The sequence below is a fragment of the Callospermophilus lateralis genome, chromosome 1 (genome assembly GCF_048772815.1).
Source record: "Callospermophilus lateralis isolate mCalLat2 chromosome 1, mCalLat2.hap1, whole genome shotgun sequence".
In the NCBI taxonomy this organism is placed as follows: Eukaryota; Metazoa; Chordata; class Mammalia; order Rodentia; family Sciuridae; genus Callospermophilus; species Callospermophilus lateralis.
In genome coordinates, this window is record NC_135305.1 from 31764391 (window position 1) to 31908569 (window position 144179).

The 144179-nt window shown below is 35.5% G+C and overlaps 2 protein-coding genes across 8 annotated transcripts; one reads left to right on the forward strand and one right to left on the reverse strand.

Moving 5' to 3' along the window:
- Window positions 1-21048: 21048 nt before the first annotated feature.
- Window positions 21049-90933, reverse strand: Sgce (sarcoglycan epsilon). 7 transcript variants are annotated; one of them, XM_076833816.1, is made up of 12 exons: window positions 90777-90933; window positions 74804-74911; window positions 65022-65144; window positions 63160-63317; window positions 59769-59841; window positions 55359-55557; window positions 38830-38992; window positions 36111-36322; window positions 35153-35179; window positions 34251-34439; window positions 24123-24166; window positions 21049-21323 (listed from the first exon to the last, which is right to left on the reverse strand). In XM_076833816.1, the coding sequence occupies exons 1-12, from the start codon at window positions 90883-90885 to the stop codon at window positions 21307-21309; spliced, it is 1422 nt and encodes a 473-aa protein (XP_076689931.1). In that variant the 5' UTR covers window positions 90886-90933; the 3' UTR covers window positions 21049-21306. The 7 variants fall into 7 exon arrangements, with proteins under 7 accessions (XP_076689931.1, XP_076689959.1, XP_076689938.1 ...); XM_076833844.1 differs by lacking the exon at window positions 74804-74911; XM_076833823.1 differs by lacking the exon at window positions 35153-35179.
- A 253-nt stretch (window positions 90934-91186) lies between these two features.
- Peg10 (paternally expressed 10) lies at window positions 91187-104403 on the forward strand. Its single transcript, XM_076833855.2, is given in 3 exon segments — window positions 91187-91388; window positions 98429-99594; window positions 99597-104403. Coding segments are annotated over 3 exon segments (2346 nt in total). The 5' UTR covers window positions 91187-91383; the 3' UTR covers window positions 100772-104403.
- The last annotated feature ends 39776 nt before the right edge of the window (window positions 104404-144179 follow it).

The following is a 144179-nucleotide window of genomic DNA, read 5'->3' on the forward strand; positions in this document are numbered from 1 at the left end:
TGATTTAATTTGTTTAGGTCTTCTCTGTTTTTTCTTGGTTTGTCTAAGTTTTGGGTTGTCAATTTTTGTTTATCTTTTAAAAACCTAACTCATTTGTTTATTTGTATCTTGATTTCCTTCATCTCTGCTCTGATCTTTGTTATTGCTTTCACTAATTTGGGGGTTGGTTTGCATTTTTCTTGTTCCTTGATTTGCATCATTAAGCTGTTTATTTATTTATTTATTTATTCAATATAAGAGCTTATTACCAAGAACTGCCCTCTTAGTACTGCTTTTGCTGTATTCCATAAGTTTTGGTATGTTGTGTTTCCATTTTCAGTTGTTTTAAGAAATTTTCTAATTTTTCTTTTAATTTCCTTGATGACTCATTGATTGTTCTACAGCTTGTTGTTTAGTCTTCATGTATTTGTGTAATTTCTTAAGTTTCTTTAGTTGTTGGTTTCTAGTTTTATTTCATTGTATTCTAGAAAGATACATGCTATGACTTCAAGTATTCAAATTTGTTGAGACTGTTTTATGGCCTAAATACACAGTCTATTCTAAGACTGTTCTTTGTGCTAATGAGAAGGATGTGTATTTTACAACTGTGGAATCAAATGTTCTGTAAATGTTTAGGTCCATTTGGTATATAGTATTATTTAACCCTGAATTTCTGTGTTGATTTATTTTTGTCTGAATGAACTGTTCATTGATAAAAGTGGGTTTTGAAGTCCCATTATTGTTGTATTGAAGCCTTTCTCTCCCATTTGATCTAATGTTTCCTTTATAAAATTTGGTGCTTCATCATTAGGTACGTACACATTTATAATCATATCTTCTTATTAAACGAATCCTTTGATCATTATATAGTGATCTTCTCTGTCTCTTTTTACAGTTTTTGTCTTAAAATTTATTTTGATAGAAGTCTAGCTATCCTGCTCACTTAGTTTTCTATTTGCGTATGCTATTTTTTTTTTTTCCAATTTTGCACTTGCAGTCTGTGTGTGAAGTGAGTTTCGAACAAAGAACATTTATCTGGGTCTTAGTTTTCTAATCCATTCAGCCAGCCTGTATTTTTTCAGTTGGGGAACTTAGTCCATTTACATTCCAGTTTATTATTGATAAAAAGACTCTTATTATTTTATTAATTTTCTCTAGTTTTTTTAATATCTTGTGTTTTTTTTTCCTCTTGTTCATTTTTTCTGGTTTGGTTTTACTGTATTGATAAGATTTGATTCTTTTTTTTTTTCTCTCTTTAGTGTGTCTGCTCTTCTTGTGCATTTTATACTTTTGTTTTCATGATGGTAGTTATCTTTCTTTCATTTTTGAATGTAGGACTCCCTGAAGCATCTTTTGTAAGGCTGTCTGGTGGTTATGAATCCTCTCAGTTTTACTTCAATTCTACAGTGTTCTGCTGTGAGAATGTTTTCTGGTCAAGTCCATATGGACCTCTTAGGTCTGTACCTGGACCATATCTTTCCCAATTTGGGAAAGTTTTCAGATATTAATTTATTGAAAGATTTTCTAACTCTTTTCTCATCAGATTCTGGAACTCCCCAAATTTGAACATTTGTTTAATGGCATCCCATAACTGAGTCTCAGAGGCTGCCTTCACTTTTTTATTTAAATTTTTTTTTTTTTTTTTTTTTGTCTGACTGGGATATTTCAAAAGACTTGTTTCCAACTTCTGATAGTTTTTTTTTCTGCTCAATTTAGTCTGTCATTGAAGCTTTTAGCTGTATTTTTTTTAATATCACTTATTGAGTTCATTTCCATGATTTCTGTTTGGTTCTTGTTCACAATCTCTATGCTAAATTTCTCATTCATATCATAAATTTTTCTTCTACTTCATTGAACTGTCTCTTATCTCTCATTGAATTTACTTATCATTCTTGTCAATTTCTAATCAAGCATTTCCTCAGTCTCCTTTTCTTTGGGGTCTTTTGCTAAAAAGTTATTATGTTCCTTGGATCCATCATGTTATCTTGATTTTCATACCTCTTGTATCTCCATGTTGATACTTGTGCATTGGTGGGTTAGTTTTTTCTATCACTTTTAAGGGGTAGCTATTGTAGTAAAAGCCTTTTCTTCTGAATATAAATCTTTGGATGTCAATTGGGCAGGCCACTTTACTTTTTACTTTTGCTTCCAGTTAGACACCATGATATGGTCTCCTTGTAGTTTCTTCAGCTGTAGCTGATGATGGCAGAAACAGGGATTTTAGATGCATGCTCCCAATTCCACTGCTGATGTACAGACCAGCAGCACCCAGCAACAGGGGCGGGGTGCAGGCACAGGGGCACTCACCCTCAATTCCAGCATCCAATCACAGGACAGAAATGGGGCTGTTGGGTTTTTTGTTTGTTTTGGATTGGGTTTTAATTACTTACTTCATTTTATTTTCTTTCTGCCTCCATAAGTTCTTGATTTTTTACTCATTTTTTTTTCATAAAATCAAGTAAAACAAGCCAGTACTTGTTTTATTTTGTTTAATAAGCCACCATTTCAAAGAAGGAATGTGTCCTTTTTGTGAGATCAGACTAGAAGATAATTAATACTCTGAGTAGCAAGAGATTTGGGGGGTGGGGTTGTTTTGTCTTTCAGGGGGTGGGTAACTCAAGAGAAAATAGTGGGTTATTTCTCGTATAGAGAGAAAACAGGAACTAAATTAGAACTAAGAATTTGCCATTGATTTTCTTGCCTCCTTGCATCTTATGCCCACCTTAAGACTCTGGCATTAGAAAAAGTAATAGAAGAAACATTTTGTTGAAGTTTGAGGGATTCATCACTTCCAAAGTGCATGCATGTGCAAAGGAAATGGAAGAGAAGCTTTTTCTCAGAGACTGTAAAATTTAAAGTGGAAACTCTGAAGAGGTGATATATGGGTAAGAATATTCTGGGAGAGGTTTAATGGAGTAATGGGAATGGTAGACATACAATTGGATATTTACACACATTATTAAGTTTCAGTCATATCAAGGTGAAATGGATACAAGAATACACACACACACTCAGAGAAAAAAGGAAGCCTGGGAATGGATTTTATTATAAAAGATATTAAAATAAGGTAACAGCTTTGTTTCACATTATAGGGGAAAGATAGAAATATTCTTTAAATAGTCCCGGGACAATTGCTTAATTATGGGGGTAAGAAGATTAGATTCCCATTGTTATTCTTTATATCAAAAGAAATGAAAGTGATTAATGGGTTTGAAGATATGTAAAATAAGACATAGAAAATGTAAGTGAATATCTCATTTCTAGATGAGAAATAGTCCATTAAGAAAAAATCAAAAGGTAAACCCAGAATTGCTACATTCCTTTACATGAAAATTTAAAACTTGAGCATGCCAGGAGACATAAATAGAAAAAAATACAACCTGGAAAATTTTATCATATGAATATTTAACAAAAAATTAATATCCTGAGTATATAGAGAGGTCTTATGATTCAGAAATACCAGGATGTTTTCCAAATTTCAGTTGGTTCCTAATTTTATACAAAAAGGTCACTTCATTCAGATACCTTGATGTATATTTCGCAAATAATTTAACTTGGAAGAATGTCAAGAAACCAGAGTACCAAAGCTAGGCTTTCTAAGGATAGTTTTTGGGAATCAGGAAAAAGGGGACAAATTTTCTTAATGGCCACTATGTTATGCCTTCCTAAACATTTTCCAGTCTAAAATCAATTAAGAGTGGGTTTTACTAAGCAGGAATTTGGAAACTAAATGGCCCATCTGTCTGTGTAGGAGCATGAATTCAATTTTTTTTCCCCTAAAGAGAATTTTGGCCTAACTGTAGAGAGTTATATTCTTAAGTTTCCCCAAAAGATGTCACTCCTACACCATCCAGTGTCCCGCTGAGACCACTCTTTTCCTAGAACCCCAAGATACTTGAACTCCAGCTTTAAGACATCCATTACTGAACCCCAGCTAGCTAATATTTATCATCAATGGGTTTAATTGTGTCAAAAACTTTATAATGGACTATTAAAAATTTGCTTTCTATTACTTCCTCATATTCTTTAAAATATACCCCAGAATTAAACACCTAGCAAAGATCACCTGGACAATAATTTCCCTCCTTACCCCTGGAATTCTCTTGAATTTGAAGTCATTGATCAGAATTGGAGGACATTCTACAAGAGTTCTATAAAATTAGTCATTGTGTCAACTGTAAGAATATTGTTGGTTATGTTACACAATGAGCTCTTTTTGTGGACTTCCCATTATTTCATTCTGGCTATATTGGAGTATTTGTGCTTCTTCTGAGTTTGCTACCATGTTCTGGACACTGTGACTTGGCTTTTTATTTTTGCTGATTAAAAACTTAAGATAAATTTGTGCTTTATCCCCAAATCCAGGACACTTTGGTATTCATTATTTATATTAGCATTGTTCTCAGTTTTTTTTTTCCTTTCCTACTTCAGATGATGTTGTCTGGTTATAGTTTGCCTTGACCTATAAACTGCTTTACATCCTTTCTTGAAATTAAATGTCTTCAGACCACACCAGCCAGGATGAGTAATAGAGTCATATTATACAAATAGTACTAATTTCACCTTAGTGCTCATGCTTAGACACTTAGTAACTTATCTCCCCATTATTCTTCCTGCTGGCTCCTAAAATGTCTCCATAGCAGATATTCAGTTTTCTGCAATTCTCTTTATAAAAATAAGGCTGTTCATTTCATGTATTCTTTCCTTCTCAGCCAATATTATTTTCCTTTTTTTTCTTAAGATTATCAAAAATTCTAGTAGTATCTATTCCTATTTCTCCCCAAACTGCCAATTCTGTTTCACTTTTTTAAGGTTGCTGCTCTGAGGACCCAGTGCCAGGCTACAGCCTCAAGATGGTGGTACACACTTGCCCTCAGTACAAAGCTGTAACCTCCTCTGAGGATATTTGCTTCTTACTGCCACTTTGTCATGCTACTGCCCGGGAAGTGGCTCACTTTAGACCATGAGTCAGATGCGCTCTCTCCACTGGAATGTCTTCTCAGCTGCCTGTATTTCTTGTATGCCAGAGGATGCCAGAGGATTGAGGGAAAATGCTGTTTCTTGTGGCTTAGTTTTCCAGGCCCTTCAGAAAAATATGAGACACTGTAACAACCTGATGTGATGGTGTGATGGTACATAGAAGGAGGAAGGTCTTCCTCTCACTTAAGCCTTACCCTATACATAGCAACCTTTGGAGAAATGGCAATATTACTTATAGGGGAGCTCAAATCTATAAATTTCCAATCTATGATCTGTGGCAAAATGGACAGCTACCAATGGCAACGAAGGGAAGAGTAAGAAGTAACATGGAACTCAAAGGTGTTGAGTAGACCACTCAAAAGGGTAGACTATTTCTCTCCTTATCCCCTTTTCCAAGTACACTAAAAAGAAGCAATATTAAAGAGGCCTCTTCTATGCATAGGTCAAGAAAGAATACAGTAATGAATATAATATTGAAGCTCAGGGACATTCATATATTGGAAAGCAATTTTTTGAAGAAAAACAATTTTAGTTTTTGTGCCAGTGGGAGAATCAAACTTAAGTTATTTGCAGTTTTTTAATGGTTTTTCTTAGTACAATGCCTGTTTGTTTCCTTTATCTTTTTGTACTATAAAGGCTTATCTTGGTGATCTATATCCATTCTTTGTATAATAAGTATGACAACCTTTGGTCTGATTTTGCACATAACAGTTCATTTCACAGTTGCTGTTTCTTATCTCTTATCATGAATAATTTTAACTTCTTACATAAATTTTAATTTTTAAAAATCAAATGTGGCATTTATACACAATGGAGTATTACTCTGCATTAAAAAATGACAAAATCATAGAATTTGCAGGGAAATGGATGGCATTAGAGCAGATTATGCTAAGTGAAGCTAGCCAATCCCTAAAAAACAAATGCCAAATGTTTTCTTTGATATAAGGAGAGTAACTAAGAACAGAGTTGGGAGGAAGAGCATGAGAAGAAGATTAACATTAAGCATAGACGAGAGGTGGGAGGGAAAAGGAGAGAGAAGGGAAATTGTATGGAAATGGAAGGAGACCCTCATGGTTATACAAAATTACATACAAGAGGAAATGAGGGGAAAGGGAAAAAAACAAGGGGGAGAAATGAATTACAGTAGATGGGGTAGAGAGAGAAGATGGGAGGGAAGGGGGTGGGGGATAGTAGAGGATAGGAAAGGCAGCAGAATACAACAGACACTAGTATAGCAATATGTAAAACAGTGGATGTGTAACCGATGTGATGCTGCAATCTGTATATGGGGTAAAAATGGGAGTTCATAACTCACTTGAATCAAAGTGTGAAATATGATATGTCAAGAACTATGTAATGTTTTGAACAATAAAAATTAAAGAAAAAAAATCAAATCCATACATGTTTTCTGTTTTTGCACAGCCCTTTCCTACTTAAGGCCCTTCTAAAAGCTGGCTTCCTTTTTTAGCCCTTGGTGTATAGCCAAAGAAGTTTCCTTAGGTGTGGATGGTGTTGCTTCTAGAATTTGAAGCAGATTCCCATGCTCTAGGCGCTTCCTTCTTTGTAGTAGATGATACAAGTTGCAGCAACGTGGGGTTGGTTGGGGTTTGCTTGTTGTGATTATTGTTTTTGTGCACATGTCTGTGCACACCCCTGACTGCTGAATTCCTAAAATATTTACCTAGAGCTGGGTACCATGGCACAGGCCTGTTATGCCAGCAACTAGGGTGGCTGAGGCAGGAGGCTTGAAAGTTCAAGTCCAGCCAGGGTTATTTAGCAAAACTTGTTTCAGAATAAAATACTAAAATGGCTGGGGGTGTAGCAGAGTGATAAATCACCCCTGAGCTCAATCCCCAGTATCAGAAAACATAACAGAGTTTATTTAAGAGCCAGGTTATTAATAGTTTAATGGCATATTTTCCTCACTCTAGAGTGCATATGTTTTACCAAGACCTCCAGTATGGTACCAGCATGATGTTTTCAACACATCAGTGCAATATTTTGTGAGATGTCTGAAGAGTCCAGAATTTCTTCAGAATACCTTATGACAGTGATGAGAGTTACTATAGCCCAGATGCAAATGAATATTGTTTCTTACTTGAGTGCAAACTTTTTCTGGTTGAAATAGAAGGAGCACGTTTATTAAACCAGGTGACATGTACCTGAGGCCTCACATGTCTGCTCTAGCAGTGAAACCATGTCTGGGTTTCAGTAATTTCACGAATGTGATTGGGTTCCCACTTGGTTGTAGTATACTGTTAATCCACATGATCCATCTGGTTTCTGCAGGACCAGACTGGTGAATTAACTAGAGTTCTGAAAGGTCAGCTCTGCACCTTTTGGAACTTTAATGGTTGTGCTAAAAACTACCACCACCCCTGAGATAGGAAATTTTTTGAAATTTACCATCATTTCCAGTGGAGGAGTGGTATCAAAATCTTCCACTGGGCCTTATCCTCTGTGATAGCTCTCACCTTCTAGGCAAAGGACTCAACTGGGACTAACTCCTGCTTCCAAGTATGTAAATTCCAGTTATGCACTCAGAGAAATAAGCACTGGGTGGATCCATGGGTCTATGAACTCCCTTTAGCCAGGACCCTATTTACCACTTAACCTGTGGGTCCTCACTCACTGCCCTGGGTCTTAGCATGTCAATATCAAATAGGCCTCAAATGTCTGGTTATCCTACTTTTCACAGCAAAGATCACATGAGTAAATGTCCATATATACTCTATGGTATATAGTTTTACAGCTTCAGAGGGCCCTTTCTCTTGGACAACTCTTTAGTCTCTGGGTTCCAGATCTGAACAAAGTCCTAAGTTTGGAAACTAAACAAGAGACTTAAATGATGACATTCTACCAGGCTGCTTCTCTCAACCTTCTTCTTCTCCATTCTTACCTTCTGGTTGTAGATGTTAAGTAGCATAGTACCTGCCCATATATTTCCCCCTGGTATACCATATTATCTATATATACTACTACTTGTCACCAATAGTCCTTTGACTTTTCCTAAGAATTCAGTGGTTACAGTTGTTCTGACAATATGTGCCACCATCTATATTGTTTGAAGGCCAATGAACTTTATCATGAATAATAAGCCTAGGTCTTCATATGTCCCCATCTGTGTTGCAGGGTCCCAGATTTCACATATGGGATACTCACCTAGCATCACAGACCTGCCTTGGCTGAGCATTTAAAGCTCTCTGGGGCTCCATCACTCAAGTTATGAATCCTGAACTTCCTCCTCAGCTTGTCTGTTTTCTCACTGCCAAATAGAAATCTCTCTTTGTGAGTTAATTTTTGGTAACTCTGTGGCTAGAAAACAGCCTAGGTCTGTTAACTGTCCTCAGTTTCCTCATTATTCATCTGCAGAACATACATTCAACTGACTTAAAAACCTACTATTTCCACTATTCTTGTAGTCATTGTTCTTCCCCAAAGCTTCAAGTTCCCCAGTGGTCACACTGATGAGAGTTCTCCCCTCCACGAGGACATTGCACCAAATCATCACCAGTGAAAACTTCAGCAATTAAGCCATCATTTTATGCAAAGGACTCCACAGTCTACATTCTACTTACTAAGGGATCCTCATTGCCAACTAAGCAGGAGTGAGCCAGTTACCTAGTTTCATTTTACCATCTACATCTCACATCATCTACATCCAGGCACCAGTGATGTTGACTTAGGTCCCCTGGAAGCAGATAGAATTAGACGTGCAATAGTTTTGCCAAGGGAAATACCTGTGGAGAGTAAAGGAGAAGTACCAGGCCTCATCAGAGAAAGTCATTAGCTCACAATTCAGATCTGACCTTTGCATTTGGATGCCAATGCAGGCCTGACACTTAAAGAAAAGTGAGGTAAGATGTCCCTCACAGTGTCGGGTAGCTTTAGGAAAGTTGACTAGAATGATGGAACCCCAGATCTAACATTGCCTATCTGAGGTGTCAAAGGTTGAGCAGCAATGTACTGGCTCTGGTACCCCCTGCCATGTCCAGTCAGGCCTGGGATCAGCAGCCCAGGGAAAGTCAGCGCTTCTGACAAAGTCCAGCAGTTGGAGGTCCACCTACTCCCCTCCTCCTAGTGTCATGTTTAAAGGAAATTCTGAGCAGTGTGCTTCCATGGCAGTCACAAAGAATAATGAGGGAAAGATTTGTTGTTAAGAACCCCCAAAATTCACAATTAAATTCATATGCCACCTCTAAGAAAAACTGGGAATAGAGTCATTCATATATGTGTATATATACATATATCTCAATATCATAGTACAGTGGACATAGAATTTGTAATAAGCAAGAAAGAAAATATAGTATGTGTCTTACGTCTGACAGAGAAAGTGTAGCTTAAGCATAGAAACAACAGAAAGCAAAATGTATACAATAATACTAGTTTATAAGAGAAATGTTTCTCTTAGTTGAAAAAAAATGCCATAAACAAAATTTAAAATAAAAATTGAAGAAAATGTTAAAAAAAGAATAGACCTACTTTTCCCATCCTTACATAAAGGACCCTTACAATTTTTTTAAAGAAGGTTTTCCCCAGCTTATGGCTGGTCTGTAGTTTATGATCCCACATAGTACCTTGCTTCATTCCAGGGCTTCGGTCTCCATTACATACATAGTTTAACTTGGAGGGCATATCAGGAAGCAGCACCACTCAAAGCTAGTTCTTCTATGGAAGCTTTATGGAGTTGTGTCTCTTTTTGAAATGTTCTGCAGTGGACTTTTGGTTACAACTTCCTTAAACATTTTATGGAATAAAATTATTGAGTCTGGGCTATATGGAGCAGAAATTTGGACCTTCAATGCCCCATCTGTCTCTGAATAGAAAAAAATTCAAAGTTTTTTTTTTTTTTTTTTCCTGAGGAAAATCTTGGCCAAATTTTACCCATTGCCTCAGCTTATCATAGTGTAGCTGTGTAACTACTCTGGTTAGGATTTCAATATGCTAAGGAAACCTTCCTCCTAACCCTACCTTCCTAAGTAGATAATTCCTGAATTTACACTCTCAGCCAACTTAACATAATAACTATGCCCCAGATATTTGCCAGGGGTTTTACACTTTTAAATTTATTCTGATAAATATATTTTTTAGTCTTACTACTTGCATCTTATTTATGATTTTTTTATTTGTTTATTGCTCTTTAGTACTGTGACTTATTTTTCTTTTCTAATGTTGTAACAGTCTGGTTTTTATTTCTTTTCTATAGATTTGAGCCTTTCGCGCTGCTTCTACCATACCAGTGGTTATTGTTCATTCTTGCCTTCAAGTTCTAATAGTATTTGAGTAGAGTCACATATAAGGAACAAATGTATTATGAGAACAGAAATTAAAATTGTAGCAAGTACATCATTTTCCACATGAAGCATGTGTGACTTCATTTTTGGCAAGGTGCTAGCTTTGAAAATACCAATGGAGTTATAAGAGGAGATCTGAAAGAAGACACCAGAGGATTGCCAGGCTCCTCTCTCTTAGCATTCTGGTCATTAAAATACCAGGGGAGCTATGTGGAGAGAGCAGAAATAGGAATGTATACTGCCACCAGCCTTGCCCTCTAGGGCTTCTTCCAAGGGCAAGTCCTCCATTACTTCTTTTGACATGTTTATTTTTGAACAGGTAATGTATTTAGATGGTTCAAAAGGCAAAAATATTAAGGGCAAAAAGTGCAAAGCTTTGTTTTTCCTTCACAGCCCCTCATCTGCCTAATTCTCATGACTACTGCTTACCAACTCCATATAGCCACACCGACTGGCTTCTTCTGTATTCTTATAAAATTCCTTTACATACTACAAGGAAATAGGAACATATACTCTCTATTTTTCCTCTCTTTAGCATAAACTGTACCAGATTCTATACTTTCTTTTCATCTAACAATATTCCTTTGAATCTTTTCCCATCAATGCATAATTTGCCCATTCTCTGTTCCTGATGCATGGTGTGGATGGTATAGGTGTTATATTCATCAGTCCAAGTTCCCTACTGATGGCTCGTTCCAACCAAGTACTATTAAATATAATACTGCATTGAATATCCTTATTTACATATTATTTTCCACTCATAGAAGTTTCCAGCTATGGAACTACTGGATCATAGGGTACATGCATTTTTAATTTTTATATACTATAAAGTTAGGTTGCTTTCCTTAGGGACCCTAGGAATTTATACTTCCAGCAATAACACATCAGTGCTGTCTCCACCAAAACAACAGCTCCCCTCACCTACCCCACCCGAAGAGCCGAGAAAATAGTGATACTTGAAGCCATGAAGTTTTGGGGTAGTTTGTTACATATCAGAATTGTAGCAATGGATAACTGACACATTAAGAAATAAGGTATATGGCATATTCTGTTTGAAGGATACCTCCTCATCCCATTTTTCAATTTTTAGGTACTTGGAATTTCTCACAAAATAGGCTTTATAGGTGTGTGAGTCATTCCATTGCAGAGTTGGTGGACACATTATGTCTTGTTAGGAATTGCATGGATAATCAATAAAGAACTCTTCTATCTCAATGACCCTGCTTTTCTTGGCCTGGAAGCTCATGGTCTCAATATTCAGATATCTGAACATAAGAAGGAGCAATTTTAATTATTCATTTCAATGTTCCAATAATTTTCAGACACAAGAGATCACCAGAGATAAATTAGGTCATAACTCTATTTGCTTTTGAAATGTGTTTGCTCCTCTTCAGGTTTGTCTAAGATAGCCTTGTGTTACACATTCACCTGGAACAAGACCCCTGGACTTCCTTATCTTCATCCATGGATCTCACACAGAACCTTTGAACACTTCCCACTGACATAGACATTACCAAGTATTAGCATACATGGCTTGTTAATGTTTCACTATCTGTTGTATCCCATAAAATTTGTTTCAAAGGATTATTACAAACTTATATACACAAAAAAAATTGGCAGATAGATGACATTGAGAACTTCTGAGATGGCACATCAAACCTGCTCTTTGCCTTAGTAAGAGATGGCCTTTATAGCTAGGAAGAAATGTTCAAAACTGAACTCCTGATTTTATCCTTGGATATCTATTCTTTTCCCAGCCTTTACAAACTAGTTAATTAGTTTAAAAATGTATATGTACCTGAGAAGTAAGGTCATAATTCCAGAAGTCATCTTGATTCATCCTTTCCCGACATTTCTTTAATCCTGACATCAGAAAATTCTATCAATTCTACATTCGAATTATTTCTCAAAGAGAAGCACTTCTATTCACTTCTTCCATCTTAAGCACAAGAACAGTTTCTCTTTCCCTTTTGCATTAATTTCTTGCTGTTTCATTCTTGTGGTTTTAAGAATTTTCACTGTGAGATAATTTCAGATTTGCAAAAAGTTCTAAGTGTAGTATAGCTATTCCCAAACATTAATATTTACTAAATATGAATATTTTACTGTCCTTGCTTTATTCTTTTCTCTCTATAATTCATCCATGCATGCTCACAGTTTTCTATAATAGCTGACAATAAGTTGCAGACATGATTCCCCCTTTTACCTTTGGTCTTAAAAATAGCATTCCATTATGTGATCTCAGTTTAATCATCAAAACCAGGAATGTTAGGAATCTAACATTCATATAATCCTATTATCTAATCCACATACCTTATTCACATTTTAAAAATTGTTCCAATAAGGTACCTTTTCTGATTCAGGATTCACTTTGAGCTCACACATTGTAAGTAACTAACAAAACCAAATGTTAGTCTCCTTTAATCTGGATTATCAGATGGAGATCAATTTTGGTCTCCATGAGCTGAATAGTTTTAAAGAGTAAGACTCATTATTTTATAGAACATCCTTAAATTTGGTACTGTGGGATTTCTTCTTATTTGGATTTATGTTAGGCATTATTGACAGGACTACCCCAGAAATGGTGTTGTGTTGCTTTCATTGCATCATATCAAGAGACATATGGTCCAATGTGTCCCATTGTTGGTCATGCTAACTTTGAACACTTGGTTAAAATAGTGTTTTTTCAAGTTTCTTCACAGTAAATTGACTGTTTTATCCTTTGTAATTGCTTGAGTTGAATTGTGTTCACCCAAAAGATGTAGATCAAAGTAAGATCTCACGCAGATATTTGCACACCTGTGTTCACTGCAGCACTATTCACAATAGCCAAAGGGTGAAAGCAACCGTATGTCTATAGACAAATGAATAGATAAAGAAAATACACGAGATACATACAATGGAGTATTATGCAGAAATTCTATACATGGTATAATATAGATGAGCCTAGTGAAATAAGGCAAACATGAAAGAACAAATACTTTATTATTCCACTTATATGAAGACTGAAGTGATAAAGTAGAGAGGTGGTTACCAGATGGGGGACAATTAGTGCTTAATGGTATGAATTTCAGATTTTCAAGAAGAAAAGGTTTTATCTGTTGCACAATGATGTGAACATACTTAACACTACTAAAGTGGGGCCGCAACTATTGAACTGTATGTCAGAATGTTTAACACAGTAAATGTGTCAAGTAATGTTATGTGTTTTTTTTTTACCGTTATGAAAAAAGAAAAAGGTCAGAATGCTAAGACAAAAGTGCTCATTCTAAGTGGTAATCAAAGAAATATTGATTGAAACCAATACCATCAATAGATGTTATTAATTTTGTCATTTTTGCCAACCCATCTTTGTACAAGTAAGGATGTAAAATGGCTTTACTTTTTAAAAAGCATTTGGCAATTAATTTATTAAATGTGAAAAAAAAATATGAAGTCCTAATCCCCACTACCTAAAAATATGAATTTCTTTGGAAATAGGATCATAGATGTAATTAGTTAAAGATGCGGTCATTCTGGAGCATGGTTGGCTCTCAACCCAATTTGACTGGTATCTCAATAAAAAGAGGAGAATGGATTGGGGTTGTAGCTCAGTGGTAGAGCACTTGCCTAGCATGTGCGAGGCACTGGGTTCGATCCTCAGAACTACACACACACACACAAAATAAAAGTATTGTGTTTATCTAAAAACTATAAAAAAAAAAAAAAGGAGAAAAGACACAGAGACACGGACAGAAACGAGAGAATGTCTTTTTCTGACAGAGACACAAGCACTGCAGCCTCAAGCTAAGGCACACTAAAGATTGCCACAGATCAGCAGAAGTTAGGAAGAGGCAAGGAAAGATTCTCCCTGACAGATTCCAGAGGGAACAAGACTCCTCTGGCACCTCAATTCCATTCCAGTTTTCCAGCCTCCATAACTGCAAGACAATGCATTTATGTTATTTTATACCAAGTCTGTGGTATTTTGGTACAGCTGCCCTAGAAAATTAATAGGAGATCATTTTAGGCTAGGAGATGAATCCGTTTTCCACATATATAATTTCCACATGTATAATGATTGAAGGTGTGTGTGTGTGTGTGTGTGTGTGTGTGTGTACATGTATTTGTTTTCTAGCTCTGTCCAGTAGGATGGCTTGAAAGCAATAATATCCTACAACACTTCACATCCAAATCTTGGTTTCTAGATCCAGGACTCTTGGAAGAAATGAATAATTTCAGGACTGCAGTAGGAAAGTACTAGATGAGCCCAAAATATCTACTTGTTTTAGAGAAGGAGAAGATGCTCAAAGAATAATGAAGATTTGTCAAAAGAATTCAGATGTCAGTAAGGCATTCACCATGGCCAGATACAAGCCAACTTGATTAATGAAATAAATACAATAAAGTGCTATGGACTAGGGATAAATCCCAGCAACTAGATAGATGTATGTATGCACACATGTGTGCCAACACACACACACACAACTTCTATGAATTTATTAAAAGCTATGGGATTCATGATGATGACTTCCAATACCAGTCCAATACTGCAGAGTTTAACATTTCCCCTTTCCTTATTGTAACTCCCTTTACCAAAGACAAGAAAGGTAACTCTGACTCTCCATAAAATCCTTCCTTGTGTACACAATCCTGAAAGAAAAATAGCTTTCAGAATCATGAACCCACACTGCCATTAAAAAGTAAAACTACGATAAATGCATATAACACTACTAGAATGTTATATGTTTACAGTTCTTTTCATTTTTGTGTTGATAGTCAAAACACTGTATTCCAGTTAAATAAAGTTAGTTCTAACCCCATCACTTGAGTATGGTTAAGTTATTCATTTTAAGTGTGATGAATTCATTGGTGATTGTTTCTTATTGTGGATGTTCATATCCTTGGGACATTTATTTACTTATTTTATTTGAGTATGTAAAACATTAATATGAGTCTAAATATAAGACAAACACCAAAATATAAAACAAACACTCAAAGAGGAGTTATCCTTCACCTTTTACCCTTTCTTCTCCATTTCCATCCCCACCCTCCTTAGGCAGCCAATCTTGGTTTGGGGTTTAATCCTTCCTGTGGGGATGCCTTCCGCCCCCTCCCCTCACCCCTCCCCCCCCACCAACAAGCATAGTCATCATGAATATTTTTCTTATTTCCCATTGTTTTTCTTCTTTCGTTCTTTCTTTTTTTTTCTTTTTTGTATAAAATACTATAGGAAGTTTTCTACTTTGCATGTATTTAACAATGTAGCTTGGAAATCACTTTGTAAAGCAATTACTAGAGATAGTCTTCATTCTTTTTTACTTTATTATATAGATATTCATTATATAGATTTCTAGATATGGGCCTTTAAGTTGTTTCCAAAATACAATTGCTACAATGAACAACTGTGCAAACCTATTTCAATGCTGTTGGAAATGTGTATTACTGCAAGTGGGACTTTTGGGTCAAGACACACACACACACATGTAGTTTTCTTAGCTATTTCCAAATTCTCTGAAGCTGTTGCATCAATTTCCTTTTCACTACCAATATCTGAAAATATTTGTTTCCTTACAATGTGATAGAAAGTTTTGTCATCCTTTTTGAGTTTTTACTGATCTGAGAAGTAGGAAATAGCATCCGAATGCAATATTAAATTGAATTTTCCTAATTATGAGTGGATTTGAACATTTCTATGTTTGACCATTTATACAGCTTTAATAATTTGATCATGTCATTTGTCCATTTTTTGGAATAAACTATAAATATGTAGTTTCTGAGTACTGTGAGTTCTTCTAGTGAATCATTGAAGTTTTCATTGCAGTTATTTTCCTGTTTACTTCAGAATTTATTTGTTTCTTATCATTTGTCTCTCTCTATTTGGGCAAGAGATTGTTCTCATTCTTTTCCTTTGGATGTATTTAAAATAACTGTGTTAAAAGCCTTGGTCTAGTAGGTGCAACCTCTGTGCTTTCTGGAACAGTTTCTTTTCCTTTTTCTTTTTAGTGATTCTGGGGCTTAAATATAGGGCCTTGTGCATGCCGGGCAAGGGCTTTTCCTCTGGTTTCTTGACAGTTCCTGTTGATTGCTTTATTTACTGTGTATTGGCCAGACTTTATTTCTTTGTTTTAGTTTAGTTTTGTTTTTGTTTTTGTTGTTTTTGTTTTGTTTTGTTTTGTGTGTGTGTGTGTGTGTGTGTGTGTGTGTGAAAACTGGATATTTTAAATAATATAACACGGCAACCCTGGAAATCAGATTCTCCTCCTTGCTTCTGTCCTCCACAGAGTTTATTGCTTGTTTTGTGAATTTTCCAAACTAATCCCATAAAGTCTGTGTTCTGTCGTGTGTGGCTACTTAGTCTTTGCTTAGTTATTTTAGTGGTCAGCTAATATTTAGATTTCCTTAACTGCTTTCGCCAAGGGGCTTTGTGTGCATGCTTGCAAATCCTTTAAAGACTCAAATAAGCCAGTGGTAACTCTGCTTAGTGTTCACCACCTGATTGCACAGAGCCTCCAAGTCATGAGCATGCATATAGCCCTCTGTACGCCTGTGGCCGTATAGATTCCAGGACCTAAAACTTTCCAAACCCTCTATGGACATTTCATTCCCCCCAGGTTTTCCTTTTAAGCTCTTTGGTTACTCTATTGTTTTCCTCAACTACCTCTGGTACCTGGAAATTTTTTGCCACATGTCCCAAGGAAAAAGTTTTTTTACTGAGAGAACTCTTGAGTCAGTGTCAAAGGCAGCTTGTAAGTAGTTCATTCAGGGATCCACCAGATGGGTAAAATAAAACGCATGTTCTCAGCAGAGGTTCTGAAGGCACTCCGGCCTCATTTTGTCTTGTTTGGTGGCTAGCTCCTTGCTAGCTTCCACCGTGATTGCCTGCTGTGTAGTTTGCAAAGCTACTGTGTGGAGCTACAGAGGGAAGAATGGGAATGCAGTAAAGTGACATGAATCTTGCTGTTCTTAACAAGCTCTCTTAAATAAACCCTCCCTAGGTTGCTGCAAGGATTTGATTAATTTCCAGAGTTTTGAAAATTTTAACTCTCACAATTCTGGCCAGTTTTCTCCTTTGCTGAGGAGAGAATTTTCAGCAATCTTTACCATCTTGGTGGACCCAGTGCAATTTTTAAATATAAATTGGATCATGTTACTTTTCAACTTCAAATGGTTTCCAATGCTCTTAGAATAAAATCCAAACTCCTTGATCCACGAGTATAAAACTAATAGAATTCTGTTTGCATTTCCAGAATTATCCCTAGTCCACTTCCCTCCCCTCTTTCAATATACTTTGACTTTATAGAGCTCCTTCATGTTCTTAAGACTGAAGTGTCCCCCAACCCAATGGCCTATCATACATAGAGAATTGGCTTCTGGCCATTTTGCTAGTCCTCCCCCACCCCCCAGTTGGACTTATTTTCACCCAAGATTCAACTACATCAGAGAAGAGCCCATTCCCCTGTCAGCCATCATAGGAAAACTGAATTTTATCTCAGAGGCTCTCTGCTCTGAGAGGTCTAAACCCTGTCCATCAGGATGCAGGGTTCTGATTAGCCAGACCTGAGCACCCGTGCCAGGTCTCTTGCCAAGGCAAATGGAAGCACCATATTGCAAGTATGGCAGGGAATGATGGCCAAGAGAAAGACATGCACATATGGTTGCCAAAGAAGGGTGAATCGATACTGGGCAGAAACTGCCACCTCCTGCTTCCACTACATTACCTTTGGGTTTGGACTCAAGCTATTTCCTCTGATGAGGGTGCTAAGCACAACTGGCACATGCTCATGTTTTCTCTTCAGATAGACCTATTCTGACCATTCAATCTAAGTAGTTCCCTTTCCTCATTCTTTATTACAATCCTCTTTTTAAACTTTCATAACCTTGAGATCAGACATCAGATTAATTCCCTCAACAAATGTTTATTTAGCACCAACTAGTGCCAGATAGTGTACTAGACTTTGTTTATGGTCTTTCATAACACTCTGTTTTATTAACCACTGCATGATTCAATGCCTAGAGCATAAACAAATATTCACTCAATGAATGAATGAATGAAATGGCCCTGATAGTCAAATTGATTCAGTAAGATTTTGAAATATTTAAAATAGAAATAGGAATCTATTATTCTGCCAAACCAGTGTATCTCAATCTTTCCTCATCATCTTACCACTTAACTTATTTCAGAAACACTTGGGGACCAGGAGAATCTTAATCACCTAAAATCAAACATTAAAAACTACATGATACACTAAGAGGAACTGTGAGATGAATGGAAAGTGAGAAAATCTCACCACAGAAATTGTTGTAGCATATGGACAAACTTTAAACATGTAAGATTTATTAACAAAGAAATAAAATTTCTACAAAATAATAAGCAATATTACATTTTAATTTGTGAAATGTTAATTCAAATACCATTCCTGACTTTCTCTGACCATTAGATTCTGGCAATTATGCAGCCTCACATGACTTGTCCTATCATAGGACTCACTGCAACACATTTCAGCTACCTGGGAATAGTCGGGGGACTCATCAACTCCCATGGCTTCAATGACTACCTATGCTCAGGTGACTCATCAGTCACAGCACCAGCCCACACCTCTATTCCAAACTTCAAATTCATATCTCGACTTTCCTACTTCTCTTATTTTTTTTCAAAGGCACCTAAAGTTCACCTTGCATAAAATTGAACTCATATAGTTTTCTTCAGTCCTGGTTCTAACTCAGCAGTGTCTATCACAACTATAGCACCACTGTTTGACCAAGAAAACCTACACATCAGAATTGATCCCTTTTTGTTCCTTGACACCATTTCCAAAGTATCAATGTAGAAGCAACCACTATTTTACCTCTTAAATAGTTCTGGAATCTCCTACCACTATCATTTCTCCACTTATTTCTATGATAACCTTGTTCTATCCATACCCCTTCGCTCACCTAATTCATCTATTCTCTACACTACTGTTGGATTACTCACATAAAAATGCAAAATACATGTGACAGAATCCCTACAATTTTTTTAATCAATAAAGTAAGGATTATCAGGCTAAGCAACAATCAAAAGGACATTATTTGAAATTTTCCTCTTCATCAAAATATTAAGGCAGAGGAAAGATCACTTTTTAGGGGGATTTATAGAGACTAAAGTTATTATCAATGATTTGTAAGATGCAATCCAATGGTTTCATCCCCAATTCCTCAATATGGCCATTAAAAACCAACGATAGGGCTGGGGATGTGGCTCAAGTGGTAGCGCGCTCGCCTGGCATGCGTGCCGCCCGGGTTCGATCCTCAGCACCACATACAAACAAAGATGTTGTGTCCGCCGATAACTAAAAAATAAATATTAAAAATTCTCTCTTTCTCTCTCTCCCTCCCTCTCTCTTTAAAACAAAACAAAACAAAACAAAACAAAAAAAAACAACAATAACTCCAATTGCATTTTCTAATTCCCAGCACAGCACTTTACTAGAATAGGTGAGTAAAGTTCTTGATTCTGGATCCACAGCTCCTTGTTTGTTGATGGTGCATTACCTTATTCCTGCTCACTTGGGCAACCAGAACACTTTGATTTCACCTGGCAGGGGCAACAGTTTGTTAAAGCTGTCTCTGTGTCACAGTGGAGTCCTCTGGAGCCTTGATGACCTAGAATGTGACCCTGACACAATACATTTATAACCTACAGCTGATTGCTCCTGGAGAACAGTGAGTGACAATGCCCTAGTTATCTTAGAAAGAAATGAGTTAGAGATCCCTCTTTAAGAAACAAAAGAACCAACATTCTCTGGTAAGTCCCAGAAAGAAGTGGGGGTTCCACTACCAATGACATGACAAAGTATTATTCTCAACAGAAGGCAAGTTGCTGCACAAAATAAAAACAGCAAATCTTTTTGGATTTTGGAATCAGGTTGAGATCACATTTGTGTGACTTCTGACCAATTAACAGATAACACAGAATTGTGCCCGGAGCAGGAAAAGGAGGTTTTCCTGATGGTCAAGTTTGCAATAAAAGCTGCCCTGCTAGCTGGCCTGATGGCCATGTCAAACCAACAGTGTCCAAGATGCATGCAAGAGACCAACATGGTATGAGGAAGCTCTGTAAAACTATGAACATCAAAGTTACCAGGGGAGACCCTGTGGCATTTAACCATATCACTATCAGTAACTCTTCTTTCTGTGCAAATACCTCCTGGGCTGTTTCTAAAACCAAATATCTGATTATGAACTCAGGTAAGTATGTACCCTGGGCTATCCTGCTTGAAGCAGATGTTATCAGTTCCATAATCTACATTAACACTGGGTTTCCTCTAGAACACTCTTAAGAAATATGATATAAAACAACAAGATCAATGTATGCTATAAAACAACAAGAGCAAGAACAAGAATATAGGTGGGATTATATCCACACCTATAATCCCAGCTACTTTTCAGGTAAAGGCAAAAGGATAGCAAGTTCAAGGCCAATCTGGGCAACGTAGTTGTCAAACTCTATCTCAATGTGAATTTTTTAAATAAAAGAGTGGAGGATAGAGTTCAGTGTAGAGTGCTTGGTTACCATCATGAGACCCTGGGTTCAATTCCCAGTACCAGGAAAACACAGATACACACACACAAAAAAAAAAAAAAAACAAAAAAAAAAAAACAAGCTTTTCAGTCTACAAGAGTTAAAGCACTATTTAAATGGGTTGCTCAGTTGGAGTACAGAAGCATAGCCTTATATAGTCATAAGAATTACTTAATAAAATCTTGTTCAGTGAAGATGAATACATGAACCTATTCTGAAGTAAATTTGACCAGACATTAGGCTCCATTAATGTTTATTTTAAAGATCACTTTTTATTGTAACAAATATAAAGTCATCAATGTCTTACAAATTGTCAAAAATGATTTAAGTACAAAAAAAATACATTAGTAAAACCAAAGTTATATTGTATTATTTGGTACATACTTAATACTGTCAACATGCACACCATATGCCAGAAAAGCTCATGCATTATTGGAAGAAAAGAGAAATAAGATGCAACTGCTATAACTGTGTGATTATAAATTCATTGCTTCAGTCAGTTTTCTTTCTTCAGGGATACCATTTACCTGCAAGGAGCAAGAATGAATATGAGCATGAGTTAGGCAAGATACAGACACTTTTAGATTCGGGGCACTGTGCATTATGGCAAGAAGAAATTTTCTATCTTCTTAACATAATTTAAAGTAATTACATTGCATTATTTCTTTGCATTTCATTAAAGAACAATTTCTAAATTAGCCGTCCCCTCCCCTTCTTGGACCAAAGCTGGAATGTTCTGTATTTCTCAAAAGGTATGGCCTGAAAATTCCTCCCACAATAAACAAACAGAAAGAGGTTGCCTGCGGGATGTATGACTGTACCTTTTAATCGTGGCTTTTAAAAAATACCATGTGGGTTGGAAGGGCAGAGAAAATGAGAAAACCTGAAGGGACATCAAACCTAATGGCCTGGGCCTGGGCCAGAAGGCAGTGCTATTGTCAGCTTCTAACTGCTCTATTATCCCAGTTAGTGCTCAAGTCCAGGAATACAACGCCAGCAGCTACTTCACTTCTTAAACTTTAGATGAGAATTTAAAAGAAAACAACAAATTACATGAAACAAGCTTCAAAATCTACTCTCCCCTGATAACTTCCATTTGGTAGCTACAAATAAAATTACTTGCTATCCAAGAGACAAATTTGTGCCTAAATTACCTTCATGGCATAGTGCTTAGAGGTACTTGGAAAAAGACAGTTATTGTTTCATGATAATCATGTACAAATGTAGCTGCCTCATTATGGTAGGATAACCAGGATGAAAGAACAGAAAGACTCAACCGTACTCATGAAAGTACATAAACAGCACCGCATCCATGCATTTGCAGACAGAACAGAATAATTTAGAAATAGAAAAACAATTTTTTTTTTCATTTTTATAATGAACAGAATGGGAACAAGGAATGTAACTGTGCCCACTTAGCTCCCCTCTCCAGGAGGCCTGACTCCACTTAGTTACCAATGTGTCAGAGGTAGAAACACAACAATTTTTCATAATTATGCAAAATGCTAAGGTGGCCTCTCTTCTGAAGCACTTAGACACTGGAGCCTCATTGATAAAACAAGAAAACAACCAAGAGGAGACAGTGCATTTCAGTCAATAACATGATCCAAATTGCAGAAAAACATAAGGAAACAAGAAGGTAATTGGTCATGGTGCTAACTAAAAATGAGATCCATGCTTTCTTCACTCAAGCAAAATGCCTGCTCCCCAAAACCTGCTTTAGAAAAATAATTTTGAAAATTAACTTGAACATCCTGAACTCCCCTAGGGCAAAGTCTTTGGCTCTTACCACATTGGCTCTGGCATAAATTCTCCTTGTATTTGGAAAAGTTCCCTATTACTAAAAAGCAGTACACTAACAAGTCTACTTGCTAAAAATCTATTGTGATTATCAAACTGGTAACATCTGTGAAAATCATCCCTAATATTATCTACTTAAGCTTTCTACTTCTCCTCATGGGTAAGTGAAATATGGATCTTTAAGATATTTTTACATACTTTTTTTCTAGAAATTATCTCCCTTTTCCTCACCTGTCTCTGAAATAATCAAGAATCAGAAGACAAATATTTCAGGAGACATAAAAGTCTATGAGATTAATGAGAAAGAGGTTCTCTTATTCCTATTACAGAAATATTCCTTTAATTTTTTTCTGCTTTTAAAAAATAGCCATGAAATTAATGGTAGTAAGGATTCATTTTTTTTCTCTATTTAGGTGACAAACATTTATAACCAAGTTTGTTTCTTCATCAATCTCTTGAATGCTTACAAAGTAAGCACCACCACATCAATATATTGAACAGTCTTGTTGGAACACATTAGCATTTAATTAAAACAAGTATCAAAATTGTGGGAAAAATTCTGATAAACATAATATCATAATTAAAATCTGATGAAAATTTTTATTATACTTGCCTCAAATCTTTGAAAAGTTGTCAAACGAAAATCTCCTTAAATTCCCGAAAGCAGTAATAATAGAGAAGATAATTTCTGAATGAAAACATCCAATACATTTCTACATGTGCCTGAAGTTTTTGAGACTAACTTAATAGTTTCCCTACCACAAAGCCACTATTCATAGTTAGAATTCCACACCCAACTTACATTTTTAAAACTTTTCTTGCTTTTCCAAAAGAGCTACAAAGGCATTACTGGTTGCCTGGCAATTAGAACTAGGAATCAACCACTAATTAGAAGACAATCATGAATAAGTTATCTACTTGGTACTGAAATGAATGAAATAATTGGCTGTGGAAAATTTTTAGGGACACTTGAAAGACATAAACTTAAAGAAAGCAAGTCTTAGGGAAATAGAATAGTTTAGGGAGAATTGTCCGCCATCTTGTCGTCACTGGTCATGTTATAACAGCTTTCTAAAGCAGCTTTAAAACCAGGCCAACCATTTTTCACTTATCCCCCTGAAGCCTCAGTGATTAGTCACAAAGGTTTCCTTTTGTAAGAATCAGTTTCAAGCTGCTCACTTACTGAGACAAATCCTGGATGCATCCAAGCTAAAAATCTTTCATACCAAGGGGAAGAATAGGGTGCTTGGCTGAAGGAAGGGGATTTTATTCAGTCTTCCTTAATTAGACAGGACCTCCATGGATGCTTTTGCTGTAAGATCATTTACTCTGTGTTTATCATTCTGATGCCAATCTATGCAATAATCTAAGCTATTATTCTGAGGTTCTAAGTCTGATTAAGAAATGATACAAGTGTTTTGCCTTACTTGGTGAAGCAAAAACTTCATAAATTATATAGTGCTACAATTATCTTTTAATCTATTAGCTTCATCCACAAACATCTACTTAGTATTTTTAGTACTTACCTGTAGTCTGCTGTTGGGGAATCTGAGTCTGGTGTGGCAAGTTCCTAGAAATGATTAACGTTATTGAGTAAAACAGTGTTTGCACACATGTAAATAGAGAGCAGACATATTAGGACAAAAATCTGCAGGAGATAAATTCCCATGTCCTGTAATCCAACATAACTCCTCTCCCACTTCAAGAGTTTATGGATGAGGAAACAGGCCTAAGATGGATAAATGATAGCAATATTTGATAATATTCATGGAATTTTTACTACATGCTCTAATTTATCTACTAACAACCCTAAGAGGTAGGTATTGTTATTTTTTCCATTTTACAAATGAAGAAATAGGCTTAGAGGTTCAAGGCCACGTGGCTAGAAAGCAGTGGATAAAGACGTGAACACAGTGATTCCAGAAATTGTGTTCTTAACTTTCATTCTTTCAGATCTAGATCTAGAAACACACACACACACACACACACACACACACACACACACACACATTCATACATTCATACACCATCCCTGGTCATGTCACAACAGCTTTTTAAAACATATTACCACCTTCAATCACTTTTCCCAAACCTGTGCTTTTTTATCCTCATGCCAGGGAATGGCCACACACCCAAACATGTTATTCGAAATGCAGAAGTCATCCTCAACCCTCCCCTCTCGTTCAGTTCCTACATTCAATCACTTGGGAACTTAATACATTTCTCCTGATCTCAGCTGAATCTCTCCCTTGCTTCCCTATGGCCACTACCAAATTGGTTGAAATCATCACCATTGCTCATGTAAATTCTCACAATCTGTCTGACTTATTTCATTGTTCACATTCCTGCTCCCTATAATCCACTCTGTGTATTGCTTGTCAGAATGATCTTCTAAAACACAAATCTGATTTTGTCATTCAAATAACACACATCTCCTATTCCTTATATCTACCTGCAAATTGAGTTTCAGGTTTCTTAGTGCAGCCATCAATATTCTGGTCTCTATGAAAATACTTCATCGGCTTGAAACAGAACAACTAACCACCGCAGCCACTACCATGTCCTACATCCAACTAGCAATGATTTGTCTTTGCAAAGTCAACTCAAAATTGGTTACAGCAGACATATATTACTCTTATGAGTGAAAAAATTCTATAAGGAATGTTATCCAAATATTTATCATATTTTTTCAATTAAAAAATAACATGCCTCTTCTTCTCTAAGCACTCCACCCCTAATTAGGTTACCATTTAGTAAGCATTCATACACAGGTTTTCATTGTATTTCTCTACATATAATATTTAATCACCCCAAAGTGCCTAATAAGTAAGGATCATTCTATGTAATATCTCCAATAGGAATACGCAATGTTTTAGTGAAGATGCTTACAAAGACTCACACAATACATGTATTTGTGAGCATGCGGATATATCCATTTGATGTTTCAAATTCGGTTATTTCTACTAGTTTAGGAAAATGTGCAATTTGAGTTCTATGTGGAAGAAACTCCAGGAGCCTGCTCTTGCTACAGAGTAAGGTTTGATCCAAGCCAGAGAATTTCAGGTTTTTGTTTCTCTTCAGCAGTGGAATTCCTTTTAATTAAAATCCTAAGTAGAACTCTGATGTACAAAGGAGATAAATGTGAGGTTTCTCTGGGTTGAAACAAGGGAGCCAGAATTCCTGCCTGCTTTGTTTCCTTTGCCCTACATGTTGGCCCCTAAAGCCTGTCTAAGAAACCTCCAAGAAACAAAGTTTGCAAATCATTGATCTGAAGCATTTCAGCCAGGCAAATATTATGTTCCAAATATAATGATCTAAAGTGAAAAACGGTGCATGCCAGTTAAATAGTGTTTAAACTCTTAATCTAAGTTAATGCCTTTGAGTGATTTTTTTTAAAAATTCAGTTTTATTTTAAATATATTGTTTAAGGAAATAAGAAAATCAATTCTAATTTAAGGAAATTATTTAATAATCTATTCTAATGATTCTCTTTTTTGCTGTTGTGTATTAACCACACTTATGTTCATGTGGTCCATGGGAGTATTTCTTTTGCTTTGTTCTTCAATATACCACACAATGTATATCGGTTTGGGTCACAAAAGTAAAAAAGATGAAGTTAGAAGCCACAAAAAGGAACTAAGTTCAGATTTAAAGACGGAAAAGCAACCACCTTTACTACCAAAGTTACAGTGCAATTACATGAGCATTGGGAGTTGGGTAGGAGATGCGTAATTGACTGGGCTTATTCTACATTCTAAACTGATAGAGTGCTCCCTCTGCACACCTACACACACCACACATAAGCACTTCTTCACTATCATCTTTAATTCTACCTTGTCCATTAAAGAATTAAAGCAACACATTTTTGACAAAGAGGACCAGGAAAGCATAGAACACAGCTGTCGAACACAGCTGTGGTTGGTAAACAAAGACACAGGCTTCTTGAAAGCCTAGATTAAGCACACTCCAAATTCAAAATCAGTATTGGAATGACTGGTTGGATCCCCTCTTGTTGGCCCTCCCAAAGTCCTCTTCTGTGGAATTCTGCTTGGAAATCATTCATCAGCCAATCCACGCCCTGTCATTTCTTCTCTAGCCTCCACATTTTCCTCTTCCACAAAACTGCTAAACTTTCTAAATTACAATAGGCTTAGCTAGGTGACAATAAATGGTTGGTTAAGAAAGTGTCACACACAAACTAGCAAGAAATTCAGAAAAGATACCTGAGAAAGTGATTGTTTGTACTACCTTGGTTTGGGGATTTAAAAATATCTGCAGTGTGTGTCACAGTTGGCTATGTTTGCATGATGCACATGCACTCTGAAATTTCAACTGAAACGATAGATGAGTAGCAAAAGTGCTTATGTGTGCAAAAAGGTGCTCAACCGAAAAAATGTTGAGATTCAACTTCCCCCCGTCTAAGGTGTGTACATCTAGCTATTTTTGTGGCTGCCCAAACTTGTGACTGCCTGTGAGTCTGAGTGTCAGAGTGTTAATGTATCTATGATGGGCATATTCAAAGTGGTGTATTCCACTAAAGAACTGAAGGGAGGTACCTCCAAAGAGCACTGCTTCAGGCATACTGGAAAAATGCCTATGACTAACTCTACTGGAGTTAAGACGCAGAGAATGCAGGAAGAGAGTGGGAGTGTTTCCATCCTTGCTGAAAGCAGGCTGCTACAGTCAATTATACTGGAGAGTGGGGGTTGACTTCAAATAGAGGCCCTATAATCCTTCGAAGAAAAGACCTTTATACAGTCATAAAACTACTTAGAATAATTAAGTTATTAATGGACACACTGAAAGGTTATAATGTGTAAACTGCAGCATTACCCAGAAAGTTAAGAAAACTAATTCTCGGAATTATTAGCATTAATTATTTTCTAATTTTATTGCCATAATTACATGCATTTAAACAGAAAATTGTGTAAATTAGTCATTGCAAAAAGTTCATTCTTTAAGAAAGCAAAGGTAATAACTTGCAAATTAAGAAATAAGTGATTTGGGGGGAGTACACAATTATTTGTTATTTGTACAATTGTTTCAAGGTAATTTGACATTCTTGGATACCCTGTAGAGTAATTCTATGAGTAAGGTGGATGATTATCAACCAATTACATTGCTACTTGCTCAAAGACTCAAAAGCAAAGTAATTTGCATAAAGCCATAGAATCTATGCCAGACTTGAAAGAAAACGACATTAGTTACGTAGAATACAAAACATTTCTCTTTCGAAATCTTATGAAGACATTTAAAAATGAAAATAGTAATATATTTTAAGAATTTCCCATTATTTAAGGAAAACTTATATTCCTCAAACCTTGATTTTTCTATACATACAAACACACACACAAAAAAAAAATCTGTAAAAAAGGTGATAAAAAAGGTGACTTAGGTCTACAACTACTTTTGTTAAGGAATCAGGTTATTACCTGGAAGATGGAAGGGAGGGAGGAAGATCACAAAGAAACTGTAAACATAATTCTTAATTTCCTTGATTTTAGTTAAAATTAATGTAGTATTCTATATGACATATAAAGGAGAAAGAGACATTCATTTGTTTCTTTTAACTTTCCTCCTGCTTGTATAAAGACAAGCATAAACCTATCACAGCTTTAAATTGAAGCAGTACAAACCTATAGACTCAAAATCCATCAAAGGACATTGCATCTATCCCTTTTAGGGTTTACTCACTGAATTTAAAAAAAAAAAAAATTTAAAGTCAATGACTCTGAAACATCCCTAGTTGCTTGATAATTTTTGTCAACAGGAAATCATTACCTTGCTCCCCTGAAACAGTCTCTTCAACTGATCTCAACTTTTAGTTAAACTTAATTTTTTATTTATGGAATTTTACCATGAATGAAATGTTGGTTCTCATTACCACCAAAGGGAAGATATAATGATACAATACTTCAGTAAAAACTAAAATGATTAGTTACTATCTGTAATTAAAAGGCATACTTCTACCTTTATACTTGTTAATTTGCAAAAGATTAGGCACAATCTACCTCCTGTTTTTGAGGGACACCCAATTATCCTGGATTAGGTATTTAATGAATAAGAAAGATTTTTGTACAGTCAATTAAAATCTTCCTGGAAAATGTGGGGCACTTTCCCATAATATTCCCATAATATTCATTAACTACATAAGTGTGCTCTATGAAGATACCTCCCACTCAGGAAAAATCTGTTGGTAATGAAGTGGTTAAAAGAAAATAATAATAAGGAGGCAGATTTCCCCCCTAAAAGGCAACATAATTCCTCACAAATTTAACAATATCTTATTTTTTAGAATACTGAATATTTGGGATTCTCCACTAATGTCTTTTTCCAAAAGCATAAAATTGCCAACTGACTATACTTCCAGAGTAGTTTTTAGGTTTTCAGGGGATAGCATTTTTCTGTCCCATTCAGACACTGTTTTCTAATCAGGGCTAATCTCTCACTTGCTCATGATGTTTAGTTCAAGCAATTTAAGGAGGTGTGGAAAAGTCTAGAGACTGATATGCTTAAATCTACAAACAGCCTAAACTTTCTAGACAAAACTCACTGCCCTGCTTCTTGTTCATACTTCCACACATAGTCCTCAGGGGCATTTAGGAGAAAAAAAAAAAAAAAAAAGTTCCTCCTTTAAAACTCCAGGTGGAGGTCTGTGAGAAAACAAACACTTCTTCCCACTCTCCCTATACCCCCACCAGAAACACCGGAGGCTCTGGATTTCCAAATCCTAAACTTAAGTCCTTTAAATCAGGGATTCTCTACCTTTTTCCTGTTCTTCCATAACGTATGCCTCCAGACTCAGGCCCCTGAGATCTGCACTATAGAAGTTTTACAGCAACTGACTTGCAATGGTGGTTTGGGAACAACTACATTAGACTCTCAACTTTAAGATATAAATTTCTATGAGTTGAAATATTTTTTTCATTTAAATATTTACAAAAGTTTATCTTGAGGGATATCAAGCAAATCTGTAATAGATTTTTGATGTTAAGCCTTTGGTCACAAATGTAATCCATAACCACAACAATGATTCTTTGGGCAAAGGCAACGTACACTTAAGAATTATTTTACAATGTGATTTCCAGAAATGAATTTTAAATAAGGAGACTGCCAGTGGGGATAAAATTTTTTTTCTATTATCTATAGTAACATTTACTTACTACAAAGAGCTGCAAAGACAACTTAGTACAGGTGATGCAGAAAGTCTGACCGGAAAAGAGGATGCAGACATTCTACACAACAGCCGGCTAGAGCCTCTAATCACAATTGAGACCACTGGACACGAGGAAGGTCTAACGAACTGCCCAGACCAGAGAAAAGTAGGGAGATATGATGAATGTTGTGTCCTAGAGAGTATCTTGGAAAAGGAAAATAACAGTAGTGGAAAAACTAGTGAAATCTTAAAAAAAAAAAAAAAAAAAAAAAAAGTCTGAATCTAGATAACAGTAAAGTACCAATAACAAGTTCTTTGTGGTGATTATCTATGTGCCATGATCTACAAGGTGTTCACAATGGGAGAAACTAGCTGATAGTATTTGAGAAATGTTTGTATTGGCTTTGCAGCTTTCTTGTACCTCTAAAATTAAATATATATATTAAAGAATAAGTACATTAGCAAAGTAAATTGACCTTATATTTCTAAGACTATGTGATAATTTATAGCCTGTTCATAATTCTTCTGTGATTTGAGAAGCAAAAGGAACACTACAAAATGAGAGCTCTCCTTTCCATGTGCTAACATTTTCCAATTCTACCCTAGCTTCCCTTTTTACCACCTCTTGACTCTAAGCTAGATCCGAGATCCCTGAGGTCAATGACCATACTATCTATCCCTGAGTAGAGATCAGGATAGGTAAATAATCTAATCTCAGCACTGACCTAATTTAGTTTTGTCTCTTATCACTGTCTCAATAAATCATCTACAAATGATTAAACACTTTTTTTTTTTGCTGGATAATTCACAGTGCCAATCTGGAGCCCTGTAAAGCATTTTATCAAAAAGGAAAATATTATTATGTAATTGACAACAGTGGCAGCCCCTCATTACACAGCTGTCATGAATTCTCTATACCTCTGATGTGAATCAATTTGTTCAAAATACCAAGCTAACATCTATGCAAATTTTATTTTTCCTTTCTTTTTTGCAGTGGTGGGAACTGAACTCAGAGGCCACTGAGATATATTCCTAACTCTTTTTATTTTTTCATTTTCTGAGACAGGTCTTATTGTGTTGCTCAGTCTGACCTTGAACTTGTGATCCTCCTGCCTCAGCCTCCTGAATAGTGGGATTAACAGGCATGTACCAACTTGTCCAGCTATACTCAACTTTGAATGTTCTTGAGTCTTGCTTAGACACCCACATAAATATTTAGCCATATTCTTACACCTGAATGTTTCTGGTGTCAAGTCTGAAGAATAAACACAATATCCAGTAGCTGGCCAAGTTATTTAATAATGATAAATTCAGAACACTTAGTATGACTATGTGAATATGTAAAGATGAAACTCATGCCCTTTTGAGAAAGGGTTAATTAGTAAATACAAGGTAGCATTATCCAAGCACATACCTAGTTATCAGGTACTGTAATGCCTCATCAAATACAATATCTCATTTTAGTTCTGAGAATTCAGTTCTATCCAAATGACCAAAATATTTATGTGTCTATTTGATGCTGAAATAAAACTTTTGGAAAAACAGCTATGTTTTTCAGTTGAAGAGTAAAAGTTGAATTTGTGTAAAGGACAGCTAAGATGAACCTGATACAACGAGTCCCCTATTATCTGGCATGGTTGGAAAATGAGGTTAATCACATATTCTGGCTTATAGGGAGTTACCATAGAGACCATGCACATATTATCCATTTCCAAGAATAAAAGAAAGATAATATACACTCAAAACTGAAACGACACCGAATGTAATTTAATTTTCCTCTGATGAGTCAGACACACTTGATGATCCTGCAGTACCTCAGAATAATCATTGTGAACATCATCAATTATCTATGTACCCTATTTATATAGAAGTGCTAGTTAATGGAGCTTTTCCATTAGCAGAAATTTGAATAATACAAAGGTTTTCAGAACTTAAAAACACATGTAGGTTGAAATTGTTGCAAATTCAATATAATAACCTATTGCATTTGCAAATAGATCTGATCGACATAATGACAGTATTGATGGGGTTATGGAAGGACCAGGAACATGCATTTGGTCTTAAACTAGACAGGAAATTTTATTTTGCTTGTATATTAGAGTAAAACATTGCAAAATTCTAGTCACAGGAATCAAAATAATTTTGATGGAACTATTCTTATTCTCATATATATGGTTAAAAAGGGTAAAATGGTAAAAGTCTTAAATATACAAGTCTTAAAAAATGACAAAAGTCTTTTTTCTCTTCCCTTAAAACTTCATTAGCAGAGTTTTAATTATTTACAAACATTTTCAAGTTTCCCTGCTTATTATAGTAGTTTTGTATTCTATAATTTTAGAGCAATGTTAGCTTAATACCAACCTTGTTTCATGGGTTCACAAAGCACACATAAAATGGTCTGAGAATTCCCATAGCTTAACAAACAAACAAAACCTGGTTTCCAAGTATATTTGACTGTTTCATTTCCTTTTTTTTTTTTATTTTCTGGTACTGGGGATTGAACCCAGGGGCATTCAACCACTGAGCCACATCCCCAGCTGCCCCACCCTTTTTAAAATTTATTACAGATTGGAATAACAGGTGTGTGTCACCATGTCCAGCTGACCATTTCAATTTTAAAGACTACCTATTAGTATTTCACTGACACTCTAAACAATGTAAGAAATATTAGTCAAAAAAAATGTATAAGGAAAGTCAGTCTCAGTAACTCAGTGAGGCCCTAAGAAACTTAGCAAGACCCTATCTCAAAATAAAAAATGAAAAGGGCTGGGGATGTGGCTTAGTGGGTTCAATCCCTGGTATCAAAAAAATATATATATTCCTTTCATTTTAAAAATTAATGATAAAGTCATTCCCAATTTTCATCTCAAAAAGGCATAAGATATGGCTAAGTTGTGCATTATTACAATGTTCTTGAAATTTTACTAATGATGATCCATAACAGAAGGGTGACTGATCTTTAGAGAGCATAGAAATCTCTCTCATTCATTCACCACACCTAAATTCTGTGGAACTTAAATATGTAGTTCAACCTGGCATAATGTTTCCCAAAACCTCAGATTTTTCTATGTCTAATTTTCCTCCACAATTGAAAAAAAAAAAGACTTGAATTATTCTCTCTCTTTTTCTCTCTCTCTGTCTCTCTCTCTCTCTCTTTCACACACACACACACAAACACACACACACACACACAAACACACACACACACACACACACACACAATCTATCCTTTGCTTATATGACCCTGAGTAAATGATGTTAGAGAACTTTAGGAAGATATTTATTACATATTTGAATTTCCAAAGTATTTTGGGCAAGTTCATCTAGGCTGACTGTTTACACTATCCATCTCCGTCATTGTTTAATCTTTAAATACTATGTGCATTTTACCTGATTACAAAATAAACACTCTTGATGGAAAAGGTACCCAGCCTAGTTTCCAGACACATTTTTAAACCATGTTTATTTTCATATTATAATCTAAGGTGTGTGGGTAGTGGAGAGAAAGAGAGAAATGGAGATATTTTTTGCATATACATTCCATTTACCTTGAAAAATAAGGAGGACGTCATAAGTCACCTTTGTGACTTTCAGCACTTTGGGCAATTGAATTCAAGTAATTTACCAGATGATTTAAAAAAATATTCTTAAAAATAAATGATAGCTTGTGCTAGGGTTGTGGCTCAGCGGCAGAGCGCTCACCTAGCATGTGAGAGGCACTGGGTTCAATCCTCAGCACCACATAAAAATAAATATTTAAAATAAAGGTATTGTATCCAACTACAACTAAAAAATAAAAACTTTTAAAATATGATAGCTTTACCCACTATTTTATATATCAAACTCTAGCTCTGAGACACAGAAAATTCCTCAGCCTCCCTTCCCATATACCTGTCCTTTTCACAATCCTCCGGCAGGTTCTCTGACCAGATCTTCCAAAAGAAGAAAAGGTTTAAGATACTAAAATATGTTTATAGTTCATACTTAAACTGCTCATTTTGATATACAAACAGACCACACACAAAAAAAAAAAAGAATGAAAAAAGAAAAAAAAAACCTAAAAACCCTTTATCCTGAAAAAAAATTTAGATGACATACGGCTATGATAATAAAAAGAATAAAAAAGATTAACAAAACCAAATAGTTCCAACATTCTAAAAATCCATCAGTTTGCAATGCTTTCGTACATGGTTCTCTTTTCATAATTAACTCATTTTTAAGCAAACATATATAATGGCTTATTATCAGTATTAATGTCTTAAACATTAAGGTGAATGTAGTCTTGTTTGGATTACTGAAGAAGAAAAAGAATTTCCTGGAAGTATTTCTACTCTTTTGTTTCAGGCTAGTAAGAATGCTAGCTACATTATCAATGAACTTTTTGTATTGTCTCTTCCAATTATAAACAAAAGCAAAATCAAGGAAAGCTCTGGTCTTTATAGACATTAGCAAGTATATATGGGCACTTTAGTGGCTCTGGCTCTGAGGCAATACTTACTGCTGTGTTTGCATCAGGGGCATATTCGTGCTATCATAGCTGTCTGTGTGTAGAGGAGGAATGATCTCCCCAGTTACGGGGTGAAACACAGGAAGCGTCGACAGGGGCCATGCTATCTCTCTGTTCTTGGACATATCTCGTAGCTCCTTTGTAGATTTCTGAATAGCACTATGATGGACCAATTGGATGCTATGTCAAAAGAAAAGAAAAATAAACAACAACATACATTTAAAATCACATATTAGCCTGATACTTCATCAATTTAAAAAAGCTATAAAAATGCTTTTTCTTCTAAAATAACAAGACATTATTGTACTTTGGGCATTTTATACATCTCACATACTTTTAACAGAGCAGAACTGAAAATTACAAACTGATTCTGAAGTAATCTCAAATTAAACTAATCTATGAAGCACTGTGTTCATATTACAGCCCTTAGTAACAAACTAGTTTTCTATTTAGTTTCTACGATTAAGATACAACTACAATAACTTTTATTTTATGGCTTCTGGTGGGGCATTTATAAATACTCACAGAAGTTTCATTTTATAGTAGGTTATTACTGTAGATTCAGGAAAACTTGTATGAAAGGTCTTTTCGTCTGTTCTCTGGTTTATAGAAATGCAGATTGGGAAATCACATAATATAAATGGCAAGTTAATATTCTGAATCTGAAGTATTTTAGGTTTAACTTTTTATCTAGGTAAGCTTAGTTTTCAAACTCTTTTTATGTTTAGTTTCTACCCCTCCTAAATATCTCTATTTAGAAAGCAGCTTTCACATTCATAAAATAAACTATGAAAGATGATGAATGAAAAAAAAAGCATGACACACATGTATGGAGCATGATGGGCAATGGAGAAGTGGAAAAAATGATAAAGAACAGGAAAGAAGACACTTACTCTGGTGTTTGCATGTTTCTCTTTTCCCTAGAAACAAAACAAAATTTATGAATTAAATAATAGCATTGATATTTGGAACATTAAGACTATATGCTCATGGAATCTTGCATGATGTGGAAATGCTGACAGTGTTACTTTTAAATGCAACCAGGCAGCATTTGCCACCAGGTTTATGATATTACTTGGATGAATACACACACAGCGATGGAATACTGATGAGAAACACACAGAAAATGAAAAAAAAAATGGAGATTAAGAATCAAGCTCTTGATTGAAATAAATTCTATGACATAATGAAATCAGGCTATATGTAAAAATGGAAGAACTTGTTACTTGCTGCTTTATTAATTTTTTATCCTTTGCTTTGTTACCCTGACTTCCAGATAATCTCAGGAGGTTACCTTAATTGACATAGATGTCCTCAACGTACTAACTATTCATGAAGACTCATTACTCAAATTTTAGCTTATTTTTCTTAATTAACTCCTAAACTGTTTTTTAAAAATATATTTTAAACATTTAGATTGTGACACCCTGTTTGACAGCAGAATGATTTCAAGAATTCTGACCATCACTCTGATCAAACTAAGACAATTCGTTTATTTAAAGTGCAATTACCATGTCAATAGATTCCACAGTCTCTGCTCACAAAAGATGGCTTGTGTAACCAAAGTATCTTGTCTCAATTATTCTTGGGACTGTTTTGCCAGCATGAATTTATATCTAGCCTTAATAATTTTTGAATAAAGTAATTATAGGCCCTAATTTGGTTTACTAGACTCAAAACTATTTAAATTCATTTTAAAGGAATAAAGTACTACAGTTTGACTTGAACACAATTTCAATTCATTTATAAAGTATTATATGAACTAAATGAAACTTTGCTCTTAATGGAATCATCTAGGTTGCTATCTTAGCAGGCTCTCTAATTTTTTTATTAGTGTTTTAAAGTACTCACACGCCTTCCCGTCGGCAGCACATGATATAAGCAAGTATTAGAAAAAGGACCAGTGCTACTGCCGAGGGCACAGCCAGTGTAATTAGGAAATCCGTGTAATAGTCTCTGCTTTTCAAAGAATCAGAAGGGGGTTTGTACTCTCCACCATCAGGCAAAATCCCCTCTCCACGAATCACTTCCTGATAAGTGGACACTTGCTTTGTTTTATCAACCTGATACAAAAGAAGACAATTATACACCAAATTAATAGCTGCAAACATTAATGAGATTTTTAAGATCTATACACACCAAAACATTCTTTGACAAATTACCTTAAAAAGCCATCTTTTCCAATTATGTTATCACCTTGAATTTCCAATTATTTATTGGAGTCAGGGAGAGATAATGAATGAAAGTAATAAAGGATTTATCTTGGACTATTTTCTGCATAATTCTCTCAACATATATACATTTGCCTCACATGTAGACATACATAATAAATGTATGTACATATGTGTGTAATTTTCTGTTTCCTCCAAAGCAGAAGTTCTTTACAGTACTGTGTAAATTTCTTGTTTTCTAGTGACAAACCTCAGTGCAGATGTTAACAAACCACAAAATGGCTGATGAACTGGTATGAAGGTTTAGTTTCTAAGGTCAATCAGTGAAAGAGAGGAAGAGAAAAGAAAAACAAAAAGGATAGTTTCCCAAACTGTTCTTGATCTTTCTGCAACCCAGCTGACACGTTTTTAGAAAAGATAGTTACGGAATATGAAACCCTTCCAATGCTATAGTTTTCCTAAATTCTATCCCAGGATCCAAGAAATGCAGACTTGCATTATGTTAATTTACCTCCATGTTAATGAAACTGCTTTCACAACAAAGTTGTATTTAATGATAGTACGGTTTTTAGTAAAGGATGCTAAAAAGGTACCTGTGTAAAATCTGTTGCAGCATTTGCTACCAGAAAAAAAATGTTGGGGAGAATTATTTATGGCATTACTTAATATCCTCTCCCAAAAGACTCCACTTGAAGAATTTTGTTAATAATGCAATGCTTTATTTCTGCCAAGGAATTGATGTTCTGTGTCCTTCTTAAGAATGGGAACTAAATAACTGATGAATTTCCTTTAAAAAAAATATTTTTAGTTATACATGGACACAGTATCTTTATTTTTTTAAAATTTATTTTTATATGGTGCTAAGGATCGAACCCAGTGCCTCACATGTAAGAGGCAAGTGCTCTGCCACTGAGCCACAACCTCAGCCCTGAATTTCCTTTTTTTATCCTGGACATTAGTATACTTGTTTTCAAACATGACTTTACTATCTATTATAAAGTTTAGGTCCCAATATTATCATTTTTTAAATTCTCTATTATTATATTTATTATATGACTTTTATTTAAGCCTTCTGAAATCTTTTATGGCATATAAACAACTACATGTAAAATTAAAAAATGAAAATTCCAAACCTTTCCATTATCGTAAAAACTAAAATCTTCAAAGCATAAGTCATTTTTAAGCTTTCAGAAATCAGATAATATTCCTACACAAAGGCTCATGTTACAACCCCAAGTAAAATAGCATTGCTAGGGTCTGCCTCTGACTCTGTTGAGAGGAATCTATTTAAGTTATGATAGCAGCTGCTCAGTCCTTCATACCCTTGTATGTTTAGCACCATGACTGAGTTTTTCAAACTCAATATTTGCCTCTAATGCACATAAACCATAGCAAGAGAAAAAATTAATTTGATTTAAGAAGGTAAAGGACATTATTTCTCTAAGATGCCAAGGACATGAGAAGAGTAGTTCAGGGCAAAAGGCCACAGGGAGTGCTAAGTATTGCAACGTGAGTAACATGTTCTCCAGTACTGGAGCCTGGCAAGCTGCCTGCAGTGGGCTCTCTAAGACATGAAGTGACAGTTGTGTTTATGTGTCAATAACTTTGTTCAAATGTCAACTTTAAACTTAGATCTAATTCATTCGCTGCCAATCATAAAGAGCTGACAAAAGTTAAATCTAAAGGTCACAAACAACTTTGGTACCTCTCAGTTAGCAGGATCACAATATTATATAGAGATATACAAAAAATACAACTAGTATACACATATAAAAGTATTTATATATATGGTTATATATATATAAAACTTCACATTTTTCTAAATCTTACAGCATGCAAATTAAAAAGTGGTATAAAATATAAAAATATTTGATGTTTATGAATTTATTCTTAAGAGTGTAAGTAAGATACTAACTTTCCTCACTTGGAATTGTTTCTTGAACCTTAAACTTTTCACACAATTTGTGTTTCCAGGACATTGATAGCATAATATTGGCTTATTTTCAGATTTATTATAGTACTCCATTCTCTCCCTCCAAAGTAAGGTAGTGGGAGCAAATTTCAGAAGAGACTTTTACACAAACCATGCTGACTCCATAAACTGTGCTGATTAACATCAACCTGCAAGTCCAACAGGTTCATTTGGACCACCTGTCAAGCTAATCCAACCTCAGCAACTATTCAAAGGTAAAGTGAGAACAATAGTGGAGATACTCTTTCCTAAATGGAGGCAGTGTCAACGAATTTACCAAATCCTTAAAGTCAAGCAAGTCCATTGCAGTTAACAAAGTAAACACAGGATTTGTTTCTAAAAGCCATTCAGGTTTTAGTCAAACATTACGTCCAGCCACATCCCTCCTAACTACATTTGAATAAAATAAAAGTAAGCAAAAACTCACCAATGAAATTTTGCACCAGTCAATGTAAAATTGAGTACGAAATTTTTTATCACATGTTATTACAGGCTCCATTTCTTGACTGCATCTCAATTGATTCTGTGGATTTTCAACTTCTCGTAAACAAGAAGAAAATGGGACATCGGCACCAACCATGACATAAACACTGTAAAAATGTGAAACTCTCAAGTTATCCTTTAAGAAAATTGAAAACACTGAAAAAAAATCTCCCCTGAAAGCAGGATTTATCCTTTTGAATTGAGGGATTAACTAGAATCATCCCTAAGGTAAGAGCCTAGGCTTTAAAAGCAGTGATTCATGTAGGGGCTTCCTTTCAGTCATTCCTCCATTCAACCAATATTTACTGAATGCCTTGGTGTACCAGATACTCTCTGCATTCTACATTAATTTCCAGAAATTTTATTTCATCCTTTTTATTTCATTCAAAATAGTCGTGGTCATATTCTGACTACTATATTTCATAGACTACTTACATTAAAAATATTCTTAAGCTGAATTTTGTAGAAAATTAACTATCACTAAAATAATAAATAATTATAAGTAAAACATTTTTACTTGATTTCACTATATATAGTAAGATTGTGAAATTGCATCCCTGGAGATATTAGGCTCCAATCATGCTTTGTTATGCTACTCAACCATCCTGTCCACTTTCACAGTACACAAACCCCTAACACTTGATGAGACCTTCTCTAAATCATTTATCTAAAAACTTAAGAACTGTTGTTTGGTAATTACAAAAAAGAAAAACAAAGTTTATATTTTTGGTGTGTATCTTAGCAATGATGACGAAAGAACTCTACTTAAATGACATGATTTCATAATAAAACAGAATGTAGTTAGCAGTAGCATTTAAATAATCTTGGAACAGTTTAAGAATATGGAATCTCACTTGCCATTCAAAGGAAAGAAAAAAAAACAAGAAATTACTCTAAATAAATATTATTTATTTTCTTAATGTTTATAGCTAATTATAAAATGAAATAAAACTATTAAAATTGCAGCTATCCTTTTTGCAGAAATTTACAAACTTACCCTAAAATTCACATGAAAATTTCAAGAAACCCAGAGTAGGCAAAAAAGCCAAAAATGTGACTAAGAAAAATAAATTTAGAGGACTCATAATTGATGATTTTAAAACTTACACAAAGCTACAATAATCAAGACAGTATGGCACTGACATAAAGACAGACATGATCAATGGACTAGAATTCAGAGTCTAGAAATAAACTCTAGTATTTAGTAAACCAGTTATCATCACAGATACCAAAACAATTCAATGGGGAAAAATTTTTTTACAACTAATGGTGCTAGAAAAACTACATATTCATGAACAAAAGAATGAAGTTTAACTCCCTATCTCACACCACATATACAAAAATAACTCAAAATAGATCAAAGAAGACCTCTGGTTTCTGATCCAGTAAATAAAAAGCTTGGAAGGTACTACACCATACTAACAACAAGTTTTTAAAAACTGAACAAATTGAAAAATAAACAATTATTTTTAGATTTGTAGGAGAAGAGAGTTCACAAGGCAAATGGCTGCCCCTAAATTTGGAGAGACCAATAGGCAAATACAGAGAATCATACTTTACTGTAGAAGAATCTTGCAAGTTAAAACCTCTGGAGAACCAGTGCTGGGGTAGGAAAACCTGAACTATAATTGATAGAGGCTCATTGTAGAAAAGTCTGACAGTTAAAAGCTCCAGAGGAATCCAGTTATCGGAAGCCCCTCTCCCTCAGTGACACACCTATGTGAGTTTTATCTCCAGGAGCTCTACCAGGTTCTTATACTAATATTCACAATCTGCCTTTGCTTTCAGCAGGAGGAGAGGAAAAATGTATTATGTATTAAAATACATAAAATCATTCTGTTCTTCTTAACAAGACTTGTCTTTAAGAGAAACTTACCAGAGACTAACCTGCTAGGGATGTATTAGAGCCTAACTGACTGGGGAAGGGAAATAACCAAATATGACCAGCTGTATCCTTCCACAAAGAGAAAGGTAAATGCCCAATTCCAGGCTACTTCAGCCATTCTGTCCAACATAAAGTGTAGTTCACATGAGAGGCACGGGTGATAATCACAGTTCAGAGACATCAGCTCATTAAAAGACTAAGAAATAATCCATGACTACAGAATGGTTCCCTGCCACCACATCTCATTACTAAAGGCCTTAATTTATTTCTATTTACCCAACATTAGTCCAGTTATCAAGAAAAAAATTACAAAATTTACTAAATGCATTGCTTGACGGGACTGAATAAGCATCAGAAACACACTCTCAGAGATGTCAGGAATGCTGAAGTCATCAATATGAAATCAGAACAACTACTACTAATATGCAAAGAACTCTAATGTATAAAGTGGACCGGCCTTGTAAGAAATGTTAAAAGAAGTTGGTTAGAGCGACAGAAAATGATATAGGTCAGAAACTCAGATGCTTATAAAGAAAAGTGGAGCATCAGAGAAGGAATAAGTGAAGCTAAAATAAAAACTTTTGTTTTTATTATTCTTAATTGATACAATAGACAATAACTGTTCAAAATAATAATAGCAACAATAACTCATATATAGCTAAGTGTGTATGGGTGCTTATATATAAGCAAAATGGTTGAAAGCTATGTTATAAGAGATGTGAGGGAGGAACAGGGAATATTTTATTATTGTAAAATATTTGTACTATCATGAAGTTTTACAGTGTTACCTGAAAGTGGACTTGGATTAGTTGTACATACATATTGCAAGTTCTAAGGTAACCACTAAAAAAGGGAGAAAAAGAAGTACAACATGTAGGAGGAGAAAAAATGGCTCAGGAGGCTAAGACTGGAGGATTGTGAGTTCAAAGCCAGCCTCATGCTAAGCAACTCATTGAGACCCTGTCTCCAAAAAAAAAAAAAAAAAAAAAAATAGGGCTGGGTATGTTGCTCAGTGCTTGAGTGGCCCTGAGTTCAATCCCCAGTACCAAAAAAAAAAAAAAAAAAAAAAAAAAAAAAATCCCAATTAAAATTTAAAAAGTAGAAAATATGAAAAAGAACAAGGGCAACTAATAGAAAATAGTAAGAAATATAGTAGATAGTAATTTAATTAATAGTTATTTTAAATAGCAATGGTCAAATTCACCATTTGGGACAGATTGCCAGAGATTTTAAAAATAAAATACAATTATATGTTGTCTATAAGAAATCTAATTTAAATATAAAAACACACCAATGAAAGTACACGGGTGGAGAAAGATATGGCATGCTAGCACTAATCAAAATAAAGTGGGAATATAACTTAGTAGTAGAACATGTACTTATTATGCACTGGGTTTAATTCTAAGCACAAAACCAACAAACAAAAGTAGGAATAGCTATAGCAAGGAAAGTTGTCATGGGGGAAAAAACGGGTATTACCTACTAAAAAAGGCATCAATTCTCCAAGAACATAAAACAATCCTTAATGCATTTTGTTAAATAATAGACTGTCAACATACATGAATCAAAAACTGATAAAAACTGCAAGGAGAAATGGAGAATTCACTATGATAGAGATTTCCATATTCTTCTATCAGAAAGAATACTGCTGGATACAGCCAGCAGGTGGAAAATCAGTACACACATAGTTAAACTCAATATCATCTATTAGATTAAATAGATATCCATAGAGTATGCCATCCAATAACAACAGCAACAAACATTCTTCTCTAGGTCACATGGAACATTCACCAACATTCTGGGCCATAAACACACCTAAAAAAATTGAAAAGAATAGATAGCATGCAATATCTGCTCTCAGATCCCGGTAGAATTAATTAGACATTAAGATCAAAAAGTAACTAGAAAATTCTAAAGTACTTGGAGATTAAGCAAACACACTTCTAAATACGCATGTATCAAAGAAGAATCTTAAGAGAAATTTTTAAATATTTTGAATTAAATGAATTGAATGAAAATAGAACCAAAATATATCAAAATTTGTGGAATGCAGCAAAAGCAATACTTGGCAATGAATTACAGCATAGAGAGTATATATTAGAAAAAAGAAAGACCTAAAATCAATTAGCTAAGCTTTTAGCTTAGGGAACTAGGAAAAGAACAGAAGGTTAAATCCAAAGTACAGAGAAGAAACAATAAAATTAGAGAAGGAAGTTGGGCATAGTGGCACAGGCCTATAATCCTAGAGACTTGGAAGGCTGAGACAGGAGTATTGCAAATTCAAGGCCCGCCTCAGCAATTTAGCAAGGTCCTAAGCAATATAGTGAGACACTGTATCAAAATACAAAATACAAAAGGCTGGGGATGTGGCTCAGTGTTAAACTGCCTCTGGGTTCAATTTCACTATCAAAAAGAGAGAGGAGAGAAAGGAAAACGGTGGTGGGGGGGATTAATTAAACTGAAACAGCTAGTTCTTTGGGAGGGGGCAATAAAACTGATAAGCCAGGAAAACTGGAAAGAGAGAGAATTTCTAATACCAAAAATAAAGGACAGACATCATTGGAGATATTATGGGTATAAAATAATAATCAAAGAATATCACGAACAACTCTATATCCACAAAGTTGATAATTCAGATGAAATAGAAAAATTCCTTGGTAGAGACAATCTGTCAAAACTCATACAAGGAGAAATAGACAATATTTACAGGTTTTATCAAGTAAACAAATTGAATCAATAATTAATGAGCTTCCAAATAAAAAAGAACCAGGCCTAGAGGGGTTCATTATTGCATTCTTCCACATGTTTAAGGAAGAAACTGTGCAAATTCTCTAAAATCTCCCAGAAGATTGAAGTCAAAAGAATATTTTCTACACCATTTTTTTTTTTGGCTTAAACAACATAAATTTATTTCTCATATATCTAGAGTCTGGAAAATGTGTAGACGAGGGTTTCTACACCATTTTTTTAAGGCCTTCATTTTAATACTAAAATCAGACAAAGACATTATAAGAAAACAAAAGACCAATACCTCTCATGAAAATAGATACCAAATTCTCAACAAAATATTAGCAAATTGAGTCCAATTTTGTATAAAAGAAATTATAAACAATGACCAAGGAGTTATGCAAGGTTAGTTCAATAATTGAAAATAGATCGATATGATTTATCATATTAATGGAATAAAGAAGGAAAAACACATGATCTTATTAGTAAATAAAAAGAATTATCTATTAATTAAGCATTATCTATTAAGCATGATCCTATTAATAGAAAAAGCATTTTAAAAAATCCAATATCCACGAATGATAAAAACTCTCAGTAAACTAGGAATATAGGGGGAACTTCCTTAATTTAGTACAGATTATTTACAACAAATAAACAAACAAGAAGAAGAACAAAAAGCCTTACACTTAACATTATACCAAATGGTGAAAAACTTGAGATCTTTCCTATTAATATCAAGAACAAGTCAAGATGCCACTTGTCACTACTAGTTTTGAATGTCATAATGGAAGTCCTAACTAATGCAATAAAAAAAGGAATCTAGGGGCTACGGTTGTAGCTCAGTGGTAGAGGGCTTGCCTAGCATGCATGAGGCACTGGGTTCAATCCCCCCACCACATAGGAAAAAAAAAACAAATAAAACAAAGGTATTGTGTCCATCTACAACTAAAATATATGTATATATTAAAAACAAAGAAAATGAAATTAAAAGTATACAGATTTGGAAGGAAGAAATAAAACAGTCTTTGTTCAACTAATGATATGATACAAAAGAACAGATTTAAAAACCCCTAATAGGTCTGTAAGATTATAGAATACAAAGGTTAATATACAAAAGTGAATTATTTCCCTACACATCAGGATGAATAGGTGGAATTTGAAATTAAAACACCATTCCACTTACATTAGCATTCAACAAAAGTAAATACTTAAATAAATAAAATGTGTACAAGATACAGATGAGTAAAATTATAAAACTCCAATAAAAGAAATCACAGAACTAAATAAATGGAGAGACATTTATTCTCATGTTCTCTTCCATGGATAGGAAGACTCATCACTATCAAGATATCATTCTTCCCTAATTAATCTACAGAGCCAATATAGTTCAATAAAAATCCCAGCAAATCATTTTGTGGATACAGACAAACTTATTCTAAAGTTCACATGAAGAGACAAAAGACAAAGAATGTCCATCAGGATACTGAAACAGAAGAACAAGTTGGAGAACTTATACTACCACAACTCAAAAATTCCTGAAAGCTATAATAATCAGAATGGTATTGTACTAACAAGTAATAGGAGTGAGATATATATATATATATGCACAAAATGTATATGTATATATACATTTGTATATATACACAAAATTTAAAAATAATAAAATAAATATAAATAAATAAAATTAAAATAATAGGAGAATAGTTAATGGAACAGAACAGAGACCCCAGAGACAGACTCACATAAAATTGATCTTTGACAAAGGAGTCAAGAAAACATACTGGAAGAAATTAAGTCTTTTAAATAAATGATTCTAAGCATCTGGACATATACCTGAAAAAAATAAATCTAGACACAAACCTTATACCCTTCACACATATTAATTCAAAATGGATTATAAATCTAAGTACAAAATGAAAAACTATAAAACTACTAGAAGATAACAGAAAAAAATCGGTATAACCATGAGTTTAGTGATAATTTTTTAGATACAACAGCCAAAGCATGATTCATGAAAAACAAAGAACTAATAAGATGGACTTCATTGAAATCAAAATTTCTGCCCTGCAAAATACATGTCAAGAAAATGAGAAGACAAGCCACAGCCTGGGAGAAATATTTGCAAAACACGTAACTGGTTTTCAGAAAAACCTGTTATTCAAGATACACAAAGAACTCTAAAACAATAAATGAAAAACCTGATGTAAAAAATGAACCAAAGATCTTAATAGACCCCTCACTTAAGACATATGATGGCAAATAAGCATATGAAAAGATGCTTCCCACACATGTCATCAGGGAAATTCAAACTAAAATAACAACGAAATATAACCATGTATTCAAATCCAGAACATTGTCAACACCAAATGCTGGTGAGGATACAGAGTAACAGGTGCTTTCTTTCACTGCTGATGGAAATAAAATATGGTTCAGCCACTTTGGAAGATAGTTTGGTTGCTACTTACCAAACTAAATATACTCTTCCCTATGATCCAGTTATCCCTCTCCTTAGTATTTTACTCACAGGAGCTGAAACTTACGTCCATACAAAAACCTGAACACAGATATCTACAGCAACTTTTTAAAATTTGTTCTAATTAGTTATACATCATAACAGTAGAATGCATTTTGACATCATACATATATGGAGTATAACTTCTCATTCTTGTAATGTCTGGGAACTATGTAATAATGTCCAATTAATTCCACTATCCTTCCTACCTCATGTTCCCTCCCCTACCTTCACTCCCCTCTGCTATTCTAAAATACCTCTATCCCCACAACACCCTAACTGTGAATTAGCATCTGCATATCAGAGAAAACATTTGGCCTTTGGCTTTTGGGTATTGGCTTATTTTGCTTAGCAAGATATCCTCCAACTCCATTCATTTACCTGCAAATGCCATAATTTCATTCTTCTTTAAAGCTGAGTAATATTACATTGTGTATATATACCACATTTTCTTTATCTGTTCACTTGCTGAAGGGCATCTAGGTTGTTTCCAAAGGTTAGCTACTGTGAATTGAGCTGCTATAAACATTCATCTGACTGCATCACTATAGTATGCTGATTTTAAGTCTTTTGGGTACATACTAAGGAATAGGATAGCTGGGTGAAATGGTGGTTCTGTTCCAAGTTTTCTGAGGAATCTCCATACTAATTTCCATAATGGTTGCACCAATTTTCAGTCCCACCAGCAATGCATGAGTGTAACTTTTCCCCCACATCCTTTCAAACATGGCTGCATTCTGCCTGGAGTGAGATGAAATCTTAGAGTAGTTTTGATTTGCATTTCTCCAATTGCTAGAGATGTTGAACATTTTTCATATATTTGTTGATTAATTGTATTTCTCCATCTTGGGACATCAGCCAGGGTCTATCACAATATTTATTCACAATTGTCAAAACTAAGGGGAAAAAAAAAAACCCTAAGGGGCAACCAAGATGTCTTTTAGTTGGTGAATAAAGTGGTATATCCAGAAAATGAACTATTATTCAGTGCTAAAAAAAGAATGAGCAATCAAGCCATGGCTTGTATGATATTATAAAGGTGTATATAGGCTGTTATATGTGTCCAAAACCTACAATGTATACCACCAAAAGTGAAAACTAAGGTAAACTATGGACTTGGGATGATGATTCATCAGTTACAACAAATAGATCATTCTGGTGGAGGATGTTGATACTGGGGAAGGCTATGCATGTGTTAGGACAGTGTTTTATATGGGAAATCTCTGTATCTCTGTTAAATTTTTCTGTAAACCTAGAAATCTTCTAAAAATAGTCTACTTAAAAATAGGTATCAAAGACTAAAATTAAAAGTGAAAACTATGAAATTCTGAAAAGACAACAGGCATAAATCTTTGTGACGTTGGATCAGGCAATAGTTTCTTAGATGTGACATCAAAAACTCCAGAAATAACTGAAAAAAAATATATAAGTAAACTTTATCAAAATTAAAATATTTTATGTTTCAAAAAATATCAAGAAAGTAAATACAACTCACAGAAAGGGAGAAAATACTTGCAAATCATCATATATCTGATAAGAGACCTGTATCTAGAATACATAAAGGATTCTCATAACTTAAAAGAGACAAATAATCCTATTAAAGTGGCAAAGAATCTGAACAGACACATCTCTAAAGAAGACATATGGAAAGATGCTCAACACTGGCTATTAGTAAGGTAGAAATTGAAACACAATGAGATACCTACCACTTCATTCCCACTAGGAGAGATTTAATGAGACCCTGTCTCAAAACAAAAATAAAAAGGATTGTGAATGTATTTAAGTAACACAGTTTCCCTGGGTTCAATCAGCAGTGTTGAAAGTACAAAAACAAAGAAACAAACAACAATAACAACAACAAAGTGATAATAGCCAGCACTGGTGAGGATGTGAAGGAATTGGAATCCTCCTACTCTGCTGTTGAGAAGGTAAAATTGTATAACTGCTTTGGAAAAACAGTCTGGCCATTCCTCCAAAGGTGAAATACAATTTACTGTATCACCCAGCAATTCTATTCCTAAGGATATACCTAAAAGAAATGAAAATAATGTCTATGCAAAAACTTGCACATGAATGTTCAAAGCAATATTATTAATGATGGTCAAAAAGTGTAAACAATCCTATAGTTCACCAATTTTTAAATGGATAAACAAAACATAGAATAGCCATACAAGAGAATATATTCAGCAATAAAGAGAAATAAAATCCTGATCTACAACATAAATTAAACTTGAAAACAACAGTAAATGAAAAAAAGCCAGTTACAAGGACCATATATAATGCATGATTCCATTCATCTGGGATGTCCAAAATATACAAGTTTATAATACAACAAGTAAATTTGTAGCTGCCAAGGGCTGGTGGGGGTGGTGGGGCATTAAGTTACTGCTCATGACTGTACAAATGAAGATGAGGGATTTTGAGATGACAAAAATGTTCTGAAATTATTACAAAAATGTGTGTATTTACTAAAAACCACAAAATTGTATGTGTTCAATAGGTGAAGAGTTTAATATGTGAATTGTATCTTAATAAGTTGTTATTTTTAAGAAGAAATGAAATAAAAATGTACCACAAAAATTAAAAGGTAGTAAGAAATAACTGTGAAGTCATGGCTGACCCTGAGATGACAACTGTGTTCCAGAATACAATAACAAAAATTCATTTGCTCTTTATGTCAAATTTATATTAGGACTTAAATTTTATTTAAAAAAAACATTTTTTAAAACTATGGCACCTTTGGGAAAAAATATTAAACAAAGGACTGAAATTAATGATCAAATTTAAAATGCAGAAAAAAAAAACTGAGGCGAGAAACTAGTGGAAAAGTTTTTAGATGATCACTGAATATAAACACATTCCATTTAAACAAGTTAATACTTTTAAGCTTCACATAAAGCCAATTTCTATCTTATTACCTGCTTGGCCAACACCATATTTTTTCTTTGTTAATTGTGAAATATGTTTGTAAACAGAGACAAATGGATGTTTCTTGCAACTGTTAACAGCCCTCTTGCTTGAACATGACAGTAATTTGCATTTATAATAAGATTTTTAATTAATTAAAGACAACATAAATGGGCATAAGAGTTTTTGGTGCTGTGCAATGTTTTTTTCTCTTAAATTATAAAAGCAATATAATAATATTACAGAAAACTTAGGATATAAAAACAAAACTCATTTACATTACCAAGCTAACTATTTTCATTTTCCAATGTACCTTGCAGAATATTTTTCAAATGCTTATATTTTAACATAATTGCAATCATTTCTAAAATATAATTTTGTATCCTGCTTTTTTGCTTAATGCATCATAAGCATTTTCCATATTGTAGTCTTCATAATTATAGCTTTATGGCAATATAATTTTTTAAGTGCACATGATTTATTCAGCAATTATTTCAGAGTTGGACATGTAGTTGCTTCCAATTTTTTGATGTTATAAATAATATTGCAAAGACTCTCTCTGCATATTCTTTAATGTTACTATCTTAAAAGAGATGCCTAGATGTGGAAACATTTTTATGACAGTTGACATGTACTGCCAAATTACTTTCATCTGCACTTGGATGATCCATAAACTTCTCTAACTTAATATGTTCCGAACTGAGCTCATCATCACCCCACCCCACCTCCACCTGTTCCCCCTTCTGTCTCCTTCTGCCTCTGTGATTGGCATTCCCAGATGCTCAAGTCATGAACTCAAGCACCATCATCTTTGACTCTTCTCCTTCTCTCTGCATTTCAATCCATCATCAGTCTCTGACATGTACCCTGAAATAACTCTCGGGCACATGTGTCCACTTTATTCCATTTCCCTGCTACAACTCTGGTTCTAGTCACCATAACCTCACACAGGGAATAAAGCAACAGCACTGTAACCTTTCTCCTTAAACCCAGTCTTTGCCATTGTCCTAAGGGAGCCCCTTTGCTGAATGAATGAATGAATAGCATTACACGAGTTAAAAACACAAAAAAGAACACAAATATTATGTTCAAGAGCAGTAGGTGTTGAATTTGCCTTACAAGTTAAAAAAAAAGTAAATTTATTATTTCCTTTGTAGAATGAGTAAGTTTGAACATGTTGGCTTTTTAAAATAAATACATAAATTGTATGAGGCCTTATGTAATAAGAACAACTCTACACTATACATGCTAAAATTACATTTTTCAAAATCTGTTTGCCTTTTAGCTAAGTTTTTGATATGAAGAAATTTAAAATTTTTATGCAGTGAAATGAGGATGATCTTTAACTTTTTGACCTTAGCACATATGTGTTTTCAATATTTCAAATGTGTGTTATTGGCTTAGATGGGGTTATATTAGCAAGTGCAAGACTCTCAATGAATGTTAACAAAACAGGGTGCTTCAAAATGGTAGGAAATCGTGCACACTAGATAGAATTGTTTCTTATGAATAATTTTTTCTTCCAATTTGAACAATTCAATTTTCCTTCCTTGATGTAGAATGTATTTACTGAGGCCTTTGAACATCCAATGTGAAGGACCAAGTAAAAGGCAAATAATTTAATTCAATCTCTGCTTTTTTCATCAACAGCCAGATAAATAAATCCAGTGACTGTGTGTTTTTCCCTAATTGTCCAACTCATGAATATATTCTACCTGTTATTTTGTGCATAAAAATGTTACAAGACCAACTTGGAAGAATGTGTCCATATACATGTCCCAGGTCCCTGGAAACACTTGAGCAGCACAGGACTTTTTGCCTTTTTCCTCACCCCACCTCTTTGTTCTGCACAAAGAACAAAGGGGTGTGATTATTCCTTAGAGAAGTAAGGGTTTTAAAGGCTCTAAATTCTGTAAGAATTTAGAATGCCTGAATGCTCACATTCCTCTCATTTGTGTTTCCCTGGCAGAAAACATGGACGTCACTAGGTCACCTAAAGTCCCAATACCTATCTCATTACAGCATTTCTTCATTCAGTCTTCCCCTAATTCCACAAGTGTGATCTTTTCTAAAGTAAAAACTTAAACATCAACCATTTTCTGCTATAGTCCCTAATGCTTCAGGATAAAATTCACAACTTTTCCTAGCTTACAAGGCTTTCATGGTCTCTGGTCTTTGTCCTCTGCATAACAATCACTTCTGAATCCCTTTCCCCAACTTCTACACTAAGTATGTTTTCAATTCTACTACACTCTCCTCAGAGTTCCCCTTCCTCATATTCTCCACAGGCTAATTGGTACTCATATTCCAACTCAGATCATGCTTCATTTCCTCTGTGAGCCTTTCCAGCCACAGACAAGAATGAGAAAGGAGCCCTTTCTTCGAACACCTCACAACACTGACTTCAATTATCTGATTATTCACCTAGTCCCTATAAGCTTGTGGCCATAAGTTGTATTTTTTTTTTTTTTTAGAAAGAGTGAGAGAGAGGAGAGAGAGGGAGAGAGAATTTTAGTATTTATTTTTTAGTATTTGGCGGACACAACATCTTTGTCTGTATGTGGTGCTGAGGATCGAACCCAGGCCGCACGCATGCTAGGCGAGCACGCTACCGCTTGAGCCACATCCCCAGCCCTAAGTTGTATTTTTTAAAGTCACTGTGCCCCAGGGACTAACACAATATTCCCCCACTTAAAAAAAGAAAATACTTCATTTTAAATTATGGGAAAAAATGGCAGAACTTAGAATAGATATTAAACATATAGTTGCATAGATCTAATTTATTTTTGCTATAAAAATGGACTGAAATGGGTTTCTACTTTAAAGGCATCTTCAAGCATTCCTATTTCATGTTACCACTTTTCCAAAAAATAAAGAATATATGCACCAAAAATATAGGAAGGACATTATTTAAGGGTAGTAAGTAATCCTATAAATTATCAAGCATGAGGATAATTTCAGAATTCTACAGACTGGCTCAGGATATGACTTTCCATTAGACCAATATGTGACAGCTATTGACTTACATTCTTTTCCTCAAGCACAACTTTTCACTGAGGACTCTGACATAAGGCAAAAATCAGATGATTACTTAGAGTATTTTTTGAGATGGTCTAGAAAATAAAGTAGGATTATCTGTTGCTGATTGAGGCTAGATCTACATGCTTTGGTAACTAGAGGAAATAGTGGTAGCTTTGACAATCTCTTATGAAAAGTGAGTATATTCTTTAATCCTCACACCCAATCATTCCCTTCATAGTCACCATTTACACCACATCATTCACCAGTGGTTGGCAGCTATGACATGCCTAGAATGAAATATGAACCTGCTCTTCTTTCCACCAGCTTTATCCTAGGCTAAATACATCCACAAGTCCTCAGTCTCTGGCTTGGTGTCAGGAGCAAAAGCAACACCAAGAACATGCCCAGAGACAGCACAGTTGTACTGGGGTTATGAATCTGGCGAGTGAAAATGAATCTTTTCAGAGGGCTCAACCTTCCTTTGCAGAAGCTTACTCACTTTGAAATAAATCTTTATAATTGTTTTCTGTTTGATTTAGAAGTTTGAAAGCTGTCAATGAGTTCTGTAAAGATGAAAAAATACACATCAAGAAGGGTGAGGAGCTGGGATGCTACAGAATGGGTTCTTAATGATTGATATTTAATGACCCGTTAGGCTATACAAGGACACTTAATGTATCCAAGTAAATCCTACTACTTGTATATAGTATTAGACCCCTTGGATAGAGTCTACTACTAAGAGCTACACACAGTCATCTGCTGTTTATTTGATTATGATTACCAAATAAGGAAAAATATGCAGTTAGTAGATTGTGGCTGCCATGACATATCCTAAGTATTAAGCAGAACACATTTATTAGGTGCTTGGTTAATACTTCTGAAGCATATAAATACGTTTTTAAATAATTTTAGAAAAGCAAGGGAATCAGTTTCTTGGCTATCTCTGATCCTCACTCTTAGTTTTTATAGTATTTCATTTTTTTAAAAAAAGGATCTATAGTCTATGATATTTTCATAAGAAAATACAAAGGCTAAAGATATATTAAGTGAAGTAAAACCACAATATACATCACTAAAAAGGAAGGAAGGCACCAACAACGAGTTAAGCACAGAATGTATTTCTAAATTTAAGGCAATAGAGCTAAAAAAATTGTTTTTGTAACCATGACCTTAGATGCCAACTAAAGAAAACATGCAAAATCATTCCCAGGGATAAACTTTTCTTTTGGAATTATACTTCAAGTAGGATCCTATTTCATTGGGGCTTGTATAGGAACACTGAAGTAATAGAGTTGGCATTGGGTACAATTTATAGAAATGCTATTTTTAAAGACTTCTCATATGAATACTTTGTAAAGGTTAAGGCTTAACATTAAATTAAAACTCATGGAAAGCATTTCAAGTTGGGAAGGGATCTGAGACAAGAGTCTAAATAAATGCCACAGGACTGACTCTCTCAAATAGCTGACAGCATATGCTACCCTCTAGCAGGTGTTGGGGGTCAGTCAGCTAATGATTGAATTCTCAACAAGTACTTGGAGGACGAAAATTCTGTTCTTAATTTAGAGTCACATGCTCAGGCCCAGCCCTAAGCTCAAAAAATAAGAATCTCTAAGTTGTATCAGAGGCTAGCAACCTATCTGTATTTTTAATCATGTTTTACTGGTGATTCTCAAGCTGGACATGGTTGGGAAGCACCACTTTAGGTCATTTTGGTTTAGAGATTGCTTAGTTGAATTTAGTTTAGTTTAGATTCTAAAAGTGGTGTCTGTATGACTGACTAGAGAAGGAGTGAGCCCAAGAGAAAATGTAACTATGAAAGACTTTACTAGTACTGGTTTTCCTACTGTTTTCTCCACCATTTTCTCAGTACAGTGCTGAGAATTGGACCCAGGGGTGCTTAACCACTGAGCTACATCCCTTTTCATTTTTTTTTTTTTTTACATTTTGAGACAGGGTCTCACTAAATTACCAAGGTTGGCCTCCAACTTTCAATTTTCTTGCCTCAGCCTCCCCAGTATCTGGGGTTACAGGTGTGTGCCACCTCGCCTGGCATGGTCGTTGTTTTAACAATCATCAAGGGACACAATAAGAAAACTTTGAAAAAGCTCCATATTGGAAGAATTTTTTTCAGAAGGATTTCCATGCCCATCTGGTGCCCTGGTTCTACTTTTTTAATTATTCAGTGGGAAACAGGTTCGTATTTTAACTCTACAGTGAAAATTTGAGCTTCAGAGTTATATTTTCATATAGAAAGTCAACCAGCACAGAGACAAGAGATAAGCCAACTATTTTCCTCAAAGCACTTCTTACATGTGCTTGAGTGACTTCAAAATCCATTGCTATCCCATAGAAGATAAACTTAATTCTGAAATTAAGTTGGACTTCACAGATCACTGCTTTTCTCCATCCCCCTTCTGCCTACTCCCTCAAACTTCATTTATTTGTATTTGTGATCTTTTCTGTTATTTCCAACAAAGTTCTCTTCAAAGCTGCCCTGAAATCTAATTCTTACTAATCCAGGTATCCTAGTTAATTTCAGATATCACCTGTATGAAAGTGTGACCAGGATTATGGATGAAGAAGTTAGAAAGAGAACATGTTGTGCAAAATGTGATTTATTCCACATACTGTACTTATAGAGGATTGGGGGGAAAAGCAATTCTGTATCAACATACAGATTAGAAATTAAAGATGGAAGGTTTGGCTCGATATTGACACTGATGCTTTCAATTTACCAAGGCAGCAGTGTCCTTGACTCCTCCAAGGCTACAGGTCATACTTTGTATTCCTACTGCTTGAAAATTGACAAATCCCTTTTAAATGCTTTGTCTAGTTTAATCACTATAACAACCCTGCAAGAAAGTGTTTCCCCAAGGAACAGAAGAAATTGAGGCCCAGAGGACTTCGGGGTTTGCCTGATGTCACCCAGTCTGTGAGTGACAAGGCCAGGCTTTAGGCTCTCGTGTCACAGGAATGGTTTCAAATCCACTCCAGCTATCAGTCACCGACACATGGTGGAAAGAATGTTCAAGGCGAAGAAATAGTTTCCTAGAATAAAGTTACAGCAGTCAGTGCATCCTTCTACAGCAGATAACTGGGGCATCAATTTCCTTTGAAATTCATGGCCCTAAATAATCAGCTTCTCTAAAGAAGCTACAAAAGACTTGGTGCTATAATTTATTATGCTGATCTGATCTACAATTAGATTTCACAGGACCTGAGACTCCAGATTTAAAGAACCATTAATATAACCTCTTTTGTCAATATAGAAAATTGCTAGTATGTTGATATCTTTACAATATCTGTTTTTTATTAAAAAGAAAAAATGTAATAGGCCATCTTCCATCTACAGTAAGTTTGATAAGAGCACCATATTTAAAAATCCATATTTAAGGCAATGAGATAAAGGTCTGCTTACCCCTCCTTCATGTCATTAATGGGAAGCGGCACCCTGCCGCCCCTGTCTAGGGCCGACGTGATGTTTATAGCATTCAGGCGCTCAGGCTGCCACACATTCTTCACTGCCCCCAGAAAGTCTCCAAGAACCTCACTGGCCAACATTTCTTCCACATTCATGTTTTTAATGAAGAATTCTGCTTGATAAGGCAACGGGAAGTCTATTTTGTTTGTGAAAAAGGAAAAAGGGGCACACATGATGTTAATAAACTAGTCTTTTTAAAGGGAAACAAAAATAATTTGATTTCAGTTAAGTTCTATCACAACTCTGGCAGTAAGAGCGATATTAAAAAAATCAGTCCTCCACTCCCACTGGTTGAATATCCTTGGATTAAACCAACTGCAGATCAAAAATACCTTTAAAAATTTTATCTGTCCTCAACATGTACAGGGTTTTTCCCTAAAAAAATACTATTCCCATGGCATTTACACTGTATTAGGTATTATAAATAATCTAGAGTTGAATTAAAGTATAAGAGAGGAGATATATAAGTTATGTGAAAACACTGCGCCATTTTCTATAAAGGTTGAGCATTTGCAAATTTTGGTGTCCCCTATGAACACCAAGGGACAAGTGTATAACACACCTTAAACACAGAACTGCGTCTACAATATAATAACATCTAAAGGCAATTTATGATTGTAGAATTTGGTCCAAAAAAAAAAAAGAAAAACTAAATCTGTGTTTTTAATTTATAATATTACTAATATTGTTTAGAACATTCTAAAACATTCCTTTTTATGCAATAAACACTGATTATATATACAACAAGAATTCTAAATGCCAGAGCAATTCTACTATTTTGATCACTATGATTAAATATTCTAGAAAAATCATAAAGTTCTCATGTAATTCCATGTCTCACATTGTTAGAGATTTAGTTAGATTTTTTCATCCCAAAGTTTCATCAGAATTCTCCTTTAAACACTTCAAAATTAATGTTTCAATCAACCCAATGTCAAATTCAGATTGTCAATGTAAAAACCTCTAAATAAATATAAAACCACTTCAGCTTCTCAAGTGTTACTCTTGAATTACTAATCATGTTTATATCCTATGTTTTGATTGTTCTATTAAGATAAAATAGATTTCTTTTTTATTTAATACTATTTTTGTAATAAAAATTTCATTTTTTAAAAAGTATTTCACAAGGCAGATCAAAATCAGAGAATTAGATGAATTATAACATAATTCTCACTACAGGAATGAGGGTGGATTCTTGTATTTTTCCTTAGGCTTTTAAGATGGGAAACCTCATCTTTAGAGAAGTCTAAGAGCTTGCAATAATTTGAACTTACCCCATGTGATTTTTCCTAAGCTGAAGGATGAAGGATGTCTCTAAAGTATTCAGCAAAGTTCCAAACATGTAGTAAGAACTTATGGAAGACTAATACTTGAGCTTTTATTATTATAATATGAAAAGGCTGGTTATCTGAAATCTTATTTTAAAATGACAGGAAAATATTTCCAGACTTTACAAAGATTTAAAGTCCCCAATAGTAATTATACTATGTGTATCTTCTGATTTATTTCAACAAACTTCTTGAATCTATAAAGTTTTTCCACTCTTATTTACCAAATGAAAAATAAAAATAACATACTAAGCACCTGATGATCTCATTTCTTATGGAAATTCCTTGACATTAAAGGACACTGAATGCCAGAGTTGAAGTCAGAGAACTGGCTTCAGAGTTTACAACAGAGTTATCCAGAGCATGGTCATCTCTTCCTAAAGACTTAGTTCTTCAAGGCTCTAGTCACAGAAATTTCTTTACTTATCTCTTATACTGTCATTAATTCTCCTTGTGATTTTTTTAGATTTGCACACACAAAAAAATTTGTTAATGCACAGCCTATCTTGCAATCTTCTAAAATATAATTTATTCTCTTTCATGCAGATAAATCTCCTGTTTATACACATTTCTTTTCTACTAGAGATAAATAGTATCTTAATGATAGGACATTTCCCCCCATGCCTAGAAATATTCATGTAAAAATGAATAATAAAGAGTTTCTTGATGATAAATAATATTATAAATAATACTAAGTATAGTTTTAATGTCAGAAGTCTATCATTCTTCATTTCATTCAATGTTTTTACATTTAGTTTTTTTAAAAGTTTGTAAAATTTCTTTCATATGATTAGTGCTACTTTTTGGAGAAGTGTTGTTTGGCTTCTCTAGATCCCTGCTCCATGACTCCCTATTTGATCCCCGCTGTGAAGCCTGTTGCTACCACCACACCCCTCAGAGACTTTGGGCTAAGCAGCTGCCTGCTGTCTACTGGGCCAAGAGCTGCTGTCAGGCCTCCCAGAGATGAGTCATAGCAGCTTTCTAACTCTGGGGAAATCCCATGCCTGCTATATTCGGAAATCACAGAGGCCAAGAGAACAGTAGGCCAACAGATTGGTGGCAGGCCTCTGAGGCGCTAAACCCAATTTAGAGAATCACTTTATGTACTCTCCTTGAGCTCCATGCTGAGTGAGTCTACACGACTAATTTCCCATTAGGTCTCTCAAAACAGGAGACAGCTGGGCAGGGAGTTGGACTGAGCATGATTACCCTGATTTACAACGTTGTTACTTCTTTTCCTAAACCTTATCTGGGACAAACAGCATGAGTGAAGGCCATGCTCAAAGATGCTCATCCTAGTGTGCACACATATTCTGTCTAGACCAGCAAGGACAAATGCACGACCTTTAAGTTCAGTGGTTTCCAAACAGTTTTGGGTCACGGAACCACATATACAGGGCAGTGGAGCAGCTCTGCTTACCTAACATCAAAGTGGAGGCTTCCAAAAGCCCCTCTACTTTTTCTCCTTCATGTGCACAGCTTCAGAACCCCTGATTTAGATAAACCCCCCACAAACTTTAGATCTTTTGGTTATCTAGCAGTCTTCCATGCTTGTTGGGTCCCCATATATCCATAACAACACCTATTAAGAGGTCCTGTGTTCTGTTTCTACCCTACTGAGACTAGGCTAGAAAAGGAGGAAGGTCAAGCTGTAGACTAGTCAGTCTTTCAATTTATAGGAACTCCCATATTTGACAAAAAGTTTTGCGTCCCACTGAAAGCACATTGGATGAGATCCAATGGCCCAAGACCACTGCAATATAACAGCCTAACTCTTGTGATGTATTCCTGAGGAGAAAATTAAGTGTGTCATTATTCTGTTCATTAAGGGCATCCCAATACCAACAGGGACATTTCAGATTGGATACAAATATCCAATCACAATTGTAATCAAAACCAAAAATCTCCCTGATCCAAACATAAATTCCTATCAAAAGTCCTGTGGAAGTGGGAACATAGACAGGGAGTCCTCTGTCTAGGCCCATACAACTAAAGCTTTCATGTATGAAGGCCATTAACTTATACATTGATACTGCTAAAACACCTGGGGAATATTTCACTTAAGGAGGTTCAAGTCTTCAAGTAGTCTCTCCATGTATGTATTATTAAGTTTACTGAAATTGCTTTCTTTCATATTGTCTAAAGGCAGTTTTTAACCCAGCCCTTACTGAATTAGTACATCCTAGTAAAATGTTTTGTGTTTGCATGCTTGTTTGTAATTGTTCTGGTAAACAGAAGCAAGAATTACCCTATAAAGAATGTATAATGGTTACTATTTTTAGAAGGGAATTTTTCCCACTAGTTCTTCTCCTGTGGCCTTCACAAACGATGTATAGTACAGATAGGATCATCCCATGACTTAATAATTTCAACTACAAAGATTTTAATGGTGTTCACTCTTCCCAACTGCCAACATGGGGTCAAAATATTTGAGAGTGTAATTCTTGGAAAACTTCGGTTGTCCCTAAATTCAAAATCCTAAGAAAATCACTTACCATTTGGGCATATTTGTCTCTAAACTACAGACAAACTGTTGTCATTACTGATATATGATTAGCTAATTCAGCAGGGAAACTGCCCCAAATTACAATTTATCTTCATATACAAAGGAACTACTACGTATTGTAAATATTAAAGTAAAATAATAAAAGTAGCTAATAACTACTAACTGTGTACACTGTGATCTTTTCAAACACTTTTCAAGACTTATCTCAAAGAATCCTTACTACAGATATATAAGAGAAAACATGTTCTTGGTAGCATTTTACAAATGAAGAAAAAAAGGGTTTAAGAAGTGGCATACTTGTTCAGCCCCCTATCCTTAGTTCTTCAGAGTAACATACCATGTTGTTTTACATATTTAGATATGTCTCAATTTTCTTTGCTACATTTACTACTTCATCAGTTGAATTAGGTTTGTGGTGTTTTAAAAGTCTTAACTGTATTTTATACAGTTATAAAAGATAATGAAGTGCTTCTTGTAAATAAGGAAATGATCAACATATTTTTCTGTACCTACCTTCTGCTGACATTATATTAATTATCAAATTATGCCTTGCAGTCTCAAAGGTGCGCCTATTGTAGGCAGTTATCTATTAGAAAAGGAAAATCATATTAAAGAACTGAAATGTTATTTGTAAAATGAAATTCATTAAGGACAAAAAGGAAAACAAATTGCCGTTCTTTCCATTTTCATTATTTGTTGATAAACTTACAATATATTTCTTCTCTGGGCAATAAAAACTCAGGGCTTTTAGCAATATTATAGGAAAATAAATAATTAGCAGGATCTACTTAACATGCTAAAACAAAAAGTTAAATGCAGAAAGACCCTTTCACATAAGGGCCATTAAGTACAGGTAGTGATGCAGATGCATCATTAGCAAATGGATTAACCATTATGGATTACTTACTGATGATTTTCTAAGATTTCAAAGAATCTAAACAATGCATTTTTTGCACTTTTAAATGGAGTTTAAGGATTTAAAGGAAAGTACACTTTGAAATAAGCACACCTTTGTGTTATTTGCATTTAGTATTAAACTGCATACCAGTCAGTCAAAAAACCTTGTAAATAACCCTTTGGAAATCATATCTCACATATAGGAGTAAAACAGTAGGGATCATAGTCTATACAGCTTATAGCACATGCTCAAAAGCACAAATCAATTCCTCCAGGGAGGCAAATATTAGTAAACATTTGCAGAGCCAATGAACTTACATAAAAGTCAACTCAGAAATGCCACTGCAAACAACAAACAAAGCAAAGGCCAACAACGGGATATGACTTCAAAAATTAAGGAATAATTAATTTTATAGCAGATATTAAATCATTCAGACACAACTGTAGTACCTCAAAAAAACAAATGATTGTGTCAAAGTCTTAGAATCCCAGCACTAGACTTCTGGCAGTAATTTTAGCTGTAGTTGACAGTGAGACAAAAGGGTAGGATAAAACTGGCTCCAACCAAGAAGAAAAATCTTGTGCATTTAAAAACAGATATCAAAGATTTCTATATATTACATATGATCTTCAAAAGAAATAATTGCAATCATGAGTTATTGAGAGAAAAGTTAAGAATCAGAATTTTGCAATAAATAGTTCCAAACCTGGACACAATATTTAAAAGGTCTATATTCTGAAAGGCATATTATTCCACAAAGTTAAAAGGATTTTCTGTCTCCAGTTTGTGAAATTTCCATTGAATCAAACACTTCTTTGCTGCTAGGCTCACACTGAACACTAAAATTAAGAACAGTCACTAAAGAAAAGTAGAAATTATTGTTCAAACAAAGCCAATAAAAAAATACATACAGTAGGTTTTATTTGAGAATTTTCATGGCTTACAGAGTTTATCCTACAAAAAATATTTTTAGTGAGAAAAAAATTACCAATCTTCTCCTATTTGTTATACCTTATAGGTTCAACTAAAAAAAATGTATTTTCAACAGATTTGGGCCTCTATTATTTTATGGGTTTCCAGTGTCTTGCTATAATAACCATATTTTCATGTCTAACCTTCCCATATTTCTCACAAATTTCATTACTATTTCATAAACTCTAATAAGTATTTTTTTAAATCACAAGCTACTGAAAGGAGTGAAGAACAGTCCTTATTAGGAGGAAAATTTTATTATCTGAATTTATATTTAATGTTTAATTTCAACATTTATAACAGAATGTAGTCCTACCACTTCTAATAAGATATTTAAGTACTGTAATTACATTAGCCAAATTATACTTATATTACAAAGATGTAAAGACCTTCAAAGCTGAGGGGTGTGTGTACAGTTTATTTCTGATCCTCTACTTCTAATACAATGCCTGATCTATTTTAGATATTTAAATTCTAAATATTATAGATAAATATCTACTGAATGAATTAATCTATATATTTATAACATTAAATAATACGTGAAGATATGCAAAACTTTTGCCTAAACTAATAGAATGATGTTCTTAAAATATCATACTGATACCAACACATGGATGTAAAAATAAGCTATTCACAGATAAATTGCTATTTGTGTTCTATGAAAACTATGCTAAATTTTCACCATTAACTTTTCAGCCTATTATATGATACATATTCATAACATTATATTCAGTAACAAGATCTAAAACCCATTTATTCGTTTTGCCAGGCAAGCATTAGTTCAGTGTTAGGCTTACCATTCATTGCACCACTGTATCATGATTTATTAATCTATTCTCTTGCTGATAGAGTTTTGGGTCTCTATTATTTTGTAGGTTTCCAGTATCTTGCTATAAAAATATTGTTTAATGAGCATGCCTCCATGTAAATATCTAAAAGTATTTCTTCTGGCTAAGCCAAGAATTAGGACTGCTAGATCATAGGATACAATGATACTTAAATATGTGAAACAGTCAGTAGTTTTTCAAAGTAGTTATGCTAATTCCCACATCCACATGCAGCGGATTTAATGATGGTAACATTCTCATTGTGGTTTTAATTTAACTATTACTCATTACTAGTAAGAGTAGCACTTCTTTTTATATTTCAGATACTCACCCTTAATCAGTTACATGTATTACAAATGTTTTCTTCCAGTTTGTGGCTATTTTTAAATAATTTTTTTTGAGGAAAAAAATTTACAAATACAAGGAAATTGATCCATCTTCTTCCTCTTAATTTAAAAATATTTAGGTCTTACTGGATACATCCTGAGCTGTGGGTGTAGCTTACTGGTAGATTTCTTGCCTGACCTGCTTAAGGCCCTGGGTCCAATCCCCAGTACTGGAAAGCAAGAAAGAATTCTTTCATACTTAAAAAGAGTTTTTCAAAAGACTTTTTGTTTTTTATTGGTTGGTTGTTTTTGTGCTGCAGATGGAATCCAGAGTCTTGCACATGCTAGGCAAGTGCTCTACCAAGTGCTTCTCCTCTGCCCAAGATAGCTTTCTTCTTATATCAGTCATCACAGTGCTGGCTAAATATCTGTTTCTTTCCCAGTGCCCAAACCCTGGACCAATATGGAGGGACTTAACCATTACTCATCTTTCTAGCCCTAAGAACCTGCACAATCCTTGTCAAATATGATGTCAGCTGAAGGACTACACTTCAGTGAACAAGAAATTTGAATATAAAATACAGAGCAAATAATTATTTAAGTTTGCATTTAGTTTCTTAAAAATAATTTACATTCTAGTAATATATTTCTTCAAAAATTTCATTTAATTTTTAACTAATTTAATTATCTTTTCATGTAAAAGCTAAAACAACAAACTTTATAGATGAATGAAAATGTGAACTGATGTTTTCATGCACAAAATATTAAAATGATTGCCAAGTAATTTTAATTTCAATGCTTAAAATTTTTTCTCTCTCTCTGTCTACACACACACACACACACACACACACACACAATTTTATTCTTTTTAAGTAAATTACCTCAATGATAGTTGGTTTCCCCACATTTTCAGCTGTTGGAGAACCATATAGGACTCCATCACTATATGGAGTTCTTTGGATATATCGAAGCCATCCAGGTCGATCTGGGTAACCCATTAAATTTGTATTGAATGTTATGGGATCATTGCTAATCTCCCCTAGATAAGAAACACAAAATTAAGACATAAGACAGTTACTTTCACACATGTTGCTTTGATAGTTTCAATCAAAACATTCTGTCTAAAAAAATTTTTTTTTTTTACATTTGTAGCAAATTAAATACACAAACAAAAAAATCCATCTGGGAATTTAGAGTAGGGCTCCATGTAATAAAAAATTATTTTGGTTGTTTAATTTGTCTAGAAATCTGATCCAACTGAAAAAGCAAATTCATACAATTTTCTTGGAAAATTTTTGGAGGGAGTAATTAAGAGTATGACTGTTACAGCAATGATAGAATAGCTCTACATCATCATAACCATACTGATAAATTCATTCTTTTGAGAAGTATTCCTTTCATCAAACTCCAAATATCATCAAATTAATGCTAAGAGATGTCCAGAAAATTAAAAAGGTACACCAACATAAAAATAACATAATTTTAAAACTTGGGGTATTAGGATGAAAAAGATGTTACAAATCCAAAAAAACTGTAGTAATGACATTTACTAATAATAAACATTAATGACAGCATGATTTATTAGCATGTGCCTGGCCCTTTGTTAAATGCTTCATAAACACTGTGTCATCTGATTTTTAAAATATCCATGATATAATATGTAATTTTCTATATTATGTAACTTCTCTATGGTTGGTCTTATTAAGTGGTAAAACTAGACCTTAATCCTGGCTGAGTTCAGAAATTTTGCTCTTAACTGCATGTTTGCATCTCAAAGTGTTAGAGCTACTTCTCTAAAGGTTTAATCATATAATTTCGCAAACACTGGATGCCCCATAAGGAAACATTTTTTAAATAATTGATGAAAAGACTACCTTTTTGCTCAAATACTATTAAGAACATGTCTACCTTTATTTTATGAATGTTTTCAGAGACTCTATTCATCATACGCTCCTCCAAAGAAATATTTATATTAATTCTAATGCGTAAAATGTGTTCTAGCAAGATACAATTTTCAGAAAAGTCATTTTTGTTACTTGAGAGTTATAATTTAATGTGTTTTTTTTCTTGCTAGTCTCTCTATATCTTTATAAATGTGATGGCATTTGTGATAATTCAAAATAACATATTTAAACTAATAGTGAATTAAATAAGCCTCCATAATTGGTATTATTCTGAAGGAAAATTAATCTTCATTATATTACTATGAATTTTTATAAAATTATCTGATATTATAAAGGCTTTTTGAAAATGCTTACTTAACATCATATTTCATTCTCTTCTATAACATGTACAGTTTTTCAAAAATCAATATAAGAATGTAATTCTTAATATGGAAAATCACAACTGTTCAGTTATAATTATTTCTATGTGAATACAGGTAGATCATTTGTCAGAGGCATAAAACTTTAAATTAAGAATTGAAAAATATGTTTTCTTTAAAGTTCAAAATATGGGAAATAAAATTGATCAAAGTATGTTATATGCATATTTGAATATGCCACAAAACCCACTATTCTGTATAATTACAATGCAACAATAAAAAATTAAATTCAAAAGTAAATTATTTCCTTCTGAAATTAAATTAATAATCTTAAAATTATAAATAACCTAAAACAAGCAATTTATTATATATCTAAATGATTTCAAATAATGTTAATGATATTTGATTACATAGATTATGTACAACGAACAAAAAGGAACATTCTGTAATTAACCACCTTTGTTTACACAAAGAACATACCAGGTTTTGGGTAAGGTGGAAATTCCCCCTTAAAATATTCTCTTTCCAAAACATGAACAAAGAGGACACCTGCAGATGGGTATACATTCCGATCAGAGTGCACCTTCGAGAAGATAGTGTACACTGAAAATAAAGGGGAAAGATAAGAGACAGACAAATAATGTCATACACCCTTGATAATTCAACATAGCCTGAAAAGCAGGGTTTCACTCTATAGAAATTTCTGAGAAAACTGAAACAACATGAAAAAGCACTGTTAATAACAGTTTGTTTTTAAAAGGAAATGATTTTAGTATAAAACATGGACAAACTCTTTTACTTAGGTTTAGAATCTTGCCAAACACTGTTAATAAAATTACATACATTTAATATTTTAACTGTTATTAAAAAAATTAAGAGATCCATAATATTGTTTTGGTAATTTCTTTTTTACTTGAAATTCTGACCAACAAATACATCACAGGAACTGATCAATTACATAATAACCATGGTTTGTTTTTTTTCCTCTTTACTTTTTTTTAAAGCAAGTACCTAGAGTAATTTTTAAATGATGAGAATCTATACCATACTAATTATTTTCTAGAAAAAGCATGTTAGACTATATAATATTATTAGAATACATAAGAAAAACTTGAATATACTTATAAAAATGCATTGGGTACTTTTTCTGAGTATACATTCCTCATCTCTCTTCTAGAAATAATTAATTTACTTAATTTCCCCTGATCTTGACATTTAATAACTCAAACAGTATAATCTATCATACTATTCCACATTCTAAATAAGCAATAACAATTACACAATACAATACAGTGCAAATAATTTCTTGAAGTAAAATGGGGACAATTTCATGATTTACTGTTACTTAAGACATAAGATGTGAATGCATTAAAATGGCCAAATTGGCTTGAGTAGTTTCCACCTATTGTTTTTCTTCTGATATCATCATTTCAACCAACACATTATTGCCATTACCCTTGTCACCTCTACCATCTCTTTTGGTTTTCTATCTTCCTGATTGGCTAGTGGCTGCAATTTTTAGACAGATAAACCCTATCAAGCCAGTTCTTTCTCTTAGTCACTGATGGATTTGTAAATGTGGTAATTAACCTTAAGAACCCCAAGGCTGCTCACACCAAGCTCACAACTTACTAAAAGCCCTGGATAGCAAGATCATTGACAGTAAATTTTTCAGTGTAAAAACAGAAACTCCTGCAAGATGTTTCTTTATCTGAAACGTTGTCCCTGCCATTCTGTTGATGGCTACCAAAAAAGTCAAAGTCAACTAAAATATTTGGCTTATAACTTCCCATATCTATAACTTGACTACAAAAAACATGACTTCAAAGGCTATGCAAAAGAAGAAAAGAAGCTACAAATTAGGTTTAACTGGTATGTAGGAAAACTCTCTTTCCCAACTAGTCTTCATAAACAGTCTTCTTGGGAAGTTTAGAGTGCCCAACTTCTACCCACAGATTGTTTACTCACCTGTAGAAGTGATCCCAATCCCAAATAATGAAGATAAATGAAACACAAAAATATAGTAAGGATGGAAATTGACTTTGTTTTTCAATACTGCAGTGTGACCTAAATCCTTGGTGCTTTAGGGAATTCGATAATGAGACCCTGTCCCTGCTTTCATGAGTTCACCATCCAGTTTGGAAGACCAGCACATACCAATGTATTTATTGTTCCAGAGGTATAAATTGCTCTGGCAATACCTAGAAGGATGGGTTGAGCAGTTGAGGTTGGAAAGTTCTGAAAAAGATCTTTGGAAGAAGTGGAACTCAGTATGGCTTTTACAACACTAGTCGGTTTCCAAATCTTAGAGATGAGCAATTCAGACATTCAGCAAAAAATATACACATGCAAGACACAATAGTGGGATACTATGGGGCCCTTTCAAGAAAGCAAATTAAGTCAATTATGCTAGATCCTGGGTTGGGTTTTGTTGTTGTTTTGCTTTTGTTTTTGTTTTTGTTTTTTTTTTTGTTTGTTTGTTTTGTTTTAAGGGGAAGGAAATCTGGGAAAGAAAGAAGAGTCAAATTGTGGAGAGTTCTGGACTCCTGCTGGGAAGTTATTTCACTTTATGTTAAAGGTGTTTAAATTTCAGATCACAACCATACATCCAAAGCACAGGAATATTTGAGTAATCTAAATGAATCTCTTCTGAACTTATCTAATTCACTCTTTTAGAGATTAAAAACACCATGAAGTACAGAGACAGTTTACCTTGTCATATTCTCAACAGATAAGAGTGTTGAGCATGTGTCTACGGAATGGATGAATACACTCTAATACAAAGCACTGCAGAGGCAAACACAGGTCTCATGCTAGTGGAGTAAGCATATTAAATTTTTAATTTAAGGTGTTGCATCTTACAGATTACTATCCTCCATTTACATCACCAACTACTAATAAGTTTCCTAGTTTTTGCTGCTATACGGTGGTTAAAGCTAACTTATAAAACAAAAGAAAGATTGTTCTTATTAAATAATATTAAAAGGATTCTGTTTTGTATACAGCCCTCCACAGGGCCTCAAGTGGAAACATTAAAGGGTATCTGCACTCCATATCACCTCACTTCTAAGGACTAGCATTCAACATCTCAGATTCTGCCTTCATAAAAAAAAAAAAAAAAAAAAAAAGTTTCTGCGATCTACAGAGTCAGGCCACAATCTACCACGGCCCTCCTGGGTTTTAAGATGACATGCACATTTCTTTATTCATGTGTACTCAATTGCCTTTCTGCAATCTCCTGAACTGCATACTTGCTGGTCAGTTACCTTGGCAACTCCACAGTAAAGCCTGCTTCACTTTAAGTATAGTATGCCATTCACTTCGAGAAAAACATGATACAGATGTATGACACATTCATCATCCAGAAATGGAAAATGACTAAGCCACTATGTTTTGTTTGGGAAAATAATACTTCCTTTCTGTAGCATCAGTTTAAATTATGGGCACCCACACAACATTTTAGAGAAGAGCCTTCTCCTTTTCCCTTTCCCATTTGTTACTTGCAAAACAAATAGCTCTTCAACAGAGGCTATTTGGGCAGTATTTACACCTATCCTTCCTTTCAAAAACAACAAATGACACAGACAATTTGAAGCTCCAGGATCTTGTTCTAAATATGAGCCATATCAATAATGCGGATAGGTTCTGCAGCAACACCCACAGAGGCTATTACTAACAGTTAACACATGTTACAATCATATATGCCTAGACAGTACTCACAACCCGTAAGCTCGAAACATATTGTTTTCCTTAAGAGCAAGTCTTGAAAATCAAATTTAAACACCCTAAGAATCCTCAACACTAAGATCTAATAATCTCTGAAATATACATGTGTACGGTGCCATGCTAATCAAGCCGAGGTCACAGGGTCTGGCTTCTCTGTGTATCGCATGGTTTTGCAATCTTCTACAGCTACAAATCCATTACCTCTGCAAACACATGCCACTGGATACAAATGAAACTGGAAACCAGTGTGTGGCTAAATCCGTGTAAATCTATCACCATTAATGGGAAAAACAATTAAACCAAAAGTCCAACCCACAGAGGATCAAAAACATTATCTTCAAATAGCAAAGATGGTTAGATTTGCAAAGATTAAAAACTTCTGACGGCAAGTTGATGTAAGTCATAGAAATTTTTTTAAGGAAAAAATCACATCTCTGAGTAGAAAAGAGCCAAAAGGGTATGTCAGCAAGTAGCCAGAATCATTATTTCATCCTCTCTGAGCTCTGATCTCTCTCCTAACTGTGCTACCAAAATCTTGTTCACAGAACTATTCTTGATATGTTTTAGTCATAGGGTATAGAAACTACAGACCATTTCAACAACTGTATATTATGTGACAGCACAGAGCCAAGAATCAAATAACAGATTGTGATAGCAGTAGCAATAAAGTGAGACCTCATGCTAGCCAAATTGCATCCTGTCTTCTCATACTAAGAGTCCGTTGGAAATTTTCTCTCCACGATAAAAATATAAGGATGTGCATTTGTGTGTTTACAATTACATAAAAACAAAAGCAAATTTGGATGTACTTGGTAAACATTAAATTTTGAAAGTACTATGGTGGCGCACTGCTAATGAATCTAAGACATATAACTTCACAGTTAGCACAGTGATCATTATTAATGGCGTCTGCACAGGAGCAGACATGCATGCAGTCCCTTTTCTTCAAAAACTCCAGAGGACACTTACCAGACCTTTTTCTACGTCACCAAGAACAAATACGTAGCCATAAAGATAAAATAGCTGATAGCTGCCGAGTGTGAGACTTGAAAGTTCCAACTAGACTTAAATCTTAACGCTGTCTCCCTTTTGAAATCTTTGAGAAGAAAGTCATAAATTATTGTCAATATTCATGTCCAAGTGGCATTTATTAGGTACCAATTATGTGTATGTCTCTCTTATACATGCTTTACCAATGAATTAATCACTTTAAAAAGATCAATTTATATCATCATTTTCTAATTTTTAAGGCTTACAAGGATATAGCAAAATCTCATTTTACCAGGCACCCCTCGGAACGAATTGTTTTGGAGAGCTGATTTTTTTTTTTTTTTTTTAATGTACTCAGCGGTAGAACCTTTTTCACGATGGTATAAGATCATCATCTTGCACATCAATTATTGCGCTCTGCTCTATTATGCAGTGATGCCCTTATGGACTGTTTGGTTGCCTTGTCATTTACCGATCACACTAGTGGGTCCTAGTCCGCTAAAGCTTTTTAAGGTTGTGTGTTTTATAGATTTTCTGTTTTCTCCTCTGTAGACAAGTTGTCAGCTGTCATTTCTCATTGCTATCAGTAGGTTTCCTGTAGCAGCTTCTCTGTCCCCTCTAATTTGCTATTATTAATCTGCTGCAGGTTTAGAAACCAGACTACTAAATGAGATGGGATTGTGTGTTAAAGTAAGAACAAATACATGCTGTTTGAACACACGCAGTGCTCTACTAGATGGAAAAAACAAAAACGGGAGCCTGCATTTGCAGTATCTATTTTGGCTGCCCAAAGACCCTTTTGTGGCATATTTCCTGGTCCTCATCTAATGCAGTATACTTCTAAATAGATAATCTTACCATAGTTGGGATACAGCCATTACTTGAGGCAATAACAGCATAAACTATGTGTATTAAATACATTCAGAAATAAAAAAGTACACAATTGAAAGACTTAATTCAATCTATAGATTATACAGACATGAGATATCAAATCAAAATGGATGTAATGTTTTGTATAAAATAATTTCTTACATGTTTGATATGTGGATAATTTAAACAAAGATTTATGGATTAAATGATATATTATCCTTAGCAATATCTAAAGCAGCCTAAGAATATTGTAGTAGACTGTAATAATTAATATGAAACTAAAGTCTGTTTCTAAAAGCATTTCAATTTTGTTAATTTGCCTCTCATGTTCAGAGAGTCTCAGGATGTAAGTTATTCATTGGGAAGCATCACAAAGGTGATTTGAGTCCAAATTACTTAAATAAGATACTGCACATTTCTCAATAATTCATAGCATTGCCTTTTTAAAACTGTAAGATTGTACCTTTATTTCTATTCATTGTTTTATAGTTTGCAATTTTTTAAAATATTTTTTATTGGTGCATTATAATTGTACTAGGGTAAATTTGTTGTTTTATATGTGTATATGCATACAATAAACAATATAATTTAGCTAATATAATTCTCCAATATTTCCCCTTTCCCTCCTCCGGGCAGCACTGTCTTAATGTTAAGTATTATCTGGAAAAAAATTTGAATGAGAATGATGATGATTTTCAAATATGTTTTAAGATTTTTAAAAAGCATTAAATAGCTCCCTATCTTATACAGCTTTTAAAATAAAAATGTTATCTAAGCACCTAGGCACAATTACCCTGATAATTAAAATTTTTAAGCACTGATATGAAAAATAAGTTTCATACTACAGTTTTAACAGGTTAAAGTTCTTTATGAGCTCAAAGCTCAGAGCCCTGCATACACAGTACTCCAAGCAGCTACCAATTCATCGGCACCGATTACAAGAGATGAATCCCATTTGCTATCTATACTGCATTAAGAGAACTCATTTCAGGTTTCCAGAGTCTTAAATACTTACAGGTTCCTTACTAATTTATTTTTTAATATTTTATTACTTTAGTCAAATTGAAATGTAATTATTACATCAGAACATTGCTGCAGAAAAGTATTTTAAGAGATTTCAATATCCAGCCAAGTATACAATCTGTGTTTTTGTTTTTCTAGGATTTATCTTGTGTTTTATCAATTCAACTTTTTAAATCTTGGCTTTGAATCAAAAGCTTTTCTCAGCAGCCTGCCATTCACCTTTGAGTTTTCTCAACATCAAAGTGCTGCCCGCCATTCACCTGAAGGTGGGCAGCTATTGTTTTTGTTTCAGTCACACAGAGTCCATACCTAGACTACAGAATTCATCACAAGGCCCCAGTTAGATTGCCTTTGTAAACTTCATTTCTCTAAAAGATATGGCCACTTGTCTTTACATGAGGCAGAAGGGAAACCATTGCTTGGATCTTTTTTCTACAAAAAAAAGCAGAAGAGTTTCTTCATGAGATTACCCACCCCCCCCCCAAAAAAAAAAAACCCACTTACTTAATTTTTCCAAATTGGAATTAAACATCTTGATCATTTTATTTTGCATGTATTTTTCTTTTTGTTTCTAAAATGTCAATGGGAAAGGAGTTGCAAAGCATTGTTAATTGGTGATCAATAGAACACTATTCTCACAGAACGCTAAAAAATTGAAAAGGGTTTTAGATTATCTGTCCGGGCATGCCAAATATCTCTACTAAGAGACAGATCACAGCATTACTTCCAACCTGGATATGGCCTCAGCCCCCACTCAACCCAGGATTCCTGACAGTTACCACTAATTGGAGGCAGCATGCATTTGTTCTCCTGGAGGAGTCAGTCCTTCACCTTACTACACAGAGGATAATACTGAACTCAGAAGGTTCAAGCATATAGAACTAGCAAGAAGAAGAGTCAGGACTTGAATCAGAATAGTCATGTAGTTAATTAACTTCAAAACATAAGCTAATACATTGGTGGTTATACATTCTACTATTTTTTCCCACACAAAAGCTTATTATATTGCTTAAAAGCTTAATTTTCTTAATTTTCTCTCCTTGTATTATGAAGATAATCCGAGTTTATTTTATTATTTTATAAAGTGAGTTGACAATCAAGTTTCAAACAAACATTTGTAAAGAAAGAAACACTCCTGAAGGTTAGAAGAAGAGACATTTCAGCCCTGGCCAGAGCTCAGGAGGAGAACTTCCCATCTCTGGTAGATAGACAATTTTTTCCAAGTCCTGGAACTCTGTGATCCTTCCCCTGACTCTGCCACCCTTCAGAGGCAAAGGAGTACTTTCAGCCCTACGGGCACTTCCTGCATCCTCTCCAACCACGGAGGAAATTAAATTATCTAGAGAAAGACTCCTGTCCTCAAGCCAAGTAGTCCTTTGACTGTCAATAAGCCAAGAAGGAGGCTCCTTTGTTTAAGATGATGGAAAAGAAGTCTGTCAGTTTATCTAACGTACATATTGCTTCATTCCCATGAGTATTCAGTTAAAGTATAACATTTAAATTGAAAATAATTATTAATTCTGGGCACAATCATATTTTACTTAGCTTTAGTTTTTTAAGAAAACATAATGAAAGTTTATCAGTAAACCTCTAAGACTGACCCATCTTAGAATATGAGTTTTACTAAGTAGAAAAGGAGAATTTAAAGATGTTTAAATAAAGGAATATTAATGTGAAGGCTTAGTCTTTTTTATTTAAATTATTTCACTAGTAAACTTAAAAATTCTAAGTTTTTCACTCTCATCCCAGTGGTGACAAAAGGTAATCCATATTTAGGGTGCTCTTTATGACTTCTACTATTACTTAATATGTGTCAAGTTAGAATGATATTCAATTTGCTGATCTGAGGCAAATTCCTCAGAATTTCTATTTATAGAAGAGGTACTATCTTACTGCTTTGGTTAAGAATCAGAATATTGTTTAGAAAGTAAGTTACAAAAAAAAGTTGTTAATTTATTTGACTATTTTTTTTTTTAACTCTTACAATATGTTGTACTCTCTTGCAATTGTCAAAAGGAATTGATTGGAATTCATGGTCAAGAACATTGAGAAGGGGTTGGGAGTATAGCTCATTTGGTTGAGTGCTTGCCTAGCATGCACAAGTCCCTGGGTTTCTGATACAATATTTAAATTGGCTTTATTGTACAAGCAACAAGTATTTGTTACTATAATTTTAAAAGTGATGAATTTTTTTCATACAGTTGATGAAACTTACACTTTCTGTACAAGTTATTTTTGTAAATCAGATCTGTATTGATAGGTAACTAAGGATGAGCTCAGTGGTAGAGTGTGAGCTTAGCATGCATGAGGCCCTGGTGAAAAAAGAAAGAAAGAAACTGTAATGGTAATGATGGGACTTAAATAGGAGGAAGTGACCAGGAAAGGAGGAGGAAAAGAGTCTAAAGATGATATCAGGAGAAACAGAAAATAAGAAATCATGATGATCTGACAGGCTACTTCAGTAGATTAAAGATGGATTGTCTATTTGTATTTTGAGAACTACAGTTCTCTCTCAAGTCCCAAGGAGAAAATTGGTTTGACATCCAATAGGAGCTTGAAGTTTGAAGAAAGAAAACATTGCTACTCTTGGAGATTCTAGAAAATGCTAAGTAAAAGTCTTGGAATGGATTTCACTAAGAACAGCATCAAAAGAGATGACTAAGCTGGACCCTTTTCATAAATCGAACAGCAACAGGAGTGGGATGCTCAGAGAGGACAGAAGTTCTAGGTATCAAAGTTAAAGAGAAAGAAAGTAATAAATGGAAAGGATGGCTGTATTAGAGTACAAAATATTGTGAAATTCAGAAGAGTCATCTTTATTTTTATAGACACTTTGCCCCAAAGCTATAGAAACCAGGCTACTAGAAGGTAATGTTCAAGACCACATATATCCAATGTTGTAGGTCAGGGTCTTAAGGATGAGTAACCAAGAAATATTCAGTGAAAGTTCATAATGATAATTGATATTTTGAAAACAACCAATATTCATATTAAGTGAGGCTTTTCCTCCCTAATAAAATGCATTATTTCAAAGGTCATGGAATATTGCTAATGGACATATTTGTAGACTAGAGAAGAAAAATTTAGAAGGATCAGGTCATCATTCACGGGTCAAGTCACCTTTCCAACAGAAAGCAATCATCAACTAATTATTTAAAAGCAAAACATCAACTTGGTCTTGCAACAAAAATCCCAAATTAGACAAAATATTTTATAATTTTTCTAAGTTTATATAAATGCTGTTTTAAAATAATATATGTTAATTATACTTTTTTAATGTTTTTAAATGTTATAAATAAGTTGTTATATTAACCACACTGGGACAATTTTTAAAGTGGTGAGCTAGTGACTTAATAAGGGGCAACAAGGTTAAAAACAGGCAAGATTTTTAGTTTTTAAAAATTAGATTTAGTTTTTAAAACTTACACAGAGGACAATATATAAAGCTAGTGCAAGGGAAATAATTGGTTAAGAACATAGAGGATCATAAATTTTAGAAGTGTAGGAAAACAAAATTTTATTTTTTTCAACTGACTCGTTTAAAAAAACACACACACACACATACACACACGACTAAAAATGCAAAAGGAATACTGAAAGCAAACATTTAATTGACTCCCCCAAACAGATTCACATTTACAACCTAAACTCACCATCTTTCTTCCCAGCAGCCATTTTTCTGCTGATAATAAAACTGTTGGCCTGTTTGGTCTTCCAGTTAACTGTTCCATTTATGTCATCAGCCCAGCTTAATAAAAAAGCTTTTCAGAATAAAACAAATGCACAAAATAGGAAATTAATGTCAAATTAAGATGAGGATCACAAATCACCTATTAACTGGAACCAGATTACTTCTAGTCAAGCAGTTGTTTAGTTCCAATCAGCAAATGTTGCATGCCAATACAAGGGATGTATGGGGATAGCCAGTAAACAAAAAACACAGTTCCTGCCCCTAAGGAGCTTACAATCTATAAAGACTGATAATTTATATACAGAAATTTATATGTATTATATAATATAAGTGATATACACACCTAATGATGGAAAACATAAGTGCTAAAAGAACACTAAAGGAGAAACAATGATCTCTGGCTAGGAATATTGCATTAAGTAGATTCACAATTGAGTTTGGAAACTACACTGGTAGTAAGAAATATGATTAGGGTTAAGAATACTAAATAGGGGTCTATCACAAGAGTGTAGGGTAGCTGTGAAGTTGAAGCAAAGGAAAGAAAATGTGGCATCAGTTACAAAAAACTTAGATACATTGGCAACACTTTTTCAAGTTGCTAGATATAGATATAGGGCGAAAGGAGAATTAGGGATGGATTTGAATTTTTGATCTAGAATGACACAGAACTAGGATTCATTAGGAAGCAAAGGTTAGCTTCAGGAAAAAAATGATTAGCTTAATTTGGGAGTTATTAAATATAGGGTACTAGATGGACATCCAAGTGAAACCATCTAAAAAGATGACGATAGAGCTTTGGTTCATAAGAGAATACAACTGGGCTTTTGATATAGATTAGAAGTTCTTCTCCAGAGAAATCACCATGGAAGTCAAATTTCCAGTACAATTCTTAACAATATCACGCCTCCAGGTAATATACATGAAGCCTTATGTGTGAGTGACAGGAGCAAATATGTATTCACATTGCTATCCTGTTTTTCTTCATCCAAACTGCTAATCTTATGGCTTACTCCCTATTTTCCACATTTACCTTTCAGATTTGATATATCTGGACCCCATTTTTCTGACAATAACATCAGCTTTTCAGTCTATTCTCCCTTCCTCTAGCTAGTACAGGTAAGGCTAGGTTCAACACAGTCCCACAATCCTATAGGGTCTACCCCACAGACTTGTCCAAGCACATAGACTAAAATGTAGTAAGAAAGAATGCACAAAAAGTAAAATGAACAGGAAAGGCAGAGAGAAGAACATGTTAATAAACACACTTGCATAGAGAAAGCAGGGAATGATTCAGCAAAGGGAGAGGTGGTTAGAGAGGTTAGACAACAGAGTCTAAAGTGTCATGTGTGCCAAAAGAAGAAATATGTCAAGGAGGAGAGTGTGATCGACCTCCTTGCCTATTTCAAAAAGGCCAAAGGGAACGAGAGCTTAGAAGAGACTTCTAGATTGGAAAAGTGAGAAGTTACTGGTGACCCCTTGAAAGTGGAGTTCCAATCAAGTCATGAGAGCAGAAGCCAAACTACAAAGGTCAAGATGAGGATGCTGGAAATACAGTTAATCTTTCAAGAGTGCCAGCCAGAACAGGGAAGCAAAGAGATCAAATGATACGTTGAAAAGAAACAAGGTGGAAAAGAGGGATGGTTATTTTAGTACAAGGAAAGTTAGATTTTGTACACACACAGAGGACAATATATAAGAGGAGATAAAAAGACTAAGGATAAAGAAAATGAGCATAATTGATGGGACCTAATCCAAGAAAAACGTTGACAAGATAGGACCAAGGATTTACTCTACACATAAAGACAATACATCAGGAATGAGAAAGTAAGGAAAAGTGAAGACAGAAACATCCAGTGAAATCCAACAAAGTTAGTGTAAATAGAGCTTCCCACCTTAATAAATTAGAGATGAAATGTACATTTCCTTTTCAGTCTGAATTTTCAGTAAAAATGTTTAACTTGAACTAAATTATGAGAAATAGCAAATTCTTTTCTAAAATAAAAAAAAGAATGCAATTCAAAACTTAGGTTATAAAAAACAGTCAAGACCTCAGGTGATCATTTCAGTAATAATGGGGACTGGTAATTTTGATTACCAGTCAAAATCCTAGCACTCCAACAAATAAGAAACTTAACTGGTATTTCATTTTTAGACTATGTAAATTTCCCTATACTAACTTCCTTTATTAAGCAACCAATCTTATGAATGACTTTCCTACTAAATTCTGGATTCATATAATAACTGAAATTACATGCTTTGAAATCTGGATCAAAATACAGTAGGCATTTTCTAATAATTTAAGCTAACACAGGATCAGAAATGTTTATAGTGTCTGGGAGCACAATACTCCTCTCCCAAGATTCCAATCACTAAGTCTCAAATGTAAGATGCTGGCTATATAGGAATCACCTGGGAATCTCCCCCAAATACATATTCACACGTACCCCAAAAGATTCATAATAAATGTAAGCACATATTCATGACTCCACCATAGAGAGAGGTGTAGATGGGCTGTACAATTTCATCAGGTGATTTCTCATATACAATTCTAAAAGACTGAGACATGAGTTAGAGAACCAAAGGCATATCATTCATGTAATTCCCTTAAATGTACCAAAATAGGGCTGACCTTAGAACTTAGAAAACCCTACCCTTCTACCTCCAACCACAATATGGCCAACTTGCAAAAACATGGAAGTCACTGCTGGACACTGAGGAAGCCCAACTCATAGAGAGCAAGGAGGAGGCCAACTTCTTCTCTCTTTCCCAAGTTCAACATATATGTGGATCTGACAAGCAACCTTTAGATTTAAATGTATCACCATCACCAGATCTGGAACAAAGTACTTTCACATATATTATCCAATTCAATCTTTACAAAACCAAATTAATCTATTAATGTGTCTGAAGATTGTAGAGGCTTAATCGGAAGGCAAAATGGAATAAGGCTTACAGGCCAGCAGACACTCTCATGTTCCCCATCTCTTTGGGGACTAGTGTATAGGCAGCTTCTCTTTCATTCTTTCCTTTATTCTAGCACAGCCATTTTCAGACTATGCTGCACATAAGAAATGTTGTTATACACACGAAACTACAAATATCATACTTTATGAGCAATCTGAAGGATTTACAAGGATAACTCTAAGTCTGGGATTTTTGTCCTATACTCTTGCTTTCAAAACCTAACTAAACCAGCATAAGATTTAATATCACTGCTTGTTGAATTAATGTATGATCACTCATGCTTTCCAGGTCCTGTATAAGAACAGTCCAGTTAGTGTTTATGGGATGCAAAAAAAAAAATCAAATCTTAATTGTTCAAAATTAAGGCAGGGTATAGTGGTTTAAACATGTCTCAAGCTGTTGCTCTGTTTTAAGGGCAGCACTGCTTTGAGTATATTCATTTTTTAAAACTTCACATCCATCCAAACAAAGTCCAACTATAACCACAAAAGACTGAAGCCCTATAAATATAAATAAAAGGACAATTTTTTTGTGGTTCTACTCATGAGGCAATGTCATTGAAGGCAAAACATAATGCCGAGGGTAATGGAGCTGCTTAAACATTCAAGTCCCTTTCCTTATTAGAGAAATCTCAATAATATGGAAATAACTATTTGTTTTTAATTGTGTGTTCAAGATCATGGATGCACCTGACTAACTTCTTGTATGGGAAATTATTGTAATCTCTACACTGACAAGTGGAGAGTCCTCACTGAAAAAGGCTGGTATTTTGTAGTTTTATTTTCATTAGAAAAGGACCAATGTTTTTTGTTTTTGCTTTTCTTGTTGTTGTTTGTTTTTTTCAGTGAGAACAAATTTTCTTAGGATGGGAAAATATGACTGAGTTTTTAAAATATTTACCTAGTTTACAACTTTTCAAGATTAAATCTAATGTGTAAAGAAATGTCAACTTGTATAGACTGGTTCTTAAGACTAATTCCAAAGATCATGGACCATCCCCAGAAACCTGAAAAGGAAGAGAGAACTACACTGTGTTTACCAGGTTCATGATAATTTCTGCTACAGTTATACCTGGGTGTGAGTTTTGCTCTAATTCATAAAAACAACAGCCAAGAATGCCCTGCATTCTGCCTTTTCACAGCCCAAACTAAGGAAACTTTTATACAACTAGCCTGGATATTCCTGTATATAATTCAACCAACTCTTCAATGCTCCCCCTCCAAAATAATCAAAGTCTGAAGTAATCCAAAAGTGGCTGCCATGTCCTCAAGTTCCCTAGAAACTATACAATACGTAAAGTTTGTCTTAAGATTCTGTGATTCATTCTGAGTCGTGTAGCAGCATGACTACATTTCATCTGGCCTGGGGCAAGCACTCTCTCCAGAGATATTACTCTTTCCCAAACCTGAATAATTTGCAGGCTGGGGGAGGAGGGGATTGCTATTTAATAAAAGCAGTTGAAGAACTATGAATAGTGACTGATTGCTGATGAGCTAATCAGAATGTCAAGGGACAGAAATAATAAATAATAACTTACTCAGACATCACTGTCCAAGTAAACAGCAGGACATGCCAAATGAAAATTAATCTGATTAACACACTCACCTTAGAAGCAAACCGTCAAATCTTTCTCTGTCCACTCTTCATTTATCTCTTTTCATATTCTACTCTAAGAGAATCGAAGTCTTGTTTTCAGAAGTTGGTTGCATAGCTCACATATCCTACATCTCTACTCTTCTCTCACCACCCCCTACCCAAGTGACTATTTTGCTCTTTTACACCCTACACTTTTCTCTTCCCTTTGTTTATCTAACTCTGCTTAATACTTTAAAGTTACTCCTTATATTTAAAAACTTGTTCATATTTTTCTCTTCAAAAATGTTAGTTTACCATTACTTCTTATTAGCTACTATGTTGTGATTGCTAAAGTGTTAGATACTACACTTAGGATTTTATACATATTAACTAATTTCATCATTACATCAATTATATGAAATAGGTAGTATTAGTTCCATCTTACAGGATTGGAGATGTAGCTCAGTGACAGAGTGCTTGCCTGGCATGTGTGAGTCTCTGTGTTTGATCCCCAGCATCATACAAAACACAAACAAACAAACAAAACCATTTTACAATAAGGATAAGAAGTCTTAGGAAATTATGTGACTTACCACCATTCATATGTTTATTAAGTGGCAAAGTTGGATTTTTAACTCCTTTCATAGCTGGCTGCAAAGTCTATGTCATCCACCCATCAATACTACTCCCAAACAGTTAAATAAAAAAGCAATTTGTAAACCATATATTTTTATGTAATTTGATATATTTATCATATTCAATTTATTATTCTCTTTAGAAAAACAACCTGGATTAGAAATAGTTAGCAACGAGGCGATGCTATTGCTATGCAGCGGAAATTAATCCCAAGTACTATGTGTACCAAAACAAAAACAAAACACAAAACAATTCACTGAGAGAGGCAAGCTAAAATGTTAATGAGAACCTATGGGGGAAAGAGGAATGCCAAAGCTTTGCTGAGGAAAACTGTCCACTATAACCTCTGAAAGATATCAGGAAAAGATATTCCTAAAAGAAGTATAATAGCAAGACATTAAACCAAAAATACTGGAAGAAGTAGCTTTCAAATTTTGTTAAAACAGAAAAGCCTGGCATAGGAGAATGTAAGCAATTGCTTCATAGAATTAAAAATCATTAGAAATTTTGTAATTCTTAGCCTGTACTAAAAACTTGATTAAAATATAAAAGATTTTAGAGTGACATAAAATTGGAGTGTAGAAAAGCAACATTTGCTATCAGAGTAGAGTATCTGGATTCAAATCTCAGTTTTTGTCTGTTAGGCAACTACTTCATATCTCTGTGCCTCCATTTTCTTATCTGATAAGAATAGAGCAGTACCCGCATCATGCAGGTATTGACCATAACCTGAGATGACACATTAACAATCTTTAGAAGAATGCTTAGCACATAACAATGTGCTCAAAAAATTGAACTATTATATTTGTGTTTTAAATAATTTGAAGAAAGATGTGTACTTCTATAAATGTGATTTTTTAAAAATAATCTTCAAATAGAAAATATTATCATTACAGCTAGCATTATATGGCATCATTTGTTTTTTCCCAAAATTATGGTACATAAAAAAATGATAGTATTTCCAAGGCAGAATAGAGTAAATGCTAGAGACTACCCAGCAACATGGCCAGCAGCCCAGGGGCTCCAACCAGACCAGATTCTACCATGTGGCTTCCCCCAAGTCTGAGAAGCCGGTCTCTCAGCAAGTCCTCCTTCCCTGCCCTGCTTAGACACACTAGTCGAATGCTGCAGTTTAACCCTTTTGAAGATAGCCAGACGTAATCAGAAATGAATTATATTGATATCCATACTCCTTGACTTGCATAAACTCTTCGGTATTTATTCTGAGAAAATAATGCAACAAAAGCCAAAAAAAAAGGAAAAAAATGCCATAAGCACAAGATTCCAACTTTGCACTAAACATAATACCACAATAGGATGGAAAATTAAATGTCCGGTATAGGAGCTGTTGGTTTGATAGACTAGTTAATGGAGAAGGAAAGGTTATTCATTTCTCTTGGTAGCTTTTGTTTGTTTGTTTGTTTGTGGGGTTTTTTTTTGTTTGTTTTGCTTTGTTTTGGTTTTTGCTCGAATAGCCTAAGGAGAAAAGTTTGAGTTTTCCTTCCTAGACACAGTAATATCCATAGCAGAAATACTAGTTAATAAAGGAGTACTAGTGGGATCTTCAATAAAAGGGATATATAATGTATGCAGTAGTTACATATAGCATTCCAATTTAATGCCCTCATTTGCAAAATGTAAGACTCTTTTTAAATTAATAAAATTAGTGAAAAGCAGAAAATAAAACAGTATGTGCTCTACTATGTGAAATCTAGTGTAATAGTGCATTCTAGTGGAAATGGGATTAAAAGGCAAAATGTACGTATGAGCTATTGGGCTAGGGAAGTAAAGCTGTAGGGAAATTTTCCTGTTCAAAATAAAAAAATGCAATAATGCTTATGTGATATTTCTGATTAAGATACCTCTAAAAGAAAGATATTCTTAATTTGGGTGTTTGCTTTAAATGTCCTTACCTGTCTTTATCATAGATGCCATACATTCTAATTGTGATACATTTCAATGTTATAATCAGGAAGGTATAAACTATAAAAATGCCCTCTCACACCCTTATTGCCGTCCTACTAATGCCACTATCTAGAATACAAGCTCTTAATAGTCTCTACAGATTTTCATATTCTATGCATATGCAACATATATTTGTACACATAAATACACACACACCATGCTCTTCTTTAAATAATGTGATTCACACTTTTTTCACTTAGACTATATCTTGAACCTGTTTACATGATACCACATTTTAAGGTTACAGAGCTTTCTATTGTCCCAATCACAATTTATTTACCATAACCTTGAACTCATCCTGACCAAACAAGAACCCCTGATTGTTCCCTTACAATTTGACCCTCTATCAGCATTCTTCTTCCCATGAATGACATAACATCTACACTTATGCAGATGACAGAAATCTAGAAATCGTCCCTGACATCTCATCACTCTTCCTCAAATTCAGTCCAATACCCTCTTTCATCCATTTTTACACTTATAAATGTCCCTCTTATCTTCATTTCCTTATTCCCACTAGAACCCACAATGTCATGGTCTCTATCCTGGGTTACTGTAGTCTAGGCTGGTAGTGCATCTATTTGGGCTCCTCCAACCTCTTCACAAAGCAGCTGAAGTACTCCTTTTGAAATGCAAATCTGATCTTGTCCTGCTTACAGCCCTCTGGAAGACTTCCCTGTTGGCCTTAGTATAAAGATGAAACCCTTTATGGTCTCCTAAGTCCCACAAGACTTGTTCTTGACCCCAGCTCTAGCCTCATTCATAGGGCACTTGCCCCTCTTTCTGCTCCAACATCTCTAAACTTTCTTCAGCAATTTCTTTTTGACATGCTCTACCTGCCCCAGGGCCTCTTGCAGACCTCTTCTTTTTGCCTTCCCCACTGTACCTCACTAGCATTTATTCATCCTTCACAACTCCTCTACCTCTTGGAAAAACCTAACTCTCCCCTTCCCCAACCAAATGCAACCGAATCTTCTACTTAGATGTTCTAATAATGTTTATAGCACTTATCATACTTCTAACGGCATGTTTACCTGTGTAATAATTTGATGATTCATCACAAAGATTAATTTGAAAAAGTAATTTGATTAATCTTTGTCAATTCCACTAGTGTAAGAAGTTCTGTGATGGGTGGAATTGTGTATTTCCCAGCTTCTAACACGGGGTCTCAAAAACACTCAGCACTCTCCCCTCCAAAAAATAATAAATAAAAGAATTACTAATTCAAAAATACAACCAAGATTTTTTCCCCAGTTTTTCCTTATTTACTATCAATACTGCAATAAACATCCTTATCTCTATCTTTGAACTCTTTCATCAATATATCTGTAAGCTGAACTTCTAGAAGAAAAATGGCTAAACACAAAATACTGTACATTTCAGATTTCTGATATGAACATGTAGCAACCTGCTCTGTTTTCACTCTTGCGGTACTGGTCTTTGATTAGAATCAACTATGTACCTACAGAAAATGAAAGATGTTAAAGGTGCTACATTGATTAACTATTTCATAAGAGAGAAAAGCCGATGTCACCTTACCACAGAGGGAGAAACGCTAATTTGCTAAGAAGGAAAAACAAAAAAACGTGGGGCTAATTTTTTTTTTCTTTTCTTTTCCATTCTGAGGTAAAAGAGCAACTATATTTCTATACCTACTGCTAAAAAAATAGGGAACTAAACTATTTCACTTTAACTGCTATCCAAAAATTAACTGTGATCTCTTCTTTCAAATTCACAGTGAACCCCAAATCTCCATAATAATCAAAGTGGTGACCAGATGAATGAGTGAAAAGCTAAAGAATGGGAAAGAATTTACACTGAAGCTGCCTAACCCCTAAACATTTTTTGAAATGAGCGGCTTCATTTATCAGAAAAGAAAGTCTGTCCTTCTATGTCACAACAGATGCCGTGGCGATTCCCGTGGCACAGGCTGCCAAAGATCTATTCTAAAAATCTGATTAGCCTAAGGTAATTAGATAGAAAGTGAGATGTGCTAAAGATGAGTGATTTTTAAATAATAAAATGGATTTAAATCACTACTGCACAAATATTGTATTAAAATTCTTAGATGAAGATTAAAAAAAAAAATTTACCAGAGAGGGATCCAAGAAGAAAAGAGTGTTTTAGGTTTTACCCACATATTCATGTTTCTGAGAATTTAACAGTATTTATGCCATCAAGGAATATTTTGAAACTATTTATTTATTTCCCACAATAACTTTTACAACTTAAACATTATGGATCATTACTTTCCAAGCTCTGGTGCAGGAAACAGCCCTGCATTCAAGGAATTGCAAGTAGCCGCCTGTGGATCAGGTGAATGTTGACAAGTCAGAACCTCACCTTTGAGCATTTCTTTCTCGGAAATATGAGCTCAGCCCAAGAACGCCTGTGGCATCTTCAACAACTGGGAATAAAGCCATCCCTAGTTGCCGTTTGCATTATTACAACCCCACAAAAGTACATGGCACTTTCACAAAAGACAGAGGGAATAAAAGGGGAGAAAGTTGTTCAACATTAAAAAAAAAAAAAAAAAAAAAAACACTGCACACAGACAGTGAGCATGTTATTTCTAACCTAACAATTGAAGTGAAGGAGAAAGTTCTGGGTATGAGGAAGGAGTAAAAGCAGCAGATAAAAGTTAGTTAGTGAAGATGAGAATAGTCAGTCTCTCCTTTCTTCACATCTCTCATCAGAGTCCTCCATAGTTTACAAGACTCCCCCTTGCATAAAAATGGTTTCTATAGTCAGAGTGCTACTCGGAAAGGGGGTCCTGGAAGGAAGTCTTGCATCCTCCGCAGATTAAGTTTTAGCAATCACATTTTCAAAGTTAGATCAGATCATCAAAATAAACAATCAATAGGCAGATGGGCAGACATGAAAGAAAAATCTGTTCCAAGACATGTTGGAAACACTAAGAATGTGCCCCCTGAGGTAATCAGAAACCAGCTAATCTGACATGGACTGAAGTTATTTTGCTATTGAAAATTAAAAAAAAAAAAAAAAACTGTAGTCATAAGTATTTCAAGGAAATATATCATAAGAGAGTGGGGCAATGACTGAAGGGAGAATTGCCCCACATTTTCCTCTGGGGAAGAAACAGCCAAGGGTTGAGCTGTCCTAAATGAGAGAAGCCAGCATCTTGCCTGCTCCCCTGTACCCCTGGGTGTCCCCAACATCCGCCGCCACTCTGCCTGAAAAGCCTGCTCTGCTCCAACAGACAGCAAGAAATAATAGGAAAGCAGTGACTCCAGGATGCAAGCTAAGAACAGGGCATTTTGCAGGGGAAAAAGAATCTTTCATTTTCTTCTCAGATTTTCATGTTTGAAAATGGAATAGAAGAGAGAGGACAGAATGTGTTAAATTACCGTGTCAGCGCTATTTTCAGGTTGTAAGAGATCAACTTGCAACACATAAGACCATTCTTTTTACACAGTTGATGAGAAAAATCAAATAAAATGTTTCTACCACAAGTATCTATGTCAGCTACACTAAAATGTTATCATGGCCTTCAAATAAAATATTCATTGCAAGAAAGGTGACTGCTTCTGCAATTGTAAAAGAATAGAACAAGTAAAGTTGATTTTCTTGTTGAGCAGCACAAACTGTTAGAAAGGTCTCAAGTTGAAATCTATCTGTACCTTTCACCCACTGATGCTGGTTCTGCTTTTCCAAGCAAACAGAAGGGAGTTCATGTCTACTTTTACTCCGCTCATGCTAAACACTTCCAGACCCTCTGAGAATACCTCCTATGACAGAATTGCCAGACCCCTCACCATCCCCACAGACTGCTCTGGAAGTTGTCTAATTTGTCAACGTCTCTCTTTAAATGTGACAGCCAAAATGAACACAATACTACAGATGTGGTTGATTAGAGCAAGGTTTACTATTAATTTTTGTGACATATGGACACTATACTTTTAACATAGCCTAACTCTGACATATATATATATTATATATATATATATATAATATATATATATATATATAATCTGTGTGTGTATTTTTTTTAATTATATCATGACACTGGTTCATATTAGCCTTTTTTCCCCTAAAGAACTGCCACCATACTAAGTCATCTCCTTTCTTCCACACCAATGAATTACGATACATTTGCTGCTATAAAATATCTTTTTGCTTTCAGCATAGCATTGCACCATATTTGAATGGTGTTTAACTCTAAATTCTGTTATCTGTTTGTAACAGCTATCCCTTCTCCAGTCATCCATGAATTTTAAAGCAAGCCTCCTAGATCTTTGTCAAAATCATTCATGTAAATGCTAAAAAAAAAAAAAAAAGAAAGAAAGAAAGAAAGAAAAGAAAAGAAAAAGAAAAAAAGAAGAAGAAGAAGACTAAGACCCAGGGCAAAGGTTTGTGACCCTACTAGGGTTACTCCCTTACCAAAACCCAATAACCCACACACCTAGCTAGTACTGGTTTCAGCCTGCCTCCCATTACCCAGCAATTCTGCTAATTAGTCCTCACACAAGAGCAGCCAGAAGCCTTGACAATTACTTTGCTGAAAGCAAGAATTGCTTATCTTTAAAAACCAAATGTAAAAGATCTATACATATTAAAATTATAGTTGTATCAAAATATGCATGCACACAGACCAAAGACCAGAAGAAAAGGAACATAAGTGGAAATGTTTATTCTAGTGTCAGGGTGTGGAGATTGTGTGTTGGGGTGGGGGGAATGTTATATGTTGTTTTAAAATTCAATATTGTCTTCAATACTTTACATTATTTGAAAAATCAAAATGTAGTAATTATGTAGAGATAATTTAGCTTAGGAGCAATCTATGTGAAATAGTTTTTGAGAGCATTGAGACTCTATCTGTTCCTATCAACCTGAAAACTCCGAGCAGGAAAACAGTCATTTGAAATGACTTGTTGATCCTTAGAAAGACTGGCTTTAAAATTTTTTTTTTCAATTTAAAAAAATATAGTAGTTAATGTTTCTGGGGAGACAGACTGAAGAACTGAATCCTAAATTTAGAAAACTCGGATGTTAGACGTGTGTGTCCGTTTGTCTATCTGTCTCTTGGAAAGGTTAGGAAAGTATGGAAAGAAAAGAGTCATCACGTTTATATTTCTGTGAAGCTCTGAACTAAAATGCAACAAAGTGAAAAAATTTCCTTTTCCAGCCCAAGACTCTCTAACAGACACATAAACCAATATCATCTATTCATCTAGAGTTATTTTTACCCTAAGAGTAGGAAATAAGATAAATAATAGAATATTCATTTAGGTGTTTATAGAGTTTGGAAGAGTAAATTTTAAGAAAGGAAATTGATTGTAAGTATGTGTGGACAATTAGTAAGAAGAAAGAAGGAAGAAACACAACACAGAGAAAGAGACAGGCTGATTATTTTGGAGAAAATGTGATCTGTAAACACTGGTCTTATCAGAAGCACAAACAATCTGGATATTTGACTTGAGAATTTTTAACAAGACAGGATTTCTTCATTGCTTCAGTATTTTGTTTAGAGGATGATTTTCATCAATGGAAAACCCGAGAGTTAGAAACTGGAAACATGTTATCTTTATCTCTTTGGGTTGTGTCTAATCAGTTTTTTCTGGTACTATTCCTTGCTATTTTCAATGTCTGTGAGACAAGTGAAAATTCTACTCGGCTTAAAAATATAATTTGACTACCATACTAGAAGTTATGCTAAATACATGAGATAAATCAACAGCTGTTAGATTTATGGCAAACTGTTATAAAAATTGATAAAATGAGTATTACAAAGTCCAGTTACTATTTGACAAATGAAAATTCTACTTTGCTTAGAAATAAGTTTTCCCTACCTTCTTAGAAATTAAGACAAATACAGGTGGCAAATCACAAGGCTCATAGATCCATACAAATTGCCCTTTTAAAAATGGATAAAATGTCCAAATAGAAAGTCCAGTAATTATTTGACATGAGAAAATTTTAGTTTCTTTTGAAATGCAATTTCCCACTCCACTAGAACTAAAATACATGAGGTAAATCAACAGCTTCATGATAAATGGCAAATTGTTATAACAGAGGTAAAATATACAAAAAAGAAAGTCTGATTATTATTTGACAAGTAAAAAATCCCTCTAGGTTTTCAAATGCAATTTTCCGACCATACTAGAAGTTAAATATAGGTGGTTAATCAACAGTTTGATACATCCAGGACAAATTCTTGTAAAAATGGATAAAATGCCTTTATACAAAGTTCAGTTATTATTTGGTAAAGTAAATAATGACGACTAACACCTTGTTCACTTTACATTTGACCTTGTAAAAATGGGTAGGAAACAATCAACATCAGGAATAAATACCTGAGAAAATCTAAAAGTCATTTAGATATTAAGTATCAAAAGTCTTTAAAGTCCTTATCTACTAATATTTATTGGGATTTTTTGTTTTTAAATTTGTTTTTAGTAACACAAAAATATCTAAAGTATCTACTGATGTTTGTTATTTTTAATATTGTGTTGTTTTAGATAGCAGGAAAGTTTTATCTAAACTAATTATCTATTGATATTGCCTTTTCCCTTAGAAAAATATATTTCTAAGCAAAGTGAAAAAGATTTTATTTCAAATATAGAGGGAAAAAAACAGGAAATACAACAAAATGACAATTATGTATATGTTAGAATAGAGAAAACAGAAGAAATTCTACTGTTTTCTTGTTTTAAATATTTATATTCCAAGGTTGTTCATTAAAATATTTAATTAGAAATTAATATTATTTCATTTAAAGAAAACTCTGAAAATTTAATCTTATTTAATATTTAAAGGCTATTTGGAAGGAAAACCCTTGAGGAAAATTAACTTGATCCCATTTTTTAATTTTCAAAAAGTATATATGTAATCATGAAAAATATATATTCTTTAGATACCTATATAAGCATAGAGAAAGTATAAAAAAGCAGATTCTATAATATTTACTGGTATTATTGCAGGGTGAAAAGGTTACAGGTGATCTTGATTTTCTTCTTTATACTTTTCTGGGGTTCTTCCCCTGAATTTTGGACGATGATTAGAAATTATTTTATTATGATAAAAATACTAATTAAGTTTTTTTAAATTTTACAAAAATAAATCCTGGCTAACATTTTGAAATTAAAACATCAAACTGATTTAAACTTTGAAAGTCTCGGATGGGTTTTTTTAAAGTTGAATTTTCCCCATTTTTCAACTACACTACTTTTTAATTCATTTTTTTAGGAGAACAAAGTCTATCAGTTAACAACTGGGTGAAGTAACTTGGGTTAAAAAACAAACTGCTAAGAATTTGACAGTCGGGCAGTCACCAGAACAGTGCTCTAAGAAATCCTAGAATTATTATGTATTGCAGAAGAGGGTTAGATTAAATTAAAAGTCACTTCTAAAAAGTATTGTGTTCTCCCAACTTCTAGAAAAATGCCTTTCATTGTTGGAAATCTGCGCTTCATTCATTCAATTGTTCACAAATCTTAATGGTGAACATTTATTTCTAAATAAGATGTAAAATCTCACTAAATGGACTAAGTTTACTTCATTCCTAGAAAGATTCGCTTTTTAAACCGGGTCCCTACCACTTTGTCAAACACAATGGGTAAAATTCTCATTTATCCTCTAAGAATAAAATAGGGAGCATCAATGTTACTAAAGTTTGTTCAATTTTAGTCTCGAAAGACTAATGTGTTTCATCTGTGTTTCAGAAATATCAGTTGTAAACAATTTTATTTTCTCACTTAAACTTCTTTTACTAAGATTAGCAACAGATTGTCAGTTTTCCTAATGCATAACACTTTGAGGCGGTTTAGATGGGAATCTGCACTAAGGCTTTATTTAGCATTCTTTCTCATCAGTAATTTTCCCCCACTTAAAAAAAATGTTTATTGGTATACATTCACACAAATATTTGGGGCCGAAGCTCGGCAACCCGCTTCAAAGGATTAGACGTGCGGTTACCATAAGCAAACGCATTCATTCACCCTAAAAGATTTAAGAAAATGTAACGTTTGTAGGGAAAGCGAGGTCTCTCTGTAAACCACCCTAGCTGAGAGCCTCCAAAGCCCGCCAAGCACAGTGGAAGCATCCACAGCTGTTTTCAATTGTTTTTCCTTTCTCAAAATAATGCACTTGGTGCGGCAATCGGTGCTGTTTGCAGCATCTCTAGCCCCCAAACCGGGGTTAACCCTGACCTGAATACCCTGTTTGGCTCCCGGCATCGCATGATTTCGCTTCCCTGCTCGGTAAAAACCTAAGAAAAATGGGATTTCCACCTCCGAGAAATGCGTTTAGGAAGAAGGGTGAATTAGGTGTTTTAAATGTCGGGTTTTAGTGTTCTCTCTCAATCAGATTCAAGAAAAAGAGAAAAGATGTTATTTGAAGAGGGGGATGCGGTTTGACACCTATTTCCTTTGGCTTCTATCTAGGCCAAGGAGCCCCAATAACGGGGTAACATCCCCCCAAAATGGGCAGCGACCCCCAGGTCTTTGCTACAAGATCGAGAGAGGTCCAACTAGGGGGCTGGGGTGGGGGGTCAGAGGGTGCTGGGAATGGAAACTGGAGCTGAAAATTCTGCGCCCGCTGGTCAGGGAGGGGCCAGTGGGGGTGCAGAGAAAAAGAAAAGGCCAGGGGTCAATCCTGGAGAGGGACCCACAGTCCCCAAAAGTAGGGTACAGGGCATTCTGAAACAGGGATACAATGGGGCATCAAGAGGGGCTGGAGCCCAAAGGGCGAGCCCGGGTACCCCGAACCCGAGTGGGGGAGGGGGAGGCGGCGGCCTGTTTGGCCCAGGACCTCCACATCGCGCGCAGGCCACTAACCTGTCAGCAAGAATGTGCCAGTGGTCGCGGGGCTCATCCTGCGTGTCCCCCGACCCTGTCCAGTCCAAGCACAGGGGTCTCCCAGCTCCCACCACCAGGGCAAAAGCATTCTTGGCCTGGCTAGGCCGGCAGTCCTCGATTCTCCCCTCCCCTCCCTTTCTTCTTTCTTCCCAGCTTGGCCAGTTCAGCCTCAGCATCCTGCACCCCCTCCCTAATCCCGTACTCCCTCTAGCGGCGGGCCACTGAAGCGTGGCCATCGCCCCCCCTCCCCCATCCCCCATTCTTCCCGCCCCCGCACCCCCCTCCGCCCCCCAGCCCGCAGAGCACGCTGGGATTTGGCGCCCCCCTCCTCTGTTCAGCCTATATAAGACAGGCGGTCTGGGCTCCGGGTACACGCGCTTCAACTTCGGTTGGTGTGTGTCGAAGAAACCTGACTGCGACCTGAGGAGAACATCGGAGAGGGTCCACTGAGCCTCTCGAGAGGTCCGCTGAGCGGGCTCGCGTCCGGAGCCACTCCGGGCTGCGGAGCACCCAGTGGAGCCCACGCCTGGCCAGGTGTGGGACCCCTTCCTTCCTGTCTTCGCAGAGGAGTCCTCGCGTGGTGAGTATGCGGTGAGGATGTTTTTATTTTTAAGATCACATTCATTCCCCGTTTTTATCGGGAGCTGCGGGAGATGGAGTAGCGCCCCAGAATGTCTCCACGCAAACCTTGCCACGCCTTCACTGGCAGAACCCCAAAACTGACTGGGGGAAACCAAGCCTTCAGGGCTCTGGTTTCCAGGACCCAAGTCCAGATACGGTCTGTAGACAGACATGAGCTGCAGACAGGAATGAGCTGCAGACGCACATGAGCTACAGACTAATTTGCAGATAGCTCTACAAATGCGCTACAAAGTGCTATGTGCTAAAACTAATTGACGCTTCTATGCGCTACAAACTGATAAGCGCTTCATTGCGCTACAAACTTGCGCTTCATGCGCTATGAAGTGGCGCTTCATGCGCTACAAACTGAGGGGCGCTTCACGCGCTAGAAACTGATGGGCGCTTCATGCGCTAAGGACTGGCGCTTCATGCGCTAGAAACTGATGGGCGCTTCATGCGCTAAGAACTGGCGCTTCATGCGCTAGAAACTGATGGGCGCTTCATGCGCTAAGGACTGGCGCTTCATGCACTAGAAACTGATGGGCGCTTCATGCGCTAAGGACTGGCGCTTCATGCGCTACAAACTGGCGCTTCATGCGCTAGAAACTGATGGGCGCTTCTCGCCCTACGGACTGGCGCTTACATGCGCTACAGACCTGTAAAAACTGCAGCGATATCTGAGCTGCAGACTAAAGATTAGCTTGCGCTTTAAATGCGCTTCAAATTCTGAGCTGAAGGCTAGCTATTCAAAAGCGCTACAAAAATGATATTAGCTATACAATAGCGCTTCAATGCGCTATAAGGCACATGAACTGCGGAACAATTTACACCTAAAAGGCTTGCAAAGTGGAAACTGCTGCAGAGGTACAAGAGCTGCAGGCTGTTTGGCGCTACAGATAAACCAGGTATAGAGGGAAAAGGGCTGCAGAGTACAATTACTCTGCTTCTTAGATGGGGACCCCACCCTTTCACCTTTTCGAATGGCTCCCACTGTATTTCTTTGCAGGATGGCTCTGTGCATGATGGTTCTGTTAGACAAAATGGAGCCTTGGGCAAAAAAATTAGTGTTTAACATTCTGCCCACACCATTCCTGCTATGGCAGTGGAGTGGAAGGGCTCTGACTTTTGGGGATGGCAGATTAGGCTGCCTAGTTATGTTGATTGAAGCGGCGGTGTAGTTGTCGTGGTGGCGTGAATCGGTGTCCAGCAACAGTTTGTGGAAACTGTCGGTTTGCTGAGTTGGGGGGGGGGGGCTGGATCTGGGGTGATTGCTCTTGCTGCATGAAATGAATCTGGCTGTTGGAGGTTGGTGGGAGGGGTTTGGGGGGGCGGGATCTTGGGAGTGGCGTGCAGACACTCTGCAGCCCTGTAGCAGCCAGTCTCCGGCCTGCCCCGCCCATCCTAACGCGCCTTCTCTGCAGTATCTGCTCAGAACGCGCTTAGCGCCTCCCTTCCTCCCTCCCAGCGCCTACTCAGAGCGCGCCTCCCCTGCAGCGCGCCTCCCCAGAGCGCGCCTCCCCAGGCCCCGCCTCTCCAGCGCTGACTCTTGGAGCCAGCCTACCCAGACCCCGCCCCTCCCTGAGCCCCCTCCTCTGAGGTGGCCTGCCCAGACCCCGCCCCTCCCCGAACCCCTCCTCTGAGGTGGTAGCCCAGATCCCTCCCCTCACTGAGGCCCCTCCTCTGAGGTGGCCTGCCCAGACCCCTCCCCTCCCTGAGGCCCCTCCTCTGAGGTGGCCTGCCCAGACCCCGCCTCTCCCTGAGGCCCCTCCTCTGAGGTGGCCTGCCCAGACCCCGCCTTTCCAAAGCTTGGCTCCACCCTGAGCCTGCCTCCTCTGAGCTGGCCTACAGCCCCGCCTTCAGCAGAGCCTTCTCGCGCTTGCGCAGTGTGAGCCCCTGGCCCTCCCATTAGGCCTTATCCTATGCGCCTGCGCGCCTTCATTGCCTGAGCCTGGCTGCACAGACCCGCCCCCCTGCGGTTTCTCTGCTGCGCGGTTTTGCTTTTTGTCCACTAGTATCTAATAAGTACAAGAATAATAAATAAGAACAATTAACAACAATTATACCTGGCATTTGCAAACACTTTTTATAAGTGTTTTGCATGTATTAAATAACAATCTTACAATTTAAACTGATGTTTATGATGGGAATGTCTAAGCTGACTTCGCTGTGCCTCTAAAGGCAATTTAGCCAAATGTTTTTATTATAAATTAAAAAAATTAAAAAATATTTTCACATTACCTTTTTTTTAAAGACACTAGTGGACCTACTGGAATTGAATGCTTTGGTGAATACAAAGCAAGGAACAATTTGGGCTGTGTTTGTTTCATAGGAGTTTTAAGTGGCACATTGGTGTTGCTGGTTTGGCCTTTGAGCAAGGATGAAGTGTTTGTGTGTCTATGAAACTGGGGTTTATTTTCCCCATTGGAAACTAAGGGATTAGCCCTGGCTAACCTGCCTACATACAATAAATTGTGCCTGGCACATGGTAGGCATTCATTAACATGTGTTAAATGACCAGAGTAAATTGGTTTATTTGTCTTCTTGCTTAGTGTTGCAGGTCTTTTCTGTTTTCTTATTCTGCTTTGGTGCTTTGTTGTCCTGGGTTGTACCTTCACATATCTAAGAGTTTCTTAAAAAAAAAAAAAAAAAAAGTATGCATTTTTGAACTTTAATAATGTAAGCTGTAATTATAAAGACACTAAATTAATTTAAATTATTCCAAATAATTAGCTTTTTTCATAAAAAGCTAATTATTTAATATTCCAAGTAATTGGCTTTTTTCATAAAAAGCTAATTATTTGTTATCCCAAGTAATTGGCTTTTTTCATAAAAAGCTAATTATTTGTTATCCCAAGTAATTGGCTTTTTTCATAAAAAGCCAATTGTTTGTTATCCTAAGTAATTAGTTTTTTTCATAAAAAACTAATTATTTAAATTTTGGGCAAATAGGTTATTAATGGTATACATTGACATTTAAAATTTGTGTAATGAAACATAAAATAGTTACAAAATATAGACTGTTTCAACTGGCATAATTAAACATCTGTATTACTTATTGCCAGTCAAATGTACCATGTAAAAATATTCTAATTAATGAAGAAATTAAAAACCTGGTTCTCTATATTACAAACTATGAGCCAGGAGTTTTTTTAAGGGGAGAAATGGAAGTTTTTTGGCTTCCAAAAGTCTATCACTCCCCCCCCCACCAATTCCCTGGCCCCTTAAAAATATACAATCTATGGAAAAAATGTACATATAATTACAGCTTTAAGTTTGCTGCTTCTTTGGGAATTCTGTGTCTGCATATTAAAGAGGTTCAAAACACTGGTTTAAAAAAAAGTGCATATTAATAGAACTTGTATTTTACAAGTAATGCACATAATACTTTAAAAAATTGGACATTTTGAAAATTTAAAACAATTAAGAGTTGCCTAATGGTATTTCATTTACTAATGGGATGTATATGTATGGTTTTTTTGTGTTTTTGGTTTTTTTTTTTTTTTTTTTTGGCTACTCTTGCTCTTTGGTGGATTTGGGGAATAAGTTTCTAGAAGTCATTGTGAAAAGTTGATAATTAATCAAATGTACTTAATTACTAAGTAGACTAAAACTGAAATATTTATTATGACTTCTGTCCCAGGCAGCTTGGCTTTTTGCAGTGTGACCTCTCAGTTTTCAAGAATGGGACCTCTTGACCCCACCTCTCCAATCCAGTCCCTATAAGAGGGACTTTAAGGAGCCAGAGTTTTATTAGTCAAATCAAGTTGAAATGCTCCTTGCATCCTGTGAACTTGCACTGTACCTGGTGCTGTTAAACATTTTTGTAATTTACTTAAATTTAGTATTAACCTGCCTGCCCACTATTCTGTTAACTTTTAATGGGTTGACTACTTTGCTTTGGTCTTAAGAGTCCCACCCCAAAATTGCAAACCCCAGTGGGGGCTTGAGTCCTAACACTGGTAAAGGTCAGAGGTCTTAAACTGGTGACTTTGCAAGCCAAATAAGGCCTCAATTTTATATGTATATATATTAGTGCTATTCAAACAAACAAAATGTAATGTCTTGAGGGGGACAGAGGAAGGGGCATGCATTCCCCAAATAGATAATTGTAGCCCCTTCCTGTGATCTTAACTCCAGTCTCCTCACTTGTAAATTACCTTTCTGTATAATGAAGGCATTTGAATTTTTAATTGTTATTGATTTTGTTTCCCTAAACAATATATTATTTGATGATTTCCCAATGTAATTTCTGTCCCATCATTTTTTTTAATCATGGTAAAATCATCAAACTTCAGCTTAAATATAGCCCACCCCAGTATCTGTTATTGACATGGAGATTAACCTTCCTGACCTGTGTCAAGCTGCACTAGGCCATGCTGTGACTGCCCTGTAGGAAGCCTTGTCTATTTTGATTAAAATGTGCACACAAGCTAAGTGACACCTTAGTCACCTGACCTTTGTTTATTAGTTGTTTTTTAATGAGACATTAAAATTCTTAATTTAATAAATAAAAATTGTATTATATTGTGCTTTGCATTGCCATTGTTAACCTATCCTATTGTTTTTAAAGAGCTGGAAATGAGACTGAACATTACAGGTTATGATGTGTTTGTTGTGTCTTCTAATTTTTGTAAGCTTGATAATATATTATCTTGAATGTCAATTATTCATTGTGTTTGTAGCCTAAGTTACTAAAGTAATTAAGTTAAAATTATTAAAATTACACACTAACCCTTGTCCCTTAAGGACCTTGCTTGCTCTATTGCCACGCCTTGGAGAGGCCATATCAACAGCAAAGAATGTAGGGGAAAATGAGGTGGTATAGTGGAAAAGAGGGGTGTTAGGAAAGGGGGGGGGCTCATGAGTGATTTAATACCATATCCCCTTTTATCTTATACCCTAGAGGTTGAAATATTAGTTATTTTCCATTTAACTTCTTTAATTAATATTTTTTTAAACTTTATGTAATTTATTTAATAACCGCTTTTGCTTTGATAGATCAGAGAGAAACAAGTTATGGTTTAAAAGTTTTGTTTACTTAAAAGTTTTGAACTTTTAAACTACAAAGTGTTTTAAACATTTTAAACTAAATTTAAATATTTTTAAAAACTTTTATACTGTTTAAAACTTTTCTTAAACTTTAAAAAGTTTAAACTTTTTTAAAAACTGAACTTTTTTAAAGTTTTGAACTTTTAAAACTTTCAGAACTTTCAAAACTTCTCGAAGATTTAAACTTTTCAAGTTAAAAAAGTTAAACTTTTAAAAACTTATTAAACTTTCCAAAGTTTTAAAAACTTTTTAAACTTTCATATATTATATATTAAGTTTTAAACTTCTTATGTATTTAAATTTTCCAGATTTGGGATTTGAAATTATTGAAATTTTAAATGATTAAATCACTCTAAATGCATTTAACACTATTTTTCAGGAAGGCACTTTATTATGACTTATTGTGTGATTTATTAACATCACACTCATAATTAGAACATTTAATTCTCCTATACCACCTCCAGACACATCCATTCACCCTACCCCCCTACCCACCCAACTCTACCTTCCATCTTTACCCCCACCTTTCACCTCCTACCGCCCCCAGCCTGCTACCCTCTATCCCCCACCTTCCACTCTCTACCCCCTATCCCCCACCTTCTATCCCAAACCCCCACTCTCTACCCCCTACCTTCTACCCCCATCCCCCACCTTCCACTCCCTACCCCCTACCTTCTACCCCCATCCCCCACCCCACCTTCCACTCCCTACCCCCCACTCCCTAACCCCCACCTCCTATCTCCTACACCCCCACCTACCAACCCCAACCCCCAGACCCCCAGCCCTGAGTACAGCTTTGTCCCACCTGTATATTACAAACCTTTGGGGTGGGGCTATGGTGACAAATCTTGATTAAGAACCAGGAATTGCAAACTGATGACCTGAAGGATCAATAAAGTCCTGGAGTTGTTTGACCAACACAGTATTTAAAGGGGGGGGGGGGGAGACAAACAAAAAAAAAAGAATAGTTTTAGTATGTAAATGGGTGCCCAGGTCACTATAGTTGCAGCCCCTCCCTATTTAAACAGAAAGTTACCTTTCTGTTTTCTAATTAATAACCTTATTAGTGCTAACAGACAGTTGTTGAACATTTGCTATGTGGTTTATCTGCATGATATAATTAAATTGAATTTTAATAAATAAGTAATCATTATAATTAAGTCATAATTAACTATTGTTGGTCATCTTTGAAAAAGAGTCTCATTTTCTAGCCTAGTTCTTGTTAGGAGGCATCAATTAATATTTGTTGAATGACTATGTAATGAGGAAGGAAACTGACATATACATGTTGCTGTTAAGTGCCATTTCTGACCCAAAGAGAATTCTCTTTGGGAAGTTAAATTATGGTCAGAAAAGTAATTAGACAGTCTTGTGTTTTTTGTGGTGGTGGTTGTTTGATTTGATAATCAATTATGTTCTCTGTAGAGGTGGACAGAGGTCATGACAATTGGCATGTGTTCTTTTTCAGAGCTGATAAATGCAGGCATCTCTCTTGCTGTGTGGTTGTTTTTAGTTGCTGTTGTTTAATTGATTGGGATATTAGCTGGTTTTCACCTAATTTCTTTAATTGCAAAAGTTATTTTGGAATTTTTTTGCATAATTTATTTGGTATCTATCTTTGCCTAAAAGTTTCTTGCTTCATTCCCTCCATACAAAATTACTTAATAGCCTATAAAGGTGAGCATAGTGATGTTAAAGTTTGCATATTGATGAATCACAATGCAAAGGTGATTTTTGAGGAAGGAAAGGTCATTTGAGCATCAGAGAAAGAAGAGTGCTTTCATTATTTGTTGTACTGATTGATGACTTCATTTGCTTTTCTTTTGAGGATGTGTTTTCTTTGTTGGCTAATTATTAATATGAGCAAGTAGATCAGAGAGGTGCATTAAATACTAAACCTTCTTTGCATTGTGCCCCTTTAGATATATATGTTGAATGTATACTCTTATCTTCATTTACAGAAATAAGCGGGTTTTGAAAACAAAGAGAAGAAGGGGTGCAAGAGGGGGCCAGGATCCAGGCCTCCACCCCCACAGAAGTGAAGCAACACCTGGGAGGTCTCCTCCCACACCAACCGTCACCCTGGGTCCCGACTGCCCACCGCCTCCCCCTCCCCCTCCCCCCAACAACAACAACAACAACAAGCCCAGCGGCCACAAGAGCCCCTGCGTCCCAAACATGACGGAACGCAGGAGGGATGAGCTCTCCGAAGAGATCAACAACCTGAGAGAGAAGGTCATCAGGCAGTCCGAGGAAAACAACAACCTGCAGAACCAGGTACAGAAGCTCACAGAGGAGAATACCACTCTGCGTGAGCAAGTGGAACCCGTCCCTGAGGATGATGAAGATGACATTGAGCTCCAAGGTGCTGCGGCGGCTGCTGCCCCACCCGCTCCAATTGAGGAAGAGTGCCCAGAAGACCTGCCAGAGAAGTTTGATGGCAACCCCGACATGCTGGCTCCTTTCATGTCCCAGTGCCAAGTCTTCATGGAAAAAAGCACCAGAGATTTCTCAATTGATCGTGTCCGTGTTTGCTTCGTGACAAGCATGATGACCGGCCGTGCTGCCCGTTGGGCCTCTGCCAAACTGGAGCGATCCCACTACCTGATGCACAACTACCCCGCCTTCATGATGGAAATGAAGCATGTCTTTGAAGACCCTCAGAGACGAGAGGCCGCCAAACGCAAGATCAGACGTCTGCGCCAGGGCATGGGCTCTGTCATCGACTATTCCAACGCTTTCCAGATGATTGCCCAGGACCTGGATTGGAATGAACCTGCCCTGATTGACCAGTACCACGAGGGTCTCAGCGACCACATTCAGGAAGAGCTCTCCCACCTCGAGGCCCCCAAGTCGCTGTCGGCGTTGATCGGCCAGTGCATTCACATTGAGAGAAGGCTGGCCAGAGCTGCTGCTGCTCGCAAGCCCCGCTCCCCACCCCGGGCGCTGGTGATGCCTCACGTGTCAAGCCACCACCAGGTAGATCCCACCGAGCCCGTGGGAGGTGCCCGCATGCGCCTGACCCAGGAAGAAAAGGAAAGACGCCGTAAACTGAACCTCTGTCTCTACTGTGGAAACGGAGGTCACTACGCCGACAACTGTCCTGCCAAGGCCTCAAAGTCTTCACCGGCGGGAAACTCCCCGGCCCCGCTGTAGAGGGACCTTCAGCGACCGGGCCGGAATTAATAAGGTCCCCACCAGATGATGCTTCATCTCCACACCTGCAAGTGATGCTCCAGATCCATCTTCCGGGCAGACACACCCTGTTCGTCCGAGCCATGATCGATTCTGGTGCTTCTGGAAACTTCATTGATCACGAATACGTTGCTCAAAATGGAATTCCTATAAGAGTCAAGGACTGGCCAATACTCGTGGAAGCAATTGATGGGCGCCCCATCGCGTCGGGCCCCGTTGTCCACGAAACTCACAACCTGATTGTTGACCTGGGAGATCACCGCGAGGTGCTGTCATTTGATGTGACTCAGTCTCCGTTCTTTCCTGTTGTCCTGGGGGTTCGCTGGCTGAGCACACATGACCCCAACATCACTTGGAGCACTCGATCCATCGTCTTCGACTCCGAGTACTGCCGATACCACTGCCGGATGTACACTCCAATACCTCCCTCGCTCCCACCACCAGCACCACACCCGTCACTCTACTACCCAGTCGACGGATACAGAGTTTACCAACCAGTGAGGTACTACTACGTCCAGAATGTGTACACTCCAGTTGATGAGCACGTCTACCCAGATCACCGTCTGGTTGACCCCAACATAGAGATGATACCTGGAGCGCACAGCATTCCCAGTGGGCACGTGTACTCCCTGTCTGAACCTGAAATGGCAGCTCTCCGAGATTTCGTGGCGAGAAATGTGAAGGATGGCCTGATTACCCCAACCATTGCACCAAACGGAGCCCAAGTTCTCCAGGTCAAGAGGGGGTGGAAACTGCAAGTTTCTTATGATTGCCGAGCTCCAAACCATTTCACCATCCAGAACCAGTATCCTCGCCTGTCTATTCCTAATTTGGAAGACCAAGCGCACCTGGCAACCTACACCGAATATATTCCTCAAGTACCTGGATACCAGTCGTACCCCACATACACCACGTACCCGACCTACCCAGTAGGATTTGCGTGGTACCCAGTGGGACGAGATGGTCAAGGAAGATCTCTCTACGTACCTGTTATGATCACTTGGAATCCACATTGGTACCGCCAGCCTCCGGTGCCGCAGTATCCGCCGCCGCAGCCGCCGCCGCCGCCGCCGCCGCCACCGCCGCCTCCATCTTACAGTACCATGTGAATTCCTGTCATGTCCCTTCAAGATCTCTTCCCTCAAAGATTATTCCTGTGTAGCTTCTCAATCAGTGACTGTGTGCTAAATTGAGCTACTGTATCTTCAAGCCACATGCTTTCTGAAAGGCTACAGAAGGTCAGGGCCACCCTGAACTGGCACACATCTTAAAGCACCAGAAGACCTTCAAAATAATATTTACCAAGAAATTATCTCAGTTTTTTACCTTGACTGCCAATTAAAAAGTTTACTTTCCAAAGAAGTCTGAAACCTCTGTCACCATCTAAATTAATGACTGCCAAATTTCTTTACAGAGAAGCTGATGCAAACACAGGAAATGCTGATTTCTTAAGGGAGGGGGAGACAAGGAGGAGGAGGACATGACCCTTCTTGCAGCTTCGGGACTCACTGGAGGACCGAGGCCTTATAAAGGAAGCCACAGTTTTTGGTGCAGTGTAGAAAGGCTTCCGTGATCCTCTTGCTGCACCCTTAGAAACTTCACCATCTTCAAACTCCACTTTCATGGTTCCGTTAATTCTCAAGGAGCAGCAAGTCGACTGGTTCTCCCAGAAGCAGGCAAACACCCCTGCGACATGTAACACCTCAGGCCTGAAAAAGGAAGTGCTCTCAGACAGACTCTTGCATGTTAAGAGTGTGCCTTCATATCCTGGTGCAAATCACGTGTACCCAAGAACTCTGGCTTTGACACAACATCTTACCATCATCATGCCAGTAATGGCTCCAGGTGTGTTAGGTGTCTGTGAAATGTTGTGACCACCTCTCAATCATGTGTGAGGGCTAAAGATCAGCAAATCAAAGGACTCCTAAATCCCGTACCCAACTCTTAAAAGAGGCTCTGAGTTAATTGTTACCAACTTGTGCTGGGACTTCAGAAAGAATTCTCACGAATGTTGTTAATTGGCTGGAAAAACACCAGTTGAAGTTTGGGAAGCATCTGTCTATGTCTCTGCCTCCATTTGCATCTGGGCATTCCATCATCAGTCCCCTCATTAGACTGTAGCATTAGGATGATTGGAGAGGGGAAATGATTTTGCACCCAGACCCACACTCCTGTGCATGGGAGGGAAGAGGAATTAGAGCACTGGGCACTGTCTTGAGGATATGGACTTCTTTAATGAGAAGATGACCTGAGGGTAATCACCTCGAAAGAATCAAGCTGCCAATGGATGAAAGGCCTCACAAAGCAACTGACAACACAAGAGTTGTCTTCGATCCAGTGACACCTCTGGTGTCTCCTGGACTCTTTGTGCTAACCTGGGACTGCCTGACTTCTTTAACCTAGTCCCTTGCTACTACCTTGAACCACTTGTCTAACCTCTCTCTTTCTGTTTAATTCTTTACTACTGCCATTAACCCTGCTACAGGATTTATATTCCAAATTGCCTGAAGAGGAGTCTTAATGGTGAAGTTTCCTTTTCATCAGCCTCATCTTTCATATATTCATTATTATCCCCCACCCCTTGCATGTTTAAATACTTAAAACTTCTATCTATAGTAGTGTTCTTTAACAGTGTTTTAAAGTGTTGGCTATGCTTTCAAAAGTTTCCATTGAATGACAAAGTACTATTCAATTCTTATTGTTAAATTAAGTACAAATTTTAAAAAACATAGCATTAGATATCTCTTTACTGTGAACTTCTTACAATACTGTGAATGAGAGGCTCCTCAGAACTGGAGTATTTATTATAATAAATCTTCAATTTATTGGACTTTTTAAATTGCACAAAAGAAAAACCTAATTGGCTATTTAGTCTAAAACAATTTTTCCTTATTTTCTTCAATGGAATCAGAAAGCTTGTCAATCACTTGTGTGTTTTAGAGTATTTTTAAAATGGTGCATTTGTGCTTCTGGACTATTGTGAAGCGTTACTTCCGTTTACCTCAAATCTCAATCCATCTTCCATACATTTGAATTGTTGTGTGTCAAATTTACAGTTTTCAATTGATCTTCAAGCTGCAGAGTGCCTAGAAATGGGTCATTTTCTGCAGCCCTGGCATGTGCACACGGACATTTGCCACCATTGCAAGCAGAAGCCTGGCCAACAGCAAAACGATCAGGGAGAGCATGCTGGCGTGGGTTCACAACTCACAAAATCCCTGACACGTCGGACTGTTTACTAAAGCTTGTGATTGACTTTTTGGCAGTGTGTACTATGCTCTACTCCTATCTATACTATCTTTTAGGTGTTAAGGATAAGTAATCTTACATTTATTGCTCTATAGTATTGAAATTTAGTTAAGTTTCCTTTCTCATTTTGGTAAGTTTCCTTTTTCAATTTGATAAGTTTCCTTTTTCAGTTTGATAAGTTTCCTTTTTCAGTTTGATAAGTTTCCTTTCTCAATTGATTTATTTTGTTTCTGTTGATCAAATTTATGTTAATTGGATACTTTAAAACTTTCTTTTGGCATTTCCAACAAAAATGCCTTTATTCATAAGGAAGAGACAAGAAGTTAGAAAGGGAGCAAAATAAAAACAGGAAGGAGATAGATAATTAAAACATCAGAATTTGCATTCTTCATTAATTAAATCAAGGAAGAAGATCTAAGAGCTCCCATTGCGAGTCAAGCCTGAAGATAAGTAAGTATGGTCATCATGTTAGGATATTGAAATAGAGAAGGTTTACATACATTTATAAAGGGTCAATTCAGTTTGAGCGATGATGTATTTGATTCAATCATGGGAAGACATACGGTGAACTTGCAGATGCACAAAATAAGATGGACACATCTAAATGGTGCAGTCTGGAATTTTGTTTAAGTTTGTAGGTACCTCTTGGACTCCTGAATTGATCCAGTCATCACCCACCACAGACATCTCACATCAGATCCCGTTCCAAGATGGCAGCAGAGAACATCCTGCTGGAAAGACCTGAGCAGCAGTGAAGGACCACCAGAGGAAAAGAAGAACCATGTGACATTTTCATCTAAGAGATCATGTGTCTGATGGGACTGAAAGTTCTTTGTTGTTTCAGATTGTAGAACGCTGTTAAATTGGTCTGTGGAATTTTGCATTGTTTTTATTTCTTTATGTAATCAGTTTAAGTAGTAGGGGATATATAATCATAGTATTTTAGGATGGGAGGGATTATTAAGTAATCTTAAGTGGGTGGGACTATTTAGGATAAGTTAGGATAAGATTATGTATTAGATATTGCTAAGTGGACACGTGTACTTACTTATGACCCTTTACCCCATACCTCTTACCCCTAATGATTTCAAATAAATTCAGAGGGAACTGCAGGGAGATCAATCTATTCAGAATGAATTGGACATGGATTAAATGTTAGTAAAAGTTCACATGTGATTGGATTAATTTCATAAAGGCCCTGGGTATTAACTTCAGGGATCAATTTGTGGAAAGATGGGTGCCCCTTGAGAGTTTGTTGCTAAAATGAAATTGATGATGATGATGTGGTTAATATTCATGAAATTTGAAAGAAAGTGATGAATAAACCCTTGCTTTTGCCCCTGTCAGTAGCCCTCCTCCTTACCCCCACCCCTTCACCCTAACCCTGCCCTCCTCCTTACCCTGCCCCACCTCCCAACCCCTACCCTTCCTTCAAACTATTATTGTATTCTCTTTACTCTATATTTCTCTGTATTGACTAATATTGCATTGATGTTCTAATAAAAATTCAATAAAGATTTAGTGGTTAAGTGCAAACTGTGTCCTGATCATTTCAGCGTCTTCCTTCAGGGCACGAGGTGGGGAGATGGGGAGGGGGAGAAAGGTCACAGTGGGCAGGGGGAGAGTGAGAGGGTGGGAGTGGGGTGCATTTGGGAGGGAGATGGTGTATGAAGAACATGTCAATAACACCACTCAATATCAATGACATATCTAGAACACTTCAGGAAACCAAGTATATATTCCAGCTACAAAAGCCATCATATAAAATAAATCAACCAATTAACAGTGACTCTGGTGACAAAATAACATTTATCTTCTAATCCGAGTATGACTTGGAATAATTGAAATTTATTAATAATAGGGAGGGTGGGCACTGGGGAGGGTGGAGAGTGGGAGGAAGGACTAAGGGAACACTAGGAGGGTGGGAAGAGGGGATGGGGAGGGGTGGGAGATAGTGAATTTGGGATCCGGGTGGTATATAAAGAACACATCAATCAAACAACCCAGGGTCACTTATCTACCCAAAACACCTCCAGGGAATCAATTAATTTATCCCCCCAACACTTCATTAACATATAAAAAAGCAACCAATTAATAGCAACTCTAGTGACATGACAAACTTTATTACTAATATTACTTAGAATAATGAGATTTATTACTTAGATTGGGGAGGGTAAAATGGGGGAGGGAGGCAGATGGATCACAAGAAGGGATGTGGGAATAGGCAGAGGGGTCATAAAGGTGGGAGGGGGCGACTTTGGGATGGACATGGTGTATAAAGCACACATCTATCATACAACCTAATATCAGTGACAAACCTGGAATACCCCAGAATGTCATATTATTCCAGTTGTAAAACATTAATATATATATAATAACAACATCATCAATAGCAACTCCAGTGACATAACAAACTTCATTATTAATATCAATATTACCTGAAGTAATCAAGATTTATTGATTAGAGTGGGGAGGGAAAATGGGGGAGAATGGAGTCAGGTGGATCACAAGAAGGGTTAAGGGCATGTGGGGATGGGCAGAGGGGTCAGAAACGTGGGAATGGGTGAATTCAGGATGGGGGTGGTGTGTAAAGCACACATCACACTACCCAGGGGGTCACTTATATACCCAGTACACCTCCAGGACATCAATTAGTTTCTTCCACCAGCAGCTCATTAACATATAATATAAAGCAAGCAATAGCAGCTCCAGTGACCATAACAAACTTTATTATTAATATCAATATCACTTAGAATAACTGAGATTTATTAACTGGAATTGGGGAGGGTAAAATGGGGGGAGAGTGGAGGTAAATGGACACAAGAGGGGACAAGGGGGTGTGGGGATGGGCTGAGGGGTCAGGAAGGTGGGAGTGGGTGAATTCGGGATGGGGGTGGTGTATAAAGCACACTTCACACAACCCAGGGTCACTTACATACCCAAAACACCTCCAGGGAATCAACTTATTCCACCAGTAGCTCATTAACATAATAAAGCAACCAATAGCAACTCCAGTGACAAAACAAACTTCATTATTAATATCAATATTACGGGAAGTGATCAAGATTTATTGGTTGGAGTGGGGAGGGAAAATGGGGAGAATGGAGTCAAATACATCCCAAGAAGGGTTAAAGGGATGTGGGGATGGGCAGAGGGGTCAGAAAGGTGGGAGTGGGTGAATTCGGGATGGGGGTGGTGTATAAAGCACACATCACACTACCCAGGGTCACTTATATAATCAATATATATACTTATTTACCTCCAGAATGGGGAGGGTAAATGGGAGAGTGGAGGTAAATGGACACAAGAGGGGACAAGGGGGTGCGGGGATGGGCTGAGGGGTCAGAAAGGTGGGAGTGGGTGAATTCTGGATGGGGGTGGTGCATAAAGCACACATCACACAACCCAGGGTCACTTACATACCCCAAAACACCTCTAGGGCATCAATTAGTTCATTCCACCAGCAGCTCATTAACATATAGTAGTAAAGCAAGCAATAGCAGCTCCAGTGACCATAACAAACTTTATTATTAATATCAATATCACTTAAAATAACTGAGATTTATTAACTGGAATTGGGGAGGGTAAAATGGGGGGAGAGTGGAGGTAAATGGACACAAGAGGGGACAAGGGGGTGTGGGATGGGCTGAGGGGTCAGGAAGGTGGGAGTGGGTGAGGTTGGGATGGGGGTGGTGTATAAAGCACACATCACACTACCAAGGGTCACTTATATAATCAATATATATACTTATATACCTCCAGAATGGGGAGGGTAAATGGGAGAGTGGAGGTAAATGGACACAAGAGGGGACAAGGGGGTGCGGGGATGGGCTGAGGGGTCAGAAAGGTGGGAGTGGGTGAATTCTGGATGGGGGTGGTGTATAAAGCACACATCACACAACCCAGGGTCACTTGCATACCCCAAAACACCTCTAGGGCATCAATTATTTCATTCTACAAGCAGCTCGTTAACATATAGTAGTAAAGCAAGCAATAGCAGCTCCAATGACCATAACAAACTTTATTATTAATATCAATATCACTTAGAATAACTGAGATTTATTAATTAGAATGGGGAGGGTAAAATGGAGGACAATGGAGAAAAATGGATCACAAGAGGGAATGTGGGGATGGGAAGAGGAGTAAGCAAGGTGGGAGGGGTGACTTTGGGATGGGCATGGTGTATAAGGCACACATCTATCACACAACCAACCCAATATCAGTGACAAATTGGAAAACCCCAGTGACATAACAAAATTCATTATTAATGTAAATATTACTTAGAATAATTAAGATTTATTAATTAGAGTGGGGAGGGAAAATGGGGGAGAATGGAGTCAGGTGGATCACAAGAAGGGTTAAGGGCATGTGGGGATGGGCAGAGGGGTCAGAAACGTGGGAATGGGTGAATTCAGGATGGGGGTGGTGCATAAAGCACACATCACACTACGCAGGGGGTCACTTATATACCCAATACACCTCCAGGACATCAATTAGTTTCTTCCACCAGCAGCTCATTAACATATAATATAAAGCAAGCAATAGCAGCTCCAGTGACCATAACAAACTTTATTATTAATATCAATATCACTTAGAATAACTGAGATTTATTAACTGGAATTGGGGAGGGTAAAATGGGGGGAGAGTGGAGGTAAATGGACACAAGAAGGGACAAGCGGGTGTGGGGATGGGCAGAGGGGTCAGGAAGGTGGGAGTGGGTGAATTCGGGATGGGGGTGGTGTATAAAGCACACATCACACTACCCAGGGTCATTTATATAATCAATATATATACTTATTTATCTCCAGAATGGGGAGGGTAAATGGGGGGAGAGTGGAGGTCAATGGAACCAAGAGGGGACAAAGGTGTACGGGGATGGGCTGAGGGATCAGGAAGGTGGGAGTGGGTGTATTTGGGATGGGGGTGGTGCATAAAGCACACATCATACAACCCAGGGTCACTTGCATACCCCAAACACCTCTAGGGCATCAATTAGTTCATTCCACCAGGAGCTCATTAACATATAGTAGTAAAGCAAGCAATAGCAGCTCCAATGACCATAACAAACTTTATTATTAATATCAATATCACTTAGAATAACTGAGATTTATTAATTAGAATGGGGAGGGTAAAATGGAGGACAATGGAGAAAAATGGATCACAAGAGGGAATGTGGGGATGGGAAGAGGAGTAAGCAATGTGGCAGGGGTGACTTTGGGATGGGCATGGTGTATAAGGCACACATCTATCACACAACCAACCCAATATCAGTGACAAATTGGAAAACCCCAGTGACATAACAAAATTCATTATTAATATAAATATTACTTAGAATAATTAAGATTTATTAATTAGAGTGGGGAGGGGAAAAGAGGGAGAGTGGAGGCAAATGCATCACAAGAGGGGGTAAGGGGATGTGGGATGGGCTGAGCGGTAGGGAAGGTGGGAGTGGGTGAGGTTGGGATGCGGGTGGTGCATAAAGCACACATCACACAACCCAGGGTCACTTACATACCCAAAACACCTTCAGGAATCAATTAATTTGTTCCACCAGTAGCTCATTAACATAATAAAGCAACCAATAGCAACCCCAGTGACAAAACAAACTTCATTATTAATATCAATATTACCTGAAGTAATCAAGATTTATTGATTGGAGTGGGGAGGGAAAATGGGGGAGAATGGAGTCAAGTGGATCCCAAGAAGGGTTAAAGGGATGTGGGGATGGGCAGAGAGGTCAGGAAGGTGAGAGTGGGTGAATTCAGGATGGGGGTGGTGCATAAAGCACACATCACACTACCCAGGGTCACTTATAAAACCAATATATATACTTATATACCTCCAGAATGGGGAAGGTAATTGGGGGGAGAGCGGAGGTAAATGGACACTAGAGGGGATAAGGGGGTGTGGGGATGGGCTGAGGGGTCAGGAAGGTGGGAGTGGGTGAGGTTGGAATGGGGGTGGTGTATAAAGCACACATCACACAACCCAGGGTCACTTATCTACCCAAAACACCTCTAGGGCATCAATTAGTTCTTTCCACCAGCAGCTCATTAACATATAATAGTAAAGCAAGCAATAGCAGTTCTAGTGACCATAACAAACTTTTTTATTAATATCAATATTATTTAGAATAACAGATTTATTAATTAGACTGGGGAGGGTAAAATGGAGGACAATGGAGGCAGATGGATCACAAGGGGGATGTGGGAATGGGCAGAGGGGTCATAAATGTGGGAGGGGGTGACTTTCAGATGGGCATGGTATATAAATCACACATCCAATTTCACAATGCTGTATCAAATGACAGACTTGAAATACCCCAGGAAATCAACTTATTCCAGTTGTAAAACATTAACATATATAATAATAAAGTCATCAATTAATAACAACTCTAGTGAGATAACAAACTTCTTTATTAATATCAACATCGCTTAGAAATATCAAGATTTTTTAATTAGACTGGGGACAGGAAATGGGGTAGAGTGAAGGCAAATGAACACAAGAGGGGATGAGGGGATGTGGGCATGGACAGAGGGGTCAGGAAGGTGGGAGTGGGTGAGTTTGGGATGGGGATGGTGTGTAAAGAACATATCACCCAAACCAAGACAATTATATACCCAGAATACCCCAGGAATTCAACCAGTTTATTCCAGCTATAAAACATTAACATATACAGTAGTAAAACAAGACTTTAATGACAACTCTGGTGACATAACATTTTAATATTAATATTACTGGAATACTTAAGATTTATTAAAAAGAGGGGAGGGAGGACATTGGGGAGATTTTGAGGGAAAGTGGGGAGGGCAAGTGATGGAAAGGGGATGGGTATGTGGAAGGGGGTGGCGTGGTATATAAAGAACAAATCAATCACACAACTCAGTATCAATGACATACCTAGAATACCCAGGAAATAAATTTGTTCCAGTTGTTAAATATTAGCATATACAAGAACAAAGTCATCAATAGAAACTGCAGTGACAAAACAAACTTCATATTTAATATCAATATTACTTAGACTTCTTGACGATTGTCAGTTGGAGTTGGGAGGGTGAAAGAGTTGGGGGATAGTGGACAGATCCCAAGAAAGGGTGGAAGAATGGGTAGAGGTGGTGGGAATGATGGGAGTAGGAGTGAGTTTGGGATGGGGGTGGAGTACAAAGAACACGTCACAAAGCTCAGTGTCAATGGCATATACCAAGAATGCTCCAGGAAATTAATATATTCCAGCTGTAAAACATTAATATCTAAAATAAAGCCACCAACTACTAGCGACTGTAATGCAGTGACATAAACAACTTTATTTTTATTATCAATATTACTTGGAATATTTAAGATTATCAATTAGAATGGGGCTGATGGAACAGTTGGAGAGTGGGGGTAGGAAGAATGCGTAGAATGGAGACGGTGCTGGTGGGAAGAGAGGGTGGCATGTTTGGGATGGAGGTGACTTATAAAGAATACATCAATTACACAATCCAGCATCAATTACATCCCCAGAATACCCCAAGAAATCAACTGATTTATTCCAGCTGCACTGGAAGATCAAAAACATATATAATAATAAAATAACCAAGTAATAGTGACTCCAGTGACATAATAAATTTTATTATAAATATTACTTGAAATAGTTGACAATTATTAATTTAAGTAGGAAGGGAGGGAGTGTGGAGAGAGTTGAGGGGAAATGGGATCACAAGAAGGGCAAATGGGAGAAAAGAGGAAGAATGGGATGGTGTGAGTTTGGGGTGGGGGTGGTATATAAAGAATCTATCAACCACACAGACCAGTATCAATGATATACTGAGGATACTCCAGTAAATCAACTAACACATAACAGTTACAACAGGTTAACATATAAAAAAATCACCAATTACAGCAATTCCAGGGATATGAACCTTATTCTATATCAGTATTTCTTGGAATACTTGAGATTAATTGGATTAAGGAAGGAGGGGCCACAGAAAAGTAGAAGGTAGAAAGGAGTGGGATGGAGAGAGTGAGGATGGGAAGAAGAGTGAGGAGGTCGGCAGTGGAATGAGTTTGGATTTGGGTGATGTATAAAGAGCACATCAATCATATAACCCATTGTCAATTATAACTTAGAATACCCAGAAAATCAACTAATTTATTCCAGCTGTAAAACATCAACATATAAAATAAAGCCACCTGTTAATAGTCCAATGATAAAATAAGACAAACTCCATTAAATACCAATGTGGTTTGAATACTTGAGATTTATTAAAGGATTGAGGAGTTCAGGGGTAGGAAAAAAAGGAGACTGGGAAATGCAGGAAAACAGAGAGGATGGGAGGTAAGGAAGAGAGGGTGATTTGGGGGTGGGAGTAGTGTATAATGAACATATCAGTCAGAATCCTGTATCAATGATATACCCAGAATACACCGAAAATCAACTGGTCTATTTCAGCAGCAAAACTTCAAGATCTTGAGTAGCCACCAATTAATAACAACTCTAGTGATAAAGTAAATTTTATTTTTAGTGCCAAATTAATAGAAAGTTATAAAACACTAGTGGGAACATAATACACACGAAATGCAGTAGAGATGGGTTAAAAAGTAACATGCAGATTTATTTTTATACCAATGAATACTAAAAAAAAAAATTAGCATGAGTGATTTTCATCTAATTAAAAAATGGCAAATGGAGTCACAAGATACTCATTTCATGAGATTTTCAAACGTAATGACATCAGTCTGAGTTAATCTGAAGAGAAAATCTTATTTTACCATTTTCAAAGTATTGATGGCTTTAAAGTATGATGACATGGGAGTCACATAAACATGGTGGCTTATCAGGAAGATGGTGATTAAAAGGAAAAATTGAGACTACTAACAAAAATTTTACAACTAAAAGCTGTGTCCTCTCAGAAGGATGCTCTGAAGAGATGTCTACCCAGCCCAGCATCCTCAGATTCCCATGGTATGCAGGATGGTGGGTGGAGAAATTGGGAGTTGGCCAAGAACCACTTAGCTATCAAATGTTTTCTTGATGTGTTACTGATAAATGAAATAATTCTTGTGTAAAATGATTAGCAAAATCACTTGGAAAGGGCTGAGATTGTGACTCAGCGGTAGAGTGCTTGCCCAGCACCTATGAGGCCCTGGGTTCAATCCTCAGCACCACATTAAAAAATAAATAAATAAAATAAAGGTATTGTGTTCAACTATAACTAAAAAATCACTTGAAAAAAAATTGAGATATCATATTCATTCGTGTTTTGTTACATCTATAGTGCCTGCCATCTGTACTCCCATCCGTCTTCATAATTGACAAAATTAAACAACAACCACAAAATAGGTGCTGAGCCTCAAGATTGTATAAAATTAGGCTATGTAGCTGGATCACGGGCTAGTTCCTAACATTAAACTTATGTTACACACCAATGGAATTTTTTAAAAAAATTATGAAAGAAATCCCTCTTATCTAGTATAGTGAATGCCACTAATTAATCAAAATAATTTTTTATGTGAGATTCACACTGTTAAATTTAAACACATAAATGTACATTCATTTGTCAACCTTGTTAGAGGCCTATTTCACAGATTAGAGTACTCAGTTGCTTTTTTGAATAAATTATATTAACAGCACAATGTATAAGCAACACAATATGGAAAAATAACTATTTAAAAAACATAAGAAACAATTAAATATTTGTTGAGATTAATCACTTTTGATCCACATCTCAACAAGTACACTAACATATTTCAGGTAAATCAAGAACTATGAAAAGGAAGAACTTATCAGTATGAAGAAGGTAAACAAAATAACAACAACAATAACAACTTAGATGAATGGTTTTGAATTAATAAAAATAATGAACATACAACTGAATGAAAAATACTCAGTATGTACCTATAAAATATTTTAGAACTATCATAGTCTGTTTTGTGTTGCTATCACAAAATACATGAGGCTGGATACTGCTGAGAGCCATAGCCAAGTAGGAATGACACATGGCATTTTGGTTTGAAAGGTGACCCTGCTCAGGGATTAGGGTGGCTCCTGGTAGGGTTTAGGGTGGATCCTGCTGGGAATAGGGCATATCCTGCTGCCTCAGGCGCCCGCTCCTTTGGAGTTCCTTTTGAGTTCTCGCAGGATTCTGAGAGAATTGGTGTGTGAGCCAGGTAGAGGCAGTGTATTATTTCCCAGGTAGTGTGGGTAGAGTGTCGGAGAGAGTTCGGGAATAAAGAGTTGCTGTTTGAATCTACAAGACTTGGTGGTGGCTCGGTTATTTTATGCCCAGCCAGACTGCAGCAGGATACTTTCTAAAGAAAATAATTTTATTTGGTTATGATTCTGACTCTTCAGAGTCCAAATGGCATGGCACTGCCGTCTGGTGACAGACTCCTGGGTATATCATAACATGGCCAACATGGCAAAGAATCAAAATGGGAAGTGGTTATGTACAAAAGAGACCAAACAGTGGGGTGACCATGTATTATAACAACCCAGTCTTTGGGTAACTAATTCAGTCCTTTTTGACCTAACCCACTTCCTCGAGATAGACATTATTCCCCTCTGAGAGTGGTGGCCTTGGACCTAGTTAGCTCACTTAAAGTCTCCACCAATTTAATACTGTTATATTAAGGAATTAAGCTTCAATATGAGTTTTGATGGGAACAAACCACATTCAAACATAGTACTAACTTACCACCCACAGTACCTAATATTTTCCTGGAGAGATTAAGTAACATTCCCTATATTTTACTACTTTTCTCACTTCTTTGAATATTATGTGGGGAAGAATTGGATGGATGGATTGATGGATGGATGGATGGATGTGTGTGTTCAGTATAATGTATTGATTTATTTTGATGTGCAAGATATTAGGCTAGATTTGGGAGGAAACAATTCTGGGCACAGCTCTTGAACTGAGATACCTAATGCAGGGCTAGGGATATAGCTCAGTTGGTAGAGTGCCTCTGTGCCTCTGCATGCACCAGGCTCTGGGTTCAATCCCCAGTACCACCAAAAAAAAAAAAAAAAAAAAAAAGAGAGAGAGAGAGATACCTAATGCAGTTAAGAGCGAGCATCCCAAGATTATCTAGTACCCCTAGAAGCACTACTATAATTGCTTTTAGGCAAGATATTTACCCAAATCATTTGTGATCACGCACTTTTTAATTTAGTCTGACAGGTATTCCATAATATTTGACATTTGAGGGTTTTTTTGATACACTAAATTTCATAAACATTTATTCATTTTTACTAGTGCTTTTCAACTGAGGATTAGAAAGTTTGGGTGGCTTTTTCCTCCCAAATTATCCTCTCAAGCAACCCTTTTAGCACATGAAATTCCTTAGTTCTGTTCTCAGATAATCCCTAGAAAGAGTTGATACTTGTATATTTAGAATCTTAGGTCCCTAGTAATTCATAATAATTTATAGAATAACATTTTGACCCAAGAAAACACTTCTAAAGAGACAGCAAGTGAACCTAGGGAAGATCATTAATTACTGTTTGATACATAGCCTTATAGTCCTCACATGAGAAAATCCCTGAATAAAAATTAATTATAGTTTACATAAATTCATATCACTAGCTAATTTTCTTAAGTTGTCCATGTAGAAAACCAAGAAAGAAATAGGTGGAAGTTATATTCAGAGGCTACCTCTCATAAAAATTCATTATAGGTAAAATAGTTTCTTAAACAAGTAAACAAGAACACATTTTTAATACTATTTCTAAGTAGTTTAACATTATTTAAACCTCATTTACATCAACCTGAATTAGAATGAGCCTATAAAATAGTACAACATCCTACCTTCTAGACCTAGGTTGATTTCAAGATGGTGCATTATTCAGAATTTTGAATCACCTAGGTACCATCCTAAGTTTCTCAATGCCTGACATTCTTAAGGTTAATCAGAGTAGGGTAAGTGACATTTTACTAGCTATAGGGTCACAAGATTGGCACCTCAAAGTACCCTGTCATTCCAAAATTGAAATAATGCCCAATTCTGAAAACTTTGTTACAAGCATCTCAACCTCATCAAAACCAGAGTTGATTTTGGCAAGTTTTGGCTAATAACCTCTAACCTCTTTTGAAGAACACAGGAAGTTAGGTGTGAATTAAAATGCATCTTTATTAAAGTCAGGCTATGTTGTAGAATGTAATTTGGGCTTTATGTTAAAATTAGCCTTCCTTTTCCTTTTCTCCATGCCAATTTTGGTTCTGAAAATGAGAAATGAACAGAGTTGACACCTACATAGCCCCTTGGGAGAGGCACATGAATTACTTCATGCCTGTCAGGAACTTTAGAGGGCAAAAGCAAGACAGATGTGCATAGAAGTCGACCTTTCTAAGACAAACCCTATGCAGATGTGAGCAGAGTATGGAACTTAAGCTCCAGTCTGTTCTCAGGACATTGTCAACACCAATACAAAACAGTAGGCTCTATTCATACTAAATTGTACTTATCATACTAGATTGTACTTATTTTCATACATGCAAAATTTACAACCAGATGCCTAAGGGTAGCCGAAACACATGTACACTCAACCTATATTGGGTTCCCTATGTATTAAAGTTCTGGTCATTCAGAGCTTGATGAAAAAATAGGTACTGCTGAGAGTACCTGTTGTCCCTTTGTTCCCTAACACTGGAAGATAATGTGTCTGAGCTGGTGATTCTGGCATTCACTGTATCAGTGTCCCTCATAATAATTCTGGGATGGCCTAGACAGCTGCTTTGAAGAGAGCATTTCTACCTATAAGATGATTGATGGACTGTCATAGACACCCACCTAAAAGCACATTGTATATTTGCTGATAGAAGAAAAATGTAGGTTAGATGGATTAGATAGGTTTTTGTACTTATATATCCCACATAGTCAACCTATTTAATTAATGTATCTAATATATTTATTTTAGATAAGATTGTTCCCCATGTATGTTGAAGTCCTAACCCCCCAATATCATTTATTTAGAGAGTGGATTTATCAGGAAGTAACTTGGGTTAAATGAGATCAGAAGAGTGGGATCTTCATCCAATAGGACAGTTATCCTTCCAAGAAAAGGAAGATACCAGGAACACCACAGAGAGGAGGGCCGTGTAAGGTCACAGCAAGGAAGTAGGTATCTACAAGCCAAAGAAAGGGTCCTCTTTAGACACCAAGCATGGTAGCACCTTGATCTGGGACTTCCAGGCTCCAGAAACAGGAAGGAATAAATGCTTGTTGTTAAACCTATCAAGCCTTAGGTATTTTGTTATAATAGCCCTTGCAGACCAGCACAACACTGTTGTTATATTCTATAAATTTTATACTTATTATAATATACAGTAGTATAATAAACATATGTATAATATAGTATACTAAATATTAGTGTTATATATAATATTCTATAGTCATTTGATATACTCTATTATAAATACAGTGCATAATAATAAATGTAAGCATAACACAGTATATTAAATATATAATAAATAAAGGTATAATAAGTATAAATATATACATATACTATTTGGTATATATTATCAGTAAGTCAATGTAAGTAACTGAACAGCTTCCTTGTGGCTGCTTCTTGCAGTTCTAGATCAAAGACAGTGGAATATCTGTAGTGGCTTCACCATAGACCTTACAGACCCCTATAGCTCTGCAGCCTTGCTCATGACCCTGAAAGAGATTGTCTTCTGAAATTCAAGAGCTAAAATGAAGAAATAAACAGTATTGTGTTTTTATCAGACCTCAGTAAGAAAGTGCAAGGGCAATGTGTTGGACCACAAAGGAGCAGTCTCCAGCTGGACATGATATTGAACCATGGAAGAGATAGAGTGCAAGGGGGAAAGGTCTTTTAATTCGTTATTAGTGCTTACCAGAAAGTATTCACCATAGAAAAGTCAGTAAGCAACCGAGAAGACAAAGTGGTAGATTGCAACTTTACATGAAAAGTTCAGCTTCAACAAAAGCTGTCAAGCCTGCATCAGAGTTAGAATTCTACCTTTCCCCAATCCTACTTGCTTCTCCTCCTTTCCATGGGTGTTGATGCCAAGAGACTCCCTAATTAGCATCAAGCACTCTAAATTCAGTCTCAGATTTTGTGTCCATAGACGCCAGCTCTTTTAATTTCATATTTTATCATTTCCATGCCTGTTTCTATAGAATTATTACACATGTACAGATAATATGTTAATATGTGGTTTATTTTTACATAGTTTCAAACATGGTTTTATGTTTGGATAATTTCACAGCTTGCATTTTTGTGTCAATATTTTGGTAATATATAAATATATTTATATTCCACCTATTTTAATAGCTGCATACTATTCTATGTCAATTATCCATGTATTTCTTCTTTGTGTCCCACTATGGCAGAACATCTCAACACTTGCTCTCCTCACAAGTAGACAGAAAAGGGCCAGAAAGAGGCAAATTCAACTTTACTTCTATTCCCTGTCATTTCTTACATCCTCCTTCTTCCCCAACCCTAGTTTCAGAGCTTTACCTAAATAGCAGATGTTAATCAGGAAAAAAAAATATTTTACTGGTAAGTGCTCACAAATCAGGAGATTATTTTTGTAAATGACCTTCCCTTTACCATGATGACAAAAGAAATTTATATCCACTGAAAAAATTTCCAGTGGCAGGGTCTACAATTCATTCTACTGACATCCCTCCTTTCTGTTTCCTCCAGGAAGATAGGCCTATTGGAATCATGGAAGAGTTGCTTGCCAAACTTTATGTAAAGAAATGGATCTGAGTAGTAAAGGGGTGGACTATAATGGGTGTAGAGTGGGCTTCTCTCCTAGCTCTCCACTCATTACAACATTGCATGATAGCCAACTGAACCTATCTGATTCTCCAGCATATCTTATACCCTCATTCCTCTGGGTCTCCATTTTCTTATTTGAAAATATTTTCTCTTTAATTATTTGATTGTGTTTTGTTGCTGAAGAAAATTTAGACTGATAGTTTATAACAGCACTGATTTGAATCATGGCATACTAATAGTCTTCCTTTTTTCCTTCTCCTGCTTTCTTACTTCTTTCCTTGTTTTTCTTTTCTTTTTTTTTTTTTTCTTCTTCTTCTTTTAACTTTAGTGGATTTCCATTCATGCACAAAAGTAGTAATACTGGCTGGGGCTGGGGCTGGGGCTGGGGCTCAGCAGTAGTGCACTCGCCTGGCATGTGTGATGCACTGGGTTTGATTCTCAGCACCACATATAAATAAACAAAATCAAGGTCTACCAACAACTATATATATACATTTTAAAAAATAGTAAGACATTTTTCCTTTTGCTTTTCCATAAGACTTGCTCCCAGGAGTAAGAGTGGTCACTCTCAGAATTTTCTAAGCATTTATATCAAACACTTAACACAGACACATATACATCTTTTATTAATTTACTAACATCATACTATAGACTGCTCTAAAACTTGTCCTTTTTATTTATTTATCTTTTAGTTGTAGTTGGACACAATACCTTTATTTCACTTATTTATTTTTTTATGTGGTGCTGAGGATCGAACCCAGGGTCTCGCACGTGCGAGGCGAGTGCTCTACCACTGAGCTACTCAGTAGATCAAGATCACTTTTTAGAGTATGTAGAGATCTGTCTGATTTAAGAACAGAATGATGTTGAATAGTACATGCATAATTTCTTTTACTGTTACTATTCAAATGGGTGCTTAATGTATTATTGCAAATAATCCTGCCTCAAAGTAATATTTCTGTCGTATTAAATCTTAAAATGACAACAAAGGTGGGGAGCAGTCAGCTTCAGCTGGGAGGAACAATTATTACCAAAGTTGCTTAGAATTTCTGTTTCATACTGATAAAAAAAAAAAGGATCAAGTTTGATATTATTTATTTATTTATTTTTATGTACACTCCCTGATTGCCTATATCCTGGTCAGGACTTCTGCTGAACCACCCTTGGTAGGTTACTGGGTTCTTAAACTAAGAATTGGTTGGTTAGAAAATGTGCACACATTTGAAATTTATGATGACTACCCTAATTCCTCCCACCGTCAAAATATTATACAAGTTTATAGTCCCAACAATAGTATGAGAAAGTGGCAGATTCCTGTACTTTCAAAAATGCTTAGTATTATTGGTATTTATTTTTACCAATTGAATAGACAAAAATATAATCTAATTGTTATTTATTTATTTATTTTGATCATTGGAGAGTTGAGCTTCTTCTCTTATTGGCCTTTTGTTTTTCTTTTTCACTAGACAATCATGTGGTCAAATACATTTTATCAGTTCCTTGATAATCTCTGGCTATATAGCAAGTTTAAAAAAAAACTCTGTCAAAAGTCAACTAACAAAAATACATTTCAATATATTTTTTGTTTTGCAATGTTAATAATATTGACATCTAACCTTTTAAAAATATGTCACATTAGGGATATTTATTTTGCATTGTTAATCCATTTTTCTGTCATCATTTGCTGAGTAGACCCTAAGATCCATGGTTTCCCAAATGATCCACAGACTCAGTGCAAATCTTAGAACCTGGATGGAAAAATTTTATCTTTTATTTTCACTAACATCTGATATTTATGATTTCTTTCAATAATAAATACACAAAACAAATTACATTCACAACAACAATAGCCCTGACTTGATTACCAACAGAAATTAGAGGTATTTTCATATCTAATTATAATTTGCATGTATTTTAAAATATCGTTTTCACTTATCATTGCCTTGAAATGATTGCATTTATTAAACTTACTCCTCAAGTTTTGGCCAAAACAATTCTACTGAAAAATAAAGCTTTGTATTCTTTGCCCAGATAGAGCCCCTATAATGTTGGGTGATGCTTTTGATTTTAATTACTTTCAGGAAAAATTGCTTAACACATTCACTTTCAGTACTTAGAACAAAACTCTTCCTACTATCTTAAATTTTACCAACTGCCATAGAACTCATTACTTAAACAAACCAAAAAAGGAGTCTGAATCATTACATTTAAGAATTTCTTTTTTCAGGGAAATTGGAGCAGATATGAACTCTATAACAGAGATGTTTGTTGGCCTTTAAGAAAATGTCTTGATATACTTGTTGAGGTAAAAGTTACACATTTTCCAAAACAACTGCAATAACAACAAAAAAATCCTCTTTGAACACTGTCTTAGTCCATTAGTGGCTATAACAAAATAGTCTGGGCATTCATAAGCAACATAAATTTATTGTTCATAGTTCCAGGGGCTGGGAAGTCCAAGATCTAGGAACCAACAGATTCAGTGACTGGTGAGGGATGATTCTACTACAAAGAAGATGCTCTTCTGTTGAGTACTCACATGTCCAGAGGCCAAACAGGTTCCCTGGAGTCTCCTTTGTAAGAGCTAATCTCAATCCTGTGTGTGGCGCCCTAGTGACCTAATCTCTTCCCAAAGCCTCCCGGCTCTCATTAACATTGCTTTAAGGTCAGATTTCAACAAATGAATTTTTGGAGCATGCCAACACCCAGAACACCCAGACCACAGCAAACACTACAAAATAAATCATTTTGTGGAAGTTTGATTTTGCATATACATATTTTAAGTCATAGGAATCAATTAAATTATTCAAATAAAGATTTCATGTAATTAATATAGTTGCTGTTGAAAAATTACAAGTTTCCTTAGATAGTTTACTGATATGAAAGAAGAGATCTGAGATTGATTCTAGCAAATTTTAACATGCAAGAAAGTGTATTTTACCAAGATACAAAGTTATTTGTAGAATTTTCTCAAAGGAGGACTCTGAAAATACCTGGAAATACTTAGAAATCCTCCAAAGTTAGTCCTTGATGACATTCAGGCTTGACTTCTGCATTATATTTTTCATGAATCATACTTTTTTATTTATAGGAAGTTTAATAACAAGTTATTAGATTAGGATTATGAGCTTTATTGTAAAACTGATTAATGTCTTTTTTGTTTGTTCTAATTAGTTATATATGACAATAGAATACATTTTGACACATCATACATAAATGGAGTATAACTTCTCATTCTTCAGGTTGTACATGATATAGTTACACAGGTCATGTAATCATATATGCACATAGGGTAATAATGCCTGATTCATTTTACTATCCTTCCTGCCCCCATAGTCCCTTCCCTCCCTTCCCTCCCATCTACCTAATCCAGAGTACCTCTATCCTTCCCTAGCCCCCCGTATTGTGGATAAGCACCCACATATCAGAGAAAACATTCAGCCTTTGGTTCTTTGGGATTGGCTTATTTTGCTTAGCATAATATACTCTAGCTCCATCCATTTACCTGCAAATGTCAATTTCATTCTTCTTTAAGGGTGAATAGAATTCCATGATGTATATATACCATATTTTCTTTATCCATTCATCTGCTGAAGGGCACAGAAGTCGGTTCTATAGTTTGCCTATTGTGAATTGAGCTGCTATAAACATTGATGTGCCTGTGTCCCTGTAGTATGCTGGTTTTAAGTCCTTTGGGTAGAAACCTAGGAGTGAGATGATTGGATCAAATGGTGTTTCCATTGCAAGTTTTCTGAGGAATCTTTATACTGATTTGCATAGTGGTTGCACCAATTTGCAGTTCCACCAGCAATGTATGAGTGTACCTTTTACCCCACATCCTCACCAATACTTATTGTTGCTTGTATTCTTGATAATTGACATTCTGACTAGAGTGAGATGAAATCTCAGTGTAGTTTTGATTTGCATTTCTATAATTACTAGAGAAATTGAACATTTTTTCATATTTTTGTTGATTGTATTTCTTCTGAGAAGTATCTGTTCAGTTCCTTAGTCCATTTATTGATTGAGTTATTTGGGGGTTTTTTGGTGTGAAATTTTTTGAGTTCTTTTCTATCCTGGAGATTAGTGCTCTATTTGAGGTGCATATGGTAAAGATTTTCTCTCATTCAGGAGGCTCTTTCTTCATGTTATTGATTATTTCCTTTGCTGTAAAGAAGCTTTTTAGTTTGATTCCAACCCCTTTATTGATTCTTGATTCTACTTCTTGTTCTTTAGGAGTCTTATGGTGAAGATTTAGGCCTATTTTTTCTTCTAGGCACAGGGTCTCTGTTCTAGTGTTTAAGTTCTAGATCTACTTTGAGTTGAGTTTTGTGAAGTGTGAGAGGGGTTTAATTTCATTTTGCTACGTATGGATTTCCAACTACTTTTATTTGTTTTTATTTTTATGTGGTGCTGGAAATTGAACCCAGTGCCTCACACATGCTAGGCAAACACTTTACCACTAAGCCACAACCCCGGCCCCAACTTCCAGTTACTTTTGATGAGTTCTCTAAAAGTTTATCACCAGACAGAAGCTCAATTATGCTTTTTTAAATAGAAGTTTTATAGAGCTACATTGCCCTAGACGTTTCATAATTTTGATTTATACCTTTAGTTCTACAAACTATTTTTAATTTTTTGAAAATTTCAAAGCTTTTGGTGAAAGGTAAATGTCTAGATTTCTTTTTTTTTTTTTCACATGTGGACATTCAGTTGTTCCATCATCATTTAATGAAAAAACTACAATCGCTACATTGATTTGCATTTGTTCATTTTCCACTGTGTCAAAAAACAGTTGACAATATTTTTGTGGATCTATTTCTGGGTTCTCTAGTCTGTTTCATTGAACTGTGTGTCTTTTTTTTTTTTTTTTTTAAATAATATCACAACGTCTTGATGTCTGAAATTTATACTGAGTCCTGAAATCAGACAGAACCTGTCCTCCAACTTTGTTCTTTTTGTTCAATACTATGTTGACTGTTAAAGGTCTCTTACCTTTTCATAAAAACTTTAGAATCAATTTGTCATTATCTAGAAAATAACTTGTGAGCATTAGACTTGGATTGTGTTGAATCTACAGATTAAATTGGGAAGAATTGATACCTTAGCAATATTGAATCTTTCCATCCATGAACATGGAATATTTCTTCACTCACTTAACTCTTGTTTGAACTTGTTCATCAGAATTTTTCTGTACCCAGATATGTATGTATTTTTATCTGTACATTTTTTATTAGATTTATAGTACTTAAGTATTTTATTTGGGGGTGCTATTTTAAATTGTTTTATTTATAAAATATCAATTTTTCATTGCTGGTATTTATAAAATCAAAGCTACAAGATTAATTGTATGTTAACCTTGTATCCTATAACCTTGCTATATTTTCTTATTTATTTCAGATACTTTGTGTTGATTCTTTGGGATTTTCTATATCTAGAAAATTAAGTTATCTGCAAATAGAGCTTTCTTTCTTTCTTCCCATTCTATATACTATTTGTTTCATTTTCTTGTCTTATTGCAGTAACTAGAAATTACAGAATGATGTTAAATAGGATTGTTGAGGGAACATCTTAGCCTTGTTCTGAATCTTTGGCATCCAGTTTCTCACTGTTAGGTAGGTATCAGGTATAGGTTTCTGTAGATTTACTACAACAAATTTAAAAAGTTCTCCTCAATTCTTACTTACTGAGAGTTTTTATCATGGATGGGTAATAAATTTTAGCAAATGATTTTCTGCATCAACTGGTATGATCAGAATTTTTTTTTATTTTGCTGATGGATGATTACATTTGTCAAATTTTTGAAGGCTGAGTTAGTATGCATAACTGGAAAATATCCCTCTGGATTATTATTAATTATTGTATAATTCTTTTCATCTTACTATTTTTTAATTTGCTGACATATTTTTAAGGATTTTTGCATCTATGTCTTCACAAATCTTAATCTATAGTTTCCTTTTTTATGTTTTTATTTGGTTTTTGGATTAGGGTACTGTTAACTTCATAAAATGAGTTACTTTGTGTTTTTTATAGTTCTATTTTCTGGAAGAGTTTGTATGGAATTGGTATTTTCTCTATTTACTGTTAAGTACATTAAATCTGGACTTATTGCTTCTCTTTTGGAAGCTCATTAATTATTGATCAAGTGCCTTAATAAATATAGACCCACTTGGATTATCTATTTCTATTCATGTGAGTTTTGATGGTATGTATTCTTCAGCTATTGATCCAATCCTGATAATTATCAATAAGTGATGACTGTTTTTATTTCCAGTGTTGGTGATTTGTATATTTTCTCAGTTACCCTGGCCAGAGGTTTATCAAATGTACTTATTTTATAAAAAAACAAAAAACAAAAAAAAACTTTGGTTTTGCTGATTTTCTATATTGCTTTCTTCTTTTCAGTGTCTTTAATTTCTGCTCTCATTTTTAGTTTTTAATGTTTTTAAAAATCAAATCAATTTTTGTACTGATACATAACAAATATTTTAAATATTTATGGGGTACCATTGATATTTTGATATATATAATGTAATATTTAAATCATGTTAAACAAGTATATTTCCTTAATATTTATCATTTATTTGTGGCAAAAATATTCAAAATCCTTTCTTTTAGCTTTTTAAACTATATAGTACATTATCATTACCATTATCTATAGTTACCCTGTTGTATAATAGAAGTTCTTACTTCTACCTTACTATAACTTCATACCCACTGACCAACTCCTGCTATCTTTTCCTCCCCTTTACTCTCCTAGCCTTGGTAACCGTCATTCTCAATTTTTTTTTTCAGATTCCACATATAAGTGACATCATGCTGTATTTACCTTATTAGGTCTGGCTTATTTCACTTAACATAATGATCTCCAGTTTCAGCAATATTGTTGCAAATGACAGGATCATTCTTTTTCCTATTGAATAGGATTCCATTGGGTATACATACTACATTTTCTTACAATCATCAATTGTTGGTTAGGTTGTTCACCTTTCTTGATTGTTGTGAATAGTGCTACAATGAACATGGGTGTGTACATGTCTCTTTGACATACTAATTTCATTTTCTTTGGATATATACCAAGAAGTAGAATAACTGGATCATATGGTCATTTGTTTTTTAAGTTTTTGAGGAACTGCCATAATGACTCTACTAGTTTACATACCCATCAGCAGTATGCAGGTGTTCCCCTTTCTCCATATCCTTGCAAATACTTGTTATCTTGAGTCCTTTTGATAATACCATTCTTACTGAAGTGAGGTAAGAATGTGTTTTCCAGGTTATTTGTTTTGCGGGGGGGAAGGGGGGGTTGTTGATTTTTTTGTTTTGTTCTTTTGGGTTTTACTATAGAGTTTTTAGTTCTTTGTATATTCTAGATATCAATCCCTTGTCAGGTGCATATTTTGCAAATATGTTCTACAATTCTATTGGTTGTCTCTTTACTTATTTGTTTTCTTTGCTGTGTCTCATTTTTATATATTTCTTTTTTTATTGCTTTGGGCATCCACTGATAATTCCAGTTTTCTTGGACTTGGATTATTACATTTTTTTTCTTTTATTCTATAGGCCTTTAGTCCTTTAAATTTCCTTCTGAGCACTGCTTTTGATGCATTCCACAAATGTTGAAATGTTCTATTTTTATTTTTGTTTATTTCAAAATATTTTTATAACTTTTTATAAAACATCTTTATTAATCCATGTTATGTATGTATGTTGTTTAATTTCCGAATTTGGGGGGATTTTCTAGCTATCTTTATTCTATTGATTTAATTTAGTTCTATTGCAGTGTGAGAGTATGCTTTATGTGATTTCTATTCTTTAAAAAAAAATTAAAGTATGTTTTATGACCCAGATTGTGGTCCACTTTGGTTAATATTCTATATGAGCTCTGGAAGAATGTGTATTTATCTGCTATTAGACAAGAGTGTTCTATAAATGCCAGTCATATCAGGTTGATTTCTGGTGCTGCTCTGATCAATTATATTCTTATGGACTTTCAGCCTTCTTAATTTACATAATACCAACTTTCTGTTCATAATGAAGTTTGCAATAAAATAGTGGATATTTATTTTTCTCTTTACAGTCCTATCAGTTTTTTTTTTTTTCCCTCCTGAATTTTGATGACCTGTTGTTGCTGCACACACATTGATTGTTAGGTCTTCTTAGGGAATTGACCCTGCACCATTGTGTAATGAATATCTTTTCCTTTTAACTGTTGATGGACCTTTATTTATTTTTAATTTATTTATATGTGGTGCTGAGAATCAAATCCAGTGCCTCAACCATGCAAGGCAAGTGGTCTACCACTGAGCCACAACCCCAGCCCCATAATGAATATCTTTATTCCTAATAATTTCTTTTTCTGAAGTTAGTCTTTTTTTCTTTAAATTAATATTGCTACTGTAGCTTTCTTTTTATTAGTGTTAATATAGTACAACTTTCTCCATTCCTTTACTTCTGTGTCTTTATATTTAAAATTACCTTCTTGTAAGCTACATATGCATGGGCTTGGGTTTTAACCACGCTTACAATGTATTAGTTACTGTGTTTAAACCATCTACATTTAAAGTGGTTATTAATATATTTTGGTTAATATCTACCTTGTTTATAACTTTTCTATTTAATGCCCTTGTTTCCCCCTCTGCTTTGTTTTTTTCTTCTTCCCTTTTTTTCTGGGTTTAATTGAACATTTTATGATTCTGCTTTATCTCATCTTTTAGCAAGATAAATATACTTTTGTAGAAATAATTTAGTAGAAACTCCCTGGAGATTACATTACTAATTTTTAACTAATGAAATTTTCACCTACAAATAACAAGGGAAAGGAGAAAACAAGCTTCTAGTTTGGGTGAGGCTCAAAAGGTAAGAAATTCCTAAAATTTTAGAAGGATGTTTAAAATTGCTGAGCAAAAGCTGGAGATATAGCTCAGGGGTAAAGCACTTGCCTCGATATGTGTGACGCCCTGGGTTGCATTCCCAGTAAACAATATTCTGAAAAGCCTAAAGGAATTACAGATTACTATTATACATTCATCATTTAAAAAGATTTGTCAATGTTTGTTTATCCAGAAAAACTATTCTTTCCGTGTTTCATAATTCAGGAACATAGTTCAGTAACAGACTTCTATGGAACTTAACCCAAAGGAATTCTTTATATTCCAAAATCACTTTGTACTCTAAAAGATACCAGCCTTCTTCATCTCCTCAAAATCTTTCCTGCAATCATTATTTCTGTAGAAATCTGCATATGCCTTTTTTTCTGGTTCAGCCACAGCAAACTTACAGAGGGCTGTGATCCCGGGCACAACAAATGAAATCACAGACACTTGACCAGAGGCCTCCACCTCTGAAGTTTCCTCAAAGCACCACAAGTCTTGGTAGTTACTGTCCTCAATATCCTATGTTTTCCCCACCTCTTTGCTTAGTACCTAAAACAGTAAATTTCTTTCTACTTTATTTTCTAGTCATTAGGTCATTCTACAAACACTTCATTCTTCTTTAATTCCACTTTTTGGTTCTTTTTCAAAAATATCATGATGCCATGATTTTGATTTCTAACAATCCCCTCTTATCCAATAGCTTTGTTTTTCGGCATGCAATAACATCTCAAATCTATCTGAAGGAATACATTAAACTTTTTAAAGATCATATTTATTATTCTCTATATTTGCATATCCATTTTAAGTATCTCTCTTTCTTGCTATTTGTTTTTCTCAAAATGCCAGGAAGTTTATTTTTTTGATTCATCAATGAAGGCCTTGATTCATAAATGCAGGTATCCTGGATTTCTTTGGGCATTTTCTTTTAGGGTTAACTACCCTTCAGAGGGAAGCAGTAATTTATGGGCTCCATCAATGAGGTGGGGAAAAGTTTACAGGAATGTTTCTCACCAGGAGATAAAGGAAGCATTTCTGAAGGGCCCATAGGTGAGAAGCAGATAAACAATACACTGGCCGTCCTCCCACAGTAAAATAAGGAAAGGATCACTGTGGTCCAATTCGTCTCAGCACACAGCTGCGTGGCCTTAATATCTTCTTCATTCCATTCTGAGGGTCACATTTTACCTTTGTACCTTACTTTTCTCAGGAGCTCATGGAGAGTCTTCTTTTTCCATGAGTCAGAAATTCCACTTTAATTCTCCTAGCGGGATTTAGCCAGTGTGCTGCAGAACATTCAGGTTGGGATTGTCCTAACTGTTGCACAATTCTTCAATGGACTGACTCCCTGCTTGGCTGATGGCCAACTCCCAATACCAAGCTGCTGACCCAATGCTTTGCATTCCTCTGAGATTTCTAGCACTCATCCTGCTATCCACTGTATATTTTCAAGAAATTCCTCAAATTCTAAGTATGACAATTACACTCTTGTTTTGTGTCCAGCCCTGCTCTAGATTTGTTCTTTTTCTTCTATCATCCCTGTTTTCTAAAGTGATTTTATGGATGAAGAGAACTCATGATCATCACCTTGATGTGAGGAGCATTTTGTCTTTCTATCACACAATGGGTGAAGAAATCAATGGGTAAAATTAGAACTATCAAGTTAGTTTAGACTGGATAAAATGAACAAAAATGCACTGGTCTGATTGAAAATGCAGCTTTTTCATTGGTGTATTTGGAATTTGTGTTTATGCCAACAGAGTCTTAGGCATGAGCATCTTTACCATGATATTTTAAAAATGTAAGTTACCATTTAATATTTGTACCATTCATTTCCACACATAAGCTGAAATGTTATTTTCTTAACTCTTTTACAAAAAAAAGTCCATTAGCCTAAAAGTATATTTTTTCATTGAAAAATAAAATATTATGTTCATTCTTGAAGTGAATATTAAGTAATGTTTATATTTGTATATTTTATAAATATTCTACAATAAACATGTATGTAATTAGAAGGAGAAATTTAAAAATAAATAAAGCTGCTTTCATTTAAGTTTGCTGAATAAATGTTATGCCTGTGGTTACACAGAGAAGTAATCACATTTTCAAGTAGCACATTTAAGATACAGAAAATTTAAAAGCATAAATAGCCTTATATATTGTCAATGTTCCCCAAAGGCTCATGGCTCATGTTTAAAGGTTTGATCCAAATGCAGCTATGTTTAGAGACAGGGCTTTTCAGAAGCAATTAGATCATGAGAGCTCTAACCTCATAAATGGATTAATTCATCGATGTATTCATAGCATAATGGACTATTGGGAGGTGGTGGAAACTGTAGGTGAGACCTAGTTAAAGGGAGTGGGTACTTGGGGACATGCACTTTGGGACTATATCTTGTCCTTGGCCCCTTCCTTTCTACAACATGATATTCTGCCTCACCCCCAGCCCACAGCAATGGGACCAAGCAACTATGGGTGAAAACCTCTAAAACTGTGACAGAAATCCTCCTCTAAGTTGTTTTTCTCAGTTATTTTGTCAAGCAATGGAAAGCTGATTAACACACATATACTGATAATATATAGCTTTTTTTTTTCATGTGTACTATAGTAGAACAGGCAAGTTTAAAATTTCATGTATTATTTATTCTCTACTTTTCCTTAAAAACAACATATTATTGAGATGACTCATAAGAATCTGTGTGAAATAAAACATTACCACTAGAAGTTTTTTCCCTCCTTAGATAGCTTAGCACTACTTGGCAATAGTTTACAAAAGCAGAACAAAGTTATAAAAACTATTAGAAACTCATCCTGTCAGCACACTTAAAAGAACTATAAATTTGTTATGACTGTGCAATAAAAGAATCAATGTTAACTATTCATTTAACAATAACATTTATTATGCAGAAGAAATAGTACATCACGAACATTAAAACCTGAAATGTTTTTTAGTCTTCCAAGGCCTACTGTGGCAAATACAGAGCTCTGTGAATTCCAATATAATTGGGCTAATAATCCCCCCTTTAAATTTTCTATAATATGAAATTATATGCACAAAGATTATTTTATGAAAATATTACGATAATAATATTGACCTTTTTAAATATTTGGAACTTCTATAAAATTGCTTATTTGTCAGGGACATAAAATGGACCCAAATTTGAAAATAATATCAGATTATTTTCCAAATATGGGGGAAAAATGAAGATTACAAAGAATTAACATTTTTATTTGCTACCCAAAAGCAAGCAAAATTTTAAAGTAAGACAAAAGTTGAATATCTTGTTCCTTTAGTGTCACTCTCAGGTCCCAGTCACCCAAGTATGATTCTAAGGAAATGATTCTCAAACTTCAAGGTGCATTCAGAATCATCTGAAGGACTTGTTGGATCACAGATTTGTTGGACTCACTCAGGGTTACTGATTCTGTACATCTGGCACACAGCCTGAGAATGTTCATTTCTAACAAATTCCGAGGTGATACAGATTCTGGTGACTTAGGAATCACAATTTCAAAGCTGCTGATCAGAGAAAATATCTACCTAGACTTAGTAGACATTGTAAAGTTCCCAGGCATTAATTTACAGGCTTTCATTTAGCAACAATTGGAGTGATTCCTTCCAGACAAACAGATAACTCAGATAACTGTCCCATCAGTCACTACCAGTTTTGTATCTGACCTAACCATCATATCAAAACATTGGTGTATGTGTGTGTGTGTGTGTGTGTGTGTGTTCACATGCATACACATATAATGAATTCACAAGTGCTCCTTGAGTTGGTTTTTCACATCCTACTGATTCTCTCGCAAATAAGTGAGTTAGATACCACTTGTTTCCCATGTTCATGTTATATTTGTATAAGCAGTCATGATTGTAGTTTGTAAAAATTATACTGTAACATATTTGAGTGATTCGTTTTGACTGAATTTTGGTGCTCTTCTGGATATTATATAATTTTAATCACAGAGCATCCAGATAACATCTTTTGATAACATATATTTTAAGTATCTCATTAAATTACTTTAAAATTTCTTTTGGTATTTAATAAACTTCTGGCCACAATTTATATTTTTTTTTTCATTTTCTTAAAACATTATCAAGAAGTTATATTTATATAATTTTAACTAGAAATCATTTTCTCTCATTTTCTCTGATGAAACTTATAATCCTTTTCATGGCCCATGGAAATATACAACATGACTATGTATGTTCATCATAAAAATAAGGTGGCATCCATTTTAGGTAGATAAAACGAACATATTTTAACACAGAGAAATAATAACAGAACATGGAAGTCAGGAGTTTTTCTGTGCTTCCAGGAATTACATAAATGGATGGGGGATTTATAGTGACTAGTTCCATTCTCAACTTATTAATGATTTCCTGTTGAGTCTTGGGGAAACACTAAGCTTATTCATTCTTTTGCATTATTTGCCAAGTATTGTAATATTTATAGGGCTATGATATAGTAATTTATTAAAGATGTAGGCAATGTTAATAAATTAGATGGCCTAGTGAAAAAAAGTACTGTTAAAAATATAAATCTTCTAGGCTGGGGTTGTGACTCAGTGGTAGAGTGCTTGCTTAACATGTGTGAGGCATGTTGAGTCTCAGCACCGCATCTAAATAAATAAAATAAAGGTCCATTGACAACTAAAATAATGTATTTTTAAAAAAATATGTAAATCTTCTAAATCATAATGATATTATTCTGCATGTTAGGATGATTATTTTTAAAAAATTAAAGTGTTGGCAAGGATATAGGGAAATTAGAACCCTTATATATAGTTGGTAGGAGTGAAAACCAGCAGAGCTACTGTGGGAAACAATACGAAGTTTCCTCAAAAAACTAAACATAATTACTACGGGATCCAGAATTCCCACTTCTGATTGTATATCTGAAAGAACTGGAGTAGGATCTCTAAGAAATATCTGCACACTTGTGTTCATGGCAGTGTTATTCAAAATAATTAAGAAGTGGCTATCAACAGATAAATGAATAAACAAAATGTGGTTTATATATACAATGGATTATTATTTAGACTTGAAAAGAAAGGAAATTGCTTCACATGCTACAACATGAGTGAAGCTTGAGGACATTATGCAAAAAAAAAAAGTCAATCACAAAAAGGCACATACTATGTGGTTCTGTGTGTATGAAATATTTAAAGTAGTCAAATTCAGTAAAATCCTGGTTGCCAGGGACTGGTAATAGGGTGAAATGAGGAGTTTTTGCTTAATAGGTATAGAATGGGTTTTACACTATAAAAACATTTTAATATCTACTGCATAACAATGTGAATATACTTGAAACTTCTGAACTATACACTGAAAAGCAGTTAATATAGTAATTTCTGTCATGTGTTTTTTTTTTTTTTTAAACACAATTCAAAGTAGAAAAAAAATGCATCCGTCTTTCTGGATAGAATTAATTGTATGGCTTTATAAAAAGGCAGCCACTGGAGCATGAGCTCAGGCTCACCATAGGATCCCCTGCTCATTGTGTCTCCTTTTTTAGCCTGTTTCGGTCTTAAATGCACCTTGGGGGCATCATTCCTGTGGTTAGGAGCATATTCCCTATTGTGAATAAATACCTAACAGAACCCATAATCAAGAATTCACATTTTTAAGAACACTCATGACAGATTATCAAAAGTGAGCCTTGCTAGAACACAGAAAGGAAAGGAGCAGGAGGGCCCAGGATCTTTGGTGAAGAAATAGCAGGAGTTTCACGGAGCCTGGTTATTTCCCAAAAAAACCTACTACTACTTAACTCCACACCAGGCCTGCAAAAATATTTTCTCTTCCTATTTCCTGTTGCCCTGGGGAAAGTTGCTGTTGCCATAGAAAAGGGATTCTGTGTGTGTAACCTATGCATTCCTTTCTAGGGGCAGACAAAAGAAACATTGTGAGTGAATTACTTTCACAGCCCTTTAGCTCTGTCCCTCAGCAGGCTCAGTTTTAAGCAGCATTTTTCCCTTTCTCGAAGTTAAACCCCTGAATTGACTATTTCTCCTCATTTGCACATCTTCTTTTAATTCACTGGAGAAACATTATGTTATGATTATTACAAAGGAGCCAGAAGTGCCAATCCATCATGATCAAATCACAGATCTTGTGCTGTGGAACTTATTTCTGGTAGAAACCCCCTTCTTAACTTTGACTTTTTACATATGTATGAAAAAAAAAGTGATTACCATGGAAACTGGGGAGTAAGGAAGGTGGTAACTTTAACAAAAATGCTTACTTGCTACTGCCAAAGCTGGAATAACAATCTTACATTTATCAGGGGAATACAGGACTTCATATTGTGCAATTGGCTACTTTTTGTTACCAGGTGCTCCATAACCCTTCAAGTACATTCCCAGTGTGGGAACAATAGTTTCTGTGTTATTGACAGTGGAAAATGTGTGTTGTATTTACATTGCAGTATGGGAATTGGAGGGGGAAAAAATTAAATTAAGACAAGACTTATATTAACTTCTGTGTCTACGTCTTTTCTGTCTCTTCTGTGTAAGGCTTTAGAAGGGCATCCTTTTATTTGTAATTAAACATTGAAGTAATCCATTACACAAAATTTGGGGAGCACAGTAAAATGTAAATAAGGAAAAAAAAGCCATAAACTCATTATCTTCACTATCAAGTTTGGTTAATAATTGGACCTATGTTTTTTCTTAGTGTTTTTTCCCAAATATATATATATATATATATATATATATATATATATATATTTTTTTTTTTTTTTTTTTTTTTTTTTTAACATAGCCAAGATTGTTGGTGGTTTTCATTGCAGTTGTAAAAGGAATTGCACACTCCCTGCTTAAATGGTTCGGAAACATGTATAAAGCTGCTTTGTTTAGTTTTTCTTTACCTTTATTCTTCAGCAGTAGAGTTTAGCTGAGCCACCAGCCTGTTGCTCTCACTTTTGCCTTAGAATGTTTATTTTCCCTGTTTGACACATAGGTCTTTTGTAACTCTGGAATTTATTGGATGAATAAATACCAACCATATGGGAGGAAACTAAGAAATAGGTTTGGGCCCACAGTGTAGAAGTCTGGATCTATCTGAAAAGCACTCAGGTAAAGGTTGTGGTACTTAAGATGTCAAAATAACATGATGAGGAGATGCAAGTTCTGTGGTTGAAGCCGGGTGATGTCTGTGCCTTCTCTGAGGGAGGGAAGATTTTCTTTTTTCCTACTTCTGTATTGGCTTCATTGGCTAGGATTTGTAAGTTAGAACGACAAAAGACAAACTAACAAGAGAAAAATGAAGAAAGTTCATTAACCTGAGTAGCATACGTACAGGAGCACTCAGTGATGAGTAACCCAAAGGGGTTTTAGGATGATCAATTTAGAGGTGTGACCAGACAAACAAAAAGGACTTTTGAGTTCCTAGCAGCAAATTGTGGGAAAGTAAATATGTGAGGGGACTGATGGAAGTTAAGGGTGAAGTTAGTAGGGGGACCCATTCCCTGGTGCTGTTGCTAGGCTAATTATGGTTTAGAGTTCTCTCCTGCAATTACCTCCCGGTGGAGAAGAGAAGGGGACACCTTTATAAATTTATGTCAAATAGGACAGCAGACAGCTTTTCTTGGATCCATTTCTTTATTGTCTTCAGCTCAAAATAATCTGTATGCCAAAGAGGCACACGTTAGGGTAGCATATTCTGCACTCCCTTTTCAGTGTTTCTTTTGATACCACCCTGAGTTGTGATTGGCTCTTAAAGAGATGGGGTGGAGGATGTGTGCAACTGGGAAAGACAGAAGCCTGGGAAATGCCATAATCAGAGAAAAGATTATTGACTTCTATAAGCTTCCACCAAAATGTACTCTTCATATAAAGACTATCAACGATAACAGCCTTTTTCTCAGGATACTAATACATAGTATTTATTTATTTACTGACTGCTTGTGGTATATGTCAGGTTTATGACATTTATTATCTCATGAAATCCTCTCAACAGTCCAATAAACTAAGTAGTTATTTTCCTCATTTTAGCAATGAAGAAACCAGGTTACAGAAAAAGTAAATAACTTGCCCAAAGTCAATAGCTTGTTAGTAATAAAGTCAGAATTTGAACGACAGCAATCTGGCTTGAGGGCTCCTGTTTTTAATCATGGGTCCCATCTGGTAGAATCAGATCAATAAACCTTCTGACAACTTCGATTCTTGTCCTCAGTCTTCTGCAAAAACTACTGTTACCAAATGTCAAACATAAAGAACATTTATCAATATTTAGAGTCTCTTCTCTGAAGAAACTTAAATTCAAACATTTAAAAAATGGAGTTTTTATCATCTGTCATTTGAATGGGACAAAAAGATTATGAATATCTTCAATGGAAAGCAAGGCGCTTGTTTAGCCACACCATCGTCATTACTTGATTCTGTAGGTTCTCTGTAAAATCTGTCTTTGAGCTGTCTAATAATTCTTGTAAGTTGTAGGTGACCAAGAGCAATTCATGGATGAATTGTGTGTAGAGGAAATTTAATTGATTTCTCTCTAACTCCCAAGGAATGGGAGTACTTTACAAGTACTTAAATTCCAGCATATTTACTGCTTATTTATGTGTGACTGGTGAACTTACATTTCAATCACTTGTGATATTTATGGCTTCCTCATTAATTAGTGAGTTAAATAACAGTCTTTGATGGGTGTCATTTCAAAACTATTTCTGAAATAGTTTCAGTGATTCTTCTTTTTCTGATAAAATATTTTGGTGCAATAATACATTCCTTACTTACTTTTCGAGTGGTCTGCACTCGAAATTCAATTGGCTCTGCAGTGGCTTGATGCCTAGTCATATCTCTTCTTCCTTATCTTCCATGTCTTTAGGTATTACTCAATGACACTGAATAATTAGTTCATCACCTAAAGTTTATACTATATGAAATTTCAAATTAACAACATTTTACCAATCAAACTCTATCCTCTTATCATACTCACAGAATAATAAACTTGAATGGTCACTAACTTTTATTAAGCAAGCTATTCATAAACTAATTAATAATTGTACTAGCCAGCTATTTTTCAAAGCTTTCTTTGATTTATGAACTCACCTTCAAGTTTCTTAAATTCATTGTATTCATTTTTGTATAGTGAATAAGAGAAATGATTACTTTACATTAACATACCCATAATAATATAAATAATGTTTATCTAAAATAGCATTTTAGTATTTTAAATATTTAGAATTTTAATATCTAATCAATTTTAAATCTTAATGACAAATTCAGATTTCTTCCTATTCACTTAAAAATTATGCTGGGCTGAGGTTGTGGCTCAGTGGCAGAGCACTTGCCTTGCACGTGTGAAGCACTGGGTTTGATCCTCAGAGCCACATAAAAATAAACAAAATAAAGATATTTAATAAATAAATAAATAAAATAATAAAAAATAACGCCACTTAATTTCCTTTAAATTATGTAAGACAAAGCCTGCCTTGCTTTATCATATTTTAAAATGAAATGTTTTATTTTGAGACAATTTATGCTAAAAATATATTGAAAGCCAGGCACCATGATGCACACCTCTAATCCAAGCTACTTGGGAGGCTGAGATAGGAGGACTGACAATTCATGACCAGCCTGGACAAGATTCTGTCTCAAAATCAAAAAAGGGCTAGAAATGTAACTCGGTTCAATTTCTAGTACCTACCACCAAAAAGAAAAAAAGAAAAAAAAAAAACTTTCAAAATCTTCAAATTTTACCATATTCTTTAAAATTTCAGCCAATTTTTTTTAAAAAAGTTGTTGCTATGTAAAATCAAATTTTTGTTGTTTTTTTTTTTTTGCACATTGTTTTGTTTTGCCCTTTTTTAAAAGAACTCTTTAAAATGATCTCTGATCATTGGTGAAGAATAGTGTTGTATTATAACCATGAAAACAGCAGAACTGTCTGCTTCATAGACTAAGTGGATGAAATTGATTTATCACAGTAATTAACAGCATAGAAATCAAGAAGAATAAACTTCTCCATTGGGCTATGTTACATTACCATTTTGTAAGAATTCCATCAGTGTTTTTCCTTGGTTAGGATCATACTGTAGACAGTAAGTGTATTAACAAATCTCTGGAGCTGTCAACCCATTTTATAAAATGTACAAGCTCAGAAGTTTTTTTGAAATTTATTTATTTGTTCTAATCAGTTATACATGACAGGAGAATGCTATTCCATTCATTGTACACAAATGGAGCAAATTTTTGACTCCTCTGGTTGTACCCAAAGTAGAGTCACACCATTCGTGCAATCTTACAGATACCTAGGGTAATGCTGTCCATCTCATTTCACCATCTTTCCTTCAAAGCCAGTCTCAGCAACTTAGTGAAGCCCATGTCCCCTTCCCCCTCCACCTTTGCCCCATCCAAAGTTCCCCTATTCATTACCCACCCTATTATGGATTAGCATCCACTTATCAGAGAAAACATTTGGCCTTTGGTTTTTTGGGATTGACACTGAAAGCACAGGCAATAAGAAAAAAGTAGATAGGCTAAACTAGATCAAAATTTAAAACTGTGCATCAAAGTACACTATCAGAATGAAAAGATAACCAGGGGGAGGGGAGAAAATATTTACACTTCATCTATCTGGTGAGGGGTTAATATGCAATTTATAAAGAACTCCTGCAATCAGTAACAAAAATAAAACCTGAATAATGAGCAGACAAAAGACTTGAATAGGCATATTTGTCTAAGGGATATATACAAATGAACAATGAAAAGAGGCTCAATATCACTATTAGGGAAATGCAAATCAAAAACCACAATGACATACCACTTCACAAGCATTAGAATGGCCATTATTTTTTAAAAAAAAATTATAAAATAAACAAGTGTTGACAAGGACGTGCAGAAATTGGAATTTTTGTGCATTGTTGGTACAAATATAAAATGGTGCAGCTGTCATGGAAACTAGTACAGTGGTTACTCAGAATAATTAAATTTAGAATTATCAGATGATCCAGCAATTCCACTTTCAAACAAATTAAAAGCATGCCTCAAAGAGTATTTTTGTACACCCATGTTCAAAGCAGCAGTATTTACAATAGTGTAAAGGTAAAAACAACTCAGGTATCCATCAATGGACTGGCTTATAAACAAATGTGGAATATATGTACAATGAAATATTATCCAGCCTAGCCAGGCATAGTGGTGCATGCCTGTAATCCCAGTGGTTTGGGAGTCTGAGGCAGGAGGATCATGAGTTCAAAGCCAGCCTCAGCAACGTATGAAGCCCTAAGCAACTCAGTGAGACCCTGTCTCTAAATAAAAAAATAAAAAAGAACTGGGGATGTGGCTCAATGTTTAAACACCTCTGGATTCAATCCCCAGTACCAAAAAATAAAAAAAAGAAATATTATCCAGCCTTAAAATAAAGAAAATTTTGGTATTCTACAACATGGATAAACCTTGAAGACATTATGCTAAGTGAAATAAATCAGTTACAAAAGGACAAATACCATATGATTTCACCTATATGAGCTTCCTAGAGCACTCAAATTCATAGAGACAGAAAGTAGAATAGCAGATGCTAGGAACCCGGGGAGGTTGTGAGTTATTGTATGAAAGATACAGAACTTCAGATAGAGAATGTAAAAACAATGATGAAGAAGGAGTGCAATGTTGGTGCACAACAATGTGAGTACACCTAATGCCACAGAACTAAATACTTAAAAACCTGGGTGTGGTGGGACACATCCTAATTTCAACTACCTGGGAGGTTGAGGCAGGAGGATCACAAATTCAATGTCAATCTCAGCAAGTTAGCTAGACCCTGTCTCAAAATATAAAATAAGGGCTGGGGTTGTAGCTCAGTAGTAGAGCACTTGCCTAGCATGTCTGAGGCACTAGGTTTGATCCTCAGCATCACATAAAAGTAAAATAAAGGTTTTGTGTTCATCTATAAATTTAAAAAAAAGGAAGAAAGAAAAGAAAAAATAAACAAGACTGTATCATAAAAACTAAACAAGATGCAGCATAGCAGAGTGACCAATATACCACAAAAAAATATAAAACAAAATCATAAATCTAAAAATGGTTAAATTGCAAATTTTCTGTTATGTATATATTACCCCAATGAAAAAATGAGAAAATTCTATCCCAATTTTTTATTCCTGAATTTAGATCTGATCTTGAGGAAACAAAACAAAAAATTATCAGAAAGCACTTGTCATTTAGTTAACACAGGAGCATGGTTACCTATGAGCAATGACTAGTTATAGCTTAATTTTACATAAATGAAAATGAAAACAATATTTTATAATAAAATTAGAAAAAGAAAACAATTATAAGGAATTTTAGCTCTCATGAAATGATTAACTATTTTAAAAAATAATCAATAACATTATTTACCAGAAATTACAGAAATTATTCTGTTTATATTCAACATTTCTGTTAAATCTGCAGATTATATAGAAGATATAAAATTGATCTTTTATTTTTCTTGTTAAAAGCAGACTATTGCAAGATCAATTTATATTTGAACAAGGAGCAAATAAAATTTTAGTAATCCATTGATTTACTCTTTGGCAGTAAAGAATATTAAAATATTTTTATAAATAAACCCATCAAAATTAAGCAAACTTTGCCTTCATTTTAACATATTTCATCTTTTTTACCTCACTCAAATATTGTAATTATGGCAAACGAAATTCGTTTTCCTCAAACATTCTACAACTTTTTATATATACTCAGGTTCATCCCTCACTATATTTTTAATATTCTTGAATAAACTTTAATACTCTAGAACAAATCTATTTGTTTTTCCCCAGCAACCATACCAGACTGCTTCCTGATTGATGAGGGCTGTTTTTCCTTTATCATTTCTCTTATTTATTTTTTCTTAACTTTTTGTGATTTGTTATATGAACCATTACACAGTTTACTTAGAGAATGTTTCATGATTATTTGAATTATCTTTCTATAATCTTTCTCTTTATCCTAGGTAATAGTCATTGTTTTGAAGATCTATCCAGTAATGAGAGAGGTGTGTTAAAGTCACCCTGTATTATTGTGTTATGATCTATTTGATTTTTGAAGTTGAAAAGTGTTTGATGTACATAGATGCTCTGTTGTTTGGAGCATAAATATTTATGATTGTTATGTCTTGTTAATATATAATTCCCTTAAGCAGTATAAAATGTCCTTCTTTGTCCATTCTGATTAACTTTGACTTGAAGTCTACTTTATCTGATATGAGGAGGAAACTCTTACTAGTTTACATGATCCATGTGAGTGATATGTTTTTTTTTTCCCATCCTTTCATTTTAAGTCTATGGATGTCTTTGTTTATGAGGTGAGTCTCTTGAAGACAGCATATTGTTAGGTATTGTTTTTTAATCCAATCTGTCTTCTGATTGATGAGTTTAGGCCATTAATGTTCAAGGTTATTATTGGGATATGATTTGTTTTCCCAGTCATGTTGGCTTATTTCTAGTTTTAAATTTGAATTAGTTTTTCCTTTTATTTAGTGTAGTTCCTCCCTTTGCTGGTTTCATCTTTTTTTTTTTTTTTTTACTTTATCTTCATGGAATATTTTGTTGAGAATATTCTGAAGTGCAGGCTTTAGAGTTGCAAATTCTTTTAATTTTTGTTTATCATGGAAGGTTTTTATTTCATCTTCAAATCTGAAGCTTGATTTTTCTGGATATAAGATTCTTGGTTAGCACTCATTTTCTTTCAGTGCTTGGTTTATGTTATTCTAGGACCTCCTAGCTTTGAGGCTCTGGGTAGAGAAATTGGCTGAGATCCGTATTGGTTTCCCCCTATATGTAATCTTATATTTTTATCTTGCAGGCTTTAAGAGTCTATCCTTATTCTGTATGCTAGGCATTTTCATTATAATGTGATTTGATCTGTTATAATTTTACACATTTGGGGTTCTATAGTCCCCTTATATTTGATTTTCCATTTCATCCTTTAGATTTGGGGAGTTTTCTGATATTATTTCATTGAAAAGATTTTGCATTACTTTGGATTCTATCTCCATTCCTTCATCTATCCCAATAAATCTTAGACTTTGTCTTTTAATGTTATCCCATAATTCTTAGAAGTTCTGTTCATTGCTTCTTAACATCTTTGTGGTCAAATCTATTTTCAAGGTGATATATTTTGTCTTCATTGCCTGAAGTTTTGTTGTCCAAGTGGTCTAGTCTATTAGTGATGCTTTCTATTGAATTTTTAATTTGGTTTATTGTTTCCTTCATTTCAAGGATTTCTGTTTGTTTTTTCAGAATCTCTCTTTATTAAGTGATCTTTTGCTACCAGTATTTTCTCTCTTACATCATCCTTTACTTGTCAGATAAGTTTAACTATGTACATTCTAAACTCCTTCTTTGGCATTTTTTCCACTGTGGTGTCAATGGATTCTGATATTAGAGTAATTTGGTTTGCTTTGGGTGATTTGTTCCCCTGCTTTTTCATGTTATTTATGTGTCTACCCATCTAACAGTATGGATCTGAGGTAGTAGAGTTTCTGCCCTGTGGATATAGTGTCCCTGAAGTTTTCTAGTACATTACTGTTCAGGGGGAGACAAATTATAACAAAAACTAATGTAAACAATTTACAGCATTAAACCAAATAATTCCTGCTATGACGTCTACACTGTTAATTATCATAATAAACAGAAATGATGTGATCAGTTATTGCCTATAATAAAAGCAGCAAGTTTGCAAAAGGCTTTACATTTTCAAATAGTGGGCAGATAGAGAACAGAAGTGGTATAGGATGTGATGATTATGAGGGAGGAGGAGAGAAGACAGAAGTAAAAAATGAAAAGAAGAGTGAAAGAGAGAACTATAGAGATTGGCTGTTAGCAGAAGACAAGAGAGAATCAAGGAAAATAGGTAGGACAAAATATATAAATAAATATATATATATATATATATATATATATATATATATATAGCAAAATTTAAAAAAAAATAAAAATAAAAGAATACAAAATAAAACTAAAATATACTGATCAAACATCCTAGTTAACAACAAACTAATCTATGTAAAATAACTAGCTTCAAAAATGCTAGAAATGAAAAGAAAATTAAGAAACTGTATAAATGTCTATGTGCCATTAAGGTCACAATTAAACAGTGAAAAAAACTTTAAAAAAAAAAAAGAAAGAAAAGAAAAAAAATCTTGATGAAAAGTTAAAGAATTCTTTCTGTTGAATTTCAAAATATTCTCAGCTTCTCTTCTCAGCAGTTTTAGGTGGGGTCTTCAGGAGTGTGATGCTCCAGCCTCTGGGTTGCTGGAGTGAGAGAGGTAATCCCATAGGCAGAGTTCCTGGAGTCAGGCTCCAGGCTCTTCTCTGAATGCTAATTGGTCTGAAGATTTTAAATCAGCACACCTCCAGCATACAGTACTTGCTGGTCCACGCTAGAAGACTTTATTCCAGCATTCTCCCCTGAGTTTCACTCATATGGTGGGGGAGCCAATTCTTAGTCCCTTACATCACCTGTGGAACCCATGTTTCCTAGTCTCAGGTTCAGTCTCCAATCTCTCCTGTCCCTGACTCTCCAAGTTTCTGGTCAGATGCATCTCTCCCAGCCAGTCCTGTAAGCAGTCAGAATGAAGAGGTAGAATTGAGTGGGTTTCTGAGACCAGTTGTCCCCTGTGTAAATCTCTCTCCACATTTGATTTTCTCCTGGTCACATAAGCACAGCCTATGTCATGCAGTGTGTGTTTACTGGGCCAGTATTTCAGGCCAAACATGGATTTGCCAGGAATCAGCTTCCTCAGTTGCCAGCCCACACGCAGCAGCTGCAAAATGATTCCCTCCTTTGTCCTCCACACATCACCTGGAGAGATGGTGGCTTCTTTCTCCACACACAAATATCATGCAGGGAGTCCTTCAGGTTTGTAGGGCAATGTCCTTGGACTCTAAATGCTCCATACCCGGACTTGCCTTGGGCCTTCCAAAAATTTGGGTACCTTTAATTCCCTTATCCCTCTACTATGCTTGTGGAGGCACTCTTTGGGTGGAGCTTCCAAAGAGTGGCAGCAGGTGTGCCACTGATGATTTTTTTCCTTATTTTATTATATCCAACCTCCTGTGTCCTTGGTCTGCTTTGGATGTCCAGTTTTAGTTTCCAGCAAAGTACTCCCACCTTTTTTCTTCACCCACCTTGCAGAGAAGCTGCCTGTCTGCTTTTTGGTCTCATGCCTTGGAGAAGCCAGGGACGGGACCTCCTCTATTCTCCCATCTTGGATCTCCAAGTTATAAAATCTAAGGTATTATTAACAGAAAAATAATGAACATATTTCATATCAACATGTGCAGGATATAACTAGATCCATGTTTAGAAAGGAGTCTCTAGTTTTAAAATGTTTATATTATACATGAAGAAACATTCAACATTGTTCTCTTTCCACCTTTGAATCCTAAAAGCAAAAATTAAAACCAAAGAAAACCAAAAGGAAGAAACAATAAGATCAGAGCAAAACTCATTGAAACTAAAAGTAATAATAGAGAAAATTAATATAGCAAAAAATTGTTCTTTAAAAATATTACTATAATTGATAAACCACTGGATAGAAGACATGATACTTCTGTTCTGGGACATGAAGCAACTTACCAAAGAAAACTCGATATCTCAGTGTTCTAGATAATGTGATTTTGAACTCTAGTGCCAAGACAACTATGGATTTTATGTATTTTCTAATAACTTTATATAAAATTTTTAAGAATGCACAGAAGTTCCTTTATAAACTCCAAATTATGAAGAGGTACATTTTGAACACAGCTCATGAAAATTATCCAAAACTTTCAAATAAAGAGAAAACAGTCTATTCTGCCAGTGTAATTCAGTGTTATTAGATCATTATTTAATAAAAATATTTAACTAGCACTTTTTATTGTGGGTTACCTTGCTCTTTATTATTTGATTAGTGGCCAGACATTTTTGAAATTCGTGTTATCATGTAGATTTTTGTTAGGTAGATAAGTCTTAGAATTTTCTTGGGTTTTTTGTTTACCATGAAGTTCCCAGTTTCAAATATAACCCAACCATTTTATTCTGATATTACTTTAATTGAGTACTTATAAATATTTCCTCAAAATGCTTTTTGACTTGGCTTTAATCTCTGTGTTAGGAGACAAATCTTCATGAACAGAAGTACTGACTTCTTTTTTCCTGAATGATCTTGTCAACAATATTTGTATAGCAGCAGCCTTGGAGAGATATACTATTTCCTTCCAGAACAAAGTGCAGTTTGGTTAGAGCCTGTGGAAGATATCCATAAGTCTCCCTCCAGATTAGGACTCAAAGATGTTCAGTGTGTATATTAAAGTTAATGATTATCTAAATTCAGACTTTCTCTCCTGTATTGGTGTCACCCAGCCCTCTGCATAACACTGTGTAGAAGTTATGGCAAAGAACTAGTACCAAATATCCTTATTCTCATGCTGCTTGCTATGCCACAAATAACAAATTTCTTGCCTCTGACCCCAAAGTCTTGAGTCTTCTGCCAGAATCCATGAATCTTTGGCAGGAAACATTTTAGTTTGTAAGTACAGTAACATCACAGACCCTTCACAGTTCTTATTAGTTTCCTCATTAGTTAAAAATTGACCAAACCCATGGTCATTCTATATTTGTATAAATTGTGTTTCAATTGTGTGTGTGTGTGTGTGTGTGTGTGTCTGTGTGTGTGTGTGTGTGTTT

Excerpts from the sequence above, each read along its gene's own strand:
- Sgce (XM_076833816.1), bottom strand. The coding sequence starts at position 90,885 with ATGCTTTTGCCCTGGTGGTGGGAGCTGGGAGACCCCTGTGCTTGGACT. Across the intron at positions 59,842-63,159 it reads GGAAACCAACTATCATTGAG|ATAACTGCCTACAATAGGCG; the intron begins GTAATTTACTTA and ends CTTTTCTAATAG. Across the intron at positions 36,323-38,829 it reads ACTGGTGCAAAATTTCATTG|GTTGATAAAACAAAGCAAGT; the intron begins GTGAGTTTTTGC and ends CTTTTGTATCAG.